At 32.2% G+C, this 121,896-nt stretch overlaps 8 protein-coding genes across 17 annotated transcripts in view; 4 read left to right on the top strand and 4 right to left on the bottom strand.

Moving 5' to 3' along the window:
- The first annotated feature begins 286 nt into the window (after nucleotides 1–286).
- atp6v1c1a (ATPase H+ transporting V1 subunit C1a) lies at nucleotides 287–11,252 on the top strand. The gene is made up of 13 exons (XM_051132310.1): nucleotides 287–445; nucleotides 2,757–2,908; nucleotides 3,307–3,374; nucleotides 5,497–5,582; nucleotides 5,674–5,768; nucleotides 6,047–6,138; nucleotides 7,599–7,697; nucleotides 8,725–8,793; nucleotides 9,743–9,835; nucleotides 9,939–10,032; nucleotides 10,127–10,224; nucleotides 10,390–10,516; nucleotides 10,626–11,252. The coding sequence occupies exons 2-13, from the start codon at nucleotides 2,777–2,779 to the stop codon at nucleotides 10,722–10,724; spliced, it is 1,152 nt and encodes a 383-aa protein (XP_050988267.1). The 5' UTR covers nucleotides 287–445; nucleotides 2,757–2,776; the 3' UTR covers nucleotides 10,725–11,252.
- A 997-nt stretch (nucleotides 11,253–12,249) lies between these two features.
- Nucleotides 12,250–17,155, top strand: baalca (BAALC binder of MAP3K1 and KLF4 a). Its single transcript, XM_051130657.1, has 4 exons — nucleotides 12,250–12,361; nucleotides 13,886–14,233; nucleotides 15,845–15,975; nucleotides 16,306–17,155. The coding sequence occupies exons 2-4, from the start codon at nucleotides 13,942–13,944 to the stop codon at nucleotides 16,387–16,389; spliced, it is 507 nt and encodes a 168-aa protein (XP_050986614.1). The 5' UTR covers nucleotides 12,250–12,361; nucleotides 13,886–13,941; the 3' UTR covers nucleotides 16,390–17,155.
- A 2,855-nt stretch (nucleotides 17,156–20,010) lies between these two features.
- spire1b (spire-type actin nucleation factor 1b) lies at nucleotides 20,011–52,204 on the bottom strand. Of its 2 annotated transcripts, XM_051130651.1 has the most exons (17): nucleotides 51,790–52,204; nucleotides 48,117–48,148; nucleotides 39,979–40,218; nucleotides 36,912–37,037; nucleotides 31,699–31,773; nucleotides 29,206–29,370; nucleotides 27,328–27,414; nucleotides 27,033–27,162; nucleotides 26,578–26,619; nucleotides 25,278–25,426; nucleotides 25,102–25,195; nucleotides 23,933–24,075; nucleotides 23,586–23,723; nucleotides 21,588–21,658; nucleotides 21,440–21,467; nucleotides 21,105–21,253; nucleotides 20,011–21,027 (listed from the first exon to the last, which is right to left on the bottom strand). In XM_051130651.1, exons 1-17 carry the CDS (start codon nucleotides 52,088–52,090, stop codon nucleotides 20,769–20,771), a joined length of 2,229 nt encoding a protein of 742 aa, XP_050986608.1. In that variant the 5' UTR covers nucleotides 52,091–52,204; the 3' UTR covers nucleotides 20,011–20,768. The 2 variants fall into 2 exon arrangements, with proteins under 2 accessions (XP_050986608.1, XP_050986609.1); XM_051130652.1 differs by lacking the exon at nucleotides 26,578–26,619.
- Nucleotides 52,205–54,061: 1,857 nt separating this feature from the next.
- On the top strand, nucleotides 54,062–60,340 carry cep72 (centrosomal protein 72). Of its 2 annotated transcripts, none has more exons than XM_051130653.1 (14): nucleotides 54,062–54,164; nucleotides 54,241–54,368; nucleotides 56,067–56,259; nucleotides 56,361–56,475; nucleotides 56,776–56,945; nucleotides 57,159–57,232; nucleotides 57,395–57,428; nucleotides 57,559–57,696; nucleotides 57,851–57,996; nucleotides 58,084–58,177; nucleotides 58,253–58,431; nucleotides 59,419–59,545; nucleotides 59,618–59,705; nucleotides 59,783–60,340. In XM_051130653.1, exons 1-14 carry the CDS (start codon nucleotides 54,062–54,064, stop codon nucleotides 59,841–59,843), a joined length of 1,650 nt encoding a protein of 549 aa, XP_050986610.1. In that variant the 3' UTR covers nucleotides 59,844–60,340. The 2 variants fall into 2 exon arrangements, with proteins under 2 accessions (XP_050986610.1, XP_050986611.1); XM_051130654.1 differs by having other exon boundaries at nucleotides 54,071–54,164; nucleotides 56,773–56,945.
- A 1,261-nt stretch (nucleotides 60,341–61,601) lies between these two features.
- LOC127178032 (tubulin polymerization-promoting protein) lies at nucleotides 61,602–83,830 on the bottom strand. The gene is made up of 5 exons (XM_051130655.1): nucleotides 83,683–83,830; nucleotides 76,888–76,971; nucleotides 75,161–75,493; nucleotides 65,510–65,663; nucleotides 61,602–65,028 (listed from the first exon to the last, which is right to left on the bottom strand). The coding sequence occupies exons 3-5, from the start codon at nucleotides 75,487–75,489 to the stop codon at nucleotides 64,822–64,824; spliced, it is 690 nt and encodes a 229-aa protein (XP_050986612.1). The 5' UTR covers nucleotides 75,490–75,493; nucleotides 76,888–76,971; nucleotides 83,683–83,830; the 3' UTR covers nucleotides 61,602–64,821.
- Nucleotides 83,831–85,946: 2,116 nt separating this feature from the next.
- Nucleotides 85,947–99,188, bottom strand: zdhhc11 (zinc finger DHHC-type containing 11). Of its 5 annotated transcripts, none has more exons than XM_051130436.1 (11): nucleotides 98,884–99,188; nucleotides 96,246–96,464; nucleotides 94,198–94,376; nucleotides 92,254–92,355; nucleotides 92,010–92,134; nucleotides 89,992–90,147; nucleotides 89,806–89,918; nucleotides 87,873–87,931; nucleotides 87,720–87,783; nucleotides 86,521–86,587; nucleotides 85,947–86,439 (listed from the first exon to the last, which is right to left on the bottom strand). In XM_051130436.1, exons 1-11 carry the CDS (start codon nucleotides 98,890–98,892, stop codon nucleotides 86,237–86,239), a joined length of 1,296 nt encoding a protein of 431 aa, XP_050986393.1. In that variant the 5' UTR covers nucleotides 98,893–99,188; the 3' UTR covers nucleotides 85,947–86,236. The 5 variants fall into 5 exon arrangements, with proteins under 5 accessions (XP_050986393.1, XP_050986396.1, XP_050986392.1 ...); XM_051130439.1 differs by lacking the exon at nucleotides 98,884–99,188 and adding an exon at nucleotides 96,809–96,892; XM_051130435.1 differs by lacking the exon at nucleotides 98,884–99,188 and adding an exon at nucleotides 96,826–96,890.
- A 2,788-nt stretch (nucleotides 99,189–101,976) lies between these two features.
- brd9 (bromodomain containing 9) lies at nucleotides 101,977–116,462 on the bottom strand. Of its 3 annotated transcripts, none has more exons than XM_051131846.1 (17): nucleotides 116,318–116,462; nucleotides 114,022–114,236; nucleotides 112,474–112,563; nucleotides 112,252–112,387; nucleotides 112,107–112,164; nucleotides 111,875–112,019; nucleotides 111,639–111,749; nucleotides 110,190–110,371; nucleotides 109,977–110,109; nucleotides 108,063–108,135; nucleotides 106,630–106,725; nucleotides 106,330–106,462; nucleotides 106,129–106,240; nucleotides 105,544–105,594; nucleotides 105,365–105,461; nucleotides 105,091–105,261; nucleotides 101,977–102,169 (listed from the first exon to the last, which is right to left on the bottom strand). In XM_051131846.1, exons 1-17 carry the CDS (start codon nucleotides 116,367–116,369, stop codon nucleotides 102,075–102,077), a joined length of 1,950 nt encoding a protein of 649 aa, XP_050987803.1. In that variant the 5' UTR covers nucleotides 116,370–116,462; the 3' UTR covers nucleotides 101,977–102,074. The 3 variants fall into 3 exon arrangements, with proteins under 3 accessions (XP_050987803.1, XP_050987804.1, XP_050987805.1); XM_051131847.1 differs by having other exon boundaries at nucleotides 110,190–110,311; XM_051131848.1 differs by having other exon boundaries at nucleotides 110,190–110,308.
- A 4-nt stretch (nucleotides 116,463–116,466) lies between these two features.
- trip13 (thyroid hormone receptor interactor 13) overlaps nucleotides 116,467–121,896 on the top strand; it is an 11,422-nt gene continuing 5,992 nt past the window's right edge. Inside the window, exons 1-6 of one of the 2 annotated variants that reach the window (XM_051131849.1) lie at nucleotides 116,467–116,556; nucleotides 116,993–117,093; nucleotides 120,163–120,316; nucleotides 120,403–120,529; nucleotides 121,432–121,487; nucleotides 121,786–121,876. In XM_051131849.1, the coding sequence (XP_050987806.1) occupies nucleotides 117,011–117,093; nucleotides 120,163–120,316; nucleotides 120,403–120,529; nucleotides 121,432–121,487; nucleotides 121,786–121,876 (511 nt within the window). In that variant the 5' untranslated portion in view covers nucleotides 116,467–116,556; nucleotides 116,993–117,010. Of the gene's footprint in view, nucleotides 116,557–116,809; nucleotides 116,899–116,992; nucleotides 117,094–120,162; nucleotides 120,317–120,402; nucleotides 120,530–121,431; nucleotides 121,488–121,785; nucleotides 121,877–121,896 lie in introns of those variants that run through there. The other variant, XM_051131850.1, reaches the window with a different exon arrangement.

The following is a 121,896-nucleotide window of genomic DNA, read 5'->3' as shown; positions in this document are numbered from 1 at the left end:
TCAGAATTAATAAGCGATGTCTGGTTTCATGAGTAAAAGTGACAGTCGTCAGTGCTGCAATAATGAGTAGAACTTAACATACAATTAAATGTATGCATTTACAGTTAACCTGTGTTATGTTTTTGCTTCCTATACATTTTGTTTAATATATCTGTGTACCCCGGTGGCTCAGTACCGCAAAACAAACACAGTGCTCTCAATGCAAATCAAATTTGACTTGAAGTGGAAAAAGAAGCTGCCATAATGACTCCAGATCTCCAGGTGTCGCTGTCGCCGGTGGCTGCGCATGCGCATACCACAACAGTCGATCAGCTGACCCTGAGTGAAGCCTTTGGAAACACTGTAGTGTCATTATGAATATCAAATCCTAAAACTGATCCTTTGGAAATTACATAGTTAGAACTACCAAGTAATCGTCGCGTCATCTCGTTCACGTTGAAATCAGGTAAGAACCGCTGGAGAAACGGCAGGTTTAAAGGTTGTTTGTGTGATCGTGCAGATTTAGCTGTATTTGCTAGTGTGGATTAGAGCTGTCTAAAGCTAATCTTATGTTTATGTGACTTATAATTAATCATTCATGTGTTTTTGGGTTGTTTATTGATATTAAAGATCTCAAAGGAGGTGTAGTGCACATCTGAGTGCATTTGTCCGGGTCTCTTGTACTGTATGAATGAAATACTGCGTGTTTATGCTGTGATGTTTTGATCCATCGACAACCTGATATTAAATCAAAATAAATCAACAGCCTCAAATGATCAAATATGATATCTGATGAGATTATTGCTCTGATCAGACATTGTCCATTCAAGGTCGGTCTGATGGGTCTGATGCTTCAACTCGTGACTGTCATTCATTTTGAGGAAATGACCCAATCAAGTCAGGCTATGTCCAAAATTAATATTATCTGCTACTCTGATGTGCACAGATTGATGTGTTCTGACATTAAGAATATATTGTTCTTATTAGTCAAATAACATGACAGTTTATTCAAAAAACTAAGGTTTTCACTTACTACTGGCATGGGAAACCTTGGATTTAAGTGCATAATTATTTCTAAATTAGTAAATATTTATTTACAGGTCTGATTTTTCACACCTGTAAATCACAAATTTTAAGTAGCCAAAATATTTATTATCATTAGGTAGATATTGCTTTTCATATATTCATATAGAGGAAAACCTGTCTGCAAGTTTTCATTAATAAGTCTGTGTTCAGGTCTTTTTAGAGACGTCTATAGAGCAATAAGTGCCATTTAAATCTTTTAATTCACATGCATTATACATGGTTTACAAAAGGAAATCGACACCAGAAATGTCTACAAAATATAATTTTTAACCAAAAATAATAAAACCCAATATTAAATGAAAAATATAAATGTATAATTTCCTGAAACATCTAAAAATGTTTCAATTTTTTTTTTAAATATTATTATTATTATTATTTTTTGACAGGGCAAGTTAAAATCTGAATTACTGAAAAGAAATTATTCTTGTTAAGGATTTTTAATGAAAATATTGTTGCACAAAGTATAATTTAAATCTTTTCATTTGCATGACTGAGACCTGACATGTGAAAGGAAACTGATGCCAAAAATAATAAAACCCAATATTAAATGAAAATATAAATGTATATTTTCCTGAACATCTATTTTTTTTTTTTTTTTTGTGATAGGGCAAATAAAATTCTGAATTACTGAAGAGAAATTCTTCTTAAGGATTTTTAATGAAAATATTGTTGCATTTTCTTGAAAAAGTTTAATTTAAATATTTTAATTTGCCTGATTGATACCTGACATACGAAAGGAAATCAATGCCAGAAAACTCTGTAAAATATATTTTTTATATAAAAATAATAAAACCCAATATTAAATGACAAATGTAAATGTGTATTTTCCTGGAACATCTAAACATGTTTCTTTTTTTCTTTTCTTTTTGTGACGGCAGCTAAAAATCTGAATTACAGAAAATAAATTCTTGTTGTTAAGGATTTGTGTTGAAAATATTGTTGCGTTTTCTTGACATACCTGACATTTACCTGACATACAAAAGGAAACTGATGCCAGAAACCTTTATAAAATATACATTTTACGCAAAAATAATAAAACCCAATATTAAATGAAAAATATACTGTATATGTATATTTTCCTAAAACATCAAAAAAGTTTATTTTTTTTCTTTCTTTTTTTTGTGACAGGGCAAATAAAAATGTTGAATTAAAATATTGTTGAATGTTCTTGAAAAAGTAGAATTTAAGTATTATATTTTGCATTACTGTTACCTAATGTACGAAAGGAAATCAGTGACAGAAATCTCTTTAAAATATAATTTTTATCCAAAATTAATAAAACCCAATATTAAATGAAAAATATAAATGTATATTTTCCTGAAACATCTAAAATTCTTTTTTTGTGAGAAGGCAAGTAAAATAGCTGAATTACTGAAAAGAAATTATTATTATAATATAAATATAATTTAAAATATTAATTTTTACACAAAAATATTTAAACCCAATATTACATTTAAAAAAAAAAAAAGTTTTTTTATTTTTTATTTTTGTGAGAGGGCAAGTAAAAATCAGAATCATTTCCGTTCAGAAACTTTAATGAAAGTATTGTTGCACTTTCTTTGCAATTTCTTGCTATTTATTTTAACGTCCTTAGAACACTACCTTAAATATCTTTGTTAGAGTTGGTGGTGCAGTATAAAGATTTTACACTTTGATGAATATATTAACGCTTCAATGTCCTTCTGCTTTAGACTCTCCCTCCTCAGCAGCTATGACAGAGTTCTGGTTAATTTCTGCTCCTGGAGAGAAAACCTGCCAGCAGACATGGGACAAACTAATGACGGCCACAACTCGCACCAACAACCTCTCCACCAACAACAAGTTCAACATTCCCGATCTCAAGGTCACATTCTCTTCCCCTTCCTCTTCCTCTTTTTACAGTCTGAGCTAAGCGGCTGTCTGGAATACCTGTTTGTGATTGGCCAGCCATTGGCATTGCGTGTAATATGCACAGTTGTTTTCAATAGATAACTGTTCTTACAATTAGTTTGTGATGTTGCATGCATGGTTCTTTTGATTGAAACTAAAATCAAATGCATACATCTCGTTCCTATCACCCTGCTGGCCTGTGTCATCTTGACCAGTCACTTTCCGCCTGACAGGATGAGAACAGAGGCGGCGCCACTCTAAGCGCCTGTTGTCTCTACAGGCCGATGCTGATCAAATCCAGCCTGGCTGCGTTTGTATTGCTTCATTATACTGGATGGTGATCAAAGTGTTTCTCTTTTCTAAACGCTGCAGGTCGGGACATTAGATGTCCTTGTGGGGCTGTCTGATGAGCTGGCCAAGCTGGACGCTTTTGTTGAGAGGTAAAGTTGTTTTTTTTCTTTTTTCCTTGGATCTTGACCCCCAGGTCTCTGTTTTTAAATTCTAGGCTTTTTAGGACCATCCTGGTTTATTGTTTATCACATTAAATTTGTACACTGTAATTATTCTTAACAGTGTGGGATAAGTTGTGCATTCACTTTCTGAGTTAAAATTGTTTCTACACCAATTGTTTTTTGACTATAATAGTCATGTAAAGGCCTTTCTTGCCCAAAAGAATCCAATCTTACATATTTGAGTTGTTGTGGTTTACACTATATCAATGCTCAGAATTCGGTCAGATCTCCTCATGTTTCTTTACTTTTGTGCGGTGAGGAATCTCATATAGAGGTGAGGCTACCGCGGCATCTGGCTAAAATTAGATATTAGCAGTTTGGTGATGCGGTAGCTTCCTTTTTTTGTGAACATATTTAAATTGCATGACTGATAGCTCATCCTTAGATGCGAGATTCTGTTTTTTCCTGTTTGCTCTGAAGTCAAACATGTTTGATTTTTGCATCAGAACCTTGATAAAAGATGCTCAAAGCGTGCTTTGGTAATATTACTTCATGTCAGCCTTATGTTATTTTAACATAACAGCATAAATCAGTCCTGAGTTGCATGGACAGGAGTCATTTTGGAGGACATACAGTTGATATACAAGTCAAACGTTTTTTATTTTAATTATTTTACCTAAATAAGAGGGATCATACAAAAAATACATGTTATTTTTTTTATTTAGTACTGACCTGAATAAGATATTTCACAAAAAAGACATTCATATACAGACCACGTGAAAATAATAGTTGAATTTATAAAAACGACCCCATTCAAAATCTTCCATATGCTTGATTCTTAATACTGTGTTGTTACCTGAATGATCCACAGCTGTGTTTTTTGTTTAATGATAGTTGTTCTTGAGTCCCTTGTTTGTCCTGAACAGTTAAATTGCCCGCTGTTCTTCAGACAAGTCCTTCAGGTCCCATAAATTCTTTGTTTTTTTAAGCATTTTTGTGTATTTGAACCCTTTCCAACAATGACTGTATAAATTTGAGATCCATCTTTTCACACTTAAGACAACTGAGGGACTCATATGCAACTATTACAGAAGGTTCAAACACTCACTGATGCTCCATAAGGAAAAACGATGCATTAAGAGCCGGGGGGTGAAAACTTTTGAACAGAATGGAGATGTGCACATTTTTCTTACGTTGCCTACACATCCTTTTTTTTTTTTTTTCATTTAGTACTGTCCTTTAGAAGCTACAGAAGATACTTACATGTTTCCTAAAGGACAAAATAAGTTAAATTTACCTTCAAATTCCAAAACTTTTCACCCCCTGGTTCTTAATGCATGGTTTTACCTTCTGTAATAGTTGGATACGAGTCCCTCAGTTGTCCTCAGTGTGAAAAGATGGATCTCAAAAACACATAGTCATTGTTGGAAAGGGTTAAACTACACAAAAATGATGAAAAACCAAAGAATTTGTGGAACCTGAAAGATTTTTTTCTGAAGAACAGCAGGCAGTTTAACTGTTCAGGACAAACAAGGGACTCATAAACAACTATCACTAAACAAAAAAACACAGCTGTGAATCATTCAGGTAACAACACAGTATTAAGACCATTTAATGACCAGGGTCATTTTTATAAAAACAACAACAAAAAACTGTTATTTTCTCTTGTGGACTGTATGTAAACATCTTTTATGTAAAATATCTCATTTAGGTCAGTACTAAGTAAAAATAACATGCATTCTGTATGATCCCTCTTATTTTGGTAAAATAATTAACATTTTGCAGATTCTGCAAGGTGTATGTCAGCTTTTGACTTGCATGTATTACCTGTATTTTGTTTTTGCTTGGTTTGGCTACACCAAACTGTTGGATGCGAATAATGATTTTATTCTATAGACAGTCCAAAAATTCTCATATTTTTAAAAGCCTTTATTGTGATGTTATCAGAAGCCATTTTACTATGAAACTGGGTTTCTTGGACACCTCAGTGTTTCTGAACCATCTGATATGTGCAATGCTTTGATGACTTCTCTGTCTTGGATAAAGTCCAATCTTGGAAAATCTGAGAGAGTTTTCAGAGGGCTGTGATGTCTTTTGATGTCGTTCACAGTGTGGTGAAGAAGGTGGCTCAGTACATGGCTGACGTGTTGGAGGACAGTCGAGATAAAGTCCAGGAGAATCTGCTGGCTAATGGAGGTCAGGATCACTGCTATTTGTAGCATGAAATGGATCAGACACTGTTGCTGGTTTTGTTGAATGAAATCTAGTCTTTTGTGCTGTGTTTTAGTGGATCTGGTCACCTACGTCACAAGATTCCAGTGGGATATGGCCAAGTACCCTATCAAACAGTCCTTGAAGAACATTTCTGAGATTATATCCAAGGTAAGTGATCTGATCTGATGATTTCTATGTGAATTTTGGGACTAACATCAGCAGTGACCTTTTGTTTGCCACTGGTTGCTTACAGTACAATAAAAGTCGTTGCAATATTCACAGTGTTGCTTCATTTTACATAACTTGTTGGAAATGTATTGTGCATATTTCATATAAATCCCAGCCTTATTTAACACAAATTACTGATGGAGTCTTGCTGTTCTGGTGCTTAAATGACATCTCACATGCTGTTTTAAATGAAACTTTCTCCCCCTGCTGTTCAACAGCAAGTCTCACAGATCGACAACGACCTGAAGGCTCGAGCGTCAGCCTACAACAACCTGAAAGGAAACTTACAGAATCTAGAGAGGAAGAATGCGTGAGTAAATTTATACATGTATCTTATTTTAGGGGTTTTTATTTCACAATTATTATTTAGGCTTTAAAATAAATTTAGCAACCTGGAAACCATTTATTTGTTTAGATGCATTGATATTCATTGATTTGTGAATTGATGCATTGAGATAGGATTCTTACAAGGTGCTTAAAGTGCTTTAAGTATTTGACTTTTTGAAATTTAAGGCCTGGAAAGCCCTTAAAAATAGCAATATTCCTGAAGAGGTACTTGAAAAGTGCTTGAATTAGTGAAATGCAATTTATCTATGAAATAAGTGTTTCATTTTATTAATAAGCACATATCTTTTCATGCAAAATTCACACAATGTCAAAAAACATCAGACCTTTTTTCACTTATTTCAGCTAATGTCATAAAAGTAGTGAGTTAAGCCAGTAGTAGTACTGATAGTGTCGCGTGCCTGAAGAAATAAAAAGAGGAACAGATGAACCAAATCAACTGAGTCATTTATGCTAGAACCACTTAGATTGATTCAAACTCATCATTCATTTCAAGTGATTCACTGGCAAAAACCAGATCAAATTAAAAGGGCCATTCATTTTTGAATTTGAAAATGACATCACTTTCAAAAAGCTTTTTGAAACTCCAAATCAATTGCGTCGCAAAATGATTCAGTGCTTCAAAGTGCTCCAAATGGGTCGAGTATCGCGAATCATTTGATTCAGATTGAGACTTCGGAGTGAGTTCATAAATCATTCCGTGAATAAAAGATGCACGATTTGCGATTCGCCCTCCGTGCTCCGAGTTCTGATCTGAAATGATCGTTATTCAGATCAGGTCTTCGGAGCACGGATTGCGAATCACTTGATTTAGATTGGAACTTCGGAGCGGGTTCGTGAGTCTTTTGCTTCAGATTAGAACTTCGGAGAGTGGATCGAGAATCATTTGATTTAGATCAGAACTTCGCATATAATTTTATTAGTGTATTTTTATTTATCTAATTATCTTTTTTTAGAATTTGATAGATAAGCATTGTTCGATAAGTGAGATCTTTGATTGAAGTCCTTGAAAATCAAAAAAGTAGTGCTTGAAAAGTCCTTGAAAGTCCTGGAATTTTATTTTACGTATCTGTACAAACCCTGCATTAATTTATTTATTTATTTTTTAAATTAAGTTCAGAATATATGATGCATTTTTACAAATTTAAAATTAATTTTATTTATATAATAATAATTATTTTAGTTTTTCATGGAACACAATTGATTTTTTTTAAAAAAAGAATATTCACGCAGCTCTTTTCCAGATAACAGTTTATACGTCTGACAAACTAAAAAAAAAATCTAGTCCAAAATAGTTATAATTTCTGTGTTTGGGTGAACTATTCCTTTAAGAAAATAACAAATTAAAGGAATGACTTTGAGACTCGTGGTTGGGGATTTGGTTCATTTTCCAATAAATCAGTGTGATTTTTGTTGTCTCACCAGAGGGAGCCTGCTGACCAGGAGTCTGGCAGATATTGTCAAGAAAGAAGACTTTGTGCTTGATTCTGAGTACCTCATTACTATGCTGGTGGTGGTACCAAAGTAAGTGACATATTCCAAATAGACTAGGCAATTTTTTTGATTTTATTGATTAATTCAAATGTAATGTTTTGCTACAGTTTTATGCGTTTTATTACAAATCAAAGAATCACTTTTTGAATTCTTTAACAAAGATGGTTAATAAAGAAAATGGTACTTGAATCATGTTGTAGTTACGTTTTAAAGTTGACAATTTAAATGTTAAAAAAAAAATAAATATATGTATATATATATACACACTACCGTTCAAAAGTTTGGGGTCAGTAAGACTTGTAATAGTCTTTAAAGAAGTCTCTTATGCTCATCAAGGCTGCATTTATTTGATTAAAAATATAGAAAAAAACAGTAATATTGCAAAATGTTTTTACAATAGAAAATAATGTTTTTTATTTTAACATACTTTAAAATAGAATTTATTCCTGTGATGAAAAACTGAATTTTTATCAGCTGTTACTCCAGTCTTAAGTGTCACATGATCCTTCAGAAATCATTCTAATATGCGGATTTATTATTAGAATGATCAATGTTGGATAATATCAACAGTTGTGCTGCCAAATATTTTTTGGAACCTGTGATTTCTTTTTTTTTTTTTTTTTTTTTTCAGGATTCTTTCATGAATAACAAGTTTAAAAAGTACAGTGTTTATTCAAAATATAAATATTTTATAACAATGTAAATTATTTATTATTAACTTTTAATAAACTTTTAATTATTAACTTAATACATCCTTGGTGAATAAAAGTATTAATTTCTTAAAAAAAAAAAAAAAAAAAAGAAACAATAAAAATGTACTGACCCCAAACTTTTGAACGGTAGTGTATATATATATATATATATATATATATATATATATATATATAAAAATATATAAAAAAAAAAAACAAATCTGTTAGATATTTGCCTATGCCATATCGCCTAGCCCTAATTCCAAAGCATAAAAAGAGCCTCTTTACATCTTTATGAATGCACAGAACTATTGTGTTGAATTTCTCTCATGCACATACTAACAGCAAGATTTCTAACCCTTTAGAACAAATTATACCGACTGGCAGCGCACTTACGAGACTCTTGCAGAAATGGTGGTGCCACGATCTACAAAGTAAGAAACTTACAACAATTCTATCAGCCGTTAACTTTTATTTAGGTTTATAATCCTGGACGTTTCCTGGAGTTGTGCACCTGATCACAAGTCACAGAACAGAAATACAGGAAAATTGATTAAGTACTAATGAAAACATTCTTTGTTTTGACTTTAGATAATGAAATTATTGTTATTATTTTAAAAGTGTCATTTTTTTTTAAAGGTGTTTATTAAAAGAAAACAACAGTTATACAGGATTTTGGGAAAGCTGATGTAAAAAGGTTTGGACTAATGATTTGTTAGAAAAAGATATACTAGAGTAATCAATATGCCTGATTGACCTCTGGAGGAAAACATGTTTAGGACTTAACTAGAGAAATTAGTGGCATGCTGGTTACTAAGGAAACCAATTAACTAATGCAGCCAAACAGACACCATTTACCAAGTGTCTTTAGTGTAAAATAAAATATGATAGGTGTTTTGTTCGTCTTTGTTGTTATTAAAGACATTTTTTGACTGCATTACTGTTGTACTCGTACTTAAAATGAGTATAAAATAAAAACAGCCCAACAGTTACTGCAATGATGAATAAATGTGTTGCAATTTAAAGGAGAAGTCCTCTTCCAGAACAAAAATTTACAGATAATTTACTCACCCCCTTTCTTTCTTCAGTCGATCAGAAATTATGTTTCTTGTATCAGAAAATATAATTTCTTATTGACTGAAGAAAGAAAGACATGAACATCTTGGATTACAAGGGGGTGAGTAAATAATCTGTAAACTTTTGTTCTGGAAGTAAACTTCTCCTTTAAGTAATATTTTTAATGCATTACAGTATTGATAATTTTGATAATGAGAATTCTCTTATTGCAAAATATAATTCTTATTTATTTTGTGAGTTTGAGTGAAATGCGACTGGTTCATTGCTACCTGACACTAAATATTAGTGTTATTTTCTTCTCTGCAGTTTGCTTTTTGAGGACCAGGACAGCGGCCTGTTTACGGTCACACTTTTCAGAAAGGCCATCGATGACTTCAGACTCAAGGCCAGAGAAAACAAGTAAACAGCCAATTTCAGCTCCGCCGTGTGGTTATGAATCACGGTTTAGAACATCCTGTTTAAGGATCTTAATGTCTTAGTCATTCCAGTGTCCGCTTTACAGGTTCACGGTCCGGGATTTCCAGTACAACGAGGAGGAAATGAAAGCAGATAAGGAGGAGATGACCAGACTCTCAACTGACAAGAAAAAGCAGTTTGTATGTTTCTTATAGATGAATCTTCAGAGCAATTGGCATGTTATTTCATAAGTGTTAGATGTTTTTAACCGTTTCAAACACGTGTCTTCTGCAGGGTCCACTTGTTCGATGGCTGAAGGTGAACTTCAGTGAGGCATTTATTGCTTGGATCCATATTAAGGCTCTGAGGGTCTTTGTGGAATCAGTGTTGAGGTAGCGACACAACACAACTGATCTCTTTAGGTTCTTAAAGAACTCATATCGTGAGGAATCAAACTTTTGAGTTTAACTTTCAAAACCGCCAAACTCCTACCAGTTTCAGCCGAGAATTTTAATATTGGTGCATCACTAATTTATTTTTTTCTCCTAAATAAACAGATATGGATTGCCTGTGAACTTCCAAGCAATGCTGCTACAGCCCAACAAGAAGAACATGAAGAAGCTGAGGGAGGTTTTGTACGATCTTTACAAGCATCTGGACAGCAGTGCAGCTGCCATTATCGACGTAAGCTTACTTTTGGCCGTAGGCTGTGTTTTTGTGTTGTGCTGTTTATATACAAGGAATTATTTTCTGTTTTTTTTAATATGTTGTTGCTGTGTTTTTCCTATTCCAGCAATCTGCCATGGATATTCCCGGCTTGAACCTCAGCCAGCAAGAATACTATCCCTACGTGTACTACAAAATCGACTGCAACCTGCTGGACTTCAAATAGAAGAACAACTTTTAACCATGTGCCCCTTCTTTTGTTTTGTCTCTGTGAATAAATCTAAGTTAAATGAAACTGTATATTGCAGAGCTCTCGTTCGAGTCACCCCGCCATGCATGCTCATTCATATTCAGAGGAATTTCTCTATTGCCATTCAATCAATGACTACAGGAGAGTATCTATATCTGCCCCCCCTAGTACTTTGTTTACAATTTTTTTTAAAGAATGTCATTGTGTTATCATATGTGCAGGTGAATGAAATTATGTGTTTTAAGTCATTCCACATTCCATGTTTTGTGACATGTAGTAGTTACATCTGATGTTAGTGATAGGTACTATTGTGTGTGGACAACTGTGTTTTTAACCTTTATTCTTAAAAATGCACCAGTGGTCCATTTAAACATGAAACGAGAGAAAAAAGTGTTACAAAGATGCAATATAAATGTGATGTTATGTACATTTGGTGTTCAAAGAGTTATATGTGCGAAATTATTGTGTCATGGAACCAAAATATATAAAATTATTATAAGTACATACATGTGTGGTGTTTGTTTGTAAAACACATTTACAAACTAAATTTGCATTTCCGGAAGGCCAATCCCAATAAAATGTGCAAATAAATTAAGGAAAGAAGGTCAATTGCAATTCAACTAGCTTATTGCTAATTGAATTTTTAATGTTTTAAAAATGAAAAGAGTTATGGTGAGAGACCATTTTTTAAAAGTATAAATATAGTATAAAAAGTATATATTTACAAAAAACCAACAAAACAGCAAATTGATGCATTATATGGGTCTGTAATTATCTGCAATCTGTACATTCAATGTAAAACATGCACTATTAAAATAATTAAATGTTAATTATGTTTTTTTTTTTAATTATTTGTGAAAGTGGTTATAAGAATCTCATTGATCCCATACATTTTGTCAAAGCTAGATTCCATTTTGTCTCCAGATGCTAGCATCTTTTCGTATTTAAAGTATGATTTTCTTAATTTTGTCACACCCCTTTTGAATACTAGGGAAAAAAAGGTTTTAATTCTAGAAACTTGACTATAAATATAAAATAACAAATAAATAAATAAATAAAAAGCGATAGTGCTTTGTGGAAGCAATAATAAAAGAATAGACGACCCAAAGAAGAAAGTTCTTTCATTATTTACTCACCCACATGTGGTTCCAATTTCATAAGCGGTTTTTGGACACAAAAGGAGATGGAGATATGTGAATATTATGGAGCATCATAGCTGTATCAACAACTGTCTTCTGTCAAGGCTTCTGAAGTAAAAGGGCAGATCTGTGTGAGAAACAGACCGAAATTTAAGTCATTGTTCACATGTAATCTTTCCCTCAGTCTTTTAAATCTGGCGCGAAAGTCGTTGTTTACTTAAGCAACGGTCGCTCAACACCATATAAGGAGAAGAGGACACTGCACAAACCTCATTGGTTCTTGCATGTCCAGTCTGCGGTATGAATATAAAGCGGTTTGAATATAAAGCGAATAGACCTTAGAAAACCCGCCATATATCTGTTTATAATATTACTATAAGGCGTGAAAGTAGCACAGTGATTAGTTGATATATATAAAAGACAAATAGAGTGATTGTGAATTAATCAAGAAAATTCTCCTTTGGAAAAAATAAGGTAATGACACCACTATTTGAAACAGCAATTATTTCATAAAAGTGCAAATTGTTTAGAGATACCAAACCAAAAAATACGACGTTTTAAAGTATATATATATATATATATATATATATATATATATATATATATATATATATATATATAAACTATTGTCAAAATATTATTGAAAATATGTTTATAATTAACCGCTTTTGATCTGTTGTCTCTGTTCATAGCGTTGAAATCACACGATATGAATATTCAATGGGTCTGTAATGATCTCTAAAACATTTAAAGTGGAGTCTGTACATTCAAAGTAAAACAATACAATTAAATGTTAATTATGAATTAGGGCTTTTTAATTATTTGTGAAATCGGATAGAAAAATTTTATTGATCCCTTACATTTTGCCACAGCTAGATGCCAGGATGTTTCGAATTTATAGTATGATTTTCTTAATTTTGTCACACCGCTTTTGAATACTAATTTTAGGACATAAAACATGGGAAAAAGTTTTAATGCTAGAAAACGACTATAAATGTCCAATAAATAAATAAATTAATAAATAAGTAAAGCGATACTGCTTTGTGGAACCAATAATAGAAGAATAGATGACCCAAAAGTTCTGTCATATTTGCTCACCCTCATGTAGTTTCAAACCCGTATGCTGTTATAAGATTACGGAGCACCATAACAGTAGTCCATACTATTCATACACCATATTTTAAGTCTTCCGAAGTCAAATAGCAGATCTGTGTGAGGGACAGAGGGAAGTCTTTTCCTTAGTCTTTTAAATCTGGCGCCTTTTGATTTACGCTCGAAAGTCGTTGTTAACGTAAGCAACGGTCACTCAACACCATATAAGGAGAAGAGGACGCTGTGCGCAAACCTCATTGGATCAAAAATAAAAGTTACATATGAAATAGTAAAATACCCTATATCTGTTTAGAATGCTACAAGGCATAAATGATACCACAATCCATAGCTGAGAATGTATACAAAATAAAAAAATAAAAAAAATAGAGTGTTTGTGAATTATAAAATTCTCGCGGAGGAACGAAAGTTATGACACCTCTATTTGGAACAGCAATTATTTTATAAAAATGCAAATTGTAAACAGATACCAAACGAAAAAATACGACGTTTTTGTCAAAGCTAGATTCCATTTTGTCAAAGTCAAATAGCAGATCTGTGTAAGGGACAGAGGGAAGTCTTTCCCTTAGTCTTTTAAATCTGGCGCCTTTTGATTTACGCGCGAAAGTCGTTGTTAACTTAAGCAACGGTCACTCAACACCATATAAGGAGAAGAGGACGCTGTGCGCAAACCTCATTGGATCAAAAATAAATGTTAAAAAATAAAAAATTAGAGTGTTTGTGAATTTTAAAATTCTCGCGGAGAAAGGAAAGACACCTCTATTTGGAACAGCAATTATTTTATAAAAATGCAAATTGTAAACAGATACCAAACGAAAAAATACGCCGTTTTTATGTATATAAACAGTTTTTAAGATATTAATAAAAATATATGTTTATAATCAACAGCTTTCGATCAGTCTCTGTTCATAGTGCTGAAATCACACGCGCCCGTGTTTATATGAATGCGCGTTCACGATGACGCGCAAGATCGCCGCGTGTGTCTCCCAAGATCCGCTGAGAATGACTGCAGATCCGCGCTCGTGTGGGTGAGGATGCTCACGGGCTCGATGGGCTGCGGGGGAAGCAGATCCGCCGCGATCGAACCCCGATATTACGAGAGCAGAGACACCGAATCGACGTGGCTCACGAGCACCGACACGGAGACGCAACGGACAGCTGCCGGTAACGGAACCGGCGAGAGCCCAAGCGGGAATGACAATACAGCAGCGGCAGCAGCAGCAGCCGCCGGATCAGGTCAGACGCGATCATCTTAGTTAAATTAAATATAGCATAGAAATACATATGAGATACAGACACGTTAAAAATACCATGGTATTTCCATATTTGAAATATCTTACTGTACGTTTATGGATATGGTAATCATACACTACTATTGTATAGAGAGGGACTGTCCTCTGAAACACTCACTGAGGCCCATAAGGTATAATTCAGAAATGCAAATAGCAATATATAATATTTCTAACAAATATTTTACCATGGTAACCACGGAGCCCACATCCCACAGTTACCTTGAACACTGTGGCATTAGTCATCAAACTCATTTCAAGCTCTGGAGCAGAGGCTTTTAGATGCAAAAGTTCAATTATGGTTTTATACCTCACTGGCTCTCAACCAGGGGTCTGGGATCCATTAGAGAGCCTCAAGATGACTAAAAAATGATCTAAAATAAGACAAAACAAGCATGAATTGAACTAAAACAACTAAAAAACAATAGTATCCCTAATAAATATTAAAGGACTAATAAATATATGTTACTATCTATTTATCTATCTGTATTATTTATATATATAGATATATAAATAAATATATGTATTATTATTTTTTATTATTCTCGACTCATAATTCCTTTCATTTGAAGTGTGTTTAATTTGAAGCTTAATTTAAAAAGTGTGATTTTTATATCTGCTAAAGTCAAGGAAATTAATACAATTTTTAAAAACCATGGGCATTTTTATAATAAACATACATTGTACTAGTTAAGCCAGTCAGGAAGAAACTGTGAGTTAAAAAATATATATATTATGTTCAATTATGCAAATTATCCATTAGAGGGCCTCAAGATGACTTAAAGCAATTTAGAATAAGACAAAACAAGCATAAAATGAAATAAGACAACTAAAAATCAAGATATTATCCTGTAACAGCTGTTTAGTTACTTTGAAAAACAGGACTAATGAATATACATTTTACATTTGCCAATATTTTCCCTCAAAAATGTTGAAATTGTGAGTAAAAAATAAATAATAAAATAAAATAATTTATATATACATATATATATATATATATATATATATTTTTTTTTTTTTTTTAATTATTATTATTATTTTTATTATTATTATTTTTACTCACAATTTCTTCAATTTAAAGTGTGTTTAATTTGAAGCATAATTTAAAAATAGTGATTTTTATATCTGGTAACGAATTAATTAAAATTTATATTTTATAATGAATATACATTTTACTAGTTATGCCAATCAGGAAGAAATAAATAAAAGTAAAATAAATAAATACATTTAGCCTTAATCACTATCAGTAAATCAATAGCTGCAAATCTATTGGTTAAAAAAACATTAATTCCCTAAAACCTCTAGAATTCTTCTAGACTTCAATCATTTTATTTATATTATAATATTTAGAATTTAAAAAATTAGATTAAATGTAACTAATAATTCAATTTTAATTAATATATATTTATTTTAAATTTAAGTTAAATGATTTTATTTTTATTTATTTACAGAAACTAGGAGAGTAGATTAAAATAACTTAAGTTTTAAAAAACAAAACTAGGAAGTCGCAAAGGTTGATATAAAGTGGTGAAGAACTTCGGTGTTGTTGTTTATAAAGGTCAAAAAGAAGAGAAGCCCATGACGGTGACCAGAAGCTCTTCTGCCAAAGAGAAGAAGCTGGTGAACGCCGGCACACAGTGTGGGAGAAACACCGGCAACACCCAAAGGAGACCAGCGCACAGAGACGAGGTCAGACGGGTGAATCTTATAGTCACATGTCATATTTCTTTAGTTCTTAAAGGAATAGTTAACACAAAAATGAAAATTTGCTAAAAATGAGTGTGTCTCTACATCAGATTTGGGGAAATGCAGCATGCCATTACTAGCTCGCCAGTGGACCCCCTGCAGTGAATGGGTGTCAAAATGTTTATTGCTGGACTGGAGTGTTGTGGATTACTGTGATGTTTTTATCAGCTGTTTGGACTCTCATTCTGACGGCACCCATTCACTGCAAAGGATCCATTGGTGAGCAAGTGATGGGTTGTTTAAATAACAGGCTGATTATTTGTTTTCTTGCAGGTTAAAAGTAAATCAAAGAAAGTCTCCCAGACTGACAGCGTTAAAAGTGTCTGTCCAGCTGTAAACACAGACGTGATGCCTTGACGTTAGAGTTTGTGGGAAAGCCTCTGCTGTCAAACACGTCTAATGAGGGCCTTTCATTCTAATTGAATGCTGTTAATGATGGCAGATCTGATCTAATCGTCCGTTTGTCTGCATGTAAAAGTTGAGCGCTGGAGCGGATGGCGACCCTAACATGCTGCAACCCCTGTCATTTTGAACTGCTGCATCTCTGTTTCTAAAGTGTTATTTATTTCCCAACAATTAGTGTTTAATATTTTGTTGGTATTATGTATTTTCATCAGTATTGTAGTGCCTAATGAGTCTGTGTGATAATGCAGATATACAAATGTCTCAGGTTGTGAAGACACATAACATTGTCTTTTTCCTCTAAATGAAACGGAAGTTGGTTTGGATTCATTTATGATTTAATGAAGTAATATGTTTGATTTTAATCAGTCAGTTTGTTCATATCATTTACAGGGACTCTGGAAAGAATTCTGAGTCAAAATGGCACAAGAATATTTTGAGTTAATATTTTACTATAAAACTAAAGAGCTGATAAAAAAAGCATAATAAAAATTCTAAAATGGAAATATTTTCTTGCTTCAATTTTACAGCTTTTGAATTGCAACAATGTGTTTATTTCTTGTAAAATGCGATGATTTACTAAACTGTAAGTCACATGTGTGGAACATATTTCATCTTTAAATCAACAGGGGAATTTTTTTTAGTACAGTAGAATTACAATATGTCATTAAAGAGAATGTTTAAAAAAATAGAATATTTTTATTTTAATTATTTTTTGCAATTTTGAGCCGATGTTGATTCTAAAATCTTTATCTAAAAATTCACACCCCAACAATTATTATTGTATTTTTTTTATTCTAGTGATCATCACTGGCTGAGAAAAAAAGAAAAAGATTTAAAATAAAATTCACAGCCAAGTTACTGGTCTGTTTTACATGCATACACAATGCAGCTGCTTTTTTTACACATGTATTTACATGTTCTTAGTTTCCACGAGTTTAAAAATCTACAGCATTTGTGCAGATGTTAAAATGCATGTGCAGTTATACTGCAAACAGACAGGATTTGAGACTTAATGGATATTGCAATGCTTTAAAAGGCAGTGTTTCTAAGGCAAATGAATAATTGCTTGAAAGGAACTTACAGACACTAATGAATAAAACATTTTTCCTCACAGCGAATGAATAAAACTAACAACATCCTCACAATGGAGTCACAGCTCTCATGCACACAGATATCATCCTCGCTTCATTTCAGATCGGATTATTTAAGGAAAAAGGCAACTTGACGAGATCTTGCAATGATTTAACAGGTATAAATTCAATCATTCTATAAAATTAAGCATTATCAGATGATTAAAAAAACAAAGAGAAACCTTAGCAAAACTATTAAACACAACAGGAAGGAGTTGTATCGAAAGCTTAACGTGAATAAATATTATAAAACATTCTTAAACTGTATCCTTATCACAACAGTACGAGAAATAAACTATCAAAAAAGTGAAATGCAGCTTATAAGCTGCTCTGAACATAAACACACATAGAGTCCACAGAAAAAAAAAAAGCTCTTTTATACTTTGTCTTGGCAAACAACTTTTAAAAATAAACAGACCGTAAATTAGTGTTGTTAGTTGTTTTTCTAACATGTGACTGACAGATTTTAATAGGGAATCAAGATCGCAATGACCTTTGACCCCGATCATGAAACACCACAACACTCCATTGTCCATCCGCTTGGAAAAATATTTAAATCAAAATGAGATTTTGGTACCGTCTTCATCATCATCACCAAAAAACGAATTAAATATCTAACCGCTGTACAATCCTATGATATTACTGATAACATATAAAGCATAAATTATATAAAAAGTAAAAATTACTAAAATAAATGCAACTCTTAATGTTTATAAGCTCGGCCTGACCTCATCATGCCTGTCAATACATAAAACATACGGTGCATACGGCTTGCAGGGTCACAATTATCCTCAATTATTCGAAGTCAATCAACATACGCATAATTTACAGTCAAATCTCACCTAGATATGAGTAACGTGAGCTGTACAAATATATACACAATATGAAAGTCACAAATAAAAAACAATATCTAACAGGATCCACATAATGTGGTTTGAACGATCAGCTCACTGGTTTTCAGCTTCTGCGCTGAGTGATGTATTTGTGCTTATTGTTTTAATATGACCGTATGTCCATGAATGCCACACGCAGAATATATTTCAGACATTTAACGTACACATTTAAAGTCATGAACTTTTTTGCATGTTCCTGGTGTTATTTTGAATAAGGTCCCGGTCCTATATTTTTCCAGTTATTTATATTTTAAGTCACAAGACAAGGTAGGATTGTAAAACTACTTAATATTCAATATGTCCAGCCATAACGTCATATTACGGAAGTATAACAGATTGTGAACGTGATTTCACGTTGACTTCATCAACTACATCACCTCCCTGTATGAAGACAGCAAATGTAGGCTTCTCACATTGCGATTAACCCTGGATTATCATTATTCAAAAATTGACTCAGAGTAGACTCAAATTCAAGTGTGAAAAGCCCTAGTAAATCATAATGTTTATGAGTTAAGGTGCTGTCGTTTTGCGGCAAAATCCAGTTATTTCAATAGGAAACCGCGCGATCGGGTTTCGCGTTTCCCACGCATATTTCGCTCATATTTACTAAGCCCCGCACATGGCAGAAAAACAAAAACTTACTTATTCGTTCCATCATTTTAATGTGTTTAGTAAATAGTGGCCACATTGTATTAAATTCACGTTCCATATCTGAACAAAAAATAAAGGGCAATTGCAACTTTTTATCTCGCAATTCTGACTTTACAAATTGCAATAGCACATTTTTTCTTAGAATTGTGAGACATAAACTCGCAATTCTGAGAAATGAATTCAGAATTGCGAAATATATAATCACAATTCTGACATTTTCTCTCAGAATTTTAAGTTCTTATCTCACAATTGTGACTTTTTTCTCTTTATAACATAATTGCAAGTTATTAAGTCAGAATTGTCTTCCACCCCCCAAACTTGGACTTCATAATTCATAATTGTGAGTTTATCTTTTACAATTCTGAGAAAGAAAGAATTGTGAGAAAAAAGATCAGAATTGCGAGTTTTATCTCGAGTTTATATCACGCAATTCTGAGAAAAAATTCAGAATTTTGAGTTTATATTCTGACAAAAATTCTGACTTAATTTCTCAGAATTACAAGTTTATATCTCATAATTGTGACTTTTTTCTCTTTGTAACGCACAATTACAAGTTAAGTCAGAATAGTTTTTTACGCTCAAAATTGGACTTTATAACTTATATCACAATTCTGAGAAAAAAGATTAAAATTGTGAGTTTTTATCTCTCATTTCTGAGTTTGTATCACGCAATTCTGAGAAAAAAGTCAAAATTGTGAGTCACAATTGTGACTTAATTTCTCAGAATTACAAGTTAATATCTCACAATTGTGACTTTTTTCTCTTTATAACATACAATTGCAAGTCATTAAGTCAGAATTGTCAAAAGGAGGGAACAAATTAGTACAACGTGTCCACAATTTTATAAAACAAAGTTACAAATTAACAAGTCTTATAAAATACAAATTCTTATTATAAAATGGATAGTTCCGGTCCTTGATTCTGATTGGTTGAGCCACGTTCTAAGCTGTTGTAAATTATTCTACAAAGGTACACCTTTGTTTACATCTGTGCGTTGCTCGGCAACCACTTTGTTGCAACCAAAACCGTTTTTAAGGAACTACATTGTTTGCCGGAAGAATAATGTTTTTATTAATATCATTACACTTAATTTGCTGTTTTATTTTGTGAAACCTTACTACGTATATGGAATAACCATTTTATAAAAGCAATAAGCCCAGTGAAGCTGTGATTTACAGTGAATCTGCTTTGTGTCGTGCCTAACAACGCCCCTTGGCTGTTATAAATTCACCGTAAACCACAGCTTCTTGGGGCTTATTGCTTTATTTAATTAAAATGAGGGAACATCATAATAAAACAAAGGAACGAATAAATACATTGTTGCGTCGTGTTTCATATGTCACGTGCAGGTCTCTGTACATCAAGTTCGTCACATGAATTTGCCATGCTGACCAAGAGAAAGCTGCTTTGTTTGAAGTGCCTTATGTGTAAACAGTGCTGTTGACAATGGACAGTGTCATTACTGGCTGTTAAATTTCGCTGAATTTTCACTAATGTAACCAACATCTTCACAGGACAGAACAGAAAACAACCCATGTGTTTGTCTGTGTGGAAGAACTGCTACACATCCATAAGAGTTTATTGGCCCTGTATGTCACATCTGACAGACCCGTCCTAATCTATACTACAACAACATCTGCTCCAGATCCATCGGCGTCTAAACCTCATTGATAGTTCTCTCCGACGGCCGGTATTCTGCGCCCTTCTCCGACGCCATGATGAAGGACTGAGTCTTGCGCTTCAAGCGCGCTCGCTTGTTGGCCAGAGACAGGCTGTGCTTGCTTGAAGCAATAATGTCGGTGATGAACTTCTTGCAGTCGACGCAAACCTCCATGGTGTTCCAGTCTTCCATCAGCTCCTTCGGGAGATCCATTTCCTCCTGAGACGAGGACGACTGACGCGTGTGCTTAGACAATCTTAGAAAAACGGGAGAACAGAGGGTGAATAAAAACATCAGAGCGGTGGAGATGTGCCCTGTGCTGGGTTGTCGTACCTGGACATTGTGCGCTGCAGGCTGGGTCGATGGTGGCTCGTGCTGGGCTTCTCTGGCTTGTGGCCGGACGAGTCCCGTTTCAAAGTGGACGTGGACGGACCCAGAGAGTAAATGGGGAGACTGCCATAAGGCTTTGATGGCAGGCGCATCTAAAGCAACAGAAAAAGACTGTTATGTGCAGAAAATTAAATGAACTCCATTTCCTGGAGAACAGAACGAACCGAACACGATGAGATTTGCTCTGGAAATGGAGTCACGATGAACTCTCCAAAAATAACATAAGATATTTAATGAAGTTATGTGAACATAAAGTGGTTGAACTGATCATGACTTACTTTTTTACAGCATTGTGAACACACAGGCCTGCAAAAATCAAGAAAAGGATGATGCAGCATTGGTGCTTTTGTCTTGGTTTCTATTTGTAACATCTAAAATCCTTGAAACAAGCAACACTAAAATGTTGAATGGCAGGTTATTTATTACCTTTTACAAAACTGACAGGTGTACGACCAGGTAAAGAAGGAAAACCGTTTCGTTCGGCAGCAGAAGCACAGCTGTGAAATGAGAAATACAGTCTCGATATGCACAATATATATTTGAAATTATATTTGATGCAAAAAAGCTAAATGAATATGGCAATAACTTATAAAACACTTTATATTAGTCAATAAAGTTTCCTTTAGCTTTAATAAAATATATGCAATAAACACTGTTCAAAAGGTTTTTTTTATTTTTATAACAAAAAAGAGTAAAAACATCCTCATTACATCATCAAAAGCATCAATACTCTTCTTTAGTGTCACATGATCCTTCAGAAATTCTAGAAATAGAAATCATTCTATCTAGCCGAGCCCAGCAACTAGAATCATGCTAGCAAAATGCTATTAACTTGTTAATAATGCTAGAAACATGCTAATCATGCTATAAACATACTAACAACATGCTAATCATGCTAAAACATGCTAACAACATGTTAGTGACATGCTAATAATGCTAAAATCATGCTAGCAACATGTTAGCAACTTGTTAATCATGTCAGAAACATGCTAGTGACACACTAGTCATGAGAGCAACATGCTAGTAATGTGCTAATCATTCTAGAAACATGCTACCAACATGCTAATCAAGCTAAAACATGTTAAAAATGTGCTAGCCACATACCAATAATGCTAGTAACATGTTAGTGACTTGTTAATCATGTCAGAAACATGCTAGTGACACACAAATCAAGCTAAAAATCATGCTAACAACATGCTAGTAATGTGCTAATCATGCTAGAAACATGCTACCATCATACTAATCATTCTAGAAATATGCTAACAATATCCTAGTAACATGTTAATCATGCTAGCAACAGGCTAGCAACATGCTAGTAACTTGCTAATCATGCTAGCAACATGTTAATCATTCTAGAAACATGCTAACAACATGCTAATCAAGCTAAAACATGCTAGCCACATACTAATCATACTAGTAACGTGTTGATGACTTGCTAGTCATGTTAGAAACATGCTAGCAACATGCTAATCATGCTAACAACATGTAAGCAACATGCCAGTCATGTTAGAAAACATACTAGTAACTGGCTAATCATGCTAGCAACATGTTAATCATTCTAGAAACATGCTAAAAACATGCTAATCAAGCTAAAACATGCTAGCCACATACCAATCATGCTAGTAACGTGTTGCTGACTTGCTAATCATGTTAGAAACATGCTAGCAACATGCTAATCATGGTAACAGCATGTAAGCAACATGCTAGTAACATGCTAGTCATGTTAGAAAACATACTAGTAACTGGCTAATCATGCTAGCAACATGTTAATCATTCTAGAAACATGCTAAAAACATGCTAATCAAGCTAAAACATGCTAGCCACATACCAATCATGCTAGTAACGTGTTGCTGACTTGCTAATCATGTTAGAAACATGCTAGCAACATGCTAATCATGGTAACAGCATGTAAGCAACATGCTAGTAACATGCTAGTCATGTTAGAAAACATACTAGTAACTGGCTAATCATGCTAGCAACATGTTAATCATTCTAGAAACATGCTAATAACATGATAATCAAGCTAAAACATGTTAAAAAATGCTAGCCACATACCAATCATGCTAGTAACGTGTTGGTGACTTTGCTAATCATGTTAGAAACATGCTAGCAACATGCTAATCATGTTAACAACATGTAAGCAACATGCTAGTAACATGCCAGTCATGTTAGAAAACATACTAGTAACTGGCTAATCATGCTAGCAACATAATAGTAACGTCAACCATGCTAGTAACATGCTAACAACATACTATATCTATCTATATTTCTATCTGAAAGACTGCATTGCCTTTAAAACATTCAAGTTTTAAGCTTTAAAACTACTTTAAACTTTAAACTCTATTTCGGACTGAAACTTTTAAACTTTTAAAACTATTAAAATCTTTTAAAATGGTTGCTCTAAATAATGAAAGCTGTTCCCACCTTCCCCTTCTTCATGGCATTGTAGATCTCTTTATACTGCTGAAACTTCTCCAGTTCGGCTTTGACCAAAACCTGCCGAATGTGCATCACTTCCTCCACCGTCAGAGCCAGACACTCCACCGGGAAACAAAACTCCTCCTGTGAAGCAGAATGAAAAAGAAGTATAGCCATAATTTTTCACTTAAAAAAACAACAATGTATTTATTAACTTTAACTCAAGATGCAACTGTAAATTGACGAGGCCTCTAATGTTGGTTTATGCTAATGACTTATAGCTTATGACTGAGAATTGTCTAGTAGGAAGACAGCCATAATTTGTAAATATTGCCAGTTACATTCTCACTTACTAAGGATTTTGAACTGTGTCTGGAGGGCGGCAGGAAGTGGCGCACACTGGTGGGCGTTTCTTTCTCAATGGAGTGGCGGCGCTGGGCGGGCTGACGTCTCTCTGGCTGCGGCGTGGACGAGATGGGCAGGAACATGGGTGGAGCTAAGAGAGAGGACGATAGGGACTCAATATTTATCAATGTTATCAATAAAATTGAGAGCAACTGGCAGGCACTGCATTATGAAACAAATCACATCAGACACTGGATGTAAATGACCTCTAGTGTCACTGTGAATAGCTATCAGTGAGAATAATGGTCTTAAATAAACATGCTTTAGTTTCTTGAATGAGCTTTTCAGTTTTCATTTTTAAGTTTTGTTTATATTCAAAATATATTAGAGTTAATCTATTTTTATTTCAGTTTTAGTAATTATGCACTTCAACTTCAAACTTATTTTATTTTAGTTAGTTGTCGAGATAAAATTTCTATTTTGTTTATTTACGTTTATATTTTTACATTTTCATTTATATTTTAGTAGCTTTATTATGTGCTTTTGTATTTTTTAAAAATGTTTATATTTAGCTTTAATCTATTTTAATTTAGTTTTAGTCATTACAATGTTTCAACTTCAATTTCTTATTTCAGATAGTTGCCAAAGCGACATTTAATTTTTTTCTAAGTTTAAGTTCATCTAATATTTTTATTTTATTTTAGCTTAATTTCAATTACCAAGAAAACATTTGAATCGTTTAGAACTAAAATAAATTAAAAACATTAAATTAAATTATAAAAAAGTAAATAATATAAGTAAATAAAAAGTAAAAAAAAAAAATAATTTTATATATTTTTAAAATAATTTTAGTTTGACTAAACTTATACAGATAAAGAGTATGGGACATGAAACTGAGTTTAGTACACTAGTTACCATGAATAACAGTCAAATATACAGTTTAGCACTATTATCACTATTATAAAAGTATATATATATATGTATATATATATATATATATACACACACACACATATATATGAATGACTAATGCTATGACTAACCAATTACAATAAAATATTCCAGAGAGCTATGTATTAAAATATTAGTTTTAAAAATAAAAATAATGCAAGCAAAAAAAAAAAAGTTTTTGTCATAAACATAAAAAATAAATAAATGTGCATCAGGATTGACTCACTTTTTTTTCCCAGGACGGATTCTGGCGACGTGTCGTCCACCATAGACGTAGAGATGCTGGAGCAGCTGGCTGACCTTTGACCTATGGTCTCGTCCTGAACCAGATAACACACCACTGAAGATAACCGGCTTACAAAACAGTTATATGGCCAAACAAATGTGGTCAAAATTCCTCACATCTGAATCAGAGCTGTCCAGTTCAGCCAGAGTCGGTGCTTGAAGCCTTTTCCTCTGAAACCCGCCAGAGCCGTTCTGCTGAAGCGACACGCCATTGGCCAACGACAGTGTGCTGGAGGCCTTCCTAGCCCCATCTGAGGAGGAAACATCTACAAAACAGCACAAAACAGTTACATAAAGAGTACTTCTTTTCATCATTAAAAACGTTTGGCACTGCCTTTTTGGTTTTTGATATTTTGATAAGTGCATATATATGTGTTTTATATTTTATTTTTTTCATGGTTTTGCATTTCTACTATCTTACTGTAAAATGTGAGATGCACTAAATATATAGAAATTGTGAGATTTGATCAGGTCCTAAAATACAGCACTACCAGAGTCAATAGAAACTGTATAATCAGCACAATCTGCTTGTCATTTGTACATGATGTTAGAAGTGTTTTTCTGCATTAGCAGTGAGTCACAGGTGTCAGAAACAGAACAAACACGAGCACATGAAACGTCACCACACACATGACACCACAGATGAGAGCCGTGAATGAACGTGTGACGTAATCACAGAATATCAAACACCATCATATCACTGTTCTTTTTAACTTGCTATTCATCAAAGAATCCTGAAAAAAAAAATTATAAATCTGCATATTAGAATGATTTCTGAAGGATCATGTGACACTTAAGACTGGAGTAACAGCTGATGAAAATTCAGCTTTACAGCACAGGAATAAATTCTATTTTAAAGTATATTAAAATAAAAAACATTCTTTTGTATTGTAATAACATTTTGCAATATTACTGTTTTTTTCTGTATTTTTGATCAAATAAATGCAGTCTTGATGAGCGTAAGAGACTTCTTTTAAAAACATTACAAGTCTTACTGATCGGCAGTGTACAGTATATTACATTTGCATAGGGGATCAGTCAACACATCACATGTATAAAAATTCATGTGAATCAATATCTTGTATTTACCGAGTTGCATAATTGATCTACTTTCCCTTGGGCATGTTTCTATAATCATCAATCAAATAATAATAATAATAAAGTGTTAAAGATGACATCAAAATGGATTTTAAATTGGTCACATTTCATTTGAGGGTCTATTTAACACATGTTTGAAAAAATGAATTAAATCTAATAAACTGAGTAATATGTAACACATGCAAATTTAAGTCATTTTAAATAATACATTTACAAATTTAAAGGACCCTCAAATGAACGGCTTCCAGTGTAACAGATGAAATGACAGAAAACTAAGCTGTAAATCACCACAGACGGCACTTATGCATCACGGCTTTACCTGATGAATCAAAACTCTGAGACATGCTAAGAGGCCGAATGACTGCAAGAAAACAGGCAAGGATTTAGATTCACAACAGCAGATCATTCATTCAATAATTCTTGTGTACACTGGTTACAGCCAGATATTTCACTCATTTTCATCATACGCGGATGGACTAAATAATACGAGACGGTCGTGATAATATCAGCCATGTATGAAGCGGATATACGCCACACACAGAAGCTGGTGCTTGTGTGGCTGCTGCGTTGCAATCAGAGCAAATGTCAAGACGGGTTTGTTTCTGTGATTGTTCATCTCAATTGAACATCACCAAGTCTGATTACAACATCGAGCTGTGAGCGTGTGCAGTGACCTTCATACATGATCCATGATGCACATTCACTCTAAACGACCTTATCTCGTAAATGCACGTATCGTATAGTCCTGTAGGCGTTTGCGTGTTAAAGCCTCACCAAATCGACTTCTACGGATCATATCGGGCGACACGGGCCTCAGCTTCCTCTCTGATTTGATCTCCTCCAGAATGCGTTCATGCAGGCTGGGAGGGCGTTCGGCCTGCGGTTTGAGTTTACGTGCCGCCACCTGAAATCACGCACATATCATGAAGCATTTTGGAAAGAGTTGCATGACTAAATTTCATTTATCTTATCACAAGAATCATGCACTAACACATTGGAGACAGCACATGCAATTTAATCTCAGTGAATCTCCTCCTAAGCGCGTATGAAGTGAATAATCATCACTTACGGGGTTGAGTGGGGGTCTGGACCTGATAAACTCCAGTATGACCTCATGAGCGCTCTTCTTTAATCTGGGAGGAATATCTCCATTCACCTGAGAGAGAAAGAGACAGACAGAAAACTGAACATCACCACAAAATTATCCAGTGGGGAAAAACAGATCTAACGGGACATTTTATGCAATTTTACAGTAAATTACTGTTAAATGTGCAGATTTTGGAAATAAAAACAATCTTATAGTTTAACATTTTATAATTTACAGTGAAAAACTGACCACATTCCCACATTTCCCTGTGTGACACTTGATGGTATTTTGTTTGAATAATCATGTTTTTGCTATTAATTATGTACATTAGGGTTTTGTTAGATCTTAAGTTGTTTAATTAATGTTTAGTAATGTTTATAGTGTCATGTGTTTTGTTTTTCTTGTTTTACACTACCAGTCAAAAGATATGATTTTTAATGTTTTTTAAAGAAGTCTCTTCTGCTCACCAAGCACAGCAAAAAAAGTAACATTTTGAAATATTTTTACTGTTTTCTATTTGAATATATTTTAAAATGTAATGTATTTCTGTGATCAAAAATAAATTTTCAGTATTATTACTCCAGTCTTCAGTGTCACATGATCCTTCAGACTGTCCAAAAAAACATTTATTATTATTATTATTATTATTATTATTATTATTATCAATATTTAAAACAATTGAGTGTATTTTTTAGGATGTTAGGATGAATAGAAAGATCCACAAATCAGAATTTATCTGAAATAAAAAGTGTTTGTAACATTATACACTACACCACTCAAAAGCTCAGTCAGTAATTGTTTTTTTTTAGGAAAGAAATGATAGAAATTAATACAAATTACTACTTTTATTTAGCAAGGATGCTTTAAAATGATCAAAAGGATTCTTTGATTATATATTTAAAATAAAAAGCTTTTGTAACATTATACACTATACCATTTAAAAGCTTGGAGTCAGTAAATATATTTTTTTGATGATAAAGACATTTATAATGTCACAAAAGATTTCTATTTTTAGATAAATTACTTCCGAAGTTTCTATTCAAAAAAGAAACCTGACAAAATTCTACTCAGCTGTTTTCAGCAAAATAATAATAATAAATGCTTTTTGAGCAAATCAAATTATTAGAATGATTTCTGAAGAAACATGTGACTGGAGTAATGATGCTAAAAATTCAGCTTTGAAATCTTTGTTATTTTAAATAGTAAAAATATTTCAGAATTTTACTGTTTTTGTACTTTGGATCAAATTATGAAAAAAAAAGTTCAAAAACTTTTGACTGGTAGTACGGGTACCAAATAGATTTTATTACCGTAGATTAAATATAAACATTTAATCATTTTTCCCCATAAATTTAAGCTAAAGTTAACCTAAAATGTTGCTGCTGCTTTTAATAGCAAACTTCAATGTAGCAGAGACTCATTTTTCCTGTAAATATCATTAAACCCCTTGTAATTGGAGCCACTGTTTATCAGTATAGTTTAGATATATTTCATGTCATGAACAAGCAATTGATATTTTGTTTAACAATTAATATTTATTTTAAATGCAACTTCTGAAACGTTTTGGATCTTTGATAATTAAGTTAACATGTACAGTAGTTTACATGCCTCAAACAAATTTGATGCCATAAACCTATTTTTGTGCAATATTTTTGTCGCTCAAAAAGCAGACTAAGGCATGAGGTCATGGGTTTGATTTCAAGTGAATGCATGAACTTAGTATAATGTATACCATGAATGCAATGCAAGTCACTTTGGATAAAAACATCCATCAAATGCATAAATGTGAATGTAGTGTAAATGAAATATACTTTTACAAATTGACTGCATGATATTAAAATGAACTGGTTCGAAGCTCACCATGACCTTGCGTAGCTTGTAGCGTTTGGAGCGGATGTCGTCCATGAGCATCTCGTACGGCGTGAGCTGGAACTCGATGGGCAGCGGGTTATACTGCCGCTCCTGCACCTTCTTTAACTTCACACCGTTCCTCAGATCTCGCATCACCTGCACCCACAGCCACGCCTGAACACAACAAACAAACATTAGATACATTAGACGGATGGAGATGAAATATTCCAGGGAATGCATGAACTTGATAAAATGTATCATTTTCATTTACGTGTCTTTTTAAGTATCAACATCCAAGCTAACAACTCTTTTCTGAGAATTTGCTAATGTATCCATTACATTATGAAAACATTATTTCTGATGTTCAAAATGACTAAAATTCTATGTGTTCTAAAAGCTTCCATTTTACCATTTTGCAAACATTTGGGAATGTTACTTTTAAATGTTTTCTGAACATTCTAAAACAAACAGTAACATTTCAACTAGATGAGTAAAGCTTGAGAACAAACTTTAAGTTGGCTTGAGAAAGCCTAGCCTGAAAGTTTGAAGCAGTTGTAAAAGTATAAAAGTAGCTAGCATAATTAAACACATTGCTTACATGATTTAACATGTTGTTAACATGTTTTAGCATGATTATCTTGTTGCTTGTATTTTATAGGCTGATTACAATGTTGTTAGCATGACTAGCATGTTGTTGGCATAATTTGCAAGTTACTAGAATGTTAGCATGATTAGCAAGTTATTAGCATGTTTCTAGCCGGATTAGCATGTTGATAGCATGTTTCTAACATGGCTAACATGTTACTAGCTTGTTGTTAACATGTTGCAAGCATGATTAGCAAGTTACTAGCATGTTGCTAGCATGATTAGCAAGTTACTAGCATTTCGCTAGCACGATTAGCATGTTACTAGCACGTTGCTAGCACAATTAGCATATTAGTAACATGTTGCTAGCATGATTAGCATGTTAATAGCATGTTACTAGCACACAATTAGCATGTTTCTAGCATGTTGTTAACATGTTTCTAACATGATTAGCATGCTGCTACCATGATTAGCAAGTTACTAGCATGTTGCTAGCATGATTAGCATATTACTAACATGTTGTTAACATGTTTCTAACACGATTAGCATGTTACTAGCATGTTTCTAGCATGATTACCAAGTTACTAGCATGTTGTTAACATTTTTGTAACATGATTAGCATTTGCTACTAGCATGTTGCTAACATGATTAACAAGTTGCTAACATGATTAACAAGTTACTAGCATGTTGTTAGCATGTTTCTAACATGATTAGCATGTTACTAGCATGTTTCTAGCATGATTAGCATGTTATTAGCATGTTGCTAACATGATTAACAAGTTACTAGCATGTTGTTAGCATGATTAACAAGTTACTAGCATGTTGCTAACATGACTAACAAGTTACTAGCATGTTAGCATGTTTCTAACATGATTAGCATATTACTAGCATGTTTCTAGCATGATTAGCAAGTTACTAGCATGTTGTTAGCATGTTTGTAACATGATTAGCATGCTACTAGCATGTTGCTAACATGGTTAACAAGTTACTAGCATGTTGTTAGCATGTTTCTAACATGATTAGCATGTTACTAGCATGTTGTTAGCATGTTTCTAACATGATTAACATGTTACTAACATGTTGTTAGCATGTTTGTAACATGATTAGCATGCTACTAGCATGTTGCTAACATGATTAACAAGTTACTAGCATGTTGTTAGCATGTTTCTAACATGATTAGCATGTTACTAGCATGTTTCTAGTATGATTAGCAAGTTACTAGCATGTTGTTAACATGTTTGTAACATGATTAGCATGCTACTAGCATGTTTCTAACATGATTAACAAGTTACTAGCATGTTGTTAACATGTTTCTAACATGATTAGCATGTTACTAGCATGTTGTTAGCATGTTTGTAACATGATTAGCATGTTACTAGCATGTTGTTAGCATGTTTGTAACATGATTAGCATGCTACTAGCATGTTGCTAACATGATTAACAAGTTACTAGCATGTTGTTAGCATGTTTGTAACATGATTAGCATGCTACTAGCATGTTGTTAACATGATTAACAAGTTACTAGCATGTTGTTACCATGTTTCTAACATGATTAGCATGTTACTAGCATGTTTCTAGTATGATTAGAAAGTTACTAGCATGTTGTTAGCATGTTTGTAACATGATTAGCAAGTTACTAGCATGTTGCTAGCATGATTAGCATGTTATGACAAACATTTCAGATGTTCAAAAGTTTCAAAGCTGAATAATGAAACACACTCAGTTCAGCTGTAAAGAAGCTCTACAGAAGACAATAGTGTCGTTATCCAGCTCAGTTCAAGTTTTGTCCTCATTTGATGTGTCAGTGAAGTCAAACTGATAATAGTTCTGAATATGAATTGTCTTTTAAACTAAATTGGATGAGGAACAAACAAAGCCAATCAAACGTCTCCGTTCTTTGCATGGCAGGTCACTTACCCAATCAGCATTCTGCAGCTCGTTTAGCTCCCTGCCAGGTTCGTCAACGGTGTCGCCCTCCATCTTACGCAGATTCTGTCCAATCGGAGCGAGACACAGCATTTCAGAGAACAGCTGAGTCGAGCAGAAACCTCTAGAATCTATAGATGCGGCAGTACAGTACAGTCACTGCAGCTGCTGCATGTGAGCGAGTCTATTATTACACCCGATAATTAGATGAATCTCACCAAAGCTGTCAAGAACACGTGCAGGTCTTATTTCACCCCAAAATCAAAAGAAGGAAATAAGAAAATTACATTTTGCATAATCAACATGAAGCCTGTTTTAAGATTTGTTTGCATTGTGACATTTTCCTGACAAGTATTGCCTTATATTAATATTATATATAACATTAAAAACTAAAATGACTGAAATTAAAAAAAAAAACTAAAAATAAATGAATCCTAAATAGTAATATTAAAATAAGTAATTAAAAAACAAGTAAAATGATAAAACACATGACACTGAATTACTAAAAATTAAACTGAAATTAAAAATGAAAACTGAAAACATTAAAATAAAAGCTAATATTAAATAAAAGCTCAAAATATTAATATAAACTGATAGTATATAGACAATACAAAAATAACTTTATAAACTTATAAAAAAATACAATTACTAAATAAAAACTAAAACTGAAAACTTGAAATCAAAAGAAAGAAATATTTTATTTTCCTGACTAATGATTAATGCTATTTGCAGATGCACATTTGTTTTTTGTTTATGAATTTACAAAGTAATGAATTTATAGGTGAGATGAATAAAGGAAAATATATATTTTTTGCTATATTAACAGTGATTTTCCACTGTTTTACTGTTTTAGAACAGCACAACAGACATGTTTAGTTGTCATTTTAAGTAATTTCCTAGAAAATATGACAATATAAAAATAAAATAGAATTCAAAATATAAAAAAAACTGGAAATAACTGATATAAATATTATATATAATATTAAAAACTAAAATAACTAAGTATAAATAAAAAACAAAAAACAAATAAAAGTAAATTAATACTAAATACTAATATTAAAATAAGTAATAAAAATGATAAAAACATGACAAAATTACTAAAAATTTAACTGAAATTAAAAAAAAATGAAAGGATTAAAATAAAAGCTAAGTCAAAAAATTATAAATATAATTTTTGATAGTATATAAACAATACAAAAAAAATGCAATTACTAACTGGAAATAAAAACTAAAACTGAAATAAAAACATCAAAATTAAAAGAAAGAAATATTTTATTTTCCTATATTTTATAATCAATATAAAAATAAAATATAATTCAAAATATAAATAAACCTGGAAATAACTGATATAAATATTATATATAATATTAAAAACTAAAATGACTAACTATAAATAAAAAATGAATAAAAAGGAAATAAAAGTAAATTAATACTAAATAGTAATATTAAAATAAGTAATAACAAATGATAAAAACATGACAAAATTACTAAAAATTTAACTGAAATAAAAAAAATGAAAGCATTAAAATAAAAAACTAAGCTAAGTCAAAAAATTATAAATATAATTTTTGATAGTATATAAACAATACAAAAAAAAAAAATGCAATTACTAACTGGAAATAAAAACTAAAACTGAAATAAAAACATCAAAATTAAAAAATAAAAACTAAAACTGAAATAAAAACATCAAAATTAAAAGAAAGAAATATTTTATTTTCCTATATTTTATAATCAATATAAAAATAAAATATAATTCAAAATATAAATAAACCTGGAAATAACTGATATAAATATTATATATAATATTAAAAACTAAAATGACTAACTATAAATAAAAAATGAATAAAAAGGAAATAAAAGTAAATTAATACTAAATAGTAATATTAAAATAAGTAATAAAAAATGATAAAAACATGACAAAATTACTAAAAATTTAACTGAAATAAAAAAAATGAAAGCATTAAAATAAAAGCTAAGTCAAAAAATTATAAATATAATTTTTGATAGTATATAAACAATACAAAAAAAAATGCAATTACTAACTGGAAATAAAAACTAAAACTGAAATAAAAACATCAAAATTAAAAGAAAGAAATATTTTATTTTCCTATATTTTATAATCAATATAAAAATAAAATATAATTCAAAATATAAATAAACCTGGTAATAACTGATATAAATATACATATAATATTAAAAACTAAAATGACTAACTATAAATAAAAAATAAATAAAAAGGAAATAAAAGTAAATTAATACTAAATAGTAATATTAAAATAACTAATAAAAAAACTAATTAAACAATAAAGACATGACAGACTTACTTTAAACGACTAAAAATTAAACTGAAATAAAAAAATGAAAGTTAAAATATTAATATAAACTATGATAGTGTACAAACAATACACAAATAAAATAAAATAAAAAATGCAATTACTAACTGGAAATAAAAACTAAAACCGAAATAAAAACATCAAAATTAAAAGAAAGAAATATTCATATTTATTAATATTTTCCTGACTAATGATTAATGCCATTTGCAGATGCATATTTGTTTTTTTTTTTTATAAATTTATAAATTTAAAAACTAATGAATTCACAGGTGAGATAAAATAGGAGAAAGTATATATATATATTTTGCTCTAATAAGTGTGATTTTCCACCAATTTACCTTTAAAACAAAGAACAGAACAACAGAACCTCCTCATATTTACTTATCATACATGTTCAGTTTTGTCATTTTATTTGAAGTCATTTCCCCCTGCAGCTGAGCCCAAACGGTGGCGTCATTATTTGGTTTGGAAATAAAAGGCTTTAGAGTAGGGTAACAGTAAACCCTCATGGGAGTGAGCACAGAGGGGGACAGTTTGTGAAGGAGGAGTGGCTCTTCTCATCTTACACTCAAAACACCATAAAGAGGTGCTGTAGAGCCACAGAAGACACAGATTTTCCTGTGAAATACAGTAGAAGATGGTTCTGTGTGAATGCATGAGACATTTTAATGTGGAGACACTCTGAACACATTTTTGGTCACTGTATGCCAACACAGAGCTGACACTATTAGCCCAAAGCACATAAACAATGCTGTCACCATTAGGACATCTGTAATTTTGTTTTTCATGTTCACTGTCCATCCTCTCTCAAGCCGTTTTTGCTGCTGTGCCTTTAAGACGTCTAAGCAAACACCATTTTTTATGTGAAATGAGATCAGTGGAGAAAAATTAGATAAGATAAAACAAATTTCCATCTCTCCCAGGTCTGGGTATTATGTTTCCTTAGGACAGTTTTATATAAGCCATGTTATTTGGCTGACACGTAATAAAGGGCACAATCAAAGGAAACATGGAAATGTCACTATAACGTCTTAGGTCAAACCAGCAGTAAAACCAGCTGTGACCCTCCTCCATATATGACATCATTTCATTAATTCGATTACAAATCATGTTATGAGAGCAGGAACAAAAACGTCAAAACACAAATCAGGGATGTTATCAATAATATTTTTAAAATCTTTTTAAAATATTTTTGTAAACTGAAATAAAGCTAAAATAAAAAAAGAATTTAGGGTTAATTAAAATTAAAACCATAAAAAAAACTTATTTTCATTAGTTATAATAAAATACACATTAACTGAAAATTAAACTTTTTTTAATGTTTATCTTTTCTGTTTAGTTTAAGCTGAAGTACTAGAAGTAATAGCTAAAACGAATAGCTGTCTAATAACTAAAACTAAAGGTTAAAACTAAAAACTGAAAATATATAGACATTTACAAATTCTGAATAATAATGACAAAAACAGAACAAAATTAATACAATTTTAACTCAATTTTAAATGAATATTAGATGAAAAACTAAAACTGAAATAAAACTAAAACATAAAAAGTAATAAAAAAAATCTAAATGACAAAACCACAAACCACAAAATTACCAAAACTTTATCTAAAATTAAAATATTAAAATAAAAGCTACTTCAAAACAAAGTAGAACTGAACTAAAACTAAAAATGTAATAAAAATAAATATACATAGTAATATAAAAAAAACTAAATACAAAAAAATTCAAACTAAAATGAAACTAAATTAAATTAAACTAAAATAAAAACAAAAAATATATATTTTTGAAAATATAAAAATAAAAGCTAATTCAAACTACCAATACAAACAAATATAACAGTATATAAATAATAACATAAAAAATAACACATTAAACATGTATGAATGTAAATCTACTGGGAGGAGAATGGTATGGATCTCAGGAATATGAAAATAATACATTTAGCTTGATTTTGGCTAAAATGGAAAAGATTATTAGATTAAAAACTAAAGTTACTAACTGGAAATAAAAACTAAAAAAAAAAAAACTAAATAGTAATAAAAAAATTAAAATGACAAAAATGTAAAGCAAAATTACTAAAAAATAAAAAAAAATAATAAAAACTATTAGAACTGAACTTAAACTGAAATGAAGATAAAATAAACTTGTATAGTAAAATTTAAAAAAATACATTTACAACAAAATTGAATTACTAAAAAATAAACTAAAATAAAAACTCTTTTTTTTTAAATATAAAAATAAAAGCTAATTCAAAATATCAAAACAAACAATACCAGTAAATAAATAATACTAAAATAACACATTAAACATGTATTAATGTGAATCTACTGGGAGAAGAATGGTAAGAATCTCAGGAATATAAAAATAATACATTTAGCTTGATCTTGGGATGAAAATTAGAATAAAGTTATTAAAACCTTAACTAAAATGGAAACGAATATTACATGAAAAACTAAAATTACGAACTGGAAATAAAAACTAAATTAAACCTAAATAGTAATAAAAAAAAATATATATATATTAAAAACTAGAACTAAACAAAACAAACTGAAACTGAAATAAAGATAAAATTAACCTATATACTAATATTAAAAAAAAAAACATTTACAAAAAAAAATGTACTAAAAAATAAAATGACTAAAAATAAACTACAATAAAAACAACAAAAAAAATATTTTGAAAATATCAAAATATGAAATAAAAACTAATTCAAATCACCAATACAAACTATGTCAGTATATAAATAATACTAAAATAAGACGTGTAAATGTAAATCCCCTGGGAGGAGAACGGGATGAATCTCAGGAATATAAAAATAACACATTTAGCTTGATTTAGTACTGAAGTGTAACCTGTGTGTGTGCTCTCACCTCTTTGGCGCTCTGAATCTTCTCCAGAAAGGTGCGGAGCTCTTTGGTCTCGGCGTACAGAGCTCGACACACGGCCTGGTAGTGATTGGGCGCGTCTGCCGGCGTGGGCAGGTGAAGGGTGCACAGCTACAGACAGTAAAGCAAAAGAGCAATTCATTCAGTTTCACACTAAAATGAAGTTCACGTTTAATTATTCATCATATAGATGTCCGTGCTGGGAATACACAATGAATGTTTCAAACAGGTCAGGAGAAGACCCATTGATCACTGCTGTAGTGATCTGTAGCGCGGCATACGAGTGTGTCATAAATGAAATAAATGGACAGAAGGTGTGGTGAGTCACATTTGGCTTCATACTGGCAGCAGAACGTCCGTCTGCGGCCCATTAGTGACACAAAAACATCAACAAGGCACTTAAACACACGCTCATAAATGCTCTCACTGTGATCAACGGATCGGAGCAAAAAAATATTCTGTGAATGAATGCACGTGTACCAGAAAAAAATAGCTCAGCCCACACTGGGAGCTTAAGTGCACTGCATTGTGGGATACAGTGTCTCATGCAGTGAGCTCTGGTTATATACTGAACGTCATCCGGATGTATGAACACAGGAAAATAGAAATGACAGCCTATTGAAATCATGAGTACAGCTGCAACAACTAATCTATATATATATAACAAATTTCATTAGTCAAGTCAGTCAGTGATTAGTAAAGGCACTTTAACGTAAAGAAAACACACAAAATGCATGCATATATATGCAAAAAATATATATTCTCATCTGATGTGTCAGTGCAGTTAAACTGATAATATTTCTGAATATTACTGAATATGAATTGACTTATGACTTATATGAATTATAGAAATGAATACTTTTATTTAACAAGGATGCTTTCAATTGATCAAAAGTGATGATAAAGACATGAATAATATTACAAAAGAATTCCATTTCAGATAAATGATGTTCTTCTGAACTTTCTATTCATCAAAGAAACTTTCAAAAAATTCTACTCAGCTGTTTTCAACATAATAATAATAATAATAATAATAATAATAATAATAATAATATAATAATGTTTTTTGAGCAGCAAATCAGAATATTAGATTGATTTCTGAAGGATCATGTTACTGGAGTAATGATGCTAAAAATTCAGCTTTGAAATCACAGGAATAAATTACATTTTAAAATATATTCAGATAGAAAGCAGTTATTTTAAATAGTAAAAATATTTCAAAATTTTACTGCTTTTGCTGTACTTTGGATCAAATAACATTACAAAAAAAAAACATTACAAATCTTACTGTTCAAAAACTTTTGACTAGTAGTGTACATAAATATATACACTACCGTTCAAAAGTTTGGGGTCAGTAAGAAGTCTCTTATGCTCATCAAGGCTGCATTTATTTGATTAAAAATATAGAAAAAAAACAGTAATATTGCAAAATGTTTTTACAATATAAAATAATGTTTTTTATTTTAACATACTTTAAAATAGAATTTATTCCTGTGATGAAAAGCTGAATTTTTATCAGCTGTTACTCCAGTCTTAAGTGTCACATGATCCTTCAGAAATCATTCTAATATGCGGATTTATTATTAGAATGATCAATGTTGGATAATATCAGCAGTTGTGCTGCCAAATATTTTTTGGAACCTGTGATTTTTTTTTCAGGATTCTTTCATGAATAACAAGTTTAAAAAGTACAGTGTTTATTCAAAATATAAATATTTTATAACAATGTAAATTGTTTATTATTAACTTTTAATAAACTTTTAACTATTAATTTAATACATCCTTGGTGAATAAAAGTATTAATTTCTTAAAAAAAACAATAAAAAATTAAAATGTACTGACCCCAAACTTTTGAACGGTAGTGTGTATATATATATATATATATATACGTACACTAATGAAACATTTTTACACATCTTTTTGCATAATGTATGCATTTTTAGTATCCAAAACCACTTAAATACACGTAACAACATCAATCAAATGCAGAGTAACAGTGAAAGGAAGTGCATCAATTTGCATCAAACAACATTTCTTGTTGAAAATTAATTAATTAAGGTTTTAACCCTTTTAACCCTAACTGTCACCTTCCCCTCTGTGGGACGCCTAAGTTTACTTCACCATATTACAAATAAATCCTAATCTAATCATGACAAACTATACATCGTTGGAAAGGTCTAAGACTCCTAAATAAATATTTTACTATATTTTTGTGTTACAATTTATGTAGGAAAAGTAATAGATTAATATATGTCAAGAGTGCAACTTTCTTCGTTGCCTTTTTCCATATCACGCAATATTAGAAATTATATAACTTACAATCTCAAAGTTCATCTTTTGAAAGGCATTTTAAAATCATACACTGCATTACCATGGAAAATGTACATTAAAATCATATTACAAAATGTTTTATAAATGTTTTATAAAAATTTAAATCTGGATAGTGTATTTTTATGTCTGTGTTCAAAAATGGGAGTTAAAGGGTTAAATTAATCAACTGACATCTTTTATAAAACTTTCGTTTATTTAAAAAGTTTTGCTGTTACGACTGTGATTTTTTAAATATGACTGTGATCATTTTATATCGTGACATTAATATTTTAAACAATTTTTGCACACATAAACGTACAAAAGTTTAGAACAATTACAATTTTTTAATGCTTTTGAAAGACGTCTCTTCTGTCCACCAAGGCTGCATTTATTTGATTAAAAATACAGTAAAAACAGTAATATTGTGAAATATTATTTTAATTTAAAATAGCTGTTTTTTATGTGAATATATTGTAAAATATAATTTATTTCTGTAATCAAAGCTGCATTTTCAGCATCATTACTCGTCTTCAGTGTCACATGATCCTTCAGAAATCATTCTAACATGCTGATATTATATCAAATAAATTTTCACAAGCAGAACTCTGAATATCTAATTAATCAATTATTTAAAGAAAAAAATGGTTAGATTAACTGATTATCAAAGTAGTTGTTAGTTGCAGCCAGTCATGTGACATCACTGTTTCGTAATGTCTGTAGAAAAAATAGTAGCTTATGATACCTTGATGATGTCACGGTAGCCGCGGATACGGCAGGGGTGGGCGGGATCACCCTCACGGTCATCCTCCTCTTCCTCAGTGGCGGCGTAGCCTTCATCGGCGCAGGAGTCGCTCTCTGCGTCGGCCACGTTGGTCATGAGGTCGATGAGCTGCTCGAGCGGCGGACTCAGCTCTCGCTCCTCGTTCTCCTTCAGCCCGTAATCCAGAGCCTTATAGATCATGATGCCCAGAGATTCAATCACCTGCACACGAATACAAGCCAAAGATGCATTAACTGCCAAAAAAAACACTTTATTAATCAGTATGTTCATCTTGTTTTTAAATAAAAATATCTGAATGTGCTCCGAATTACATAGATTTACTTGCATGAGAAATTAAAGGGATAGGTTACCCAAAAATTTTAATTTTCACCTTCAATGATTTTGACTCCTTGAGAAATCACTTAATACTGAAGACATTTGAGATCCATTCTGAATCGACACAGAAGAAACAGATATGCCAGACTACAACTTTTTTCTTCTCGTTTAACACAAGTACATACATTTCGTGTTACAAAAACCTTAATGCCTCCAACAAAAGCAGGTTTCAGGTTTTCTTTCAGTCAATCCTGAGGCTGAACTGATGCGGTGAAACTCTCTCTGTGACCTGATATGGTGAAACTAGTCTGCTTACATTGTGTAAGCCCTGTTAAAACAACCGTAAACGGCTGTAAGGCGTCAACGAAACCATAAATGCGTTTGGTTTCTTCTATCACACTTAAACATTGTGACTTTACTTCAGAACCAAACCTGTAACCTGTGTTCAAAACAATCTTGGGTTGTATGTTCTTTTACCATGTGTAGTTTTGTTCAAGGTTTTTTTAGGCAGGGTTGTAAAATGAAATTGAAGGATTTTTTTGATTTTCAAAGACTTATCTCACTAATCAAACAATGTCTTATCTTTCAAATATTAAAACCAATGAATATATAAATAAAAATATACTAATATAACAAAACGTTAAAAATAAAGCTAAGCACATGCAAAGTGCAATGATGCAGTGAAGTCAACTCTAAATATTGGGAACATTAACAAAGTCCTAGAATTTTCAGTGCCTAGAAAAGCAAATATAGATACTCTATATTCATCCTATATTACTTTTTTTGTTTTGGTTTGGTTACTATAGTTAAACCATGGTGATCACTAATTAACCATGGTTTTGCTACATTAACTCAAGTTTAACCATGTATTTGTAGTAAAACTGTGGTTATTCAAAAACAAACAAACAAAAAAAAAATGGTTAATACACTTTTACTATAAAATCACAGTAAATTTTCTTAAATGATTTGTATTTGTGCGCTTTCTTTATTTTTTTTCTTTGTTTTGTTTTTATAACTGTACTGCCTTAATGGTTTAATGTTTTCTAGTGTTTAATAAAAAAAGAAATCAGAAAAAAAGATTTGCCCACTCCACAACCCACTCCAACCTCTGAATCAAATGATTCGCGAACTCGCTCCGATCGAAGTCCCGTTCTGAATCAAATGAATCACGATACGCGAAGTTCCGATCTAAATCAGATGATGCGCGAACCCGCTCCGAGGTCTCGATTTGAATCATATGATTCACAAACCCGATCAGAAGTCGTGATTTGAATCACATGATTCGCGAACCCGCACCGAAGCCTCAATCACAATCAAATGATTCGTGATCCGCGCTCTGAAGTTCCGATCTGAACCAAAAGATTCATGAAGCCGCTCCGAAGTCCCAATCTAAATAATGATTCGCAAACTATCAGTTCAGATCAGGACTCGAAGCATGGATCGTGGAATCACTTAATTCGCGAAATGATTCGCGAACCCACTCCGTAAATGATTCGCGATTCAAAGTCCGGATGATTCGCGATAAGCGCTCCAAAATCTCGATCTGAATCAAATGAATCACGATACACGACGTTTCGATCTAAATCAAATGATTCACGAACACGCTCCTTGGTCTCGATTTGAATCATATGATTCACAAACCCGATCAGAAGTCGTGATTTGAATCACATGATTCGCGAACCCGCACCGAAGCCCCAATCACAATTAAATGATTCGCGATCCGCGCTCTGAAGTTTCGATCTGAACCAAAAGATTCATGAACCCGCTCCGAAGTCCCGATCTAAATAATGATTCACAAACTATCAGTTCAGATCAGGACTCGAAGCACGGATCGTGGAATCACTTAATTCGCTAAATGATTCGTGAACCCACTCCATAAATGATTCGCGATTCAAAGTCCGGACGATTCGTGAGATAAGCGCTCCAAAATCCAGATGTAAATCAAATGAATCGCGAATCCGCACTGAAGCCCCAATCATAATCAAATGATTCGCGATCTGCGCTTTGAACTTCCGATCTGAACCAAAAGATTCACGAACTCGCTCCGAAGTCCCGATCTAAATAATGATTCGCGAACTATCAGTTCAGATCAGAACTCGAAGCATGGATCGTGGAATCACTTAATTCGCGAAATGATTCGTGAACCCACTCCATAAATGATTCGTGATTCAAAGTCCGGATGATTCGCGATAAGCGCTCCGAAATCCCGATGTAAATCAAATGAATCGTGAATCCGCACTGAAGCCCCAATCATAATCAAATGATTCGCGATCTGCGCTTTGAACTTCCGATCTGAACAAAAAAAAAAACACGAACCCGCTCCGAAGTCCCGATCTAAATAATGATTCGCGAACTATCAGTTCAGATCAGGACCTGAAGCACGGATCGTGGAATCACTTAATTCGCTAAATGATTCGCGAACCCACTCCGCAAATGATTCGCGATTTGAAGTCCGGATGATTCGCAATAAGCACTCCGAAATCCCGATGTTAATCAAATGATTTACGAACCCGCACCAAAGCCCCAACCACAATCAAATGATTCGCGATCCGCGATTTGAAGTTCCGATTTGAACCAAAAGATTCACGAACCCGCTCCGAAGTCCCGATCTAAATAATGATTCGCGAACTATCAGTTCAGATCAGGACTCGAAGCATAAATCGTGGAATCACTTAATTCGTGAAATGATTCGTGAACCCACTCCATAAATGATTCGCGATTCAAAGTCCGGATGATTCGCGATAAGCGCTCCGAAATCCCGATGTAAATCAAATGAATCGCGAATCCGCACTGAAGCCCCAATCATAATCAAATGATTCGCAATCTGCGCTTTGAACTTCCGATTTGAACAAAAAGATTCACAAACCCGCTCCGAAGTCCCGATCTAAATATTAATTCGCGAACCATCAGTTCAGATCAGGACCCAAAGCACGGATCGTGGAATCACTTAATTCGCGAAATGATTCGCGAACCCACTCCGCAAATGATTCATGATTCGAAGTCTGGATGATTCGCGAGATAAGCGCTCCGAAATCCCGATCTGAATCAAGTGAATCGCGATACACGATTCGATACGAACGTTTCAAAACAGTGAATCATTTTGAGGCGCAATGTGATTCGGAGTTTCGAAAAGCTCTGTTTCACACTATGAGGCAGGCCTACGTGCTTTCTGAAATCATTACAAGCGGAATTAGAAAATGAATGGCTCTTTTGCTCTGATTTTTGGTAATGAATCGCTTGAACTGAATTATCGAAGTCATGAGTTTGAATCAAAGGGAGCCGTTCCAGCGTAAATGACTCGGTTCATCTGTTTCTCTTTTTGCGTCTGTCAGTGCTACTACTGGCTTACCTCGCCATTTTTATAACATTAACTGAAATAAGAAGATAAAAAAATAAAAAAATAATGATGTTTACAAATAAAATATCCATATTTCCTTTTTAAAGATAACATCCAACACAAATCTACAAACGTGAGTTAACCGATTTACTGCGAACTAGTGAAACACTCCATTAATATGACGAGCTGTGGCTCAAAATACATGTTAGATGTAAACAATGTGCATTATAATATAATATTATAATTTATACTGGTATATATTGTAATAAATATTGTTGTATCTGATTGTATTAGTCTATATAGAGTGATAGTCAATGTAAAAAGGGCAAATGGGAGAAGCCTTAATTTTCCTTAAATAGATATGTGCTTATTGAAAAAATAATAATTTCATAGATAAATTGTCTTTTAATAATTTAAGCACTTTTAAGTACCTCTTCAGGATTATTGCTATTTTCAAGGGGTTTCCAGGTCTTAAATTTCAAAAAGTCAAATTCACACCACCTAGTAGGAACCCAGCTTAGGATGTTCACATCACATTACAGTCAAACTAAAGTCAAAATACTATCAAGTTTGACTAGACAAACAACCTCTGACATCATCAAAAAGATCTTTTCTTCTCCCTCATACAAGCGGATAATCAGAGCAGTCCCGTGACCCATTTTTCGGGCTGTGATGGACAAGTCGAGAGCCACTAAGATAACAGAATATAGAGATCAGATCCTTTCAGTCGCATTACTAAATGACTGTTAGCTATAATTGTTAGGCTAATCATTTGCACACCCTTCTGACTTATTGTTTATTTCATAATATGCCATAAAAGCATTTAAAAGTCACAACAGCACACACATTACTATTAAAAAGTTTGGGATCAGCAAGATTTTTTTTTGTCTCTTCTGCTCATCAAGACTACATTTATTTGATCAAGAATACTGTAAAAATCTGATATATTATTTCAATTTAAAATAGCTGTGTTCTATCTGAATATGTGTTAAAATGTAATTTATTTCTGTGATCAAAGCTGAATTTTCAGCATCATTACTTCACTCTTTAGTGTGACATGAAACATTTCTGATTATTAATTAAGACTTCAATTTTAGTGGAAAGTTCAAAAGAACAGCATTTATTTGAAATCTTCACACTGATTTATAATATAATAAAGACATAACTTATTTTATTCAGGGTCTGAGTCTGTCTTTTCATGGTTAATAATAAAATCTTTTGCCCTTAGATGCCCTGTGATCAAAACTCATGGTTTATCCAATCATAGCGAGTGCTTTGTTAATACTCTTTGTGATGTTAATCAGACCCCAACAGATTCTTAAGATGAATTCCATCCAGAAAGCAGCAGCCTGCAGTGCATTGGACAACAGACTCATTCACTGCGATGTCCAGCAGCCCATTACACCCACAAATACAATCACTGGGTAATAACAGCTTCAGTTTAGAAACTGATCATTAACCCTCAGAATCTCATAAAGAAAATAATTAAGGCTGAGTTAATGAAAAGCACCTGAAGTTCTGTCTAAACAAATGATATTAACCATACGCTGAACTGGATCTGTGATGTGGTCTTTGTGCAAAACATCCAACTGCATCTAGTTCATGGCATGTCAAACAACCCAGTCCAGCCTGCAGATTATTCTGGACTACTAAAACCGAAAGAGATTGTCTGACCAAAATAAAAAGCAACCAGGCACAGAAAACACAGCAGAACACACTGTTCTGCTTGTGGATGTCTAGTTTAGTTTGCTATTAAACGCAGTGTACCAAACTCTGAACACTTCTTGTCTGTCAGAGCAGCAGGAACTCATCGCTTCTGGAAAGCTGCTTAACAAGGATTTGGCTACTGTCTCATATGCACATTTTGTAAGACGGGTTTCTGCGTGTTTGTGTCCTTATACACCAGCATGCACTGATAGACCTGTCACTACTTCTGTCTGGGAGGGTTACTAATAAAACCACATTAGAGTCACAACTATTCACATTATACAAGGGCACTGAGCCTACAATGCATACATGCATGCATTTACAAAAAAAATATATAATTCAGCAGAAATTCAGCATATTAGAATGATTTCTGAAGGATCATGTGACTGTGAAGACTGGAGTAATGATGCTGAAAATTCAGCTTTGATCACAGAAATAAATTACATTTTAACAGATATTCACATAGAAAACAGTTCTTTTAAATTGTAATAATATTTCAGAATTTTACTGTTTTTGCTGTATTTTTGATCAAATAAATGCAGCTGAGATTGAGCACCTTTCTTTAGTAAATTAATTGATTCTCTGAGTTATCCAAAAACGTGCATTGCCACATTTGAAAAAAATTATATATCATGACAAGCACAAACATTGGCTCACAGTGACTGATAAATTACATGCATATTAAAAAAATAGTCAAGTGAGAGTCCGTCACGCAGTCTGCTCTAGTCAAACACATCATAAACCTGAAAGGTCAAAGACGCTTGGGATGCAAACAGTGATCTCTCAGGTCTATATGTCTCTAATTGGCCTTTAAAATGTCACCAGCTGCTCACATCAAATTAATGAACTTGTGGAGAGACAAGCCGGCCGAGAGTCCAGAGAGAGAAGAAAACATGACCTGGTGCTGAAAGCTCACATCTGAATTTAGAAGAACACGGATGAGCTGCAAATGTCTCTAAACTCCAGGAGACAATGTGGTAATAGAGCTGCTTATTCATTATGAAACTATTAAAAACATCTGTTAATTGAAATAAAGCTGATATAAAATAAAATACAAATAATAGATGAAAATGTAAGTTAATTAGGCAACATTTCTAGTTATGTAATTTAAGTCTAACTGGAAATAAATAAATGTTAAAACAAACTAAAAATAAATTAAACCTAAAAAACAATATTAAAAAAAACCCTAATAAAATGTGTATATATATTGCATTGAAAAATACAAACTCACTTAGGCCACATTTCACATTTTCTAAAATTACTAACTGTAAATAAGTAATTTAAAACTGAATTAAAACTAAAAATGAAATAAAGAAAAAAAAATGAAACTGGAAAAGCATAAAAATAATTATGCTTAAAAATTATTAAGTGAAATTGTAACGAAGCGGAGATGAGACGAGGATCTATGTGCAAGAGTTTATTGTACATCCAAAGAAAACAACAAATTATCCAGAACGGGGAACCCTTAGAATCCAGGCAAGAACAGGGAGCAACCATCACAGACATTAAACAACTGACAAAATACAAAAGACAAGGACTATTTATACACAGGGTGAGGTAATGATCTAATTGGTAACTAACTGAATTCCATGGCAACAAACAAGGGAACAGAGGTACAGGGAAGCAGGGAACAATAAGACACAAAAACTACAAAATAAAAGTCCTTAAACACGAATACAGAAGACAAAGACCAGGCACATGACAGAAATAAAGCTGTAAATATTATGATGAAAAATTTTAACTAATTTAAGCAACATTTAGAATTTTCATTTAATTTAAGTTCAAGCACTAAATAAAATCACTAAAAAAAAGCACGAAATTTAAAAAACAAAATTAATTAAACATTAAAGCTATATTTAAAAAAACGAATAAAATTTGTTAATTTAAATAAAGCTGATGTAAAATAAAATATAAATATTAGATGAAAAACGTAAAGTTAATTAGGCTAAATTTCTAGTTAAGACTAACTGGAAATAAATAAAATCTAAAGCTAACATTAAAATAAAAATAAATGACAAAACATAAAAACATAAAAAAACAAACACACACACACACACACACACACACACACATATATATATATATATATATAAAATATTGCAGTAAAAAACATAAACTCACTTCGGCCACGTTTCTAAATTTCTAAGTTAAAACACTAAAATTACTAACTGGAAATAAATAATTTTAAAACTGAAATAAAGTCCAAACCAAAAAAGCAACAACTAAAAAGGAAAACTAATAAAAATGATTAACTAAATATTACCATGAAGAGGATTTTTAATTAATTTAATTTCAAGCACTAAATAAAAATCACTAAAAAAAGGCACTAAAAATTTAAATAAAATGAATGAATCATATAAAGCTGTATTTAAAAAACGAATAAAATGTGTTAATAGAAATAAAGCTAAATTAAATAAAAATTAGAATGAAAAACCTTTGTACGAAAATAAGCTGAAGCACTAAAATTACTAAGTGGAAATAAATAAAATCTAAAACTAAACCAAAACTAAAATTAAAAACAAAAAAAATTATAAAATTAAGTAACAACTGTGTAGCAATGCCCTGGCAACCATCCACAACACCATAGCAACCACCTAGCAACAGCTGTAAACACTTGAAAAGGAGTTTCCACATGTTACAGATAAATGTCAAGACTGAATTAACAAACATGTTTCTGCTCATTCACAGATGTTCATGCTGTCATGAGGAATGAGCCACGGCGTTACTGTACATCACTCACCTGTGTGGAGGATCGGCTGGGATTACGCGCACCTGTGGGAGAACAGAAGAGATGACAATCAGGGATGGATGAATAAGAACTCAGACAACAGCTTACAGCGCTCACTACATGTCCCTTATGTAACTGACTGGACAATCTGCAACGCTGTTTGTTCTTACATAAAACACACTGACGGCTGCAAACGGGACGCAGATTATCTTTATGTATCTAGTGACTATATAAGAAATAGTTCACCCACAAATTAAAATTAGCTGTTAATGTACTCACCCTCAGGCCATCCAAGATGTAGGTGAGTTTGTTTCTTCATCAGATTTGGGAAAATGCAGCATTCCATCACTCGCTTACCAATGAATGTGAATGGGTGCCGTCAGAATGAGACTCCAAACAGCTGATAAAAACATCACAATAATCCACAAGTAATCCACACCACTCCAGGCCACCAGTTAAAATCTTGAGAAGACAAACGCTGTGTGTTTGTAAGAAACAAACTCATCTTTAAGATGTTTTTAACTTCTAAAATACGAGTCCATAATCTATAATAACACTTCCTTCAGTGAAAAAGTCTCTCACATTAAAATCCAGCCACATGTTTGTTTAGAGCTGTTTTTGACTGTTTTGGCTTGTAAACGGCACTCGATCTGTGCAGATCTCTCTCCTGATTCAGACCAGACCACTTTTTCACTGAAGGAAGCGTTATTATGGATTACGGACTTGTATTTTAGCTAAAAATGTCTTAATGATGGATTTGTTTTAGCTTTTGTCTTCTCAAGATGTTAACTGATGGACTGGAGTGGTGTGGATTATTATTGTGATGTTTTTATCAGCTGTTTGGACTCTCATTCTGACGGCACCCATTCACATCTATTGGTGAGCAAGTGATGTAATGCTACATTTCTCCAAATCTGATAAAGAAAGAAACTCATCCACATCTTGGATGGCCTGAGGGTGAGCACATTGCTGTTTGGAATGAATATGCAAAAACACATGACATTTCTGAAATCCATTTAATCGCAGACTATATTTTGCAGCAGGACAAGGAAAAGTCAGCAAAGAAACAGATCTCTCTGCTGTTATTCTGCAGTGGACAGCAAATGAGGAACATGTTCACCACCGGCGCTCTTGACAAAGCAACAACTCTTGCTGGAAGCTGCAAGACATATCGATCTTGACAGCATGTCTCATGCGACACAGTAATGACAGAAGCATTTAATAAAAGCCAAAGTGAGCACCTCTCAGAGATCTGCAAAGTCTGCAACGAAAAGTCATAAATCTCAATACTAACTTAAGCATTTCTCATATGTTTTATACTGTACGACAGCTATTGACTCATTCCCCTAAGCAAAACATCTGACGACACACAGCTGCAAACTCCATTTAGACTCCTGAGCAATGAAACCTCTGAACAATAAATCATCCTCTGGAAAGGCATCAGATCAATCCATCTGTAACAAACTTCTCAATCTTTTAAACTGTGGATAAGCTGCACAATGAGCACATTTCATTATTATCAGCAGCACTTCAACATGTGAAACGATTGGAGCATTAGGGATATCGCAAGGCTTTTTAATTGGGCTTGAACTACAAAGATTTTAACCTTGTTCTCATTTCAACACATGTGCCAAGCGCCAGTTTGACACCAGTGTTATTTTTGGTATCATTACCACTAGACAGAGAGATATAGGTACTATAACAGTTTGTGTTAATATTTTGAATTGTTTTTTATTTTTATATTTTCATTTTAGTTCAAATTCTAGTAATCTGATGTGCATTTTTGTAGTTTTTATTACATTTTAAATATGTACACTACCAGTCAAAAGTTTTTGAACAGTAAAATTTTAGTTTTTTTCTAATCCTGCATTTATTGGATTCAAAGTACAGAAAAATAGTAAAATTCTGAACTTTTTACTATTTAAAATAACTGTTTTCAATTTAAATATATTTAAAAATGTTATTTATTCCTGTGATTTTAAAACTGAATTTTCAGCATCATTACTCCAGTCACATTATCCTTCAGAAATCATACTAATATTCTGATTTGCTCCTCAAAATACATTTATTATTATTATTATTATTATTTTGTTGAAAACAGCTGAGTAGAATTTTTTCAGGTTTCTTTGATGAATAGAAAGTTCAGAATAACAACATTTATCTAAAATAGAATTTTTTTGTAACATTATAAATGTCTTCACCATCACTTTGGATCAATTTAAAGCATTCTTGCTAAATAAAATGATTCATTTCTTTATTAATTATTAATTTAAAAATTAAAAAATAAATAAACTCAAATGAAAAACTCAAATGTTTTAATAACTATTAAATAATAAATATTGATAATAATAATAATAATTGTTTCTTGAGGAGCAAACCAGCATATTAGAATGATTTCATGTCATGTGACATTAAAGACTGGAGTAATGAAGCTGAAAATCAGCTTTGATCACAGAAATAAATTACATTTTATAATATATTCAAATAGAAGACTGTTATTTTAAATAGTAAAAATATTTCACATTTTTACTGTTTTTGTTTTTATTTTTATTTGAGGTTTAATTGTTTTTAGCACATTTATTTTAACTATTTTAAATGAAAATAAGAAAAGATGCTTGAGCAACAGGGTTATCATAGTTAAATAAAACCATAAAAAAAGCTATTGTTTACTTGTAATAAAATAAAGTTTAAATGAAAAAGCTTCTTTGAAAACGACTACTTTACTGTAAATTATTTTATTTAATCTTGCTGACAAAGCAAAATGTTTTCATGTAGTCTAACTTGATGCAATAAAATTACTAAAGCTGAAATAAAAATGAATAACTAAATGAAAAAAAAAAAAAAATTAAATATTAATTTATATTATTATTAATAAAATATTAATAAAAAACTAATAGTATCTCAATGATACTAAAATAACACTGATTGCCAACTAGATGAAATAAAAAACCTTAATAAGCTCCCAATACGTTTTTAATGTTATTTTATTTCAGGTAATGTTTATTTTATTTGAAGTAAAAATGTTTCTCATGGTTTTAGTTAGTTAACTATGGTACCCTAATATCATGAGCTACTGGGTAAATTTAATACATAACGTCAATAAAGTCACACACAGAGCGAAAATGGCAGACATAATTCATTTGAACCTGTACTGAAATAGCATTGTACACACAAAAGCATTATGAATATTACATTTTTGTACAGCACAGGCCCTGATCGTGAGCTATATTGTGTTTATCAGCATGTGCATTTATTTCTCTGTGCATCAGAGACCATCTGTAACTAAACAACGGTGACTGTGAGCACTTTCATGGCTTTTATGCTTCATTTCATGCTGCCTTGTGTTTATTTTAGACTCGTGCATGCTCAGTATTCAATTTAGTGCACTGATTGTACTGGCCTACTGATAAAGGCCTATTTCACAACCACATGCGTTACATAATAGACCAGTTCTGTCAAAAATGTACAATTCAAGCATGACACAATTACATAGCATTTTACATGCACAGATGATGCGTTCAATATTGTGCATATTTTATTTTGCAGAACACTAAATATAAAAATGCAAATATATATAAGCTGTTTCAAAACATTTGCACCCAAATCCATGAGAGTTAAAATCTATTATGCATAAAAATGCACATGCCGATTTGTGTAATGAATGCGGGAGGTGTTGATTTGTCACCTGATCTGTCTCCGGAATGAAACCGCACCGATCCGTCTTTATAAATCCTCACGTGTCCCGCTCCTCCGGTACCAGCAGAGCCGCCGGACCCGTCCGAATCCTCCAGAAAAGATCGACAGCACTGGTAACACACAGCCCACGCCTGCTCCTCGTTGATGGGCTGCTTGTATAGATGTAAAATCTCGTCCAGGGACAGATCGTCCTCATCCTCACTGTCCATGATGGAACGCGCATCATCTTCATCCTCCTCTATCAGCTTCCGTCCGTCATCATCATCATCTTCGTCTCTCCTGCGAGCCATCGTCTCATCCTATCCAGCAGAGAGGAGAGGAGAGCTGGGGACCAATGCACCTGCGCTCGGTGTGATGATGGTGTTGATGATGCTGCTGCTGCTCACTGCTGATTCTGCATTAGAAACGCGAGGAATGGCAAGAGAGAATGTAAAAGTGGGCGGGGCTTATTTTAAAGGCTCTCGTTTCAAAATTCAAAAGTAAATTTTAAATCTAAATTATGATACGATATAATAATCTATTAAGCATATTCATTTATTATTAGATTTTTACACTTTAATTTCTTCTCAAAGTCTTATCGGGATGTCACGTGTTGCTTGTTACTTTTCTCAGCGCTGGCCGGAGCGGCCCAATCAGAGTCGTTTGTGATAACAGGTACATATTTTTACTAAATAAATTTATTGAAATCGCTGAGGTGAATTTTTATTTTTATGTCATATAAAAAAACCCGTATAAATAATGCATTTGATCGATTATACTTATATAAGTATAAACATCTTCAACAATATATAAAACGTCTTGAGAATTAAACGCGACTCAATGAGGATTCGGTTCTTTGAGCCTGTAAGCGCCCCTTGCGGAAAAAATCAGTATGACATTAAAAAAAAAAAAAAAAAACCCGAGTGTCAAATGTTTGCTATTCTTTGAAATTTCACACTGTTTTGAGAATAAAATTACATGTTTGTTATGACAAATCCAAGCTTTTAGACAGTAAGATTTTTAATATTTTTTTAAAGAAATCTCTTCTGCTCACCTGTATTTATTTGAGCCGAACTACAACAAAAGCAGTAATATTGTGAAATAGTTTTACTATTTAAAATAAAAGCTTTCTATTTGAATATATTGTGAAATTCAATTTATTTCTGTGATCAAAGCTGAATTTTCAGCATCATTACTCCAGTCTTCAGTGTCACATGATCCTTCAGAAATCATTATAATATGCTGATTTGATGTTCAAGAAACATTTCTGACTATTATCAATGTTGAAAACAATTAAATTGTTTTTTTTTTTCATGATTCGTTGATTAAGATTAACGATCTAAAGATTAGAATTGATCTGAAATAAAAAGCTTTTGTAAAATTATACACTATACCATTCAAAAGCCATTAGAAATTAATGCTATTATTATGCAAGGATGCTTTTAAATGATCAGAAGTGATGATAAAGACATTTATAATGTTAATTTTTTTTTTATTTCAGATAAATGCTGTTCTTCTGATCTTTCTATTCATCAACAAACCAGAAAAAATCTACTCAGCTGATACTCAACATCATAAATGTTTTTTGAGCAGCAAATCATGACCACAGTCCTTTATATGTGACCCTGGATCACAAAACCAGTCGTAAGCGTCAATTTTTCAAAATTGAGATTTACACATCACATGAAAGCTGAATAAATAAGCTTTCCATTGATATATGGTTTGTTAGAATATGACAATATTTGGTCGAGATGCAACTATTTGAAAACCTGGAACCTGGATTTATTCAGTTTTATTCATCTCCATTTAAAAAAAAAATGACCGTTATGACGGTTTTGTGGTCCAGGGTCACATATATGATTTGTTTTGAGGAAAAAATCACTGAATCTGTGGCCCGAGGTGGCGTTGATTTGCCGCCAGATGGTGATATTCCACAAACATTTCTTTACAGACTTTCTCATTTTACGCTTTACCTGTTTACTGAACTTCAGACTGTCCTTTGATGTTTCATTTATTATTTTTGGTGTAGTTTGACAGCGTCCTCTTCAACTGTGTCGACAGATTAATCATGAATACACCAGTACTGTCGCTGTTGCTCGGTAACCGTCCTCAGACAAAACATTTAAACACGCTTACGTAATTAATATTCATAAGTTAAGCCGTTACCAAAGTTTGATTGGCTAATTCACCAACTGACTCGCCAACGTCTGGTTTTCAACGAATCAGACGCTCCTGCGTCACATTACGTTTTTAATATTCATAAGCTTATCCTCGTTCTGCTCATGCGCAGTTTGAATTCAAGCTTCAAAACAATGGCGGTAGACGGTTTGACCATAACAGAGCAGTGGATCAGAGAAAAACTCAACCTTCAGCACAGTTGTTTAGGTAAAATATATTATATACTTATATATTTTATATAGTCAATATTTGATTAACTAATATTTGTAATTATTTATCGCAGCGGATGTCCGATCGTTGACTCTTCCAGGAACATATGAAGGGAAAATCTGTCATTTAGGAACATCCCTAAAAAACTTTGTGCGTCTGAAATCACTGGATCTTTCGCATAATGCACTGGTCACAGTTCAGGTGAAAAATAAATATTAATATAGCTTACAGAATCAATTATTTATTTGTTTTTGTCATAGGATCATTATATGATTTACTTGTATACTGAAATGTCATATGTATCCACAAAAATAAATAAATAAACTAGATGAGTAAAGTTTGAGAACAAACTTTAAGTTGGCTTGAGAAAGCCTAGCCTGAAAGTTGGAAGCAGTTGTAAAAGTATGAAAGCAGCTAGCATGATTTAACACATTGCTTACATGATTTAACATGTTGTTAACATGTTTTAGCATGATTAGCTTGTTGCTTGTATTTTTATAGGCTGATTACAATGTTGTTAGCATGATTAGCATGTTGTTAGCATGATTAGCAAGTTACTAGCATGTTTCTAGCCTGATTAGCATGTTGATAGCATGTTTCACGCATGATTAGCATGTTACTACCATGTTTCTAACATGGCTAACATGTTACTAGCTTGTTGTTAACATGTTTCTAGCATGATTAGCATATTACTAACATGTTGTTAACATGATTGGCTCGTTGCTAGCATGATTACCATGTTGCTAGCACAATTAGCATTATACTAGCATGTTGTTAGCATGTTTCTAACATGGTTAGCATGCTGCTAGCATGATTAGCATGTCACTAGCACGTTGCTAGCATGATTACCGAGTTACTAGCATGTTGTTAGCATGATTAACATTACACTAGCACCTTGCTAGCATGTTTCTAACATAATTAGCTTGTTGCTAGCATGATTAGCATGTTAGTAACAAGTTGCTAGCATGGTTACCGAGTTACTAACATGTTGTTAGCATGATTAGCACATTATTAGCATGTTGCTAGCATGTTTCTAACATGGTTAGCATGCTGCTAGCATGATTAGCATGTTACTAGCACGTTGCTAGCATGATTACCGAGTTACTAGCATGTTGTTAACATGATTAGCATGTTACTAGCATGTTGCTAGCATGATTACCGAGTTACTAGCATGTTGTTAGCATGATTAACATGTTACTAGCATGTTGCTAGCATGATTACAGAGTTACTAGCATGTTGTTAGCATGATTAGCACATTACTAGCATGTTGCTAACATGTTTCTAACATGGTTAGCATATTACTAGCATGTTGCTAGCACAATTAGCATTATACTAACAAGTTGTTAGCATGTTTCTACCATGGTTAGCATGTTGCCAGCATGATTACCGATTTACTAGCATGTTGTTAGCATGATTAGCATTACGCTAGCACGCTGCTAGCATGTTTCTAACATGATTAGCATGTTGCTGTCATGATTAGCATGTTACTAGCACGTTGCTAGCACGATTACCGAGTTACTACCATGTTGTTAGCATGATTAGCATTATACTAGCACATTGCTAGCATGTTTCTAACATGATTAGCATGTTGTTAGCATGATTAGCAAGTTACTAGCATGTTGCTAGCATGATTAGCATGTTACTAGCATGTTGTTAGCATGCTTCCAGTATGATTAGCATGTAACTAGCATGTTGCTAGCATTATTACCAAGTTACTAACATGTTGCTAGCATGATTAACAAGTTATTAGCATGTTGCTAACATGATTAGCATTTTCTCAAGCCAACTTAATAAATAAATAAATATATATATATAACTTATTGTTATAATTTTTTTTTTTATTTATTTATTGACTGTACATTTATACTGTTGTGTATCTGTCTGTCTTTGTCTTTGTAGGGAATTGAGCATTTGGAAATGCTGGAGAGACTGAATCTGTACTACAACAGACTGGCATCTCTGCAGGACGTCTTTTCCCTCCACAAGCTGCAGAATGTAAAGGAACTGGACTTACGGCTTAATCCTGTGGTCAAGAAACACCCACACTATCGTCTTTACCTGGTCCATGCCATGACCAAACTTAGAAAGCTTGGTACCTCATCTGCCTTCTCTCTCTTTCTCTGTTGCTGTGATGCTCAGATCTAACAAATCAATGTTTTGAAAGTGAAAATGTGTTTTTTCTCTTTATTGTAGATGACTGTCCAGTGCGAGACAGAGAAAGAAAGGCGGCTCTCATGCATTTCTCATCAGAAGCAAATCTAGACACTAATCATAAGAAAGATGCCTTAATACAAGACACAACGTGCAGGTAATGAGCTTATAAGCACTGTTGCTATTGTTTGCTAAAACTATCAAAATCTATCTATACTATTAAAAAAGTACTATATAAATAAAATGTGATTAATTAAAAAAATAAATAAAAATCAACATTAATTAAAATGGAATTTTACTAAAATTAAAATGGAAACTTAACATTATAAATTCATTTTAATATTATTAAATACTATAAAAATAAATGAATAATACTAAATCAACCTTGCTTATAAGCTAAAGTCATACAGTTTGTGGTTTTCAGAGGTCATTGATTGTTGTGACTGTTTTGCAGAAGTAGTGAGCTCAGAATAAAAGTACTGCAGAAGATGATGAAGACGCTGTCACTTCTAGATGGGAATGAGGAAGCTGCACTTAATGATGTTTCTAGAAAGACCTTGAATAGCAAGAGACCTGAAACTCTCTCTGTCCGCATTGAGAATGGGTGCAGCCCTTGTCTATTACAGGGTAAAACACATTGCATAATCATCTGAAACACTGTTTTTGACTGAAACACATACAGTATATATTGCAAATATATGGCTAATATTTAAAATATCACCCAGCCATACAAATAAATGCATAACACTTCTGTACCATATTTAATAGTACATGACAAATATATTTTACTGTTTATGAACTATTATCTGTGTTTGTAATTGTTTTTCTTTTTGTATTTAGAAAATCCTTCTGAATCTGATATTATACATTTAATCAGTGGTCCTGAGTGCGAAAGTTCACCGAAACAAAATAAGGTGCATTCATTATATAAATGTATTCATCATATATAAATGCTGTAATGAATGTGTGCGTGTGTGTGTCTATATTACTTTTTAAAAATGTTTGACTGGTAGTGTATATAAAATTAACTAAATGTATTTGAACACAATTAATATTTGTAGTTGTTTGTCATGCAGGAGTGTGTTCCCAAAAGCTCAGATTATAAAAAAGGTGAATATTTTTCTTATTCAACTTCTGTCCACGAGGGGTGACATTTCTCTCATTTTGTTGCTGTTTTACCTTCTTCAGCCTTATATCTACTCAGTATTGCTAATTTTATTTTCCTGATTTACACCATTAGAAGCTGGTTCTCAGAGAGTAACGTTTGTGAGCCCCATCGTGGAGAGCCGTCATTCAGTCAGAAGTCTGACTCACTTTACAGTTCGAGGAGAAAGCGTCTTCACACCACATCCTGCAGAAATGCAGTCTGATTCACGTGGTATTTTAGGACTAATCTTAAAATAGCTGTCTAATAAACATGCCATTGCTTATTATGACTATTGTTGACTCTGTGATAAATTGCTTTTGCCAGCATCTTCCAAATGCATGTAAATGCAAAAAGAAATAATGCATTTTTGTTGTTGTTGTTGCAGAGGATGATTGCACGGCCCTTAAATGGCGAAACCAACCTCAAGACAGAGAAAACCCAGTATTGCATCCTCCCAGATTGACTTACCAGATCACAGGAACCTCAGACAGAAGCTCATCGGCGTCTGAGAGAAAATGCAAACCACAGAAGGTTTGTAAGCTGCAACTCAAACACAAACAGAGCTTGAAAAATCAACTTATTTATCTAAATGCATGCTTTTTCATTGATCTGAGTCAGGGTGCCTACAGGAAGCCCATGGAGCTGCTCCTCAGCATGATGGAGGAGCTCTGGTCTGGGAAGAAGGAGAATCAACCAAACAGGACGTTCCTCAGTAAGTGATTCTCTCCATAACAGAGCAATCCGTAACTAGTTAACTAGTCTTGCTAATCCAGTGCTTTCATTCTAGTGAAGATGGTTCAGATTCTCAGCATGATGGAGCAGGATGTCATGGGAGGAGAACAAGAGATCCAAACTCTGAAAGAGACACTCAAAGCCTTGAAAACACAGACTGAATTACAGGAAAAACAACATCGGTCTGAGACCGTAGATCTGAAACTCCATCTTCGGCAGGCGCAAGAGTCTATCGTAAGATCACTTCGATCAAATGAGTCTTTTGCCTTGTGAAGTAGTTCATTATTAGCTCATTAAGAAAAGCCCAGTGAACAACATACAGTATGATTTGTGTGCCATATTCCAGTTTTTCAGAAGAAATCAGTGGTAAACGTGAGTTACATAATCACATTACGTTGTTTTCCCATTTTATTCGCTGACATCTCTCCGGTCCCCATGTTGAGACAAAGTGGGAGTAGTGCTCAAAATAAACGCAATGCATTATTTTCCATAAAAAGTACATAAGTAAATAAGTAATGCAATTAGTTACCTTTTTATGGAGTAATTGCATTACTTTTAAAAGTAATTTTTCAGTGCGCTCCAGGATTTATAAATACTAAACTTGGATATTTTTATTTTAAAGATGAAAACAGAATGATGTTAGTAAGTAATGTGATGGCATGAACAGCATTTACAGTTACAGTCTATATTTTCATTGCATCTTGTCAGGGTTCGTACAAGGTGCTTAAAGTACTTGAATTTGACTTTTTGAAATATAAGGTCTGGAAAATCCTTAAAAATAGCAATATTCCTGGAAAGTGTATCTATGAAATAAGTGTTTAATTTGTCAATAAGCACATATATTTTCACGCAAATTGATTTGAACCCTGATCTTGTACAGTTAAACACTGTAGTATCCTGTGCTTGGGAACATGCATATGGAAATTATATGCAAGTGAGGTAATGCATAGTAAAACTAGGCATCATTAGCTCATATATGGCTATTTTGGGGATAAAACGAGGTGAGGATGCATGTATGGAAGGATCTGAATTTTGCACAAGTACTGTTTTGCCAAACGTGCCTTTTGAGCATACACAGACTTCTTGGTGTTTTTGTCCTTTTGACCTTTTTTTTCCATTTGGAAGTAAATAACGACAAGAGCTTTCATATTTTATCTTTCATACGTCACACAGAGAAGTTAAATGCGTTGCCAGTGACGTCTTCTGTTGTCTTTAATACAGGAAGCACTTAATGAGCAGCTGAAGAATGTGTTGGAGGAGAACGTGTCTTTACAGAAACAGCTGATCAAAGCAGAAAACAAGCTGCTGTCGTCTCGGCTGAAGAAGATGCCGAACACGCAGGACAGAGGTCAGTGTTTCTCAGAATGAGAGTTGTTGAAATAAAACAGGGTTGTTAATGTTTGTGCCGGTGGATATTTAGGACAACAGACGGTCCCTGAGGAGATGAACGTGAAAAGACACACAATTCGGGAAGGAAATGAAGCGAATGAGCAGCTTGAGAGCTATAAGTAGGTGTCAGAATGGCCCAGATGCTACACAGCTATAAAACCCTCCAACTTTTGTGTTGATTTTGTTTTTTTTGCAGGTCTTTAATTGCCAGAAACGAGCGTTTGCTGCAGCAGCTGGAAGCAGCTTTAATGAGCTGATTGATGCAAAAGAACGTTCCTCCAATAGACATCTAGTTTTAATTTTTTATAAATCTGCCTTTTAAAAGATGGTTTATACAGTCATACCTTGTATGTAAATGCCTTTTGTTTTATATACACTCTGTGTGTAAAGCAGCATTTGTTGTGTTTATTTCTACATCTGAGAATCAATTATATTCACATCTTGGTTGGGTTCATACAGATACTGAAAAAATGCACTACTTCTAATTCTAAAAAAAAGAAATAGATACTTTTTTTTTTGTTTGTTTTTATAACTATACTGCCTTAATAGTTTGATGTTTCCTGCTGTTTAAGAAAAAAAAGATTCGCAAAATCATCATCATACCAGATCTAAATCAAATAATTTGCGATCCGCATTCCGAAATTCCGATCTAAAACAAGATTTGCAAACCCACTCCGAAGTTCCGATCTAAATCAAATGATCCGCAATCCGCATTCCAAAGTTCAGATCTAAAAAAAAAAAAAGATTTGCAAACCTGCTCCAAAGTTCCGATCTAAAACAAAAGATTCCCAAATCCGCTCAGAAGTTCTGATTTACATAAAAAAATCAAACCTGCTCCGAAGTTCCGATCTAAAACAAAACATTTGCAAACCCGCTCCAATATTCCGTTCTAAAACAAAACATTTGCAAACCCGCTCCAATGTTCCGATCTAAAACAAAACATTCCCAAACCCTCTCTGAAGTTCCGATATAAACTAAACATTCACAAACCTGCTCCGAAATTCCGATCTAAAACAAAAGATTTGCAAACCCGCTCCGAAGTCCCGAACTGCATTCCAAAGTTCCGATCTAAAAAAAAAAAAAAAAGATTTGCAAACCCGCTCCAAAGTTACGATTTCAATTAAAAAATTCACAAACCTACTTCGAAGTTCCGATCTAATGCAAAACATTTGCAAACCCGCTCCAAAGTTCTGATCTAAAACAAAAGATTCCCAAACACGCTCTGAATTTCCGATTTAAATAAAAAAAAATTCACAAACCCGCTCCGAAGTTGTTCTAAAACTAAACATTCGCGAACTCCGATTTAGGTCCGATTTAATTCAAATGATTTGTGATCTGAACTCCAAAGTTCCAATTTAAAACAAAAGATTTGTGAACCATGCTCCGAAGTTTTGATCAAAATCAAATTGATTCACGAACCCACTCCAAAGTTCCGATCTAAAACAAAAGATTCCCAAAACTGCTCCGAATTTCCGATTACAATAAAAAAAATTCACAAACCCACTCCGAAGTTACATTCTAAAACTAAACATTCGGAAGCTTGCTCCGAAGTTCCAATTTAATTAAAATCGCGATCCATACTCCAAAGTTCCGATCTAAAACAAAAGATTCGCAAACCCACTCCGAAGTTCCAATCTAAATCAAATGATTCTGGAACTATCATTTTAGAATAAAAGCCAGAATGTGGATCGTGAATCATGTGATTTGAATCATTCAACCGATTCCTATCTAAATCAAATGATTCGCTATACGTGATGTTCCGATATAAATCAATATGTGATTTGAAGTCCTGATCTAAAACAAATAATTCACAGTGCTGGAGCACTTCAGAACAGTGATCTTTTTGCACCGCAATTGTTTAACTGATACAGAATTTCTAAAAGCTTTTAAGAAAGCCTTCAATTTGGTGCTTAAATTTTCCTTGGTCTAAAAACCAGGAGAAAGTCTCAAATACAGAAAATGTCCATGTGACAGCTAGCCCCAGTCTCCACTATTGTATATACGTGCATTGGAAATAAACGAGAACCAGGCAGTTCGTTTTTTATTCAATACGATGCTACAAAACACTGACACGTTAAAATCGTTTTACCATCACCATATGACATGCATATCAGGATACTGAAGAACATTAAAAAACATTATTTAAAAAATAAGACAGTATTGTTCCTCAAAACAGATGGTTAACAGTATTTGGCATTAAGCACACGAAACATATTAAATACGACAACATATATATATACTCATTTGTGGTTTGTTAATCATAAATACGAGTCACTTTCTGCAGGAGAGCTTGACATTTATGATCCGTAGCCACTTTTCTTATCTGAAAATAGATGTTCTGTAGAAGAATATGTCTGTACACTCTCACTCCTCCCTTCTTCGTTCCATAGACATGGACAATTTCATCTATTGCAAAGTTCAGGGTTCCCACCATCAGTTAAAATATTAGGGAGTTTAAAATGCGTGTTTTACACGTCTGCAAAAGTCATTTTTTTTAAAAAATGTAAAAAAGTACATCTGATTTATGAGTGAATCATTTTGAGTCAATTCTTTTCAGTGAATCAGTGATTCACAAATCAGTTTCTAACACAATGTAGCTGTAAAAAGTTCTTAAATTCTCAAAAGTGTATATAATGAATATAGATTTTACTACTGTGCTTTAAAATATTACATTAGCTAAACAGTGCATTTGCATTGAGCAAAACTTGTTTGCAAGCCATAAAGTGGTTTAAGTTAGTTCTTTTGAGTGAATCAGTAATTCACGAATCAGTCTGAATAATTCATTAGTGAATCAGAATGATTATTTTTTAAAAATCCACATGCGCTGTTCACAGGCGACTAGAAATCTCACGGAAAGTCACTGAAATTGATTGCTGAGAAGTGTGGGAACCCTGAAGGTTGGATCTTGTCCAGTGTGTTCAGATGGCAGTGCGTTTATAAATAAATCCGAACACTAGTCATGGTAAAGGGAATGTATTCATTTAGACGTATGCCATGCCAGTGTTAGTTACAGCATGTCACTTCTCTTGTAAACATTGTTCTGTAGGCAGAAACACTGCACGTACTTTAAAAAAAACCCAGCAAAGTGCCTCAATTATGACATGTTAAATACAACAGTGCTTTTCAAACTAAAACCACAGCAGAATACAAAATATCTTTTAATATTTTCATTCGCAGTTTGATCTGCTGATAAACAGGCCCAGACAGAATCTGCAGGCGTAATTGCATTTTCAATGCCACGTAATGGATTTTAATATGGTAAATGTGCTAATAATAAAGCTTAGAGCAGGAGGAAGATAGTCAGACATAATTCAGCGCTGCAGACTCTGTGTGGGCCTGTTTATATGTGTTAAAATAATTAAAAACTTCTGCCAACTATTTGTTTTTGTCAGAGCTTTTAGTTCAGATGCACAGAGGAGTTTTGTAAGGAAATCTTTTAGCTATATTTCTGCTGGTTTGATATTATTCAGTGTGTACTGAGGTATGATAACGCATCATGCGTTGGGTCGGATATTGTTTGTGCTGACAAGAAAATCCTGAACTTTTGCTGATGGTATTTCCTTGTACATAATAGTTAATCATTCCACAATTACAACACAGGCAGTGTTTCATTATATGTCATCATATCATTAGAAATACATAGTTATGCCGTCAATTCAAAAGACATCGACCAAACTACTAGATATACAATCTTGAGCACCAGCAGTCAATTCTTTATGCATCAAACAACAACTTATGATGGTTGGACTTTTGCATTCAGTTATTATAAGATATATGAAATGCAAACAAAATCAGTAGATTTTTAGCGTTTAAAATTTTGGTTTAGGTAGATGAGACGGGGAAGCAGAAGCAAATGATTATCAAGTCAGTTTGTAAAGCCATAAATTCATCCTAAAAATGAGAATTTGCTGCAAATGTAGTCACTCTCAGGCCATCCAAGATTAGAATGAGTTTGTTGCTTTATTAGATTTAGAGAAATGTAGCATTGCATCACTTGCTCACCAATGGATGTGAATGGGTGCCGTCCGAAAACATCACAATAATTATCCACACCACTCCAGTCCATCAGTTAACATCTTGAGAAGACAAAAGCTGAAACAAATACGTCATTCAGACAATTTTTAACTAAACTAAGAGTCCATAATCCAAAATATAACACTTCTTTTGAAAACTGAATCAGGAGAGAAATCTGCACAGATCAAGCACTGTTTATAAGTCAAAACAGTCTAAGATAGCGTAAAACAAACGTGGCTGGATTTTGATATGCAAGACAACAGGATATGGACTTTTTTTTTTTCCACTGGAGGAAGTGTTATTATGGATCATGGACTTGTATTTTAGTTTAAAATGTCTTAATAATGGATTTGTTTCAGCTTTTGTCTTCTTAAGATGTTAAGTGATGGACTGGAGTGTTGTGGATTACTTCTTGTGGATTATTGAGATGTTTTTATCGGCTGTTTGGACTCTCATTCTGACGGCACCCATTCACATCCATTGGTGAGCAAGTGATGGAATGACATTTCTCCAAGTCTGATAAAAAAAGAAACTCATCTACATTACGGATGGCCTGAGATTGAGCACATTAACAGAAAATTTCCATTTTTGGGTGAACTATTCCTTGATATTATGCAGAATTTATACTAAGACAAATACATTTAAATATATTTTATTTTAGGCCTGAAACAGACTCTACAAGTACGATGTTTGTCAAATGCCAAAGTCTGTCAAATGATTCCCAGAGAATGCATGAACTGATCAAATTTAGACTTGAAATGCAATGCAAGTTGCTTTGGATAAAAGCATCTGCTAAATGCATTAAAATATAAATGTGCAATCTGATTTTGTGTGTTGTTTTAATGCACTGCATTACTCAAGCATTTGCATGTAAAATCTATTTCAGGCCTGATTCTCCTGCATCATTAGAGAAGCCACAAAATGCCAAATGTTTATGTCAATGTTCACAACAGATAATCAGCAAAAACCTTCACTAGTAGAGCGTGCAATACTCAGTCACTTGTCTGTCTCTTGGCATCATCGTGTTTGTTAGGAACGTACCAGCTGGTGACGTCGGCGTTTGGATGTAAACAGCGTTCCAGTTAATAGAAATAAAACACTTAAGGAAGAGGAACATGAACTCAATGTTATTCACAGAAAAAGACGTACCCTCAATGGAAAATGGGAAATCCGTTTGTGCTTTAGAGAGTCGGGTTTGTCTTCTGTCACTGATGGAGAATCTCACATGGGTTTTTGTGGAGGTTTTGAAACTTTCTTCTCATATGAGCCTGCGTGCTTGTATCCGGAGACGTATCCGGACGTGTCCACCAATTCCACACGCCCTGCCTTGCCCTTGCCGCGGCCCGTCTCGTCGAAGCGCTCCTTGTGCGACCCGGTGAACTTGGTGGTGTCGGTCAAACGGGACACGGTCGGGGAAGCCACTGCTCTCTGTGAGTCCAGAAAGAGACTGTATTTAAAAGAAGGCTCTTCTGCTCACCGAAGCTGCATTTATTTGATCAAAATTACAGTAAAATCGCTAAAATTTTGAAATATTATTACAATTTAAAATAGCTGTTTTCTATGTGAATATCTGTTAAAATGTAATTTATTTTCTGTGATCAAAGCTAAATTTCCAGCATCATTACTCGTCTTCAGTGTCACATGATTCTTCAGAAATCATTCTAATATGCTGATTTGCTGCGCAAGAAACATTTATGATTATTATCAATGTTGCAGAAACTGATACATTTTATTTTTCAGGATTCTTTGATCCGATTCATCAACTTACGAACCCCCGTTTACATTTAGATTTACATTTATGAACACTTTTATTCAAATCAACTTAGGAAGGTTACTACCTATCTATACTACTATACTATCACCGCTTATTCATTTAGAGAAAGAACAGCACGTCTGCTGTGGTCTTTACCGTGACTCCAGATATAATGGGCGATTTCCCTTCTATCATTTTGTAAACCTCTTGCGCGGCGTCCTCGCTGCTCTTATCTTTGAAGCGTTTCCTGGCGAGCTCCGCGATCGCTTCTTTGAACTGGCTGTATGTAATAGTGCGGGCTGATTTGTTCCTAGAAAACAAAGACATGTGGATGATAAACTCATCACTATATCAAATATAAACACGGCAGAGCAGAAACATGCAAGACTTGATTAAAAGAGCTTCTGTAAACATGAGAAAGCTTTGAGTGACTGAAATGAAAATATTGGATGTTTCGCATTTCACATGAGAAATAACAGGGTCTGAACAACGTGATTATATTTAAATAGAATTTAAAGAGATAGTTCACCCAAAAATGAAAGTTTCCTGTTAATTTACTCACCCTCAGGCCAAGATGTAGCTGACTTTTTCTTCACTAGAACAGTAAAGAAGATTTTTAACTGTAATCATTGCGGATTCATATAATGCAAGTCAATGGCTATTGGCACTTTAAGAGCCAACAAAATCAATTAGGCAACACAAAATTTACACCCATGACTCCTGACGATATATTGAGGTCTTATGAAGTGAAACGATTAGCCTGTGCAAGAAACTGAAGGTTAGGGTTAACATTATTTCCTGTAATCCAGAGCTTCAGACAAATGGGGAAATCTGATTCTTTTCCATGAACTGATTCTTTTGGACAGTTCGTTTCAATGAACTGGTTCAATTCACTAGTTCATTTACATAATCACACAATGACGCAACCTATACGCAATTATAATATTAAAGCACCCAATAATGATGTGAAACATGGATGTTTACATTTAAAAAAATCATATCAGGCAACACAAAATTAATACCTGTGGCTTCTTAGAACTTACTCAATTCTTATGAAGTGAAACGATTGGTCTGTGCAAGAAACTGAACATTATTTACAACATTATTACCTGTAATCCAGAGCCTCAGGCTCAAACAAACATTCCGTAAGGGTGATGTCCAGTTCATGAACGAATCATTCTTTTGAACTGATTCTTTTTAGTGAACTAGTTGAACCAGTTCCTTAAATCGGACTGAATCATCTGAATCAATTGTGACTCAAGCAACACAGATCTACAAGTTGCTCAATCAAAACTTACTTTCAGACGCCTGACAGTCACTCCAACTGGACATGAGCTAAAATAGCAGCATATTTGATTCAATGATGAATTACTTTTTCAAGTAACTAGTAAACGCATTACTTTTTAATTCACAAGAAAATATCTGAGTACCTTTTTAAACAATTAATTGAAAGCTCTCCTGTCCAAATGTTGAGAGAAACCGGGAGTAAGATGTTACTTTAGTTCTAGAATAAATGTGAACATGCATTAATTTATCTCACTCACAAAAAAAAAGACACAGATTCAGTATTCCTCAAAAATGAATAAAAACAGTGAAATGCAACTCAGAATATGACACAGACCTGCAACAATTAAATGTTAAATAATACAAATATCCTTTATGTATTTAATCCCATTTTTTAACTAGCATTTTTGCTGCTGACAAGCAAAAAATACTCAAGATAAACTAACATTTGTTCTTTTTTTATTGCTAAAGAGTGTTGAACTTTCTTCTTCTGCATTCTACTCTACAGATGTGAATTTACTTTTCCTTCAGCCTGAGGCTTTTAATGTGAAAGGGCTTTTACATTTGCCAATAATCAAACTTTTTATATTAAAATCAAACAAGCAAGTCCTGCCAAGATTTAAAAAGTAACGCAAAAGTAACGTAACACATTACTTTCCATAAAAAGTAACTTATGTAATTCAATATTGTAACACAATATTGTAATGCCTTACTTTTAAAAAATAACTTTTCCAAACACTGTGTAAAACATCCACATTTCACATTATTATTGGGTGCTTTAGTAATATAACTGCATATATGACATCATTGTGTGATTATTTAAAGAAACTAGTGAACTGAACCAGTTCATTCCAAAAAAGAAGTCAGTTTTAAAAAGAAGTGTATTTGCCTGTGGCTCTGGATTACAGGTAATAATGTTGCGAACAATGCATTACAAGTAACACGAGTTACGTAATAATATTACTTTTTTCAAGTAACTAGTAAAGTAACACATTGCTTTTGAATTTCTAAGTAAACATCTCAGTTACTTTTTCAAATAATTCATTTAATTCATCTCACTCACAAAAAACAGATTCAGTATTCCTCGAAATGAATAAAAACATTAAAATGCAAACTCAGAATATGACACAACCCTGCAATAATTAAATATGTTAAATAAAACAAATATCTTTTATGTATTTAATCCCATCTTACTAACCAGTGTCTTTGCTGCCGACTTTCCATGATGCAATTCAACCACACTAATAAGCAAAAATTACTTTAGATAAACACAAACATTTGTGTTTCATTTTTTTTTATATAGCTGAAGAGTGACCTCCTGCATAAATGTACTTTTCTTTCAGCCTGAGGTGAATTCTTTTCACTTCTGATGTAAAAGGGCTTTCACATTAGAATTGTTTTATATTAAAAACATAGAAGCAAGCCCTGCCCAGATTTAAAAAGTAACGCAAAAGTAACGTAACACATTACTTTCCATAAAAAGTAACTAAGTAACGTAATTAGTTACTTTTTCAGGGAGTAAATTGTAATGCATTACTTTTAAAAGTAACTTTCCCCAACACTGGTTGCAAATAATGTTCAGTTTCTTGCACAGACTGATTGTTTTGCTTCATAAGACCTCAATATATCATCAGGAGCCACGGGTATTAATTATGTGATTTTTTTTGACTCTCAAAATGCCGGTACACATTGACTTGCATTTTATGAATCACCAAGGACCATGATTTCAGCTTAAAAGTCTTCTTCACTGTTCTACAGAAGAAAAAATAAAGTCACCTACATTTTGAATGGCCTAAGGCCGAGTAAATTAACAGATAATTTTCATTTTTCGGTGAACTATTCCTTTAAGATTGCACAGTAAGTGCTTGCATAAAGGTCTGAAAGTGTTGCATGAACTAAGAGCAGATGCGGTGTAACAGCCGTGTGTGATCACTCAAACATGTCAGTTCTGAGAGGCCCGGCGTCACACACGAGTCTTTCAGTTCAGAAATGCACTTCTAATCAACTCTAAAAGAAAGGAAATGCTTCCCAAATCTGCAGTTAGTACCGTCGAGGGCCGAGCGTCCAATCAAACTGCACGGTATTTTGTTTACTTTAGTACAATAAACAGTTTTGTTTCTGTCAGCATCCCGAAGTAGAACTAGTTGAGAATGGCTGATTTATCTGGCCCTAAAGCAGGATTTGCATTATGAACCCATTCAGCTCGTAAAGCAACACTTAAAAAGGCACATAGTAACACAAACACAAACAGCCTTTACCGTGGTGATCGAGAACCTAAACAAAAGCCCGTAAAGCCCTGCTGTCATAGCAACAAGCTTGGGTAAACACGCCTCTTTGGCTTTATAATTAATTCGACTTCTTTGCTGAGCAGTTTTGTTTGTGCGATCCTTCAGCGCTGCGACTGTTCCCGGCTGCCTAATGTCAGTGAGAAACTCGGGGCTGTTCTCTCTCTCGCTGCTGTCTTCTCAGCTATGAGGATTTGCAGAATGCTAGTCATAAACCGCAATATTACCCTGCATATGCATTTATTAACACGTGAACGCGTATAAATCACAACTGCTCTGTATCATATTTTGCCAAATGGAAATCAATACTTGTTTCTTAGTCATTTTGAGGTGCAGATTCCAAAAATAGTATCTGCTCATGCTTTTTCACAAAATATGATGCATTTTGTAGCATTTTTGCTTTTGACAAGCAGTTGTGCAGTGAAGAAGTTTTGTATTAATGCTTGGTCAATAGAAAAACTGCCACAAAGAAGATTCCTGTCTGAATCTGAACCAATTCTCAGCCCGTTTTTACATGCATGATATTATTTTATGCCAAATCCTGATTTTAAAGCTTGAATTATGACTAGTGACAGTGAAAATGCAAACATAACCCAGATGATTTCTGCCACATCTTTTTTACTGCATCCAAACAGTCATAGAAAATGACAAATTTCGAGAAAAATTAGCTTATTTTGTAAAGTGATTTGACATTAAATGGACTATTTGCACATACTACTGTAGGTTAAACTAGGTAAAGAAGTTTGTCAAGACAAACTTTGAAGCTGGCTTGAGAAGGCCTGGACAGAAAGTTTGAAAGAAGTTTTACAAGTTTTAAAAGATTTTAAAAGTTTGACGATTTTCAGGCTGAAATAGATTGAAGTTTAAAGTAGTTTTGAAGCTTAAAGCTTAAATGTTTTGAAGGCAATACAGTGTCAGATCGATAGATAACATGTTATTAGCATGATTAGCATGTTGCTAGCATGTTCTTAGCATTATTAACATGTAGTTAACATGTTACTAACATTTGTATGTTACTAATATGCGGCTAGTATGATTATCATTTTGCTAGCATGTTGTTAGCATGTTTATAGCATGATTAGCAAGTTACTAGCATGTTGCTAGCATGTTACTAACATGACTTGCATGCTACTATTGTGTGGCTAGTATGATTAGCATGTTGCTAGCATGTTGTTAACATGATTAGTATGTTGTTAACATGTTTATAGCATGTTTATACCATGATTAGCATGTTGTTAACATTTTTAAACATGATTACCATGTTTATAGCATTTTTTAATATGATTAGAAAGGTACTAGCATGTTGCTAGCATGTTACTAGCATGATTTGCATGTTACTAACGTGTGGCTAGTATGATTGCATGATTAGCAAGTTGCTAGCATGTTGCTAGCATGTTACTAACATGATTTGCATGTTACTAATGAGTGGCTAGTAGGATTAGCATGTTGCTAGCATGATGTTAACATGATAAGTATGTTGTTAACATGTTTATAGCATGTTTATACCATGATTAGCATGTTGTTAACATTTTTAAACATGATTACCATGTTTCTAGCCTTTTTTAACCTGATTAGCAAGTTACTAGCATGTTGCTAGCATGTTACTAGCATGATTTCCATGTTACTAACGTGTGGCTAGTATGATTGCATGATTAGCAAATTGCTAGCATGTTGCTAGCATGTTACTAACATGATTTGCATGTTACTAATGAGTGGCTAGTAGGATTAGCATGTTGCTAGCATGATGTTAACATGATTAGTATGTTGTTAACATGTTTATAGCATGTTTATACCATGATTAGCATGTTGTTAACATTTTTAAACATGATTACCATGTTTCTAGCCTTTTTTTAACATGATTAGCAAGTTACTAGCATGTTGCTAGCATGTTACTAACATGACTTGCATGTTACTATTGTGTGGCTAATATGATTAGCATGTTGCTAGCATGTTGTTAACATGATTAGCATGTTTCTAACATGTTTATAGCATATTTATACCATGATTAGCATGTTGTTAACATTTTTAAACATGATTACCATGTTTCTAGCCTTTTTTTTAACATGATTAGCATGTTACTAGCATGTTACTAGCATGATTTGCATGTTACTGACGTGTGGCTAGTATGATTGCATGATTAGCAAGTTGCTAGCATGTTGCTAGCATGTTACTAACATGATTTGCATGTTACTAATGAGTGGCTAGTATGATTAGCATGTTGCTAGCATGATTAACATTCCGTTAGCATGTTTTTAACATTTTTTAACATGATTAACATGTTAACATGTTTCTAGCATGATTAGCATGTCGCTAGCATATTGTTAATATGATTAGCATGTTGATAGTATGTTTCTACCATTACTCACAAGTTACTAGCATGCTGTTAGTATAATTAGAATGTTAGTAGCATGATTAGCAAGCAACTAGCATGTTGCTAACATGATTAACATGTTAATAGCATGTTGCTAGCATGTTTCTAAGATGATTAGCATGTCGTTAGGATATTGTTAATATGATTAGCATGTTGATAGCATGTTTCTACCATTACTAACAAGTTACTAACATGCTGCTAGTATGATTAGCAAGCAACTAGCATGTTGCTAACATGATTAGCATGTTAATAGCATGTTGCTAGCATGATTAGCATGTTGCTAGCATGTTGCTAGCATGTTGTTACTAAACATGTTACACATTGTTACTAGCATGTTGAACGCTCGGTCACAGCATGATTAACATAGTTAGCCTGTTAGTAGCATGATGTTAGCATGATTAGCAGGTTTCTAGCATGTTTCTACCATGATCAGCATGTTATTAGCATGTTGCTAGCATGATTAGCATATTGTTAACATGATTTCACGCATTGATAGCGTTTTAACACACTGACACCATGACTATCAAGTTGCTAGCTTGAATTAAAACAGAAAAAGTCATTTTCATGTCATATTGACAAATATTTGTTTTTGTTTTAAGCATAAAACCTTAAGAATAAACTTAAGCAAAAAATTTTACCCCTCAAGTAAATGTATCTTGATTTAAAGATGTTTAAATATTTGTATTGTAAAACAAAAATACTGAGGAAGAATCTTTTTTTTTTTCAGTGCATGCAACATTTAATGCCACGACTTTGCTCTCTGATTTAAGACCTTTTTACGGCCTTAATTTGTGCCAGGGAGAATTAAGACATTTTTAGACCCACAGAAGCCCTAGTTTGTGTATATTTGTCTGTAATGTGGTATTACGTGCTGAATGGGGGAGTACTGTAATGTTTGCATTGCTTTAAATGTGCCGTGGCTTTATCAAGCATCATTAACATCAATCGGACGGGTTTTAATCTGTGCGGGCCGCACTGATTAAAGGAAACACACGCCTTTAGTTTGGATGCTGTACAACTGCAATCTTTATCTTTGGCCTGAGCGTCCGCACACATGCTGAATACACACTCTGTTTGGCTCAGGCAGTCAAGTTCAAATAGGACAAAAAACATCTGAAAAGCATCAAAACATTTGCTGAAATAACTTACATTTTGTTTGCTTGCTTTTCTTTTCCTGTAAAGCATCAAAAAGCACAAAAAAGCATCGTGCAAATATCATTGTTCTTTTATAACAGCATACAGGTTTGCACCGACTTCCTTTTTGATTGCACTTGCACCTTTACTTTAAATGTTAATGCATGCCACACATTGCACGCATTCGTTCTTTCTGCCTCTCGTTTTTTCTGTTCAGCCACGTTGTTCTGACGCCGTCTAGCAGAATAATCTTTATTCTCACTCAGCCGGGGTGAAGTGAATCTCTAAAAGGCAGAGAATATCTTTTATGCATAAATACTACATTTGGATAAATTCATTCTGCTACTCAAATGTTTAAAGATGAGATCAGGGAACACGCTGCTCTATATTAAGGGCACGTTATTAAAATCTGGCCCTGCTGAAGCAACGATGACTCTTTCTGTCCTGCAGTCATCAGGGTTATTCAGCATGAGCCATCATGGCCTGTGGCTGTGGGGGAAGAACCAGAAAAACATCAACACAGCACGACTCCTCTTCATCGCACAGTGTCATGTAACTCTCTCTCACTGATTTACTATTATAGTATATAGTGTTTTTATATATATATATATATATTCCATTTTCAATTTCATTTTAGTTAAAGTTTTAGTAATTTTGTCATGTATATTGTCATTTTAATTTTTTAAAAATGTTTAAATATTATATGCAATAATATTAATTACTAAATTAAATTAAATAATTATTTAATTTTTTTTTTTTATTTTAATGCTTTTTTAAGTAACAAAATTTTTTTTATAGAATGCATATTCAAAAAATACTGCATGCAATTGCTGAGGCAATTGTGTTACTGTCACAGAAAATATCACAGCTACACTCCTACACTGCAGTCTATTACACTGATTGCACTAAAAAACAGGAGTTTTATCCCATCTGTTAACATGCACATATTGCATAATGCACAGATCAGCTGAGAAATGTAATTTCGTCTCTCATTTGCTGCATTATTTATGATATAATTTGACCTGCACATGTGAGAGATGACTAAATACATGCATGTTAATCTGTCACTAACTTGCATCTTCCCTGCATGATTTGCTAACCTTATCTGAACCTGTTGTGAAACAGTGACGCATTAAGAAGAGAACTGGATGCGAGTGAGTAGAAGTGGGTCAGATGACCAGATGTGATTTAAAACCACACGGCCTAAATCAGATCTCATAGTGTTTTTGCAGTTTACACGCATGCAACATCTGTGTTTATGTGTATGCGACATACACGCCAGATGTCTAAAAGAAAATCCTATTGGTTGACAAGTGTAATCGCATCCTACCTAGACAGCACTGAGCATTTCAGGCACAAATTATTGGACAAAATCAGAGACAGCATTGCATGCATGTTTTATAGACAATGCAATCATAGGATGCATTGCAATACACTTAAAATAAGTGATGCAAGAAGGGAGATGGAAATATTAATTGCAGCTCAAACAACAGAGCATGGCGCTAACAACGCCAGGGTCACAGGTTAGATTCCCAGGGAATGCAGCTGAATGTATTGAATGCATTAATGCTTCTGGATAACAGTGTCAGCTAAATGCATGAATGTAAAATGTTATTGCACATATATACTTAATGCAATTAGTTACTTTTAGGAAGTAACACCATATTGTAATGCATTACTTTTTAAAGTAAAATTAAAACCACATTTGAACACGACCCAAATCAGATCTCATAGTGTTTTTGCGTTTTACATGCATGCAACATCTGTGTTTATATGTATGCAACACACATGCCAGATGTCTGAAAGAAAATCCTATTGGTTGACAGTGTAATCGCATCCTACCTAGACAGCACTGAGCATTTCAGGCACAATGTATTGGACAAAATCAAAGAAAGCATTGCATGCATACTTCATAGACAATGCAATCCCAGAATGCATTGCAATAATACCCTCAAAATGAGTGATGCAAGAAGGGAGATATAAATATTATTGCAGCTCAAACAGTACAGCATGGCGCAAACAAACGCCAGGGTCATGGGTTTGATTCCCAGGGAATGCATGGACTGAATGTATTGAATGCATAAATGCCTCTGGATAAAAGTGTCTGCTAAATGCATAAATATAAAATGTAATTGCACATATATATTTAATCAGTATGTAATATTTTATGAAATTAGTTACTTTCAGGAAGTAAAGCAATATTGTAATGCATTACTTTTAAAAGTAAAATTAGAACCACATTTGCATGTGGCCCAAGAAAATCTTACTGGTTGACAGTGTAATCACATCTTACCTAGACAGAACTGAGCATTTCAGGCACAATGCATTGGACAAAATCAAAGACAGCATTGCATGCATGCTTCACAGACAATGCAATCCCAGAATGCATTGCAATAATACCCTTAAAATGAGTGATGCAAGAAGGGAGATATAAATATTATTGCAGCTCAAACAGTAGAGCATGGCTGACAATGCCAGGGTCATGGGTTTGATTCCCAGGGAATGCATAAACTGAATGTATTGAATCCATTAATGCTTCTGGATAAAAGTGTCTCCTAAATGCACGAATGTAAAATGTTATTGCATGTATATTTAAGTAATGCAATTAGTTACTTTTAGGAAGTAATGCAATATTGTTTTGTAATATTGCAATACTGTAATGCATTACTTTTAAAAGTATCTTTTCCCAAGACTGGTCCTAAATGTCTAAAAGTGGTGCAAATGATGACTCACTTGACTTTGGAGAAGACTATGTCCACGTCTGTGAGGGTGATGCTCTTGCCGTCGATGACGCCGCAGTCTTTACACAGTTTGGACCAGTTCTTGCCGTTCAACTCTTTGCCGGTGGCTCGCGTGTCTCCGTGGATGGCGAAGCGGCGGAAGGACTCCTCCAGCGCGGTGATCTCCACGGGCGTTTTGGCTCCCGCTCCTCCGTCGCTCGTGCCGTTGGACGCGGAGGACAGGCGTTTGGCCGCGTGATCTTTCGGGTGCTCGCTGTGCGTCCGCATGGGCGAACTGTTGGGTACGGGGTGTTTGGCGGTCTGAACTTTAAACTCCTCCATGTTGCTGGTGAAGAATGAGAATGTTAATAGTTAATATAGCTGCAACAAAAAAAAATTGTGCATCTTTCTTTATTACCATTTTAATTTGTTATATGTGACCCTGGACCACAAAACCTGTCGTAAGTAGCATGGGTATATTTGCAGCAATTGCCAACAATACATTGTATGGGTCAAAATTATCGATTTTTCTTTTATGCCCAAATCATTATGATATTAAGTAAAGATCATGTTCCATTAAGATATTTTGTAAATTTTCTACCATAAATAAATCAAAACTTAATTTTTGATTAGTAATATGCATTGCTAAAAACTTAATCTAGACAACTTTAAAGGCGATTTTCTCAGTATTTTTATTTTTTTGCACCTTCAGATTCCAGCTAAATATTGTCCTAACAAACCATACATCAATGGAAAGCCTATTTATTCATTCATGATGCATAAATCTCAATTTTTAAAAAAATGAACCTTATGACTGGTCATATTGATTATTATGCTTATGCAAATGTATATATTAGATGTTAATGTTTATATTATAATATTAATTATTCATATATATATATATATATATATATATATATACACACAAGAGAGAGAAAATATTATATAAAATATTATAAAATATATATATATAATCATTCATATATATATATAGAGAGAGAGAGAGCATAATTTATTACATATAAAACATTAAAATTGATATATATGTTATATATGTAATAAAATATGCTAACGTGTATATTATATATTAATTATTCATATATAGAGAGAGAGCATAAATGATTACATATATAACAGATTAAAATTAATATATATGTTATATATGTAATAAAATATGTGAACGTATATATTATATATTAATTATATATATATACAGAGAGAGCATTATTTATTAAATATATGACAGATTAAAATTAATATATGTGTTAAATTATGCTAAAGTATAAATAAACAATACATGTATATAAAAACTATAATTTTATTATATCATATATATAAATTAGAATTTCAGTAATTTACATCATATATAATTAATTATAAAATTATAATAATGTTATAATTAATTGTAATGTATATATTAACTGAATTTTAAGTGTGCTTAATATAATATATTTTATTATATACAATAGAATATATAAATTATAACACACAATTTTATATATAATTATCATATGTGTATTTTGATATTTTATTATATACAATAGAATATATAAATTATGCATATATATATATAAATTATAATTGCAGTAATTCATAATTTACATAATATATAATTAATTATAAAATTATAATAATGTTATAATTAATTATAATGTATACAATAGAATATATAAATATATATAAAACTCAGATATTTCTTATATTATATATATATATATATATATGCAAGTCTAGTCTGACCTTTGCCCTCTGCTGCCCCTCCAGAGCTCTGTTCCCACGTCAGCGTTGCTCGTGTTGAGTCGCTCCTTGTCCTTCTTGATGCAGCTGAAACAACAACAGGAGTTTTGTAGTGATCATACAGAGCAAAACAGCAATAATACTAATATTATTTTGGGAGTTTAGAACTCAAGTGTTTCATAATGTCAAGCTCAGATTCATTCATTTATTTTGAATAATCTGAATCATCCAACAAGTTCCAAATGAAAAGAGAAAATAAATGAATGAGAGGCAGCATTTGAGAAGCAATTCACTAGGTTACTAATAATAGGCATTATCTCATGATTATGCAATATAAAATAGATTTCAGGGTTGAATTTCCAACAAAAATAACTAGATTACAATATATACAGATAATGTGATATAAAAAGACTACAATATCACATCACTAGATTAATGTGATTATTGTAGCTCACAATTTGCTTCAGGTTAAGTATTACGAAGATATAATTAATGTTATTAATAAGTGTGTCATTCATGATGTAATCATCTACAAGAAGACACAAACGCTCAGCATTACTCACTCACGCTGGTGCAGCAAATGAATTAGATTCAGTAATTAAGAAATGAAAATAAAATCAAAATGAACCTTATCTGACGAACCAAATCAAACGCAAAGCAAAAGCAGAGATGATTCATAAGAAATCAGTGCAGAAACATCGTTCAAAACAAAAGACACAACCGCAAGCGCACACTAAAAAACAAAACCAACCATGATTGGTCGCTTCAAACGCCACACGCTCTCTTCCTGTCTAAGTGGGCGGCACTTGGTCATAACCCACAATGTGCTAATGTCGAAAGTCTGACTAATCTCACACAATTTCAGTCACACGTTAGTCCTGGTACCAACATCTAACAGTATTTATAGCTGTTAAAATGAGCACAGACTACATTAGTCACCAATGCTCACCTCCCAGAAGCTCCCATAATGCAACCGCACTAGCCCTGCGCTGTCATAGTCAAATTCAAAGTGGAAGATTTCTAACTTTCAAATGTTATAAACCTCTGTCTGGCCCTTCACTAGCAGCTTCTTCTGTCCCGAGCCAAACGAGGCTTACGTCACGCGTCCGTAACAGTAGTTGAATCTGTCTTTATGGTCGGACAACAGAGCTCTGTAGGCCAAAGTGAACTCCTCAAGTACAGTCAATGTACAAGAGGACCCTCAAAATCCACTTGAAGATGTCCCTATTCAAGAGCATTGTGTTTTACTTGTCTGTCAACAGAGAAACAAACCTTTCTGAATGGCTCTCAATCATGTCATTCAGCTCTAAGAGCCCATTGTGCCGTCTAGTGTAATACACACACGCAGCGACATCGCCTCTATCGCTGGCGTTAGCGGGGCAGAGTGACGCGCCGTCAATAAATGTTAACATTCTTATCTTACGTGCTAAAAATAGAGTGACACGAAAAACACGGAGGAATGCAAACATATAAGACGGGTTAAGAAGAGGACAAACTCTGAGTTTGGTGCATTGATTGCAGAATGATTCATTTGTTATGGAAATAATCTTTTGCTTTGTGTCCAAGTTACAAATAAAGAGAATTGCATAGAGCATCCATCCATCCAATTGCATGTTTTATTTGTAAAATATTTAAACCACTGTTTTATAAAATTACTTTATATTTAAATACATGATTATATTATTTGTGCATGATTATTTTTGGACTTTGCATACTTCCTGACGAAAAAAAAGAAATTCACAGATCACAGATTTTTATCATAACAATATAATATTTTCTAATAAAACTTTAGATCTTTCTTCTGATTTAAAATGATAGGCCCCCTGCATGTTATTTTCTGTAAAAATAAAAGTTTTGTGTAAAATAATGTGTATTATTATTATTATTGTAATTATAATATTATATTTATTCTTAAATACTTTATTTTTATTTTGTAGTAAAATTATTAAATGCTATTTTGTTTAATATTTGCATTTAGTAATAATAATAATAATCAGTATTATTATTAGTCATACTGCAACTTGTGCAGCCCTATTTATTTATTTTTTAAATATTGCTTTTTAATAATAATTGCAACCCCCCCCAAATTGCCCTATAATGCATATATAATTATTCCTAATAATTATTATAAATATTATATTGAAATATTTATTTATATATTATATTTATTATCATTATTATTAATTAATAAATGTGATTCAATCTCTAAATGTTTAATTGTAAAAAATATATTTATCAATAAAAGTGACAGCTTATATAAAAAAAGTTTAAATAAGTCTAAATTCCAATACGGTTGTGTTGGACAAAAATAAAGAAATTCACATATTTTTATATTTGCATTTAGTAATAATAATAATTTTTAATAATTATTTATAATTTATTATTATTGGTCATATTGCAACTTGTTCAGCCCCACAAACAAGCATAACAAACCTGGTGTTTTTATTTATTAATTTTTTAAATATTGAAATTTAAAATTTTAAAATTTAAATCACAAAAAATTTAAAATGTAAAATTTAAATTTGTGCAATAGCAATTTATGAAACAGTGCAATAACTATAATCTAAACTGTGCAATAACTGTGCAATTTGTTTTGACAGTAACTATTATTGTTTTTTTTTTCTCCTTTGTATTTGTATAGATATTTTTTGAGCGTTGGCCTTATATTTGCACTTCTTTTTTTGCTGCTGTAGCACAGAAATTTCCCATTGTGTGACGAATAAAGGTTTATCTATCTATCTATCTATCTATCTAATTTTACAAATTTAATTTATTTGTAAAAGTGACACTTAAAAAGTGAAAAATAAAAAGTGTCATCCTAAATTCTAATACTATTGTTATGTCAACAAATCATATTTACAAAATATTTATTTAAGGCAATATATGTGTTGCTTTAAATAACTTACCTGAACGCACCCAGTCAATAATTTCTGCAATCATTAACACCATAAAACTGACACTACTAAAAACTGAAGTGATAATACCAGAGTTAATCAGATTTATTACAGTATTTGCTGCATGTAAACACAACTATGTAATCTAAGCAGGTGTAATTCAAGTGATCAGGAAAGACATCTGCTGCTGTGTAATACTGGAGGACATTCAGGGAACTTCACAAAAGCACAGAGAATGATGAAGCATCAGAAAGGAGAAATGCTTGTTTTCATGCACACGGGCCTCAAGAGAATCTGTGATTGGTGGATCGCATGATGGCATGCATTCGCCTTCTGGTCATGAGTTGCACAGATGAGAGCGCATACAATGAACTGACCTATTTTATACAAAAAAAAACTATTTATATCTGCGAAAAATAGATATAGGATTCAAAAAAAATTCAAGTGACATAAAGCACTAAGGATAGAAAGAGGATATGATGCAACACATAAACAGAGAAATCTGAAGCTCTTGGAGTTAACACTGCCAAATGGGTGTTTAATGGGATTGATTTCACTGGAAAATGATGCAATAACAAACATGTTTCAGTGTTATTTTGATTAGTTTTTACTAATATTGAGTTTTTATTTTTATATAATCCATTTTAAGTTTAAATTTGTAGTAATTTCAGCATTTTTAAAAATTGTAGTTTTATGTCCTTGTCGTTTTTATTAATTTTTATATATGGTTTGGTTTTAGTTTCGGTTTTAGTACACTGGAATAACCCTGACATGATTGGCCTGTACAAATCAAAATGCTATCACAAGGAGGAAGTGCACGAAGAGATAAAATACCTTGAATTTAATGCAAGTCGCTGTGGATAACAGTGCCTGCCAAATGCATCAATACAAATGCATGAATCTAGAGCAGACAAACATGTCTCCATGAGTGTGTTGTGTGTCCATGTGCTTCACAAACACCCGTCTGACGCCCTCAGATCACGCTGCTGCTGATGATCGGGTCAACTACATCTCTCATTACATCACCCGTCGCCCGTCCAGTGATGCTAACTGTCACTCATTTATACAGACATGCGTCTGTCCTGCCGTCCATGTCCTTACATGTTGTCTCCAGCGTGAGAGTTTTGCATACACTGACTCTGCAACAAAGCACTGATGATTGCAGCACAAGTGGAGACTATGACATGTCAAATATACAATACAGGCCTTGTTTCAAGGCTTCACCTCAAATCTTAAGGTCTGTTTGGGATGTTGCGGTAATGCTGACGTCAGAGACAAGTGTTTTTTCTGACACAACCTGGAACTGAGAAATCTGGGCCAAACTCAGCAAATGGCTGCATCCTCTGCTCAGGCGAAGATAACTGACCAACATATGGACGAAACAACTGTGATGAGAGAAAATTTAAAAACCTCCAGGATTTTTCCTTTTCTGAACAAAAGCACAATCTCAAATATATTTCGATTAAATTTCATTTAGATACGCCAAATATCAATACACAAATATACTGATGGATGGACAGATGTAAAGATGGATCGATGGATGGATGAACAAGTAAATGGACAGACATTCAGATATGCCAGATATCAATACACAAACATACTGATGGATGGATGGACGGACGGATGGACGGACGGCTGGACGGATAGATGTATAGATAGATGGATGGAGGGACAGACAGACGGATGGACAGACGGATTGATGAATGGATGGATGTATGGACAGATGTAAAGATGGACGAATGGACAGATGTAAAGATGGATTGATGGATGGATGGAAGGATGGACAGATGTAAGGATGTATGATGGATGAACAGATGGATGGATGGGTGGATGGACGGATGGATGGACATACGTAAAGATGGATGATGGATGGATGGACGGATGGACAGACGTAAAGACTGATGGATGGACATACGGACATAAAGATGGATGGATGGACAGACGTAAAGATGGATGATGGATGGATGGATGGATGGACAGATGTAAAGATGGATGGATGACAGATGGACAGACATAAAGATGGATCAATGGAGGGGTGGACAGATGTAAAGACTGATGGATGGACATACGGACATAAAGATGGATGGATTGATGGATGAAGAGACATAAATATGGATGATGGATGGATGAACAGACGAACGGACAGACATATCTAAGGATAGATGGATGGATGGATGGACAGATGGACAGACGTAAAGACTGATGGATGGACATACGGACATAAAGATGGATGGATGGATGGACAGATGTAAAGATGGATGGATGACAGATGGACAGACATAAAGATGGATCAATGGAGGGGTGGACAGATGTAAAGACTGATGGATGGACATACGGACATAAAGATGGATGGATGGAGAGACATAAATATGGATGATGGATGGATGAACAGACGAACGGACAGACATATCTAAGGATAGATGGATGGATGGATGGACAGATGGACAGACGTAAAGACTGATGGATGGACATACGGACATAAAGATGGATGGATGGATGGACAGATGTAAAGATGGATGGATGACAGATGGACAGACATAAAGATGGATGAATGGAGGGGTGGACAGATGTAAAGACTGGTGGATGGACATACGGACATAAAGATGGATGGATGGAGAGACATAAATATGGATGATGGATGGATGAACAGACGAACGGACAGACATATCTAAGGACAGATGGATGGATGGATGGATGGATGGACAGATGGACAGACGTAAAGACTAATGGATGGACATACGGACAGAAAGACGTAAGGATAGATGGACAGATGTAAAGACTGCATGGACATACGGACATAAAGATGGTTGGATGGATTGACAAACATAAAATGGATGGATGGACAGATGTAAAGATGGACAGATTGTAAAGATGGATGGCTGGATGGACAGACAGAAGAACAGAAAGACAAAAGAATGGATGGACGGACAGATGTAAAGATGAATGGATGGAAGGATAGACGGACAGACGGATAGACAGACTTAAAGATAGATGGATGGATGGACAGACGTATGGGCGTATAGATGGATGGATGGATAGATAGATATATATACATGGAACGATGGATGTATGAATGGATGGATAGATGTACAGATGAATGTCAAGTCACCTTTATTTATATAGCGCTTTTAACAATACAGATTGTGTCAATGCTGCTTTCCAGTATTAAATAGGAAAATAGTGTGTCGATATACAAGAGGACGATTAGTAAACACTCAATTTACTTAAAAGTCAATTCATCATTTATTCACTGATGTCATTGTCCAAATCAGTTCAGTTCAAGTAGTATCGGTGCAACCAAGTTGACAATATTGCCAGAAATTAAGTGATGACTTTAAGCTTGGATAGATAGACCTAAAAATTAAATGATGGATCAATGATGTATAGATAAATGTATATATGGACGGATGGACAGAAGTATAATTAAAAGGATGGATGAATAGACTTATAGATGGATGGCCAGATCTATCTATATTTAGAAAAGTGTGTTTTAAATGTGTATCTTCGTCTCTCTCTGCCGGTGTTTATGTAATCGCTCTATACATTATCAGCATCACACAGGCGTTACATAAACTCAGCACGAGCATCCTGAAGAAACACGTGATCATTGTTATTGTCATGAACGCGCTGTGTCTCTCATGCATCCGAACATGCAACAATACTGACAAACACATAACAAAACCAGCACGCAATTACGCAACAAAGCAAAAATGAAAGTAAATCAAACGAACTTCCGTGACAACGATCAATAATGAAGCGCACAGTCTGCTCGGTTTGGTTTGATGTAAAACGATAAATACATAAACGCGCTCATGATCAAACGCACAATATTTAAGCGTCAAACGCGGTTAATTTGACGAAATGAGAAAAACGCGTTGCTGTAAAGAACGAAAGACAGTCTTACCTGAATGACGCCCCTGTCGGTTTCTTCTTTCCGTCGGTGTCTAGCAGAACATGTTTATATTAGACATCCGCGAGAATGACAAACGCGACGCGACGCTTGCTGCGATCCGCGTATGAATGTGCGCTTTGCTGGTGAGCGCACGCTCGAGGACGATCAGACGCCGCGCGGTGATTGGCTCGCGCACTGGCACCTCAAACTCACTGTGCCAGCTTGAGGGGAAATAATTTATTAAGAAATAACAACGTGTTACTATGAGCTACTATATATTTAAACACACCAACAACGAAAAAACACAAAACAAATGTTTAATTTTTTTAAATAAAATATAATAGTCTCCAACAGCTTATACTGCTGTTAATTATGATTACCATCTAACATATTTTTTTAACATATAAAAAGCACTTATGCACAGAATGGAAGATTCACAATCTTGCATCAAGTTCCAAAATGAATGGCACTAAACATGCTTATAAACAAACATTAAAATAAGTGGAAATGCAGGAAGAGAATGTTTTTAGTAGGCTGGATAATGTTTTCCCAAAGGGAATGGCTGTTTCCTTTTGCAGTAATCAAGATGAAGCTTGCTAATGTTGGAATGCAGGATGCATCTCTTCATAGGGATTGAGAATACATCTTAAAATCCACAAAATGTTACACAACTAGGGTTCTGGACCTGGATTATATAATAGGCCCTCCGAATAATGCAAGGGAGACCAGGACTAGATGTCACACTTTTCAGTTTGTGCTAGGAAATTTCAGACGTTCTTCTTCTTCCAAAAATAATAATAATAATAATAGTAATAATTAATTAATACAAACATACATACATAACAAAAAAGTAAATAAATAAACAAATAAATGAAATAAATAATAATAATTACATAATGGTGATACTGGAATTAATTTGTAGGACAGAATTCAGTAAAAATAGTCATATTTCAGACTGTTTTTAATTGGACATTTAGTTTGTGCCAGGAATTTAAAAAAAAAAAAAATCGAAATAAATAAATAATATATAAAATAATAATAATAAGAAGAAAATAATGGTAATACCGGAATTAATTTGTAGGACAGAATTCAGTAAAAATATTCATATTTCAGACTGTTTTTAATTGGACATTTAGTTTGTGCCAGGAATTAAAAAAAAAAAAAAAATCTAAATAAATAAATAACATATAAAATAATAATAATAATAATAATAATAAAATAGTGGTAATACTGGAATTAATTTGTAGGACAGAATTCAGTAAAAATACTCATATTTCAGACTGTTTTTAATTGGACATTTAGTTTGTGCCAGGAATTAAAAAAAAAAAAATCTAAATAAATAAATAATATATAAAATAATAATAATAATAATAAAATAGTGGTAATACTGGAATTAATTTGTAGGACAGAATTCAGACAAAAAAAAAAAAATTAAATAATGGTAATACTGGAATTATTGTGTAGGCCAGAATTCAGAAAAAAACACATTTCAGACTGTTTTGAATTAGACATTTAAAACCATCACACAAAGAGAAATGATGCAACCCAGTGAATTTGTACTGTATTTCAGCCATATTATGTCAGTGTGAGGATGACATCATCACCCAACAGCGCCATCTAGTGCTGCATCAAACACACGACACGCACATCTACAGGCCTTTATTTCATATAAAAATAGCAACTGCAATGCATTAATGCATCTAACAGCTCCAACGGTGTCATAAAATTGTTTGCGTTCCATCTTTAGTAATTATAAATCATTTAAAAATAAACCAGCTATACAATGTAAACAATATATATATATATATTACAGAAATTGAACAAACTTAAATTCATCAGTGTGCATATTTATATAAGCCCGTTTCTGCCAGAATTAAAAAAATTAAAAAGATAATGGCAAAATTTTCTCTCACAATTCTGACTTTTATCTTTGCAATTTTTTATATATTTATATTTCTGTTTATTTATTTTATATATTTTTAAAAGTATTTAATTTACATTACTTATTTATATTTCAGTTTTAGTTTTAGTAATTAGTAACAAATCCTTTACATTTAAATTTCTTAATCTAATATTTATATTTTATTTTATTTATTTAAATTACTGAATTGCAACTTTTCTTATCAGAATTATGAGTTTATACCTTGCAGTTCTGACTTTATATTTTGTAATTCTGAGAAAAGTCAAAATTGTAAGATTAAAATTTGCAATGAATTTTAAAAAAAAATTTCTTTCGCAGCACAAACAGGCTTCTGAACATTTTTCATTGTACAATGTTCAAGACTTCACAATGTGATTTTGTTGTGTAATAAACATGTTTATGATGCAAACATGTAAACATTTATTCTATAAAAATTGTGCTTCTAATTTTATATGCTACTAAGTGCCTCAAACAAAGGATTCATTAAAATACATTCATTAAAACAATGTTGTTGAATCCATACATACATACATACACATATATCTCCTTATTTAAGTTGCATAAAGTCAGTCAATCAGATTGAAGTAAGGCCAGATTTCAAACAGATGTTGCCATTTTCGTGTGCATCAGATTGTGAGTTCTAACTCATGGCATCTGCTCTTTCGCCTGCGTCTGCGCATCCGTCATCAGCTGCTGATGAACCACGGCTGCGTCCATGATGGAGCTTCCAAGCGGGTCTTGAACGATCGGCCTTCCCTCCGCAGGCTTCACGACGCTCTGTCCTGGGGCTTGAGGCTTCTCTATCCCGCTGGGATTCCAGCCCATAGGAAGTGACATCACAGGCTCACCTACCAGCAGGATACAGAAGAACAGTCAGCAGCTGCAGTTAAACACGCATCAATCGATGAGTAAAAACACGGCAGATTTACCAGGAATCATCTGTGTTGGTGATTTAGAGCTGTAGTCCAGATGTCTCTCTCCACTCACTTCCTCCATCTGTAACAACAAATATGGGGTAAAATAGTCAATTTTTGATTATATTAAATTATTTTTATTGATACTTTTTGGCACTGAGTGTATGTTTATTATCAAACAACTGTCTCATTTAGTTCGCCAAAGTTCAAGATATATTTAACGCATTGTAATTTTAGTATTATTGTAAATAATACTAAAATAACACTGCATTGACTGTATCTTAACACTATTATTAATATATAATTGATTAATAAATAGTATTTATTAATTATTGATAGTAGTAATTTATTAAAAATATAAAAAAAATGTATTAATAATGTTGAAAGTTATTTATCATTTCATTAGTTAATTTTCATTTATTTTTATTTCAGTTTTAATTTCAGTTAGTAATTTAATTTTTAATTCAGTTTAGTTAATTTTTGCATGTTTTAGGTTGAGATTTTTAATCTAATATTTACTATTATAATTTATAACTATTATAAGAAAATATTTTTTATATTTTTTATTATAGATTTAAAAAACAAATGTATTTTTTATTTATTTGTTATTTTTGATATTTATATTTATTTATTCATTAATTTATACATTTTTTAATCCATTTTTCTTTTTACTTTTTTAGTAATTTAATAAAAATGCTACATTTTTACATTTTTGCTTGTTTTTTTTAAGTTGAGAATTTTAATCTAACATTCATATTTTAGTTTTAGTTTTATTTTAAACTTATTTCATATATATAAAAATAATATGTATTATATTTGTAATATATTTTTATTATGTATTTAAAAATAAATGTATTTTTATTTATTGTAATTTTGTTATATCCTTTTGTTATTTTTATATTTATATTATTTATTTTAATTTTATTAATTTTTTCATTTTTGTTAATTTATTTTTATTTCAGTTTTACTAATTTAGTAAAAACACTACATTTTTTAGTTTTTGCTGTAAAGTTGAAAATTTTATTCTAATATTTATATTTTATTTTATTTTTTATTTAAAATACCGAAAATGTAACAATGCAAAATTTCGAACTGTTGTTTACATTTTTAGTGCTGATTTGATATTGCGCAAGTTGTTTCATCTCTATAATGGCTTAATATGCTGTTTAGACAGTCAGCTCACTATGTTTTGGAGTGATAGCTCATATAATTACCTCAGCACAGATGGGTTCTGGCAGGCGACTGGATGTTTGTCCTCTATCTTCCAGTTTGAACGTACTATGAAAAAAGTAGTAGAACATCTGGAGTAACTGCCTAAGAAAAGATCTAACCATTAACTATCTGTCTCTAACAGATTTAAAGCTTACCAAGACCTGCTGGATACTGGAGCGTCACAGTTCACAGGTGACTCCAGCGGCCCCAGACTCTGGGAGGAAAAGAAAAGACAGAAGTAGTTGAAGTCTGTGCAAATGCTGATGGGTGGGACCCTGTTTTGATCTGAATCACAGCACCAAATAAGTCAAAAACTTCCCTTCTAATCCCATGAGATGAGATTGAACATCCTGAAATGAACTTTCGGCCACAGCTGAACTCAGAAGAAAATGCCTTGCGATTAATAATGAAAATATATTTTGCATCGGTTATTTGCATTGCGAGATTTATATTTATTCTTTTAAACCATTTTTTTTTTTTTCGCATGGCAAGTGTTTTGTTCCTGTGCTGTTATTTTAGTATTATTAAATTATAAAATAAATATAATTATTCAATTAAAAAAAAAAAATTAAATAATTTTTTTTTTAAATAAATTTTTTTTACATTTTTTATAAATACACATATACATACAAATATAATATATATGTATCTCATTTATTTGTAAAGCACTTTTAAAAAATACATAGCAAAGAAAATGCATGTCAAAAATATTACAAGAAATTATTTTCAATATTATAAATAACGCTAAAATAATACTGCACTTGGTGTATCTTTAATAAACAAATTTAATAATACATAATGTTAATTTATTAATAGATCAACTATTATAGTATTTATTATATATAATACTATTATTATAAATAATAAATATTATAAATAATACTGCGTTTAATATTTTTAAAAATATTTTTATAATAAAAAGTTGTTTTTATTATAGTATTTATTAATATACTGAATTAGCTTGGATGAACATATTTTAGTATTATTCAAATAAATTAATAATTCCAATAAATAAATTCACATTTATTTGTAAAGCATTTTTAAAAATACATTGTTTTAAAGCGGCTTTTCAGAAAATGCATGTCAGAAACATTACAATCAAAAAATAATTTTCAGTATTATTATAAATAATGCTAAAATAAAACTGTATTTAGTGTATCTTAAAAAAATATTAATAAATAATACATCAATTTATTAATAAATTAACTATTATAGTATGTATTAATATGCTGAATTAGCTTTGTTTACGTGAACATCTTACAATTAATAAAAAATTATATATATATATTAGTATTATTTTAGTGTTATTCAATTCGTATTTATTTGTATAAATACATAGTGTTAAAGCAGCAATTCAAATATTACAACCAAATATTTTTAACATTACAAATAATACTGCATTCAATATATCTTTAATTATTTTTAATAAATAATAAGTTGTCTCTAAATGAATTATTATAGTATTTATTAATATTTTGAATTAGCTAGGTTAAACATCCAACTATTTATTCTTTAAAAAAAAAAAATAATAATTTATTTTGCATCAATTTTAATGCAAAAAGCAAACAAGTTATTTGCAAATAAGTTTTGTGCAAGTGACAACTTATTTTAAAAAACGGTTAAGTACTAAAATGACTAAAACTAAAATAAAAATACATTAGTAAACTAATGAAAATTAATAAATAAAAAAGAACTAAAAATAAAATGCAAACAAGTTATTATTTGCATGGCAAGTGTTTTGTACCTGTGCTGTTATTTTAGTATTATTTAATTCAGTTCAATTAATTTACATTGTTTATCTGCAGTGCTTTTAACAATACATATCATTTCAAAGCAAGGATTTATTAACAAATGTACAGATAAATATAATATTTATAAATATTCTGACTTAGCTTTTGAAATTGTTTAACATCCTAAAATTAACTTTTGGCCACACCTGAACTCCATGTAGAAATCCATGTAACCCATGCTCTATATTTTCCATCAATTTAATACAAAATACTTTTTATCCACATGCAAAAGAGATATTTAGCACTTTGTTGTTTTTGCATTGCATGACTTGTAATTATTGTTTTCCATCTACGTTACCTGTGCGGTGGCTCCGTTAGACGGCAGCGGCGGAGGAACCTGCTCTTTCTCTTTAGGATTCGGCGTCTGACGCTTCTGGACGATGTACTCGTAAGTGCTGATGCCCTGAGACACTGAGACACGATACACAATGAACACAAGCTGGGATCTGCCTTTAAAAGTCGATAATGCTGGCCTCAAACTCACGTAAGTAAATATGGAAGCACAGTAAGTGGCAGAGCAGTAAGAGAGCGGCCAGAGCCAGCAGGATGGTGATGAAGGCCAGCGCCAGCAGACTGATGGAGCCCGTCTCCAAAGGAGCCGCCGGGAGGAAAACCAGCCACGTGTTGTTGCCTTTCACAGCTGCCATGAGAAAATGAGAAATTAGAACTACACAATGAAAATAATCTATTACTTCATTAGCATTTTTGTCTTGTTTACCTGTACAATAGCTAAACATTTACTTGGAAAGCAACATGACTTAAGATATTTAGTCTTGTTTTCTGAGAAATGTATTAAAATTAAGCATGTTTATTGTTAAAGTACTAAAATGACTAAAAAATACAAATACATTAGTAAACTAATGAAAATTAATAAATTAAAGAAATTGAAATAAATAAAATAAAAATGCAAATAAGTTATTATATTAAAAATTAATAAATTAAAAAAAAAAAAAAAAAAAAAAAAAAAACATCATAAAATTGGTAAAACTTAATTAAAAAACTTTAACGAAAATTACAATTAAAAACTTAACTAAAACTGAAAACAAGCAAATTTTACAACTTAACCAATTTAATCTTTTTTTTCTATATTTTTTTTAAAATAAAAACTGAATTCAATATATCTTAAAAAAATATTTTTAATAAATAAGTTGTCTCTAAATTAATAATAATTATTTTTTTAATTATTAAAAAAACTAAATTAAAAAATTGGTTAGAACTTCATTAAAAAACTTAAACAAAAATTAAAATTAAAAACTTACAAGTAGTAAATGAAATAAAAACACAAATAAGCAAATAATACAACCCAACAAATTTTACATTTTTTTCTATACATTTTTATTATAAATAATACTGAACTTAATTTTTAAACTAAAACTAAAAATACAAATGAGCTAATTTAAAATATTAATAAATACTATAACAGTATGTAAATAATACTGAAATAATAAGACTTAATTTAGTCTTGTTTCTGAGAAATGCATTAAACCAATAACAAAATTAAACATAAAATTAATCTAAATGGGAAAAAAAAACAAAACAACAACACACAATTAAACTAAAACAGGCAAAGTTACTAAAAATCACCAAAACACTAAGTTTTAAACCAACTTTAAAAAATAGAAAATAAAAAAAGGATTTATAATTTGAAATATTAACAAGTATGATAACAATACTAATAATACAAAAAAAAAACCTGATATAGAATAAATATTAAAAATTGAGTCTTCTTAAAATTAAACAAGTTTATGCTCAACAAAAAAACAAAAAAAAAAAACTTTGACCAATGACTGATTTTTCTGGTTTTAAGCACAAATTTGCTTAATTTTATTACTTTTTTAAATCATACATTTTCTCTAACATGTAATATCATAAGTATTTTCACTTCTCCAATAAGTGTGTCTTGATTTAAAAATGTTTAGGTATTTTTACTGGAAAACAAGATAAAAATACTAAGGAAGTAGTAGTAATTCCAAAAAATATGATAAGGGTTGATAAGATTTTTGAACAATGTTTTTGAAAGAAGTCTCTCCTGCTCACCAAGGCTGCATTTATTTGATCAAAAGTACAGTTAAAATTGTGAAATATTATTACAATTTAAAATGATTGTTTTCTATGTGACTATCTGTTCAAATGTAATTTATTTCTGTGATCAAACTGAATTTTTAGCATCATTACTCCAGTCTTCAGTGTCACATGATCCTTCACAAATCATTCTAACATGCTGATTTGCTGTTAAAGAAACATTTATGATTATTAGCAATGTTGAAAACAGTTGTGCTGCACAATATTTTTGTGGAAACTGTGATACATTTTATTTTTCAGGATTCACAGATGAATAGAAAGTTTAAAAGAACAGCATTTATTTGAAATAGAAATATTTTGTAACATTTTAAATGTCTTTACTGGCACTTTTGATCAATTTAATGCATCCTTGATGAATAAAAGTATAAATTTCATGCATTGATCATCTGGAATTGTGTCCAGAGACATGGCTGGTCTTACTCTGAAACTGCGGCGAGGTACGCAGGACAGAAGGATTCACATAGTGTTCAATGAAGACAAACAAGACCACTAGAACGAGGAGGATCATCCCAATGACAGCAGAGGAGATGGTGACGAAAAAGAACCTGAGAAAAACCAATGATCGCTATATGAACATGCAGCCATTGTGAAACATCTTTAAAGAAGCAAAAAATATGCAAATGCTACTTCTACATTTGTGTTATCAATTGACACTTCTGCTCACCAGTAGTTCCTTCCTCCCACACAGTTGTTCAGCCATTTGCAGTGATGGTCAAAGTCTGCGATGCATTTGTTGCAGGTGCTGCAGTGTTTGGCTTTCGGTCCGCTGTGAAGAGAGAAGCTGATTATTCACTAAAGCAAATGGTTAGGATGTTTATCTGGACAAAAAAACATTTCTATATCAGAGCTGTGTGCCATTCACAAATGAACTGAGAATTTCAAACTCAAATTTAATTCTTAAACTTGAATCGAGGTAGAAAACAGGATGCTGAATGGCAAAGACAATTAAATTAAAATGAAACATTACTGTTAACTAAAACTTTTGTTTGTGTTAATTAAAAAAAGCTGAAATAAAGTAAAATATATGATGAAAAATGCTTAGAAAACCTAGAAATGCTGTCTTGTCTGCTAACTGAAATAAAAGTTTAAGCTGACTTGCCAAAATTACTAAAACTGAAATAAATAGAAAGCTAAATAGAAATATAAAAAACTAACAAAAAAAAATGAAGCCCATTAAATAACTAAATTTAAAACAAATTAAAATTAAAAGTAAATGAAAATATAAAAATAAATTATATAAATGAATTCAAAATAGAACTACAATAGTAGTTAAAATTACTACAATAGTATATAAATACCAAAATGACACTAAAATTAATTTTCTGTAAAACTGGATGAAAAATTCAAACTTAAAAAAAAAATAAAAAAATAAAAAACGTTGCCTACTAACTAAAAAGTTTCGATCAAAGTATAAAATTACTAAAAGTAACAAATATTTTAAAAACTAATAAAAATGACAAAAAATATATATAAAACAATTATTAAAACTTAACATATATTTATGATATTCCTATCATTCAAAATAAAATAATTACAATAGCATATGAATAATACTAAAATTACACTAAAATTAATTTCGGTAATACTGGATGAAAAACTTAATTTTTTTTTTATAAAATTCAGAAATGTTGCCTTTTAACTAAAACAAAAGTTTAAATTGAATAAAATAACTAAAAATAAATAGAACTTAATAAAAATGACAAAAAATTAAAGTTACTTAAACTTAAAACAAATTAAAATAAAAACTGAAAATATAAAAATACATGATAATTCAAAATATAATTACCACAATAATATATAAATAATACTAAAAAATAAATTTAGAAACGTTGCCTACTAACTAAAATAAGTTAGTAGGCAAAGTAATAAAATTACTAAAACTAAAAATAAATACTAAATTACAAAAACTTAAAAAACTGATGAAAATATAAAAATAAATGATAATTCAAAATATAAATAATTACTACTATAATATACAAATAATACTAAAATTTAGCTAAAATCAGATTCTGTAATACTAGATGACATTACTAAAACTTAAAACAAATTAAAATAAAAACTGAAAATATAAAAATACATGATAATTCAAAATATTAATAATTACCACAATAATATATAAATAATACTAAAAAATAAATGTAGAAACACTGCCTACTAACTAAAATAAGTTTAAATCAAAGTAATAAAATTAATAAAACTGAAAAAATATATAAATACAAATAAATTTAAATAGAAATATTAAAAAATAAAAATGACAAAAAACAAACAAAATTACTAAAACTTAAATTTCTTCTCTAATACTGGATGAAAAAAAAAATGATAAAAATGAGAAATGTTACTAACTACTAACTTTTTTAAAAGTTTAAAACAAAGTAATAAACTTACTAAAACTAAAAATAAATAAATACAAATAAATTAAAATATAAATATAAATATATATATATAATATTATATATTTACATTGATGTAAATGATACTAAAATGACACAAAAATGGAATGAAACTGCTGTTAGTGTCATATGTTAGCGTAATACTCTCTAATATTATATTAGACAATATTCTCTAAAGGATTCAGTAAATATAAAGATGTTTTTGCTCATGTACATACACGTCCACTTCACACAGCGTACAGTGCAGATTGTCGATGACGTGCTGATGTTTGGTGTTGTCAAACACAGGCATGGGGCTGGAGTAATCCTTCCTCCTCCGAACACTCACGTCCGCGGGGTCAATTGTTACAGCCACCACGTGAGTCACCAAATGCAGAACAAACGCTGTGCCGATCAGCTAGACGTGAAGTGTGAAGGTTCAACAAGCGACAGACAGAGCGTGAACAGTTCAGATAGAGTCTCTCACTACATCCTCCAATTATCTGCATAAACACACACTGCTGACATCAGCCTGTAATTGAGCTCCCGCTGATGTCTTAAGAGGCTGTGTAAGTGCTGCACGTCACAGTGCTGAGGAAGCCTGTTTGTTCATTACACTGATTCAAATGAATAAACTGAGTCTTTTTGACTGATTTATTTAAAAATAAGAGTCATTTGTTCATGAACTGGACAAACTGGTTGTGTTCAGTTATGTTTGGTTTTGCATGCAATCAGCTGAGACAATGAAAGAGATATATCGTCTATTTATTATCTTGCAGTGCATTCAGTTCTTTTTACAACTGTTTGGGAAACGTGTGGAGCAAAAATTACACACTTCTGCTTAGAATAATTGACATTTTATTGCAGATCTGAATGTAAACATAAACTAAAATGATTTCAAAATATTAATAAATATTAAAAAGTTATATAAATAATCCTAAAATACCACTGTATTAAAATGAACCTGCTATAATAGTTATTATTATATGATATGATATTATATTATATTATATTATATTGTATTGTATTATATTATATTACAAAAGCACATTTTACTAAGCACAAATTACTAAAACTAAAAATACTTATATTATATTATATTCCAATTACACATTATATTACACATTTTACACAAATTACACATTGCTGCCTAGTATAATTAAATTATGGCGGAAATCAATATAAACTTCAACTAAAATAAAAAGGAAAATTAATAAATATAAAAACATTAGTTAATTTAAAATAAGAATAAATGCTAAAAAAAAAAAATTTGTAGTTATTATTATTATACTATATTACAGATATTATTTTTCTTTATAAAAAGAAAAACTGACAAAAGCACATGACCAAATTACTAAAACTTAAATTAAAATAAAAATATTTATATTATATTATATTATATTATATTATAATTATATTATACAAAAAAAATAAAAATACAATTATTAATAATACTACAATATAGTGTTGTGCAAAAATTACATTTCTGCATAGGATAATACAATTTTTATGGCAGAATTCAGTATAAACTTAAATATAAAAAAATAAATAAATACGAAAATATAAGTTAATTCAAAATATTAATATATATTAAAATAGTATATTAATAATCCTGAAATAACACTGAAATGGAATGAAACTGCTGTAAGTGTAGTTATTATATTGTATTATATTATTTACATAAAAATAAATATAATTAAAAATAAAACTAAACAGAAATATAGAAGACAAATAAAAAAGCACATGACAAAATTACTAAAACTAAAATTAAGCTTAAAGTGTTATATTATATCACATTACATTACATTACATTATATTATATTATTAAGGTGAAAAAATATTAAAAAATACAAGTTAATAATAAATACACCAATAGTATTTGTAGTATTTATTAAAAAAAAATATACTAATAATGCTACTGGTTGCCCTCATTACTCTGGTAATGCAATGTTTTGTAAAAATTACACATTTCTGCTTAGTATAATTGGATTTTTATGGCAGAACTGAATGTAAACATTGGTGGGACTCCAGTTAATTCAACTTAAAAACGTTATAATCAAATTAACTGTCGTTTCAACTAATTTTTTCAATCTTGTAAACTGAATCTTGAAAAAAATGGAGCTGAAACTGGTTGAATTATTTTGATAAAGCTAATATCTAAAACTAAAGTAATGGAAAAACATTTAGTGATTTAATGATCATATAACTTTTTACAGTGTATTTTATTTGCATTCAGAATCACTACCATAAAGCATTTCTGTTTCTGTGGATGATCTGTAAAGGATACGGCGTACGCTGCAAAGCTCCACGGCGCGGGTAGAAGAGGAATGTAAACACCAAAGCCGACGATGGCCATGAAGCAGTAGATGAGCCAGGCGACGAGCTGGAAGCCGTGCAGAGGCAGAGACCAGCCGTTAATCCTGGAATGAAGCGGTGGCGCAAACAGCTCATTTCTGCTGCTGTTCTGCGGGGCCGTCCGTCTGCGGTGACGCCCGAAGCAGTTCAGCTGTGAACACACACAAACACTCTTCATCAATACAGCTCGATCATTTGGAAAAGAAAGGAATAGTTCTGTAATCTATGCATGAAAGCCTAAAGCATTGTGCTTCGAGTCTCTTAAACCAGAACAATGAAACATTTTAAGAGACTCTCTGACATCATGATGTTGGCTTGACAGAGCTGTGACTGTCAGGATTGACCTTGAGCTACAGTTTCTTTCCAAAATCACCAACCTGAGACCAAAATGTCTAAACGCAACTACACTGAAACACATTTGCTGTGGGATTTACTTTGAAACAAACTGCTAATGAATTTCAATGTATTATATTATATTATATTATATTATATTACATAAACTTCAAACAAACAGTCTTAATAAACATCCAAGGGAGCCATAGCACAACCACGGAGAACAGGAAGACATAAGACACCGGATGAGGAATTCAGGAACTGACAACACTTTAAAAACCAAACTAAATGAGGGAATTGATAGGACACACCTGGATTGAAACAATTAACAAGAGGGAGAAACTAGGTCATGGGAAGCACAAGGGGAGATAGAAACAGTGCATGGGTATGACAATTATATTATATATAGGAAACTGAAAATACACAAATAAAAGCTAATTCAAATTATTAATAAATATCACTGTATTAGAACGAAACTGCTAAAATAGTTTTTATTATATTATATTATATTATATTATTACATTTAAAAATAAAAAATAAAAGCTAATTCAAATTATTATTAAATACTAGAATTGCATTTAAATAATAATTATATATATATATATAATTTATATTTAATTTATATATATATATATAAAATTAAATGTATATTATATAAATTATATAATATATAAAATATATAAAAATATAATAAATAAAATAATTTAAAAATAAAACTAAACATATAATTTGTAATATAATATATGATATGATACAATATAATATTGAAATTAAAGCATTATTATATTATATTACATTATATTTTACTATATTACATACTGAAAACTGAAAATATTAAAATAAAAGCTAATAAAAAATATTAATAAATATTACAGCGATATAAGAAAATACTAAATAGAATACTAAATACTAATAGAAAATACTAAAATAAGACTGAAATTGTAATTTGTATTATAATATAATATAATATAACATAACAGTATAATATTATATAATATTATGAAACTGATGAAATTGTAGTTTATTTTATATTATATTATACAAAAATAAAGGTAACAGAAATATATATAAAAAAAGACAAAAGCACATGACAAAATTAATAAAACTACAAACTGAAATTAAAGCATTATTATATTATATTATATTATACTGAAAAATGAAAATATAAAAATAAAAGCTAATTCAAAATATTAATAAATATTAGAACAATGTAAGAAAATACCAAATAGAAATACTAAATATTAAATAAATTCTAATTAGAAAATACTAAAACAACATTTAAATTGAATAAAAATGCTTAAGTGTGTTTTGTATTATTATAATATAATATAATGCAATATAATATATCTCTAGATAGATAATATAATATAGAGACAAAAGCACAGGACAAAATGACTAAAACTTAAACTAAAATTTTAATTAAAGCTTAATTATATTATATTATATTATATTATATTATATAGCCTTGACAACAAACTGAAATAAATATATTTAAGTATTAAAATACTACAACTGAAATAAAAAACAAATTAAAGCTTCATGTAAATATATAAAAAACAATTGTATAAAAATATACAATTATTAAAGCACATAAAAGCACACAAATAAAACATGACAATAAAAGCTCAAAATTCCTAAAAAATCTAAATAAATACTACAATATTTAGTCCTATAATATTAAAATAACATTTTTTTGCAATGCCCTAGCAACCACATTTCAACAAACCCAGGTTTTTTAATCTATAAACCCTAAATAATCCTCATATTTTCCCTTTTCTGTCTTTAAGCTTTGAAATTCATCATTTTGTACCACACAGCTGCAGATTTCAGACAAACCAGGGTACAGATATCCTACATATAAGTGCTTATTGCTAACTTTGTCTTTTCTACAGCACAAGGTGGAGTCCTGCTGAGCTTTTCCTGTTGAACATGAACTGAATGATTATGTTGCCTAGCAAATGTCATCATAAATGAACCCTTCAGAAACTCTGAGGGAATCAAACATTAGTAAAAGCAGTCTAATAATGAGTAACCTACACAAAACCACCCATTCAGGAACTCTTCTGTTATGAATAACAACGTTAACTATCGTCTCTTCACACGCTGCTTCTTTATTTCACTTTTAATAACACTACAGGGGAGAATAATTCGTGTTTACAACTGTAAAGTGATTATAACGATATAAAATACGGGCTAATACAATCTAAAAATCAATCCATGAATAAAAAGCCACCTACATTCGTCATTGAACAGCTTCCAGCCGTTTTCTCTGGAAAAACATCTGCTGTTGATCATTTGGATCTCTTGGATACAGTTTGCTGATCCATTGATTTCTTCCTCGTCTCCTTCACAGTCACTTTACAGCAGAAGAGTCGTTTTCAAACGCATTATACAGTCTGAAGGCGTTTTATTATGCTGTTTTATCGCTAAAATATCTCATGTACCATTTCATAGCCTTAAAATGTTCATTATTTGTCAGTAAATAGGATTAAATGTCCTTCCACTCGCGCGGCGGTGAGCATCTGACTTCTGCCTGATAAAATACGAAGCACTACGGCGAAAGCGTAACTGTTGAATATTAATTACTTCATTCGTACGTCACGCTCGGGGGCCTTCCAATAGCAAACGGCAGCTCATGAATATTAAACAGAATACATTTGCGACTCGGCGCGTTTACTGCGGAAACTGAAATGTGAAAGCACTTTTTCATACTTAACCCTGTAACTGTCACCCCCATTTTTTAAAATAGGCTTGAAAGTGCACTATCCGAATTTAATTTGTTGTAATTCATCAACACTTTGGAATACAGATCTAAGGTTGGTCTCTTTTTAAAGAAGACAGTCAGCAGATTATGCCAGATGTGGATTTTTTTTTTTTAAATAAAATATTAATAAGTTACAGAAGTTTAAATTTACTAAAAAGAAAATGCACTGTACCATTTTTATTATATTTTATATAAAATACATATTTTACATAACAGGTTTTACCTTAAATTTGATATCAAATTGAAGCCTTATGTCTAAATAAGTTATGTTCCAAATTTGAAGTTGATATGAAAAAAATCGAGGTTCCTGTAAAAGTTTGATTAGGGCGTTATACCACAAACAGCCACCGGGTGCCATACAAACAGAATTTTTTAAAATGCATTTTTCTGTCAGAAACGTCTAAATTTCTGTCAATTTTACTTCTATCACAAAATAACCACCAAATAGGGCTGTCAACGATTAATCGCGATTAATCGCATACAAAATAAAAGTTTAAGTTTGCCTAATATATGTGTGTGTACTGTGTATAATTATTATGTATATATAAATACAAACACATTCATGTATATATTTAAGAAATATTTTCAAGCATATATATTATAATTTTTATAATTTTATATTATATATAAATAAAATTATTTTGTATATTAATAACATATTTCTCATATATATACACATTAATTTGTGTGTATTTATATATACATAATAATTACACACAGTACACACACATATATATTAGGCAAACTTAACCTATTTATTTTGTATGCGATTAATCGCGATTAATCGTTGACAGCCCTACCACCAAATATGAAATCCTGAGACTCAGACCTTTCCAATGACATGTTTTTTGTCAAGATTATAAAAAGTCTGGATTCTAAAAGACCATAATGCATTTTGTAATTTGACACTTGACACTTGATTTTACAGATTCTACAGTATCATTTCCATGGTAACACAATGTCGGATTTCAAAGTGGTTTTCATAGGATGATTCTTGGGCTTCTAAGCTTTCAAATGATATATAATTTGTGATAATCACTAAAATATTTGATAGAGAAAAAGGACAACGAAAAAAAGAGCACCAAGCATCCCACAGGTGGGACGGTGACAGTTAAAGGGTTAATTTGAAAATTACATAATTTTTTATTAATGCGCATGTACACAACAACAAAACGATGCAGAGAAATGTGAAAACATTTAAGAGGAAACTCAATGAAAGTGAAATTAAAACTTCTAAAATGTGTAAACCACTGTGTGACTGTAATTTGATACGGAAAGTTCAAACAATGTGAATACAATTAAAGAACATGGAATTTCTCAGCGGTGGAAGATTTTAACTGTTACCTAGTTACCACTAGGACATGCAAAGTCAAATGCAAATGAGAGCTCTCTATGAATGCATGTGAGAGTTCAGCACATTTCAGGAGTTTTACACTGCAGGCGAATATGCATGCATTTTCATATCTTAATTTAATGCATTAAATTCTTTTAGCTGTGCATTTAATAAATGCATGAGCACTATGCATTTAATAAATGAGCAACTACTTATTTTAGTGCAACTTTGTTCTCTTTTCTTTCTTAATACATTTTAAATAAATTTGCATTTTTTTTCGTATGCATCTGTTATATTTTTTAAAAAATCCTTTTTGTGCAAAACAGACTCAATGACCACTGTGTATGAAATGCGTTACAAAAACAAACTTGCCTTTTATCACATCACTATGAAGTGAACATTGTGAACTGTAAATATTTTTTGTCATGTCACTCTTGCATTAAGCAATGACTTTAGATCTTTATAATATAACATTATATTTTTTCTCACAGCAGGCGAATATGCAGAACATTTTCATATTTTAATATAATGCATTAAATACTAAACTCACTTTTTTAGTTTTCTTTTGGCTGCACATTTAATAAATGCATGAGAACTGTGCTTCATACTGCTTACTTTAATGTTAAATATTTTTTCTGTGCATTTAATAAATGAGCAACTGATTATTTTAGTGCAACTTTTTTCTCTTTTCTTTCTTAATACATTTTAAATAAATTTGCATTTATTTTTTTTCGTATGCATCTGTTATATTTTTAATCCTTTTATACAAAACAGCCTGAATTACCATTGTGTATGAAATGTGTTACAAAAACAAACTTGCCTTGTATCACAGCATCACAATGAGGTGAACATTGTGAATTGTAAATCATTTTTGCCACATCATTCCTGCATTGAGCAATGACTAGATCTTTATTTCCATCCTGTTCATTTTCTTTCTGTTTGATTTTAAAGGCATTTTGCTTTTACTTACGCACACTAAGCAGTTGTGTCACTTTGTTTGGCTGCGTGTAAAATGACTCCTGAAACAAAACCATTTGAGAACCACAAAGATATTTGGACAAAGGGTTTTAGAGATGTAAAATGCTACTTCCTAAAGTTCATAAGATAAAAAAAGAGAAGCAAACCTACACATTAATGTGAGTTTAAGGTAAAGCACTAGTGCAGATCAAAACTGCAGTCAGAAAAAACAACAAAAAAAAAAAAACGTTTTAACAACCATATGAAAAAAGGAAATCAGACACAGAGCTTTTATTTAAAAACAAGCACGTGATGCGGTGAATCTGTACAAGCTTACAGTCCTTTAGAACAGCACATAATTACAGCGTGTCACATCAGCTGTTGGCGGTGGATCCGGGTTCTGGAGACTGCAGGAACTCATACGGGTCCTGAACCATCTCTGTCTGATCACCAAGATGAGGTGAACTTCCTGATCACAGAGAACAAACAAATTAAGTTAATATCAGAATATTAAGATTTCTTTTAACCCTTAAAAGCCTACTGTATCATATTTGATATGCAGAGGCCTCTAAATGATCAAAACTTTGCTGTTGCGCATAATTAACTCCATGCCTTCTGTAGTCTGACTGATGTTTTAGACTTTTTAATATCACCATAAAAATAAATAAATAATTTAACTGCAAGCAGCGATTACTGGGGTTCAAGCACTTATGCAAAAAGACATTATGTAGCAAGCCTTTTTTGCAAATACAGGTAATTTACCATAGAAATATTATGTTCTGTAACGTTTATGATTGCTATAGCGCTACCTGTGGTCCGATCTCCTTAAAACTTTGCATGCTTGTTTAGAATCACCTGTCGCACGTGCTCAGCAGGTTTCGTGAAGTTTTGAGTTTTCCTTTAGGCTGTATAGGATTTGGGGTAAATTCGGACAGGCCCCTTTTTCTAAACAACTTTTTGATAATTATTGAGCTAGAGAGTCCAGCGAATCGTACTGCAGTGGGTTTTTTGTAATTGAGCAGAAAACCTAGGACTAGTTCGCAAAAGTAGGTTTTTTACATAACAATCGTTTAACAAACGATTTGCTTGACAGCAGTGGTTCTAGAGGCAAAGTTGTCTGGAATGAGGAGTTCTATTGTATGATACAAATATCGCTTACGCCCTTGAAAAATGCGATATTGACCCCCCTAAGTGGCCAATTTATTTCCAATCTCTCTCAGACCTTTGGGGCTGTGAGTTGAACAGGCCCACCAAGTTTCGTTCCACCAAGTTTCGAAACACACAGTTGTTTACGCCTTTGAAAAGTGCAATATAGCCCCCCCCAGTGGCCAATTTCTTTCACATTACTCTCAGACCCTTGGGGCCATGAGTTGAACAGGCCCACCAAGTTTCATTCCAATCAGCCTCCGTTAGCCAAGTCTCATAGGTGCCCAAAATTCATCTGCCAATGGTGGCTATTTATACGCAAATATCCCTATAGACACTTGTGGCACTTTGGACCAAGACTGCACAGCAATTTTCATGTTGCTAGGACAAACGGTTGCGTATGTAAAGCCATTTTTATGTTTTTTCCCTTTTATAGTGCCACCAAGTGGCCAAGCTCTGCCATTTTTGTTCTGCGACCTTAGATTGAACTCATACATAAGTGTTCTGAGTTTGGTAAAGATATTTCATTCCGTTCAGGAGTTATAGGCATTCTACTAAAAGTAGAATCCTAGCAACATGAAAATTGCTGTGCAGTCTTGGTCCAAAGTGCCACAAGTGTCTATAGGGATATTTGCGTATAAATAGCCACCATTGGCAGATGAATTTTGGGCACCTATCAGACTTGGCTAACGGAGGCTGATTGGAATGAAACTTGGTGGGCCTGTTCAACTCATGGCCCCAAGGGTCTGAGAGAAATGTGAAAGAAATTGGCCACTGGGGGGGCTATATTGCACTTTTCAAAGGCGTAAACAACTGTGTGTTTCGAAACTTGGTGGAACGAAACTTGGTGGGCCTGTTCAACTCACAGTCAATATCGCATTTTTCAAGGGCGTAAGCGATATTTGTATCATACAATAGAACTCCTCATTCCAGACAACTTTGCCTCTAGAACCACTGCTGTCAAGCAAATCGTTTGTTAAACGATTGTTATGTAAAAAACCTACTTTTGCGAACTAGTCCTAGGTTTTCTGCTCAATTACAAAAAACCCACTGCAGTACGATTCGCTGGACTCTCTAGCTCAATAATTTTTTGAACATTTTGGCGTCCCTTTGCGACGGTGAGTCGAAATTTAGCCTTTTTTTTTTTATAATTATTGATATTCACTCTTCAGAGATTCTTTCTGCACTGGTTTGGTTCCGACCGGGTGAAAAACCTAGGACTAGTTTGTAAAAGTAGGTTTTTTTACATCTTCTCAATCATTTAACAAATGACTTCGTTGACGGGGTGGTTCTAGAGGCAAGTTGTCTGAAATGAGGAGTACTATCGTATGATGCGAATACTGCATGTATGTGCGAAAAACGAGCAACACAGTTGTTTACGCCTTTTGAAAGTGCGATATTGCCCCCCCCCCCAGTGGCTAATTTCTTTCACATTTCTCTCAGACCTTTGGGGCCGTGAGTTGAACAGGCCCACCAAGTTTCATTCCAATCGGCCTCCGTTATCCATGTCTAATAGGTGCCCAAAATTCATCTGCCAATGGTGGCCATTTACTTTGAGATACGCAAATATCCCTATAGACACTTGTGGCATTTTGGACCAAGACTGTGCACAGCAATTTTCATGTTGATAGGACAAATGGTAGCGTGCATAAAGCCATTTTTATGTTTTTTCCCTTTTATAGTGCCACCAAGTGGCCAAGCTCTGCCATTTTGTCCTGTGACCTCAGATTGAACTCATACATAAGTGGTCTGAGTTTGGGAAAGATATTATAGGCATTTTACTAAAAGTGGGCCCATCCCTTTCAAAGTTTTGGCGTCCCTTTGCGACGGCGAGTCGAAAGTTAGACTTTTTTTTGACAATTATTGATATTCGCTCTCCAGAGATTTTTCTGCACGGGTTTGGTTCCAGCCAGGTGAAAAACCTAGGACTAGTTTGCAAAAGTAGGTTTTGCAAAGAATCCAAAATACCAGAAACGCCATAAGACACTTGAGTCTGCGACTGACGGTTTAGGAGTTACGAGCAATTCCGTACTTTTGCCTCCGTCAGGCCGATTAGGAGCTTTGGTGATATTGTCCGCGGTGTGAGTACTACCATCCCTACAAATTTTTTGGTCTGCACGATCAGATTTACATGGAGATCACTGATCAGTGACCATTTTAGCAATTACAATAGGGTTTCAATGCTAAGCACTTGAACCCCTAAAAATAATGCCTGTGATGCATAAATTCTAAATATGACTCTACCTAAATGGTGCTGATCCCTCTCTGAAGCGTTTGACAGGGACGAGAGATTGGAGGACGGTCGGGATCCGACCCTGTCCACCGCTGCATCCTGGAACTCCTGCAGGAGTTTGGCTGCATCGTCAAAGTGCTGATGACCGTCTTCATGCTCCGGCTCTTTCTTCACACATTTACCTACAGATCAGAAAACACCACTGATCAACTAGTGCATCAGTAAACCAAATGCAAACAGAGACCTACACAACTGGGAGGTTTTGATGTGTGATATATGACTCACCTAATGTGTTGAGCACATCTAGAGACATGTTTGGGTAGCTCTTCATGGACATGAAATCCAGAACTGAACCCGCTTCTATGCCACTTCCATCTGTTCCCTAAGTAAACACAGAGAAAATGTCATTATATGCCACTTTAAAAGGTTTGAAACTTATATAACGAAAGATATATAATTCTTACCGGCATGTCACATAAACTAGATTTAGTGTCATCAACTGGCATGTTCCTCTTCTGAAATACAAAAAACATTTATTATATATTTATTTATAGTTCAACAGTTTGGGGTCTGTATGATGTTTTTAATGTTTTTGAAATGTCTCTTCTGGGCGGGACAAAAGCTGTATTTATTTGATCAAAAATATAATAAAATTGTGAAATATTTTTACACTTAAAAAAATAGTTTTCAATGTGAATTTATGTTAAAACATAATTTATTTCTGTGATCAAAGCTGAATTTTCAGCATCATTACTCCAGTCTTCAGTGTCACATGATCCTTCAGAAATGATTCTAATATGCTGATTTGCTGCTCAACAAACATTTCTGATTATTATCAATGTTGAAATCAGTTGTGCTGCCCAATATTTTTGTGGAAGCGGTGATACATTTTATTTTTCAGGACTCACAGATCAATAGAAAGTTCAAAAGAACAGCATTTATTTGAAAGAGAAATCTTTTGTCACATTATAACTCTTTACTGTCACTTTTGATCAATTTAATGCATCCTTTCTGAATAAAAATAAGACATTTTTGTTGATTTTTCATACCTGTCGGATTTGGACGACTGCTTTCGAATGATCACCAGCCGTCATTTTATCCAGCAAATCATCTACAAGTCTTCTGGTAAAAGTCCCACAACCCTTGACAAACTCCTGCAGACTGAAGAACACACACAGAAATCCCCATTAAACAACAAAGTCAAACAAGCTGCAACACATTTATATGAGACGTAGGTTTGGTCTCAACACCTGAGAGCGCACTGGACCCCGGTCTCGTCTCCATAAGCGGAATACAGCATGTCCATCTCCTCCGGAAGCAGGTCAGGATAAACGGAGTTGTTCTGAAGAGTCTGAGTGTTGTACGCGCTGCTCAAGAACGTCACTGAAACAAAACAAGAGGACAAATTCTTTAACAATTTCTTCGCGATGACAGACGCATGCAAAAAAGACCAAAGATTCTGGTTGTGATTCTGATTTTACTTCGGGATTTAATCATTTGGAGATGTGATTCACGACCCTAAAAATAATATTAATGTTTGAAAATGTTACCTTTGTGTCTCCTGTCGTCTTTAAATCCCAGTGACGTCAATCCAGGTATGAGCTTGTTTGCCAAAGAGCTCAAATCTACAGGATGAGTCTCTTCCTCTGTGAACGATAATCAATATACTCTTTAGATATATGATGTTATTGCTCTGAATAAACTTCCTGCAACAAAGTCAGCAACCTTTCTGACATCAAGTGGCATTTTAACCCTATAAAGGCTTTCATATTTATCATATTTTATTTATTTGAAATCATGTTCAAATATAATCATCTAGCTTTTGAGGAACGTTTATTTGTTCACCTCTCAATCATCATTGGATTGCACTGCATTATATGTTTTGATCATTTAAATACCATTTTACTAAGACATATTATTGTAAATATAGAGTGACAACTGATATTTATATCATTTTATGTAACTATCTGTTTTACTGTTATAAAGATCTCACTGATTTAAATTGCAAGCGTCAAAATTTCATCTTTTTTTTCCATATAAACATAATCTGCACCAAATCTGTGCTCAGTTTTTTTCTAAATAAAACACAGCTATTTTTTCCTTTGTATTCTCACTATATCATAAAATATTAGCCATAAAAGCCTTATGGATCAAATATGATACTTAACAAAAAACATGCAAAAATATTTTGTCTAAAGATTCATTAAAGTGTTTCAACTTTACAAGGTTAATTTTCATAATCACTGTGCAGACCTGTAAACTTTAAAATTGTAATTTGCATGGCAAATTACCACCTTATTATTTACTAGTTCAGCAATTTTCATACACACACACACGTGGGTCAAATACGTTAAGATGTCCACATCAAAAGAAATTTACAAAAGTGATTTTATGTCCATAGAAAGCACATTAAATGTAAGTAAAGTGTCTACTTTTAAGGTTTCAATACGTTTTTGGAGAATAAAATGTCAAAATTTGGTTGAAATAATGTTACACTGTCATTCACTGTAACACAATATTTATGTAAAAATCCAAACAACATGCTTATTCTGACTTGTACATATTATAATATATAAAAGAATAAGAGAGCACATTACATTTTATTGTGTTTTAAATGAGTAAAAAATTCTTACTGACAAATGGGCAAATGTAAAAAATGTAGAATTACAACTAATTAGTATTTGGGGTGAAAGTAATTAGTCTTTTAATATGTCATAAACTGATTTTTGTTGAAAAAATTGTTATACTGAATGACATTTTAGTGGGTGTCTTCTGTAAATTAGGGAAAATGTATAATATCTATTTTTTTTGCTCAAAAACTAAAACAAAAAACAAAAATGCAATTAATTAAATAGAAAACTTTTACATTTTTTTTTTTGGAAAAACAACAATTTAAAGCAGTATTACACAGTACTGTTTTTATGCTTAAACCCTTTTTCATCTTTGACCCATATATATAAAGTTGTGTGAGTGATGTTCATACCTTCTGTTTCAGGATCTTGATTCACGACAGTGTAGATGAGGGAACCTTCAGAGTCCTTTTTAAGGTAGCCAATCTATATGCAAAATAAAACAAATGCTCTGGTTAGGGATAATAAACTCCGGTAGTATTGCAATAAACATTGTTTATACTATCAGTCTACCACAACCACAACTGATGTGGTTGAGGAAAAACATATGTGACCCTGGACCACAAAACCAGTCTTAAGTAGCATGGGTGTATTTGTAGCAATAGGCAAAAATACATTGTATGGGTCAAAATGATTATTATGCCAAAAATCATTAGGATATTAAGTAAAGATCATGTTTTGTGAAGATGTTTTGTAAATTTCCTACCGTAAATATTTCAAAACTTAATTTTTGATTAGTACTATGCATTGCCAAGACCTTCATCTGGACAACTTTAAAGGTAATTTTCTCAATATTTTGATTTTTTTTTTTTTTTGCATTCTCAGATTTCATATTTTCAAATTGTTGTATCTCGGCCAAATATTGTCTTATCATAACAACCCATACATCACTGGAAAGCTTATTTATTCAAATGATTTCAAAAACTTGACCCTTGGTTTTGCGGATTGCTTATTTAATATTTAATTTAAATTGATTAGATGGAACTGAGAATACTAACTTATTTGAAGCTGAAAGCATTAGGGAATTATCTAAAATATTTACTTTAATCCTCAATTTGACCAACACCCAATTTTAATCCTGAAAATAAATAGTAATAATATATATATATATACACTACCGTTCAAAAGTTTGGGGTCAGTAAGACTTGTAATAGTCTTTAAAGAAGTCTCTTATGCTCATCAAGGCTGCATTTATTTGATTAAAAATATAGAAAAAAAACAGTAATATTGCAAAATGTTTTTACAATATAAAATAATGTTTTTTATTTTAACATACTTTAAAATAGAATTTATTCCTGTGATGAAAAGCTGAATTTTTATCAGCTGTTACTCCAGTCTTAAGTGTCACATGATCCTTCAGAAATCATTCTAATATGCGGATTTATTATTAGAATGATCAATGTTGGATAATATCAACAGTTGTGCTGCCAAATATTTTTTGGAAACTGTGATTTCTTTTTTTTCAGGATTCTTTCATGAATAACAAGTTTAAAAAGTACAGTGTTTATTCAAAATATAAATATTTTATAACAATGTAAATTATTTATTATTAATTTTTAATAAACTTTTAATTATTAACTTAATACATCCTTGGTGAATAAAAGTATTAATTTCTTAAAAAAAAAAAAAAAGAAACAATAAAAATGTACTGACCCCAAACTTTTGAACGGTAGTGTATATATATATATATATATATATATATATATATAATATTGCATTATACATTTTCATATTTAATAGAATTTTACATCAATGTTAAACATTTTGTTAAATACTCCAGGCTTTGCAATCACAATTTTAAAGTTCCATGATATTTTTGCAAATGTGAATCCTGAAAAACTCAGATGTTTTTGCTTCCATTTATGAGCAAAAGACACTCTTTAGAACATTTTACAAACCATGTTGACTTTTATCCTGATTATATCATTTGCAATAAAAAAATATTGTAAAAATAATTAAAATAAAGCACAAAAATAAGGAGCGTTTTAGTGGTTTTTGATGTTAATTTAAGTCAAGCTCATTTTGAACATCAAAATATGTGAGTCACATCAACCCATAACAGAAAGACCCATAAACACAACAGGAGTCCACAACTTCTCATATATGATATTTTTAGTATCTGACAAGCTACAATAGATGTTTTCTTCTTGTACATGTCTCTTCTGCTGTTTTTTTTTTTTTTGCTGAATTGCATGACTTGCAGCTCGAGTCACACAGAGATTTACAACACGTGTAAAACATTGTGAATGTAAGAAACTTGGCTGCACCTTAGAGTTTGGCATGAAACGGTTGATTCGATCCCGTGCTTCATCCGCCGCATGCTCCACCAGCGCCAATACGTGCTCCTCCGCCGTGCTGTCCGTCAAACTGCAGGCGTTGCCCTCCAGCTCGTACAGATCACTAGACGAGCAACACATCTGCTCAATCGCACACTCAGAAACATGAGAAACATTCAGACCTGCTGCAGATCATCGCTTTACCTGATGATGGGCTCTTTGACAGGCTGCTTTTTGGATTTTTTGGGGTACTCTGTGTGGATCGGCAGGATCTCCGTCACCGGTTCCTCAGGTGTAATGTCGTCATCTCCCAAAATGGCAGCCTGCTGAGAGAAATCCATGTCCTGCATAAAAGACATGCTGCGCTTCAAAGCTAACAGCCGCTCCTGTGAACAGAGCACAAATAGAGCAACACAGCACCCATTTACTCCTCCTGCGGGAGGTCTTAGGTTTGCCATGAAGATGGGAGACGCGGGACGTCCAACACGGGATGGATTGAAATAAAGAAACAGACTGGATGGTGGAAATGCTCGTCTTTGAATCCACAGGGCACTTGAGAAAAATTGATCATCACACAGTAACTGCTCGATGCAATGCTTGCATCTCACTAATGTAATAAAATTATTTTTGTCCTATCTAATACTAAAAATGAACAGTTTTAGGATTTTGGAAAAAAAAAGAAAAAAGAAAATTACAAAAAAAAAAAAAAAAAAAAAAAAAAAAAAATCAAGAATATTTAAGATTCTGAATTTGAAATATTATCTTAAATTATATATGTATATATGTAATTTATATAATACAATATAAAGACTTTAGATGCAAAAATCTGTAAGTCTGAGCCTAATAAAATGCTCATTTAAAAGAAAAAAAAAAAAAAACTCAGACGGACTTGGAGGTTTTTGCATCTGAAGACTTCATATACTATATTATATTATATTATATTAATGTGCATATATAAAATAATGAATTTTTGCAATATTATATTATATTATATTATATTAATAGTCATTTCCATCACTTTTTAAAAATTGTATTAATTTTTTACATTTTTAAATATATATTTTTTTTATTTTATTAATTTTGTTTATGAAATTTCCAGGCTTTGCAATTACAAATGCTCCTTGGAATATTCTGAAATCATATTAACTGTTGTCCTGGTCATTAAATTTGTAATGAAAAATGTTGGATTTAATTTGAAAAGCATTTTTGTTAGGTATATAGTTTTTTCCTATATTTTGAATGAGATTTTATTTTTATATTTTCTGTTTAAACTTTAATTTTAGTAAAAGTTTTAGTAATTTTGCTGTGCATTTGTCATTGTTATTATTCATTTATTGATTTTTTTTTTTTTATTTAGTTTTAGTTATTTTATTACTTAAAAGTCAAACTAGATGAAATTAAGAAATGTTGCATTGGCAGCTAGCTGAAATATAATACATTTATTAAAGTTATTGCTTATTTTATTTCAATTAACAAAACATTTTTTAAGCTTTTGGACCCCACTGCATATAAATAACACTAATATTTACCCAAGTATTCAGATTATTATAACCACACGCATCCAAATTGAATGGGAATGATGGCACGAATGAGCTGGAGGATGAACAGCAAAGGCAAAAAATAACCAAAACCAAACTGGATTAAAAATGTTACTTTGCTCATCATTTTGAATCCCGTGTGGAGAAGTTTCTTAGCAGCTTTGTAGTAAACCGTCTCCGGTCGGTTATAAACCATGGCGTTGTCACACATCAGCTTGAAGTCTGCCTGGAGATTCACACATCAGACAGAAAACAGTTACATTTTTATAGTCATTTCAGTGATGCCTAAAATGTGTTAGTAGTTCACAAAAAATGTGAAAATGAAGATAAAAGAGCAGGACACTTGCATACCTTGAATTCTGTGATTGTTTTGTATTCGTTTGCACCGATTTTGTCCTTCATTGTGCTGAAGTCCATGGGATGTTTGATTATCATGGAGTATCCTGGCGCAATGGCGTCTGTCACTGGGAAGGCGAAGAATCCGTGTGGATCTTTCCTGTTGAGACAGAAAGATCGTCCTTATATAATGCAGATAAGAGGAAAGTCTAGAATTACAATGCTGTCTGTTTTTACAGGATCTCACCTCTGAAGCAAACGCAAGAAATGCTCCAAGAGCTGCTGGCGAGGAGTGGCTTCGTTTTCTAGAAAAAGCCAAAAGGACAAACAATAAGAAAAATCACCTGAAAGTCATTTCTAACATTTTTATACAGATATGCATGCAGTTGTACCTTGTTGAGTTCGACAGGCTCGTACGGGCCGATCCGCCTGCTGCTCCACTTCTACTTTCACTCCAGGATGAAATTCATCTGCTTCTGATTCCGATTCAAATTTGTCCCGCTTCCTCTTCTTCTCCTCTAGAACCACCTGAGACAGAACGTTCCTTTAGTAACAGCACTCAACTAACTAACTAACCTCTGGATCGTCATCACAAAGGCTTTCGCTGGCTTTACCTCCACGGGTTTCGGCAGGGTGAACGGCTCCACTGGTGCACTGGCAGCGTTTTCTGATTGCTCTCTTTCACGCTTTTTCTTTTTCTCTTCCTGGATCAAATACATACAGCATTTGTAAGATGAACAGTAACTATATTTTTTAATTTTCAAAAAAAAAAAAAAATAAATAAAATAAATAGGGTTAGATTTGTGCCTGTGTAATCAGTGTTATTTTAGTATCACTTAGACACTATTAAAACTATCTTTTTAAATTTTGAATTATTTTTCATTTTTGCATTTTTATTTTCATTTGTTTAAGTTTTAGTAGTTTTGTTGTGTTTTATCATTGTTATTTTTGTGTCTATATAGCTTTTTATTCATTTTTATTTCAGTTTTATTTATTTTAGTATATTAAGCTAAACTAAAAAATGATAATGTTGCTTGGCAACTAGCTGAAATTTAAAGAAATGTTTTTATATTTCAATTTTATTTCAGTTAATGTTTTTTTTTAATATTTTGAATCATTTTTAATTTTTGCATTTTCCATTTTCATTTTGTTAAAGGTTTATTAATTTTGTTGTGTTTTATCATTGTTAGCAGTTTTTTTGTAATAAAATGTGTCTTCATAGATTTTTATTACTCTTTTTTAGTTTTATTTATTTTAGTATATTAAGCTAAACTAAATGAAAATCATAATGTTGCTTGGCAACTAGCTGAAATTTAAAGAAATGTACTTATATTTCAATTTTATTTCAGTTAACTTTTTTTTTTTTTTTTATTATTTTTAATTACTGCATTTTTCATTTTCATTTTAATTTGTTAAAGTTTTAGTAATTTTGTTGTGTTTTATCATTTTTAGTAGCTTTTTTTTTAAATAAAATGTGTCTATATAGCTTTTTATTAATTTTTATTTCAGTTTTATTTATTTTAGTATATTAAGCTACACTAAATGAAAATAATAACGTTGCGTGGCAACTAGCTGAAATAAAAAAAATATATATTTCAGTTAATGTTGACGATTATTTAAAATAACAAAAACGCTTTTATGGCTCTAGTTTTAGTTAACTACTACATTCCTGGTGGAATCAGTGATATTTTTGTTGCATTAAATTTTATTAATAGTTAGAATTTGCTTTTAATTTTACATTTGCAGTATAATTTTTGTTAACGTTTTAGTAATTTTGCTCTGTGCTTTTGTCATTTTTTTAAATATGTGTATATAATTTTTATTATTTTTTATTTCAGCTTTACGTTGCATTATGTTGCATATCTAACTCAGCAATTAACATCCAGTTATCATTGAAATAAGTTACTTTGCATTTTGAAACTGTTTTTGAGTCAAAATCACTCAACTTTTGGCAGTGTGATCAAATAATGAAGCAAGAAAAAGGCTGAAATATAATTTCTGGTTTACTAATCTTTTTTCACTGTGGGATACAGTATTTCATGCAGCCTTGTATACTGCACATTTTGGCAGAACTTTTAGCTTATCCAATATGATGTTGAACATTTTCATACTGTGTAGTCATTCATGTCTAAATATGAGTGTTTAAGAGTCTTTTCACTCACCTTCCTCCTTCTCCTCTCCTCATCATCTACGTATTTCTCCTTCTCCGATTTCTTCTTCTTCTTCTTTTTCTTCTCTTTGTGCCGCTCCCACTCGTGGTCAGAACGGTCATCATAGTAACTGGAGTCGTGTCCGGAGCCGGAGAGCTCGGTCACTTCACTGCCGCCCACCTTGAGCACCAGCTTCAGGGGTTTATCCAGAGGTTTGTCCTCGTAGTCTGAAAAACACCACACAGAGACATCAAGAGTCAGTTTGAAGGCTTTTTCATACATGAACAGACTTAATGACATTTCTTCTGTTTTGACTTCTCATTTACCTCTAGTAATAGATTACAAGAAGCATCATGAGATCAAACCCAACATCTAGTGTAAATACAACAAAATATCCCCTGACAGTCCTGTTAAACTAACTACAGCAATAAAAAAACAAAAAACAAAAACAAATAAAGACAGGAGTGAGACAGTGCTCCATTCAGACACATTATAAATATAGTCATTATCAATTATAAAATCATTTAGACCAGGGGTTTTAAAATGGGGTCTGGAGACAGGGTAACAAATGTATATTAATATTAAACCACATAAATAAACAATGAGATCAAATAAATTAAACAATATTAAACAATAATACAACAATAAATAATAAAATACATAAAAAAGTAGCAGCAAGGTATTTAAATAAATAAATAAATAATATTAATTTAAATTAAGCTAAAAATAGTAAATAGTAAATACTAGTAAAATAAACATTTTAGTAAAATAAATAAATCTAATGAACCATTCCAATTAATTAATTTAAATAAATAAATCAAATAAAAAAATAAGACTAAAAATAAATAAATGAAAAATATTAAAATAAAACAAATTTTAGTAAAATACCAGACAAACAAACAAACAAATAAATAATATTAATTTAAATTAAGCTAAAATACTAAATAGTAAATAATAGTAAATAAACATTTTAGTAAAATAAATAAATCAAATAAGTCATTCCAATTAATTAATTTAAATAAATAAATCAAATTAAAATAAGACTAAAAATAAATAAATGAAAAATATTAAAATAAAACATTTTAGTAAAATACCAGACAAACAAACAAACAAACAAACAAATAAACAAATAAATAATATAAATTTAAATTAAGCTAAAATAGTAAATAGTAAATAATAGTAAATAAACATTTTAGTAAAATAAATAAATCAAATAAGTCATTCCAATTAATTAATTTAAATAAATAAATCAAATAAAAAAATAAGACTAAAAATAAATAAATGAAAAATATTAAAATAAAACAAATTTTAGTAAAATACCAGACAAACAAACAAACAAACAAATAAATAATATTAATTTAAATTAAGCTAAAATAGTAAATAGTAAATAATAGTAAATAAACATTTTAGTAAAATAAATAAATCAAATAAGTCATTCCAATTAATTAATTTAAATAAATAAATCAAATAAAAAATAAGACTAAAAATAAATAAATGAAAAATATTAAAGTAAAACATTTTAGTGAAATATCAGACAAACAAATAAATAAATAATATTAATTTAAATTAAGCTAAAATACTAAATAGTAAATAATAGTGAATAAACATTTTAGTAAAATAAATAAATCAAATAAGTCATTCCAATTAATTAATTTAAATAAATAAATCAAATAAAAAATAAGACTAAAAATAAATAATTGAAAAATATTAAAGTAAAACATTTTAGTAAAATATCAGACAAACAAATAAATAAATAAAATTAATTTAAATTAAGCTAAAATACTAAATAGTAAATAATAGTAAATAAAAATTTTAGTAAAATAAATAAATCAAATAAGTCATTCCAATTAATTAAATTAAATAAATCAAATAAAAATAAGACTAAAAATAAATAAATGAAAAATATTAAAGTAAAACATTTTAGTAAAATACCAGACAAACAAACAAATAAATAAATAATAGAAATCGATTTAAATAAATAAATGATGCATCTAACAGTTCAGTACAGAAGAGTAGAATTCAACGAAATTATGTAATGCAATAAAAACTAAATATTTTCCAAATAACATTTTAAACAACATATAAACATTTATAATCTTAAAACACAATATAATTTGGGTCTTCAAACAAGAAAATACATAGCTGTCTTTAAGTATTAGGACGGAGGTCCTTAGAATCTAATTAAGATTCTCTATAATTTAGACAACGCCATGATACACCATGTCTTTATTCACTAATTGGAAAAATACACAGACTTGCAGAACTTAGAATGAATCAAAGCGATTTTCACGCATATGTAACATTTTACCTCCTTCAACCGCTCTCCACTCGGGTCTGTGTTTCTTGTGCTTCTTCCCCATTTTTGTCTTTATTTAAGTGGTAAAATCCGGTTTAATCTAGCAGAATTCGCGTACGTCTTACTGCCGCTCTTCGGTACAACAACAACATTAGCCGCTACGATTAACTTCCGGTTTCAGGCGGTGTCGATTCCGGGGCAGGCTGACGTCACCGTTAGCGCGGGTAGTTCGAGTTTGTCGCTGTTGTGAGGTGAGTGTGTTTCATTCCACTGCGCTTTCTGCATTTAGTTTATCTTTTAACTAACCTGACAGTTAACACAATATACATGAGTAGACATAAGAAATCAGAAAGCGGTTCTTCCGCTCGTTGTTTGATTCGCGAACCTGAGTGATGTTTACAATAATGAAGGCTGCGTTTCAAAACTTACTGAGCTCCCTAGTTAAACAGCACGTTTGTGCGTTCACATTAAGAATACTAACACATGAAGTGCCACACTGTTATTGTTACTTGCTAAGTGGTTGCTGGTTAATTAGCTTTTTGCGTAATTTGCTAGTTTCTGAGTGATTGCCAAAGGCATCGTTTATAAATCTGGTTTGTTTACATGTGTCACATTCGAACTTGACGTCATTTTTGGCGTTGTGTAGATTGTTTTTCGTTGTTTGACTGTGTGTTCTGTGTTTTTCAGTCAACAGCAGTTTCAGTAATGGACATTTCTGAGCATCACATGAATGATGTTGGCATCATCCACCCTGATGTGCACATAGAAGTTCATGTCAAATCTTACAGGTAATTAAGTTGTCTTGAGAAAGTCAACTTACTGATCTACTACTTAAGAATATTCTTCTTCTTCTTCTTCTGAGCCAAATTTCGGTATCTGTCTCCTCCTAGAGATTTCAAGCTAGAACCACCAAACTCAGTCCAGACCTTCAGACTGGTCTGACTCGGTGTGCTGTATCTTTTCAGACTGATCCGCCTTACAGTTTTCGTAAACCAGACTATCAAAACCACCACAAATCCCATAGACTTACATTGACGGAATGTTCAAATGAGCAACACTCCCAGAATCCCTTGAGGCTCAATCAAGCTTCCCTTCTATGTACTATTTCTAATCCATTTACACTCATTTAAGCTTCACTCTAATATTTCTAATATTTCTAATCTATCGAGCTATCTAACTCATGCTAGCTATGTGCTAGTAGCATGCTAATCGTGCTAACAACATGCTAACAACTTGGTAATCATGCTAGCAATGTGCTAGTAACGTGCTAATCATATTGGAGACATGTTAACAACATGCTAGTAACATGTTAATCATGCTAGCAACATGTTAGTAACATGCTAATCATGTTAACAACGTGCTAGTAACATGGTAATCATACTAGCTACATGCTAGTACTTTGTTAATCACGCTACCAGAATGCTAATCATGTTAGAAACATGCTAGCAACATGCTAGTAACATGCTAATCATGCTACCAACATACTAGTAACTTGTTAATCATGCTAATAACGTGGTAGTAACATGTTAATAATGCTAACAACATGCTAGCAACTTGTTAATCATGCTAACAACATGCTAGCAACTTGCTAATAACATGCTAATCATGCTAGCTACATGCTAGTAACATGTAAATCATGCTGCAAATCATAGCATGCTAATCGTGCTAACAACATGTTAACAACTTGGTAATCATGCTAGCAATGTGCTAGTAACGTGCTAATCATACTGGAGACATGTTAACAACATGCTAGTAACATGTTAATCATGTTAGCAACATGTTAGTAACATGCTAATCATGTTAACAACGTGTTAGTAACATGGTAATCATACTAGCTACATGCTAGTACTTTGTTAATCTTGCTACCAGAATGCTAATCATGTTAGAAACATGCTAGAAACATGCTAGTAACATGCTAATCATGCTACCAACCTACTAGTAACTTGCTAATCATGCTAATAACGTGGTAGTAACATGTTAATCATGCTAACAACATGCTAGCAACGAGTTAATCATGCTAACAACATGCTAGCAACTTGCTAATAACATGCTAATCATGCTAGCTACATGCTAGTAACATGCTAATCATGCTAGTAACATGTTAATCATGTTAGAACATGCTAGTAACATGCTAATCATGCTAACGACATGCTAGCAACTTGATAATCATGCTAGCAACATGCTAGTAACATGCTAATCATGTTAACAACATGCTAGGAACATGCTAATCATACTAGCTACATGCTAGTACTTTGCTAATCATGCTACCAGAATGCTAATCATGTTAGAACCATGCTAGCAACATGCTAGTAACATGCTAATCATGTTAACAACATGCTAGGAACATGCTAATCATACTAGCTACATGCTAGTACTTCGCTAATCATGCTACCAACATGCTAATCATGTTAACAACATGCTAGGAACATGCTAGGAACATGCTAATCATGCTACCAACATACTAGAAACTTGCTAATCATGCTAATAACGTGGTAGTAACATGTTAATCATGCAAACAACATTCTAGTAACTTAGAAATCATGCTAGCAAGGTGTTAGCTACATGCTAATCATACTAGAAACATGCTAACAACATGTTAGTAACATGCTAATCATGCTAACAACATGTTAGTAACTTAGTAATCATGCTAGCAATGTGCTAGTTATGGGCTAATCATACTAGAAACATGGCAGCAATGTGCTAGTAATATGCTAATCATGCTAACAACATGCTAGTAAATTGGTATTCATGCTAACAGCATGCTAATCATGTTAGAAACATGCTAACAACATGTTAGTAACATGCAAATTATGTTAGAAACATGCTAACAACATGCTAGTAACTTGCTAATCATGCTAACAACATTCTAGTAACTTGCAAATAATGCAACATGATAATCATGCTAACAACATGATAATCATGCTAACAACTTTATAATCAGCCTATAAAAATACAAGCAACAAGCTAATCATGCTAAAACATGTTAACAACATGTTAAATCATGTAAGCAATGTGTTAAATCATGCTAGCTGCTTTCATACTTTTACAACTGCTTCAAACTTTCTGTCTAGGCTTTCTCAGGCCAACTTAAAGTTTGTTCTCAAGGTTTACTCATCTAGTTTATGATTTATTCTATTCATTTATTCTTTGAGATGATTAGTCACTGATTTGGTTTTGCAGATCTTTTTTAACAGAATGCAAAACGCTATGAACAATTTATAAAAAGCTACATGATTACATAAGTAGTGCATGCATATCCAAAATCTGGTGTCCAAGAATGTTAAAATTAGTCCTATATAGTGTCACATGATCGTTCAGAGATCATTCTAATAGAAGTTAATACAATTTTATTCAGCAAGGACACATTAATTTAATCAAAAGTGACAGTAGGTACATTAACAATGTTACAAAAGATTCCTATTTCAAATAAATGCAGTTCTTTTGAACTTTCTATTCATCAAAGCATCCTGAAAAATAAAATATATAGCAGTTTCCACAAAAATATTGGACAGCACCACTGTTTTCAACATTGATAATATTCGGAAATGTTTCTTGAGCAGCAAATCAGCATATTAGAATGATTTCTGGAGGATCATGTGACACTGAAGACTGGAGTAATGATGCTGAAAATTCAGATTTGATCACAAGTATAAATTACATTTGATCATATATTCACATAAAAAACAGTTGTTTTATTTTGTAATAATATTTCATATTTTTACTAATTTTTTTTAATCAAATCAAGGCAGCCTTGGTGAGCAGAAGAGACATTAATGTTTCAAAACATTCTAAAATTTTCATTATTCCAATCTTTAGACTCCCAGTGTATATTAAATGCTCTGAATTTGTGTTTGCAGCACAGCCAACAAGTCTGAAGTGAGGACGCATGTGTTGTCACTGCTGGATCGACACAGCACCATTTTAGGCACCTACAGGTGGACGGAGTTTGATGATGAATTTCTAACCAAAAATGTGGAGTCAGTCACTGTAGCAGATTTAACTGGCCCAAAAGTAATTACAGTTTTTTTTTGGTCTTCTATGTACATTCTGTTTTATATAATATATACTGGGTGTGCTAATTCTCTTATATCCCACAGCTTGTGGATCTGAAGGTTCACAACCTTTGTATTCATATTTTCTCTCTGAATGATGATTGTCCGAGCATGCTTGCTCTGGAAGAGGAGGAGGAGCTTTCTGCTGCCAATCATTGGCTCCTCCCAGCAGGTGATTATGCATGACACGCATTTAATGCAAATCAGATTCACAAATTTTTTTAATGGAATCATTCACTTAGAAATTAAGATTCTGTGGTTATTTTATTATTCCAAACCTGTATGCTGTTTTTCTGTCTGCAATATAATGCAAAAGGATTTTAAACACTTTGAATATGGTGCATGGCCTGCTGTTATTTATTTATATATTTTATTTATTTTGAGCTTTTTTGAAATAGCAGCTTAAACTTTCTACCTAGGATGTAATAAAATACAGAAATAAAATTGTAATGATAATAAGATTTGGAATGACATGGGGGCATAAAATATTTAAAATATTTATTTATTTATTTATTTTGCATTAACTGCTCATTTAAAAATCATTCATTGAGTTAATGCATTTTGTGTCAGGGTTATAGTTAACTAAAACTTTTCTGTTTATAAAAGACATTTTATTTAGGCTAGTTGCAAGGCAACATTTCTGATTTTATTTTGATGTTCTAAAACTAAAACTGAAATAAAAATTAATAAATCTCTCTCTCTCTCTCTCTCTCTCTATATATATATATATATAAACAAACAAAACTACTAAAAATGTAAAAAAAAAAAAAAAAAAAAAACACAGAACTAAATTAATAAACCTTTAAATAAAATTAAAGAAATAAAAATTAAAAAATATAAAAATAAAAACATTTTAAGGGACTGTAATATTTCTACTCAAATGTATTTGTATTTATAATACAAATGTAACTTTAGTCTTAAATATTGTATTTAGTTTCTATTTAAATTTTAATAACTCAAGTATGAGTTTAAAGGCATTAAAAACCAAAAAACCATATACAGTATGTTGTTCCAGAGAGCTGCATATTCTACACTCATCTTTAAGACTATAACATCATTTTCTTTATCTTCCAGCTGAGTTTCATGGCATTTGGGAAAGCTTGATTTATGAGGAAGGCATCAAAACACAAGTAAGACAAGTGGATCATGTGACACTGAAGACTGGAGTAATGATGCTGAAAATTCAGCTTTGCTCAAAGAAATAAATTGCACTTTAACATATATTCACATAGAAAACAGCTATTTTAAATTGTAATAATATTTCACAATTTGTACTGTATTTTTGATCAAATGCAGCCTTGGTAAGCAAAATATTTCTTTAAAAGCAGTATTACAAACCTGAGACGTTTCTACCATTGCATTGTCATACTCCCATCCCTACCTGTTGGCGTCCCATAACATGAACTTTGTCTACTCTTTGGTCTCCAGCTCTTGGATTACGTTTCGACAACAATTTTCTTCTCTGACAGAAACGTAGACAGCAATTTGATTGCCTGGAATCGTGTCGTGTTACTTCACGGTAAGACAATAAAAGCTTGT

Source organism: Labeo rohita, chromosome 16 (assembly GCF_022985175.1).
Source record: "Labeo rohita strain BAU-BD-2019 chromosome 16, IGBB_LRoh.1.0, whole genome shotgun sequence".
Lineage (NCBI taxonomy): Eukaryota > Metazoa > Chordata > Actinopteri > Cypriniformes > Cyprinidae > Labeo > Labeo rohita.
This window is presented reverse-complemented; position numbering and strand designations above follow the sequence as displayed.

What these genes read in the sequence shown, in the direction of transcription:
- atp6v1c1a (XM_051132310.1), top strand. Translation starts at nt 2,777, where the DNA reads ATGACAGAGTTCTGGTTAATTTCTGCTCCTGGAGAGAAAACCTGCCAG. An exon ending in CTCAAGGCCAGAGAAAACAA is followed by an intron (nt 9,836 to 9,938) that starts GTAAACAGCCAA and finishes TCCGCTTTACAG; the next exon opens with GTTCACGGTCCGGGATTTCC. An exon ending in CTGACAAGAAAAAGCAGTTT is followed by an intron (nt 10,033 to 10,126) that starts GTATGTTTCTTA and finishes TGTCTTCTGCAG; the next exon opens with GGTCCACTTGTTCGATGGCT.
- baalca (XM_051130657.1), top strand. Translation starts at nt 13,942, where the DNA reads ATGCGCGTTCACGATGACGCGCAAGATCGCCGCGTGTGTCTCCCAAGA. An exon ending in AGCAGCAGCCGCCGGATCAG is followed by an intron (nt 14,234 to 15,844) that starts GTCAGACGCGAT and finishes TTGTTTATAAAG; the next exon opens with GTCAAAAAGAAGAGAAGCCC. An exon ending in GACCAGCGCACAGAGACGAG is followed by an intron (nt 15,976 to 16,305) that starts GTCAGACGGGTG and finishes GTTTTCTTGCAG; the next exon opens with GTTAAAAGTAAATCAAAGAA.
- spire1b (XM_051130651.1), bottom strand. Translation starts at nt 52,090, where the DNA reads ATGGCTCGCAGGAGAGACGAAGATGATGATGATGACGGACGGAAGCTG. An exon ending in GCTACCGTGACATCATCAAG is followed by an intron (nt 37,038 to 39,978) that starts GTATCATAAGCT and finishes TACTGTCTGTAG; the next exon opens with CTGTGCACCCTTCACCTGCC. An exon ending in ATCCGTCCTGGGAAAAAAAA is followed by an intron (nt 24,076 to 25,101) that starts GTGAGTCAATCC and finishes CCTCTCTCTTAG; the next exon opens with CTCCACCCATGTTCCTGCCC.
- cep72 (XM_051130653.1), top strand. Translation starts at nt 54,062, where the DNA reads ATGCGCAGTTTGAATTCAAGCTTCAAAACAATGGCGGTAGACGGTTTG. An exon ending in GTTCACCGAAACAAAATAAG is followed by an intron (nt 57,233 to 57,394) that starts GTGCATTCATTA and finishes TTTGTCATGCAG; the next exon opens with GAGTGTGTTCCCAAAAGCTC. An exon ending in GGCAGGCGCAAGAGTCTATC is followed by an intron (nt 58,432 to 59,418) that starts GTAAGATCACTT and finishes TCTTTAATACAG; the next exon opens with GAAGCACTTAATGAGCAGCT.
- LOC127178032 (XM_051130655.1), bottom strand. Translation starts at nt 75,489, where the DNA reads ATGGAGGAGTTTAAAGTTCAGACCGCCAAACACCCCGTACCCAACAGT. An exon ending in ATAGTCTTCTCCAAAGTCAA is followed by an intron (nt 65,664 to 75,160) that starts GTGAGTCATCAT and finishes TTTGTTTTCTAG; the next exon opens with GAACAAATCAGCCCGCACTA. An exon ending in CCATTATATCTGGAGTCACG is followed by an intron (nt 65,029 to 65,509) that starts GTAAAGACCACA and finishes CTGGACTCACAG; the next exon opens with AGAGCAGTGGCTTCCCCGAC.
- zdhhc11 (XM_051130435.1), bottom strand. An exon ending in GTGCTTCCATATTTACTTAC is followed by an intron (nt 89,919 to 89,991) that starts GTGAGTTTGAGG and finishes ATCGTGTCTCAG; the next exon opens with TGTCTCAGGGCATCAGCACT. An exon ending in CTAACGGAGCCACCGCACAG is followed by an intron (nt 87,932 to 89,805) that starts GTAACGTAGATG and finishes TTTTCCTCCCAG; the next exon opens with AGTCTGGGGCCGCTGGAGTC.
- brd9 (XM_051131846.1), bottom strand. Translation starts at nt 116,369, where the DNA reads ATGGGGAAGAAGCACAAGAAACACAGACCCGAGTGGAGAGCGGTTGAA. An exon ending in AGGAGAGGAGAAGGAGGAAG is followed by an intron (nt 112,564 to 114,021) that starts GTGAGTGAAAAG and finishes TATTTGATCCAG; the next exon opens with GAAGAGAAAAAGAAAAAGCG. An exon ending in GTCAAAGAGCCCATCATCAG is followed by an intron (nt 110,110 to 110,189) that starts GTAAAGCGATGA and finishes TTGCTCGTCTAG; the next exon opens with TGATCTGTACGAGCTGGAGG.